Below are 106,228 nucleotides of genomic sequence, written 5' to 3' on the forward strand. Positions count from 1 at the left end.
CAGATTTGCCAAATGGAGGGCGAGGGAGAGCTTTGTATGCATCTCTGTGTGAGGAGTATAGGTGGTCCAGAGTTCTTTTCCCTCTGGCTGCACATTTAACATGCTGATAGAAATTTGGTAAAACTGCATTAAAGTCCCCGGCTACTAGGAGCACCGCCTCTGGGTGGGCGTTTTCTTGTTTGCTTATGGCGGAATACAACTCATTCAATGCTATCTTAGTGCCAGCCTCAGTCTGTGGTGGTACAGTATATAAACAGCTACGAAAAATACAGATGAAAACTCTCTAGGTCGATAGTGTGGTCTACAGCTTATCATGAGATAGTCTACCTCAGGCGAGCAATAGCTCGAGACTTCCTCAGATATTGTGCACCAGCTGTTATTTACAAAAATACATTGTCCGCCGCCCCTTGTCTTACCAGACACCGCTTTTCTATCCTGCCGGTACAGCGTATAACCAGCCAGCTGTATGTTGATAGTGTCGTCGTTCAGCCACAACTCTGTGAAGCATAAGATATTACAGTTTGAATGTCCTGTTGGTAGTTTAATCTTCCGCGTAGGTCATCTATTTTATTCTCCAAAGATTGCACGTTTGCTTGCAGAATTGAGGGGAGTGGGGGTTTATTCAATCGCCTCAGACTCCTCAGAAGAGCGATCAAGTTAAGATTAGACATCTGTAGTAGACCGATGTACACTACTGTGTCTTTTACCACAACAATGTTCATGGCTGAGTGATTATACAGTATACGTCACTGGTGAAAACTGAATAGCAGTAGGATAATTTGCATGTCTACCGGTATGTAATAACAAAATGCATGTGTTTCAAGGGTAGGATTTTTCAAATTAGTTTTTGGAGGAAAACATTTTATTTAGTGCAATAATGTTGTCCATGTATCAGTGGACTGCAATACAGTGCCTAGCACTTTATATTTACTGTCTATGGCCTAGCCCTAGGTGAAGTGGCAGGGCGGGACTATAGTCTATGTCCCTCCCCGACGTTGTTTTGCATGATAGACGCACAGGTAGGATACACAGTGCACTCTGCCATTAAAAGTTGTGAATGAGGGGATGAATTATAGTGCCACCCGGTGAAAACAATGGAGTTTTAGCAAGTATCCAGATTTGTCTTTTAACGGAAAAGAATGAAAGAATAAACTATGGGGACATTCCTAATTTTATTGAACAAGCTATTTATTATCAAGCTTTTTCTTCCATTTCTCTCCAGCGGACAAGTGCAAGGAGGTAAAGTGCAGAAAACCTGTGTTTTTTTTTTTTGCCTTATCAAAACGTTATCTCGAATTTTCCATGACTATTATTGTGGTATGATAATGCCATTTGCATCTATCTATTTCATTGTTGACTCACTTGTATGTTGCAATGTAGGCCAACTGTAGTAGCGATGTAATCTATTTTTGCATACGATTGCTTGCATCTAGGAATTTCGATGTATAGATCAAAACACATTCATTTGTCAGATTGTAATAATACATTGCGTGATCCATTATTGTTATGTTGCCGTTATAACAGTAGGAGAATATGCTTATAATTCAATTCAATATGGGGCAGTGTTAAAGTAGACAGATTAAAACTTCTTAGGGAACAGGCCCCTTTTTTCTCAATTTCCTCCTGAATGACATGCCCGAAGTAAACTGCCTGTAGCTCTGGCCCTGAAGCCAGGATATGCATATAATTGGTACCACTGGAAAGAAAACACGTTGAAGTTTGTAGAAATGTTAAAATAATGTAGGAGAATATAACACAATAGATATGGTAGGAGAAAATCCCCAGAAAAATCCAACCAGAATTGTCTTTTTTTGAGAGACCATCCTCTTAGAAATGGAAGAGAAAGCTCATGTTGTAAAATATCATGCAATTTCTATGGCTTCCACTGGGTGTCAGCAGTCTATGTTCAAGGTTTCAGGCTTGTAACTTCAAAAACGAATAAGAAATAACAGTTTTTGTGTGAGGACACAGTCTTGTAAAAAAAAAAAAAATCGGTTTCCTATTGAACATACTTCTTTCCAAAATAAATATTCTAGTTTGATTACATTTTAGGGTGTCTGAGTAGTAAATACAAATGTATTTTGACTTGTTGAAACAAAGTTTAAGGGGTAGATTTTCGGATTCCTTTCTCTGCAAGTTGAATGAGTGGATTACTCATTGATGGCGCCAACTAAACTGACTTTTTTGGGATATAAAAAATGATTTTATCTAACAAAACTACATGCTGGGACCCTCTTGATGACAAATCAGAGGAAAATTTTCAAAAAGTAAGTGAATATTTACTCTTTATATGTGAATGTATGAAACTTGTGCCGGTGGAAAAATATTTTTGCTGTAATAGCTACTGTAAATCGGACAGTGCAGTTCGATTAACAAGAATTTAAGCTTTCAGCCGATATAAGACTGGATTTAGGTACCTATAAGTATATGTACCTACATATTTAACCGCTATAATAACTATTAGAATTTATTTGAATTACGTGCCCTCCAGTTTCACCGGAAGTTGTCCCGCTAGAGGGACACCGATCCTTATATGAATCTAATTAATTAGGATCTGTAGACAAGGTAGGAGGACAACTCTGACACGACCCTGTCAAGAGCATGGCGTATTATTTCTGTATGCAGAAGTCTCCATTCTCTAAAAACATCGTATGAATTTGATGCTCCAAACTGGACAGATGGTAACTAATAATTAACTGTTTATAAACTAATGTAAAGTGTTATCCTTGTAACAGTCTGCTGTTTCCATAATAACAGATGTAGGCTATAGTGTCAGTGAGTTGCAACTGTCTGATACTGTTTCCCCAAATAGACCTAGAATAGTCAATACAATGGGTGCTTTTTTATGATGCTAACGTGATGCCAATGACTAACTATTTAAAAACATGCAGTTCTGACAGACTACATGTTTTAGGTCAGCGTTTGCAAAGTTGTACTTTCTGACCTTATTAAATGCCACATTTCCACTGTTCAGTGTGCAATCATCAAATACCAGTTGTCACCATTAGTCTGGCCTTACCTGATCCTTTTACTCCATGGGGACTGGGTGGGGAGCATACTGTAGGTCATCCACAAATGTTCTCCACACACTCTCATGTTCCTACCATGAGTACCTAATGTCACGTGTGCTCCCTCTCCGGCCTCTAGGTCACCAGGCTGCTCGTTATGCCGCACACATCGTTACTCACACCTGCGGGTCATCAGACTCACCTGGACTCCATCACTTCCCTGATTACCTTCCCTACATATGTCACTCCCTTTGGTTCCTTCCCCAGGCGTTATTGTTTATGTCTCAGTTTCCTGTCTGTGCGTTGTTCGTGTTATGTTCATTTGTTTATTCAATTATGCACTCCTTGAACTTGCTTCCCACTCCAAGTGCACTCGTTACACTTAAATTCTTCCATCCATTGGCCTACTGCTCCAGATATTCAGAATCTGAATGATGTCTGGTCAGCACAAGATGTCTAGTTTTCCAGTTAGGCCCCAGTTAGAATAACACTCTTGGCACGAGAGCTTACATTCATTTAATTCAGATACAGGCGATAAAGGTCACAGGCACAACAGTAGCAAGCACTTAGTCCTTCTAGCAAAGAGATCAATACTGTTAAATGCAACCTGGTATCAGAGCATTTCGTATTATTCTGTACATAAACCAAGAACCCCATTTAGTGTGGTATGTGTAGGCCGTCATTGTAAAGAATAATTTGTTCTTAACTGACTTGCCTAGTTAAATAAAAAAAATTAAAAACATGCTACATTTTGTAATAAATTGTCCATCATCCATTTCATATGAAATGTTACGAATTACAATTCATATATGTCACGAATTGCAATTCATAGAATATGTTACTAATTTGCGAAATGTACAGTATGTTATGAATTTGCAAACGTAGCCTATGATATGTTACAAATTCCAATTTGCTGTTGCTAATGTTAGCTATGTGGCTAACGCTAACGTTAGCTAGCTTTAGGGGTTAGGGGAAGGGTTAGCCAACATGCTAAGTAGTTGCAAAGTACCTAAAAAGTAGTAAGTAGTTGCAAAAATCCTAAAATTGTCCATGATGAGATTCAAACATTCAAGTTATATACCAACCCATATAACCATACCAAACTAATTTGAGTGTCCAGGATTTACATTTACTGTTTTTTTAATTAAATGAGGTAAGTCAGTTAAGAACAAATTCTTATTTACAATGACGACCTAGGAACAGTGGGTTAACTGCCTTGTTCAGGGGCAGAATGACAGATATTTACATTGTCAGCTCAGGGATTTGATCTAGAACCCTATTGGTTACTGTCCCAACACTCTAACCACTAGGCTACCTGCCACCCATGTTGGGTGTAGTCTATGAGACCAGGCTGTTAAATGGGATGCAGCAGAAGAGAATACCTCCTTTTGCTGGCTGCAGTAGGCTAAATGTTTGTTGTTAGCATTCACATGTGCTTTAACAAAGGGAAAAATAAACTTGGACTAAATTCCTACACTTTCATACAGTGTTTTATGCAAGTTAACTAATTATGAATATCTAGATATTATTTTTTTTACCCCTTTTTCTCCCCAATTGGTGGTTACAGTCCTGTCCCATTGCTGCAACTCTCGTACAGACTCAGGAGAGGCATGCGTCCTCTGAAACACAACCCAGCCAAGCCACACTGTTTCTTGACACAATGCCCGCTTAACCTGGAAGCCAGCTGCACCAATGTGTCAGCAGAAACACTATGTCAGCATGCATTGCACCTGGCCTGCCACAGGAGTCACTAGTGCACAGGAACATCTCTGCCGGCCAAACCCTCCCCTAACCCAGATGACGCTGGGCCAATTGTGTGCTGCCTCATGAGTCTACCGGTTGCAGCTGGCTATAGCAGAGCCTGGACTCACACCAGGTTCTACTAGTGGCACAGCTAGCACTGCGATACAGTGCCTTGGACCACTGCGTCACTCGGGAGGCCTCCAGGCTGGAATACCTTCTGAATGGTTATTATGGACAGGTCTCTTTTTCAAATGGTTATATTAAGTAAGCAATATGTGACATTTTTTTGAGTGCGGACCAATCACACCTTTTATTCGTCTGAATTCATGTGTTTGCGCACCAGCCAAACTTCTGGGAGAGCACGATGGTCCCCTTTTGATGACCTTTTTAAAATGTTACCACCAAAATGGTGGCGAAGTGGTCTAAGACACTGCATCTCAATGTTTGAGGCTTCACTACAGACACCCTGGTTTGAATCCAGGCTGTATCATGACCTGGTTGTGATTGGGTGTCCCATAAGTGGTGCGCAATTGGCCCAGTGTCGTCTGGGTTTGGCCGGCGTAGGCCGTCATTGTAAATAAGAACTGACTTGCCAAATATAATATTTAAAACTGATCTTCAAAGGAAAAATAATGAAATCAACATAGGCCGTAGTGCAGATTAGCAGTAGTTCACTTGAAGAATGGTCTGTGGCAATCGTTCAGAGTTCTAGGGGAGTTGCGTCAAGGCTTCCCACAACAAGAAGAGACAGAGAAAACTGGTGACAGTATGATGTCTGAATCATGAATAACTTTGTCAGTCTATGTTAAAATTGTGGTGTTTGTCGGTAGGTCTACTTAGGCTCAAAAAGTACAGGGCCACTATTTTTAGGGGTAACAACACTGAAATGCGCCTTAGGTCACTTGGGTTTAGAGCAGTTTGCACTTGTCAGTACAGAGCTTCAGGCCATGTTTCCAGAGTCTTTCAAACACCTCCTCGCAATGCTGCAAATGAGAGTCAATATCTACGGAGTACACAATTATATCGTCATGGTAAACCAGTAGAGACTGCAATTTATCCTCTCAGGCAATGTTGCATTAACCGTTGGAAGGTCGCAGGCCCGTTACATTACCCAAACAGCATCCTCTGGAACTCATACAAACCTAGCGGTGTAGTGAAGGCAGTCTTTTCTCTGTCACGGAGGTCTACCTCCACCTACCAATGCCCACTTGCTAGGTCAAGGGCAGAGAACAAAGTATCTGCGGTTAGGGACGCCAATGTGTCTTTAGTAAGAGGGAAGGGAAATGCATCTTTCTTTCTACCATCTTTCTTTCTCACCAGGGACTAGTGCTCTTGTGATCATACCTTTTTCCAGCATTGTTATGTTCACTACAGATGTCGGATCTTAATATGACCATTTCGTCGCAGGAGGAAAATAATCCTGCAGCAGGAGGATTTGAATAAATATTTAAAATGTATAATCACCGCCAGAGGTACCGTACATAGGGGGCTATGCTTTGGGGAAGGAGACCTTCACATTCATCTGTCCTTCTGCCTCCCCCGCAGGTGCAGGGTTCTTCCTTATGGAGAAGGACAAAACCGTGCGCCCGTGTATCGACTACCGGGGCCTCAACGACATCACGGTGAAGAACCCCTACCCGCTACCACTCATCTCCTCGGCCTTCGAGCTGCTCCAGGGGGCCACCGTTTTCTCCAAGCTGGACCTATAGAACGCCTACCACCTGGTGCGGATACGGGAAGGGGCCGAGTGGAAGACTGCCTTCAACATGGCCAGCGGTCACTACAAGTATCTAGTCATGCCATTTGGCCTTAACAATGCCCCTGCTGTGATCCAGGCTGTCATCTTCGTCTACCTCAATTACATCCTTGTTTTCTCCCGCTCCGCCCAAGAACACATGCTCCACGTCCGACAGGTTCTCTCTCCTACGCCTCCTGGAGAACCAGCTTTTTGTGAAAGCAGAGAAGTGTGAATTCCATCGCTCCACCATCCCCTTCCTGGGTTACATCATCGCTGAAGGGAGTGTACAGATGGATCCCAGGAAGGTGAGAGTGGTGGTGGATTTATCGCCACTTTATTTGGGGTTACAGCACCCTGGCTTCCCCCTGTCTGCACTCATCTCTCCCAAGGTTCTGTTCACGTGGTCCCCAGAAACACCGTTTTACCACAGCGCCCATCTTGGTTCATCCTGACTCATCCTGCCAGTTTGTGGTGGAGGCTGATAATTTGGATGTCGGAGTGGGGGCTGTCCTGTCCCAGCGTTCTGCCCTGAACCTCAAGTTACACCCCTGCGCCTTCTTCTCCCAACGCCATGGAGAGGAACTATGATGTGGGGAATCGTGAGCTTTTCGCAGTGAAGATGGCATTGGAGGAGTGGAGGCACTGGCTGGAGGGGGCGGAATATTCGTTCATTGTGTAGACAGACAACAACAACCTGGAATATCTCCGCACCGCCAAGCGTCTCAATTCCAGGCAAGCTAGGTGGAATCTGCTTTCACCCAGTTCAACTTCTCCCCCTCATACCGACCGGGATCCAATAATGTCAAGCCGGATGCGCTGTCACGCCGCTATAGACCCTCGGCTACACCCCCGGATCCCGAGACCATCCTTACCACCTTTGACCATTGTGACTGCCCTGATCCTGAGTCTGCCTGCCGTTCTGTACCTTGTCAAGCCACCCTGGATTATTGACCTCTGCCTGCCCTGACCCCGAGACTGCATGCTGTTCTCTAATAAACTTTTGCTACTTCGACACTGTCTGCATCTGAGTCGTCTTCTGAAACGTGATAAACTCTATATCTGACATGGTAGAGGTGTCTTCTTCTTTTTTTAAGCCCATAACCATGTGTGTGAGGTGTATACTTTTGTTTCAAAGTAGATTTGTTTAATACTACCAAGAATCACTCTGTGTGACCCTGATTTAACCTACTGCGGTAAAAGGAAAACAGGAAAACAGATAATTTCTTGCAGAGGAGAGCTAGGTAGAACTCTTCTGTGAGGAAGACACAGTAGGTGAGAATGATCAGAGGGCAGGCAAGTTTTTAGTATGAGGGGAGAGGCTCTCTCATTCGCCACTCGACCTGTCTGTCTCTGACAGACGTGTATGATTGGTTCTTAGAGCTATTTAGATAATCTAGTGAATCCCACTAGTGAGATGTCTAAACTAATAACTGAAAGATACTACTTTTTGCTATTGTAAAACACCGAACTTCCCAAATACCACCAAATAATTTAAGTAATCTCACGTCTTTCATCTCACCTCTTTTTTTTTCAGGTAACCCATAAGGACAGCCTCCCCTCTAAGATAGTGTTGACGGTGAAGATGGCTCCATTCCATGGTTTCCTGCATAGGTCAACACCAGGGAGAAGATCACCACTACCAGGGGACCAGAGAGTTTCTTCCAAGCGCATGTCAACACTGGCCACATCCAGCACCTCCAGGTAATGGATTATATGACCAATGAGGACCACTCAGGAAAGTGTTTTCATGTAACTCTTTATATTCTGTTATTGAAATGCACATCTTGTTATATATCGTTTAATTTGCAATTCAAAATTAAATGACATTCAAATGTATTTAATTTAAATGTCATTAAATTCAGGTGGATCCGGACCAGAGCCATGACACTTTCCTCCTGGACAAACTCCAATGGCGTCAGAGGTCCATGACATCAGGGTCTCTGTGGATATCATCCCGCTCCCTGTCTTTAAAGTGACCCTGGAGGAAGGGTCATCAGAGGCCCTGACCAAGGAGGTCATACAGGTCAACAACAGACACTTCTCTCAGCTTCACCTTACCTCTACCTACATGTACAAATTACCTTGACTAACCTGTATCCCCGCACGTTGACTCGGTACCGGTACCACCTGTATATAGCCTCGTTATTGTTATTTCATGGTGTTACTTTTTCACATTTTTTTTACTTTAGTTTATTTAGTAAATATTTTCATAACTCTATTTCTTGAACTGCATTGTTGGTTAAGGGCTTGTAAGTAAGCATTTCACGGTAAGGTCTACACAATGTGTTGAACATGCATGCATTCCTGGACTCGCCATTCCTTTCTTCACACGTAAACAAGTTAGTAAAATGTTGAAGGTCATCTACTGTAAGTTCTTATCTTCTTCAGGAGGATATGATTGATGTAGAACCTGTTCTACCAGTAGGGTTTTGAGAGTAGTGTCTCTACTGGGCAGATAGATTTCCTAACGTCTGGGTCATTTCTGTGGTTTCAGGTGGATTCAGGACATATTTATTATGTCCATGATGGAAGTGATACACTGGCAGATAACTTCAACATCATGGCCAACGACACCGACATCCAGGAAGCCCAGCCAGCCCTGCACGGTGTTTGTCCATGTGACGCCTGTCAACGATGAGGCCCCGGTCATAACAGCCAACGGGATATTACGGTTGAGTGTTTTAGTGTGTTTAAAACACATATGTGTAATAACAGAGATGGAAGAACTGAAATACGCATTGGAAGGAACTTGAGAAACTGGCCCAAAACAGAGTACAGTGGAGAATGTATGAGGTTACCTAAAAGTTGCTTTAGTCTCATGGTTTTGTGGATGGGATTTATAAGGAAAATGTGTCATTGGATTTGATTTTTAGGTGGGTTGAGGAAACTGTGTCACTGGGTACTTGGCAACATCTTTTACTTTTCAACTTCTGTCATGGAAAATCATTGTGTAAGTGCAGAGGGTTATAGTTTAAAGCTTGCCCGAATTGATTAAATACTTGGAATACCTCACATTCTCTCAGCTACCAAACACCTCCTTAGAGTAGCTGAGTATGATAATAAGAAAATTAATGACCTATGGAGTAAAATGATCTGGGAAAAGAGATAATCCTAGATTTTTTGTTCACATTTCTGAGCCACCATCCAACAGTTCAATCTGTTTTATTGAAGTTCCCAAAATGTCCACCAGGAGGTGCACATGAGCCACATTTATTTCCACCGACACATCATTCAAGGGCATCATAGCACTCCACTCCACAGATATAATTGTGTTTCACCATTACTTCCAGGTGTGTGTTATGTTATGTTATGTTTTGTCAGGGTTTGTGTAATGCTTTAACCCTCTGTCCTCTACTGTAGCTTTCCCCCATACAGGTGTGGGTGAACTCAGTCGCAGAGATCTGCGTAGATGACCTGAGTGTTGAGGACAGTGCCTCTCCTCCTGAGGACCTAGAGTTCATCGAAACCCCGCCTAGCAACAGACACCGGGCCCTGAAGAGCTCCCCCTTCAGGCACATCCTGAACTTCACCCAGACACACATCCTTTGGGGACTGGTGTTTGTGCACAGTGGTGAGAATGCTACAATAGATAAATATCATTAAGGGTGTTGCTTTGCCCTGAGACATGGCTGTAGATTCTTCAGTCCTGTTCAAGGCAAGGGGTCGCTGCACCTCTGCCCTTATGGTAGCTGAGGTTGGGTGTGCTGAATAGGAAACTAAAAAGAAAGACTGCATGTGCAAGGGATGATTTACAGTGGCTTGTGAAAGTATTCAATCCCCTTGGCATTTTTCCTATTTTGTTGCCTTAGAACCATGAATTAAAATAGATTTTTTGAGGGGGGTTGTATCATTTGATTTACACAACATGACAACACTTTGAAGATGCTACATATTTTTATTGTGAAACGAACAAGAAATAAGACCAAAAAAACGGAAAACTTGAGCGTGCATAATTATTCACTGCCCCCAAAGTCAATACTTTGTAGAGCCACCTTTTGCAGCAATTACAGCTGCAAGTCTCTTGGGGTATGTCTCTATAAGCTTGGCACATCTAGCCACTGGATTTTTTTCCCATTCTTCAAGGCAAAACTGCTCCAGCTCCTTCAAGTTGGATGGGTTCCGCTGGTGTACAGCAATCTTTAAGTCATACCACAGATTCTCAATTGGATTGAGGTCTGGGCATTGACTAGGCCATTCCAAGACATTTAAATGTTTCCCCTTAAACCACTCAAGTGTTGCTTCAGCAGTATGCTTAGGGTCATTGTCCTGCTGGAAGATGATCCTCCGTCCCAGTCTCAAATCTCTGGAAGAATTTCCCTGTATTTAGCGCCATCCATCATTCCTTCAATTCTGACCAGTTTCCCAGTCCCTGCCGATGAAATACATACCCACAGCATGATGCTGCCACCACTATGCTTCACTATGAGGATGTTGTTCTCGGGGTGATGAGAGGTGTTGGGTTTGCGCCAGACATAGCATTTTCCTTGATGGCCAAAAAACTACATTTTTATCTCATCTGACCAGAGTACCTTCTTCCATATGTTTGGGGAGTCTCCCACATGCCTTTTGGCGAACACCAAACGTGCTTGCTTATTTTTTTCTTTAAGCAATGGCTTTTTTTCTGGCAACTTCTCTGTAAAGCCCAGCTCTGTGGAGTTTACAGCTTAAAGTGGTCCTATAGACAGATACTCCAATCTCCACTGTGGAGCTTTGCAACTCCTTCAGGGTTATATTTTGTATTTTTGTTGCCTATCTGATTAATTCCCTCCTTGCCTGGTCCGTGAGTTTTGGTGGGCGGCCCTCTCTGGGCAGGTTTGTTGTGGTGACATATTCTTTCCATTTTTTAATAATGGATTTAACGGTGCTCCGTGGGATGTTCAAAGTTTAGGATATTTTTTTATAACCCAACCCTGATCTGTACTTCTCCACAACTTTGTCCCTGACCTGTTGGAGAGCTCTTTGGTCTTCATGGTGTTGTTTGCTTGGTGGTGCCCCTTGCTTAGTGGTGTTGCAGACTCTGGGGCCTTTCAGAACATGTATAAATATACTGAGATCATGTGACTGATCACGTGACACAGATTGCTCACAGCTGGACTTTATTTAACTAATTATGTGACTACTGAAGTTAATTGTTTACACCAGATCTTATTTAGGGGCTTCATAGCAAAGGGGGTGAATACATATGCATGCACCACTTTTCAGTTTTTTATTTTAGATAATTTTTTTAAACAAGTTATTTTTGTTCATTTCACTTCACTAATTTGGTCTATTTTGTGTATGTCCATTACATGAAACTCAAAGAAAAATCCATTTAAATTACAGGTTGTAATGCAACAAAATAGGAAAAACGCCAAGGGGGATGAATACTTTTGCAAGTCACTGTATGTTTGATAGTGAAATATGTCACACCTGAGAAGACTAACAAAGGTTTGGGATTGTTTCACCATAAATTAATAAAGATTGATTATTAATGCAGGTGCCCTGTCAGGAGGATTTCACTTCCAGGTCAATAATGGGGTGAACATTACCCCTGTCAGATCTTCAGTGGTTCTCAGCCTGGAGAGTAACCACGTCCTCACGGTGTTCCCAGGTATCACAACAGGAAATGGATATATAGACCTTGAACCAGACACTTAAGGTGTTCCCAGGTAACATAATAGGAAATAGAACTATAGCCCTATTCTCTAGCCTGGTCCCAGATCTGTTTGTGCTGTCTTGTCAACTCACGTGACAGTGACCATAGGCATTGGCAAGACAGCACGTACAGATCTGGGACCAGGTTAGTAAAGCCTTAGTCTTTCTGCTGCATAATAGTCATTCTCAGCCTGTACTGAATCAAATGATCAAGGTGCGAGCTGCCAGCCTGTACCAGCTGGTAATGTGGTAAACTACTAAGTAACTTAATCACAATCATACTTAATGTTTCAGTAATTACGGCTACTGGTCAGAGTCCTGGTTTATTAAGGTTATACATTTTACATTTACATTTTAGTCATTTAGCAGACGCTCTTATCCAGAGCGACTTACAGTAGTGAATGCATACATTTCATACATTTATTTCTCCGTACTGGTCCCCCGTGGGAATCGAACCCACAACCCTGGCATTGCAAACACCATGCTCTACCAACTGAGCCACACGGTACCTTTATACGATAAAGAAGGTGGCATAGTCCTACATTATACAGTAAAGCAGTCCAATCACCCTTGAAACCATTCTAATAGTGATACAGTATGTGATGCTTCCTGTTATCTATGCATACTTCAACAACAAAGCTTATCACATGATATTCTCAGTTTGTCTGCCTCCTGTTTATGTTTTCAATAGTGTAATCTTCCTAGATATCCTGCCTAGCAGATGAGGCTTGTGGGAGGAGCTATAGGTGGACGGGCTCATTGTATGGACTGGAATGGAATTCATGGAACGGTATCAAACATATGTAAACCACGTTTGACTCCGTTCCATTTATTCAATTGCAGCCATTACAATGAGCCTGTCCTCTTATAGCTTCTCCCACTAGGTTCTGGCCTTTCTAGGGAGTTTTTCCTTGCCACCGTGCTTCTACACCTGCATTGCTTGCTGTTTAGGGTTTTAAGCTGGGTTTCTGGACAGCACTTTGAGATATCAGCTGATGTAAGAAGGGCTTTATAAATACATTTGATTGATTCCTCTAACCTGCTGGATAAGCTATTGGAACCCCAGCGACATTCTTATGAGGTCTGGTACCACGTCACCTCTCTACCCCAGCACGGAGTCATCATCGTGGGGGTAACAACCTGACCAGCACCAAACCCAACTTCTTTTAGTTCATCCTGGATAAGTTCAGCATCGCATACCAGCATGACGACTCCGAGACGATCCAAGACTTGTTCACCATCGATGCTTGACTAAACCGCATAGGCCAACCTCCCCAGCGACCCTCAGAGCACAGCCTGATAGTGACAGAGTCCTTTGACCTCACGGTGACCCCCGTCAATGACCAGCCACCCCTGCTCCAGACCAAAGCCCCCAGTCTGAGGTTGGTGCAGGGGGACACGGTGGTCTCAGCCCTGAGAACCTCCAGGTGGAGGATCTGGATGCGCCTCCAGAGGAGATCCACTTCAAGGTCTATACTCGTTTTTATTTACCCTTCTTTCTTTTCCGTTATATGCTTTGTGCCTTGCTTTACCCCGTCCATGCATTATTTCTATAGGACTCACAGCCCCTCGTTGTTTTTACCTTACTTATTATTGTTGTCATTTTTACAGTGATTCTATTTTCACCCGTGTAGTTTACACTATCAATGTTTGTGATCGAATCAGCGTAATATTAGCTCCTTTAAATGCAACATACCAAAACAAATCTAACTATGCAAGACTTAGTCTGTGATTTTATTTTAGGCAAGGCGCATCAGAGGATTCTATTGCATTGACAGGCATGTGCAGTCGAGTGTAGATGCGCTTGTTTTGAGATCAAAGCGCAGATCCACGTGGAGCCGCGTGTGCACCTTTGTTGATATTCTTTGTTAGTTAGTAAGTTATTAGCCCGGTTATAGCACATTTCTGGATAGCAATGGGGGAGTGATTGCTTCCTACAAGAGCACAAAACACGTAGATTTCTAGCCATCTTTGAAAAGCTTTATGTCTTAAAGCGGCAGTGTTGTATTTTGAGACAGACTTGAATAAGCTAAGAAGCCAATAGGCAGAGGGTAGCATAGCCTACATTTTTGTACGGTTCTCTGTAATATTAATGGAATAATAATGTATTTTCTTTTGTAAAGTGATTTCTTGCATCACACAGCATTTTCAGTCACCTACTTGTCTGTAGAACAAGTCGATAAAAAGGTTGTCAAGCCCCACACAATGTTTTTAAAAAGTCTCATGGAATTAGGCCTACATTGAACACCACACATGGCTGCTTCTATAGGCTGTATCATAGATTGAAATAGCTATTCTATTTCCATGTGAAAATGTCATGGGATGAATAAATGGTAGGCCACTCATTATGATAAAATAGCCACAGTAGCCAACTTGGCCACTGTTAAAACTAACTTAAAGCTTGTTCACAGTAAACGCGCGCCGGAAGTTGCACAGAATTTTCACAACGTTTAAGTTTCCACTCGGTAGACCTGAAATCAGTGACAAAAAAAATTAGGGAACATTGTTTCCCTCCCTCCTTTTGCTGTAAAGTGTGTTGCGACATGTCTGTGAAATGCACTGGAAATAAATGTACATTCGTTGAGATTTTATTTATGTGATCAACAAACCCACCAATGGCTACCTGGGTCTTGGAGAGCACCTGAAAGAGACAGTCTCTGTCTTCTCCTAGGCGGACATCCACGAAGGCAGGGTCCATTTCATCCAGGATGGGAAGCCATCTTTACGGGTGTTCATCGGCCTCTCTACAAGCTCTTCAACCTGGAGGTCGCTGTGGCAATCGTATCCATGGTGAACAACACGGGCGTGAAGCTAGTTCAGGGTCAGACCACCGCTACCTTGACAGCAGAACATGTGGCGGTAGAGACCAATGGGAGACAGCATTACCATACACTACACAGTGACCACACTGCCACACCATGGCAGTCTCCTCATGTCTGACCTGCCAGTCAGTGAGTTTAACCAGGAGGATCTCCACTCAGGCAGATTGTCCTACCACATGACAGACCTCACTTCTTCCTCTGATCGCTTTGAATTCACGGTCTTGACCGCGGAAAGTAACCTAACTGCTGTGACGGTCGTCACGGTTCGACCGTTCATCCATCTCAGCAAACGCCTCCTGATCCCCAGCTGCATCGCCGTGAAGCTGAGGAAAGACGCTATGGACACCACAGAGCTTGCCGCACTCAGCGACAGCGACCCCGTCTTCCACAACTTGTCACCTCCCAAACACGGCAAGCTGGTCACAGGGCAGGGTGGCCATGGAGGAGGCCCTGGTACATCAAGGACACAACAACAACACCGCCAATCAATCAACATCTTTACTGTCACAATTTTGCCGACCACAACACAACAGAGGTCCATGTGTCCATGCTCAATGACTCATTCACGTTCCTTCCGAGGGCAGATAATGTCCAGCCAGCTGTGGGAGAGTTTCTGTTTAGCATCGTGCCATATGACGAGAGTTTAAACCTCACGACCAGGTCCCCACGCACAATCGAACCACAGGCGACACAGGGACTAAAATGCACTCTGCTACCCACCCTCACAACACGAACCACAAGACCCACAACAAAAATACCCTAGAGAAGCAGTTTAACCTCAGAGGTTTAACCTCAGCTTGTACCCAATGTGACTATTGACTACTGACACATTCCACATTTGTGACCCGTTTCAGGAAACTAGATGTATGTCTTAAGTCATGACTTCACAGGAGAGCCATTTTAAAAATGTTCTTCTTTTATCAAAATGTGTTTTTTGGCAGAAATACCTTCTGGAACATGTGAATGTTCATGTGCATTAATAACAAACCTGTATGATACGTAAATACAAATAAAATTGTTAAATTACGACAGCAACCTTCCCACTAGCCATGATTGGTTGAGATAATGAGTGAGTGGGCTGGACATGTCGACAGAGGAGTTCGGATTGGTCTGCCATATAGAAGGCTTCTGCCTATTTGAGCTGGTCAGTCTGTGTTGGTGATCCTGTCAAACACAGCTTTTTTTAAATGTAGGAAATGTGTTGTGTAGTGGAGCTGCATAAGTGTTGCTCTCCACTTTCTGGAGGATCAAGTCAGTGGACTTAGAGTATGATAGCTAAAGAGGTGGGGAAAACACCTGCCTCCGGATTACATCTTCAAACTAAGGGCTAGCGTTAGCTGGCTGGCTCCCTATTCGTATCCCAGAGTTGTTTGCTTTGCTAGTTAGAGCCTAATGTTAGCTAGCTAACATTGAACCTGGTTGGTTAGCACCCAGCATATTCATGCAGTGTAGTAATGACATTATGTGGCACTATGTTTATTGTTGTTTAACTAGCTAACGTTAGCTGGATGGCTCATTAGATAACGTTATGTGACGTGTGTGTGATCTTACACATTGTTTACCTAGCTAGGTTCATTGTTTACCTAGCTAGATAGCTACATGTCTTAAGCTAAAGTGTATTGTTAGCTAGCTAGCTAATGTTAGCTGGCTGGCTCCCTAGCTGACATTATTATTCGTAACCCAGAGCTGTTTGCTTTGCTAGTTAGAGCCTAATGTTAGCTAGCTAACATTGAACCTGGTTGGTTAGCTCCAAGCATATTCATGCAGTGTAGTAACGACATGATTTGGGACTATGTTCATTGTTGTTTAACTAGCTAACGTTATGTGACGTGTGATCTTACATATTGTTTAACTAGCTAGGTTCATTGTTTACCACCTAGCGAGCTAGCTACATGTCTGAAGCTAAAATGTACAACACCCGTTGAATATGGCCGGTGTCAGTAAACATCTGCAAAAAAGCTGAATAAAGTTGTTTCCAGCAGAGCTGGTTAGGCTGTTTTCATGTTATCCATAGGTAAACAAATCATCGGCCAGAGCGTCAAGTGTGGGCTCTGAACGCTCCTGAGAGCAAAACGAGATGGGTGGGGCTAAAGCTTAAGCGGGCATCAACGATGCTGAATGGGTGTAGACAAAGAAGAGCCCTTCACTAGATACCAAAACAATCAAATGCCATTTTCTCAAAAGTAAGTTTACAAGTTTATCAACTTTCAATGCAAAATTACTTTGCCATTGTTCCTTAAAAATGCGGTGTATGATATACCATTTCTGAGTCTTTACTTTCATCCAATGTAAAAAAACACATTTTCCGTTATTGCTACATAAGACCGAATCCAGGTGGTGAGTCACATTTAGATATTTTCAGTGTTGCTGCTGTCTGCTGTTAGCTGGCAGCAGGGCTCTTGTTCCCAAGGTGTTGTTGAACCTGCTTCAATGACCCATTTTGTGTGAATGGGGCAATTTCTTATATGGAAAGTTCTAAATTGGTTCTACTATTCGCCCTTTGTTACAATGTTTTACTTATGGTCGGACTTAGGCTTGATTACCAACAATAACGAGACAGCCTACAGGGAGGAGGTGAGGGCTCTGGGAGTGTGGTGCCAGGAAAATGACCTCTCACTCGACGTCAACAAAACAAAGGAGCTGATCGTGGACTTCAGGAAACAGCAGAGGGAGCACCCCCCTATCCACATCGACATGACCGCAGTGGGAAAGGTGGAAAGCTTCAAGTTCCTCGGCGTCCACCCACACAGACAGTGTGGTGAAGAAGGCGCAACAGCGCCTCTTCAACCTCAAGAGGCTGAAGAAATTTGACTTGACACCTAAAACCCTCACAAACGTTTTATAGATGCACAATTGAGAGCATCCTGTCGGGCTGTATCACCGCCTGGTACGGGAACTGCACCGCCCGCAACCGCAGGGCTCTCCAGAAGGTGGTGCGGTCTGTCCAATGCATCACCGGGGGCAAACTACCTGCCCTCCAGGACACCTACAGCACCCGATGTCACAGGAAGGCCAAAAAGATCATAAAGGACAACAACCACATGGGCCACTGCCTGTTCACCCCGCTACCATCCAGAAGGCGAGGTCAAGGAGGTCGAGGGTTTCAAGGAGGTGTCTTTAGTTTAAATGCAGTCAGCCAGCCATCATGTTGTAATGATACACGTCTTCTAGTCTTGTTAGGAACAACAGACTTGACTAATACACACTTTTGTTTGTAAATAATAATACTTCATCCAGTATTTTTGATAACCAAATGATAACTGTATCATGCCTTTGATTCGGGCATGCCATACCCCAATCAGTGTTTTAAATGACTGAATGCAAAGTAGCCTACTGTACAGGCAAGTAAATTCAGTCTGCGGTCCACAATTTCTATGGAAATGAATATACAGCATTTGATTACTGCAGTATTACTGCGTAAATCTGTTATAACTTTTCTGTTTGACTCAGTGTCATATTGTTCATAATTCTGATGAAATTCAAATGAAGTGACTTGGCAGATGTCTCTGGCCCTGATACGTTGTTACCATGGTAAGGCTGTACTAAGGTCAGATCTACACCCTCGAGGATAGCTATGATGAGAACACCCAGTATCTTTTCACACTTACTCCACCCCCGTCGAGGAGCTTTCTGTGCTGCAGCTTGCAGAAATCTCATTGTCATTTCAGAAGTTCTGCATGTATTGCAAAAGACACAGATATCCTATACATTATATACGTAATTATATGGCAAAAGATCGGTGTAAATTAAATGAAATATACATTATATATACAAAAGTATGTGGACACCCCTTCAAATTTTTATTTTTTTATTTTATTTCACCTTTATTTAACCAGGTAGGCAAGTTGAGAACAAGTTCTCATTTACAATTGCGACCTGGCCAAGATAAAGCAAAGCAGTTCGACAACATACAAAAACACAGAGTTACACATGGAGTAAAACAACATACAATCAATGATGCAGTAGAAAAAAAATAAGACTATATAAAATGTGAGCAAATGATGTGAGATAAGGGAGGTAAAGGCAAAAAAGGCCATGGTGGCAAAGTAAATAAAGTATAGCAAGTAAAACACTGGAATGGTAGATTTGTAGTTTGAAGAAAGTTCAAAGTTAAAATATAAATAATATGGTGCAAAGGAGCAAAATAAATAAAATAAATAAATACAGTAGGGGAAGAGGTAGTAGTTTGGGCTAAATTATAGATGGGCTATGTACAGGTGCAGTGATCTGGGAGCTGCTCTGATAGCTGGTGCTTAAAGCTAGTGAGGGAGATAAGTGTTTCCAGTTTCAGAGATTTTTGTAGTTCGTTCCAGTCATTGGCAGCAGAGAACTGGAAGGAGAGACGACCAAAGGAGGAGTTGGCTTTAGGGGTGACCAGAGAGATATACCTGCTGGAGCGCGTGCTACAGGTGGGTGCTGCTATGGTGACCAGTGAGCGGAGATAAGGGGGGACTTTACCTAGCAGGGTCTTGTAGATGACCTGGAGCCAATGTGTTTGGCGACGATTATGAAGCGAAGGCCAGCCAACGAGAGCATACAGGTCGCAATGGTGGGTAGTATATGGGGCTTTGGTGACAAAACGGATGGCACTGTGATAGACTGCATCCAGCTTGTTGAGTAGGGTATTGGAGGCTATTTTGTAAATGACATCGCCGAAGTCGAGGATTGGTAGGATGGTCAGTTTTACGAGGGTAGGTTTGGCAGCATGAGTGAAGGATGCTTTGTTGCGAAATAGGAAGCCAATTCTAGATTTAACTTTGGATTGGAGATGATTGATGTGAGTCTGGAAGGAGAGTTTACAGTCTAACCAGACACCTAGGTATTTGTAGTTGTCCACAAATTCTAAGTTAGAACCGTCCAGAGAAGTGATGCTGGACAGGCGGGCAGGTGCAGGCAGCGATCGGTTGAAGAGCATGCATTTAGTTTTACTTGTGTTTAGGAGCAGTTGGAGACCACGGAAGGAGAGTTGAATGGCATTGAAGCTCGTCTGGAGGGTTGTTAACACAGTGTCCAAAGAAGGGCCAGAAGTATACAGAATGGTGTCGTCTGCGTAGAGGTGGATCAGAGATTCACCAGCAGCAAGAGCGACATCATTGATGTATACAGAGAAAAGAGTTGGCCCAAGAATTGAACCCTGTGGTACTCCCATAGAGACTGCCAGAGGTCCGGACAGTAGGCCCTCCGATTTGACACACTGAACTCTGTCAGAGAAGTAGTTGGTGAACCAGGCGACGCAATCGTTTGAGAAACCAAGGCTACTGAGTCTGCCGATGAGGATGTGGTGATTAACAGAGTCAAAAGCTTTGGCCAGGTCAATGAATACGGTAGCACAGTATTGTTTCTTATCGATGGCGGTTACGATGTCGTTTAGGACCTTGAGCGTGGCTGAGGTGCACCCATGACCAGCTCTGAAACCAGATTGCATAGCGGAGAGGGTGCGGTGGGATTCGAAATGGTCGGTAATCTGTTTGTTGACTTGGCTTTCGAAGACCTTAGAAAGGTAGGGTAGGATGGATATAGGTCTGTAGCAATTTGGGTCAAGAGTGTCACCTCCTTTGAAGAGGGGGATGACAGCAGCTGCTTTCCAATCTATGGGAATCTCAGACGACACGAAAGAGAGGTTGAACAGGCTAGTAATAGGGGTTGCAATAATTTCGGCAGATAATTTTAGAAAGAAAGGGTCCAGATTGTCAAGCCCAGCTGATTTGTAGGGGTCCAGATTTTGCAGCTCTTTCAGAACATCAGCTGAATGGATTTGGGAGAAGGAGAAATGGGGGAGGCTTGGGCGAATAGCTGTGGGGGGTGCAGTGCTGTTGAATGCAGTAGGGGTAGTTAGGTGGAAAGCATGGCCAGCCGTAGAAAAATGCTTATTGAAATTCTCAATTATAGTGGGCTTATCGGTGGTGACAGAGTTTCCTATCCTCAGTGCAGTGGGCAGTTGGGAGGAGGTGTTCTTATTCTCCAGGGCAATCAGTTCACATATGGTGTCCAGAGCACAGCTAGGGGCCGAGGGGGGTCTATAGCAGGCGGCAATGGTGAGAGACTTGTTTTTGGAGAGGTGGATTTTTAAAAGTAGAAGTTCAAATTGTTTGGGTACAGACCTGGATAGCAGGACAGAACTCTGCAGGCTATCTCTGCAGTAGATTGCAACACCGCCCCCTTTGGTCGTTCTATCTTGTCTGAAAACGTTGTAGTTAGGGATGAAGATTTCAGAGTTTTTGGTGGACTTCCTAAACCAAGATTCAGACACAGCTAGGACATCCGGGTTGGCAGAGTGTGCTAAAGCAGTGAATAAAACAAACTTAGGGAGGAGGCTTCTAATGTTAACCTCTCTGGGCTAGGCGGGACGAAATCGTCCCACCTACGCAACAGCCAGTGTAATCCCATGGCGCGATTTTCAAATACCTTAGAAATGCTATTACTTCAATTTCTCAAACATATGACTATTTTACACCATTTTAAAGACAAGACTCTCGTTAATCTAACCACACTGTCCGATTTCAAAAAGGCTTTACAACGAAAGCAAAACATTAGATTATGTCAGCAGAGTACCCAGCCAGAAATAATCAGACACCCATTTTTCAAGCTAGCATATAATGTCACAAAAACCCAGAAGACAGCTAAATGCAGCACTAACCTTTGATGATCTTCATCAGATGACACACCTAGGACATTATGTTATACAATACATGCATGTTTTGTTCAATCAAGTTCATATTTATATCAAAAACCAGCTTTTTACATTAGCATGTGACGTTCAGAACTAGCATACCCCCCGCAAACCTCCGGTGAATTTACTAAATTACTCACGATAAACGTTCACAAAAAACATAACAATTATTTTAAGAATTATAGATACAGAACTCCTTTGTGCAATCGAGGTGTCCGATTTTAAAATAGCTTTTCGGTGAAAGCACATTTTGCAATATTCTGAGTACATAGCCCAGCCATCACGGCTAGCTATTTAGACACCCACCAAGTTTAGCCCTGACCAAACTCCGATTTACTATTACAAAAGTTTGATTACCTTTCATGTTCTTCGTCAGAATGCACTCCCAGGACTGCTACTTCAATAACAAATGTTGGTTTGGTGCAAAATAATCCATCGTTATATCCAAATAGCGGCGTTTTGTTCGTGCGTTCAAGACACTATCTGAAGTGTAAATAAGGGTCACGAGCATGGCGCAATTCGTGACAAAAAAATTCTAAATATTCCATTACCGTACTTTGAAGCATGTCAACCGCTGTGTAAAATCCATTTTTATGCCATTTTTCTCGTAAAAAAGCGATAATATTCCGACCGGGAATCTGCTTTTAGGTAAACAGAGGAAAGAAAACAAAGCATTCGGTCGACGCGGGCACGCACCTGAGTCTCACAGTACTGTAACCAGCCACTACCCAAACGCGCTACTTTTTTTCAACCAGAGCCTGCAAAGCCACGATTCAGCTTTTTGTCGCCTTCTGAGAGCCCATGGGAGCCGTAGTAAGTGTCACGTAACAGTAGAGATCCTCTGTAATGGATAGAGATAATCAAGAAGGGCAAGAAATTGTCAGACAGGCCACTTCCTGCATGGAATCTTCTCAGGTTTTGGCCTGCCATATGAGTTCTGTTATACTCACAGACACCATTCAAACAGTTTTAGAAACTTTAGGGTGTTTTCTATCCAAAGCCAATAATTATATGCATATTCTAGTTACTGGGCAGGAGTAGTAACCAGATTAAATCGGGTACGTTTTTTATCCGGCCGTGTCAATACTGCCCCCTAGCCCTAACAGGTTAACATGCATGAAACCAAGGTTATTACGGTTACAGAAGTCATCAAAAGAGAGCGCCTGGGGAGTAGGAGTGGAGCCAGGCACTGCAGGGCCTGGATTCACCTCTACATCCCCAGAGGAGCAGAGAAGAATAAGTATGAGGGTATGGCTAAAAGCTATAAGAATTGGTCGTCTGTGACGTCCAGAATAGAGAGAAAAAGGAGCAGGTTTCTGGGGGCGATAAAATAGCTTCAAGGTATAATGTACAGACAAAGGTATGGTGGGATGTGAGTACAGAGGAGGTAAACCTAGGCATTTAGTGATTATGAGAGAGATATTGTCTCTAGAAACATCATTGAAACCAGAAGATGTCATAGCATGTGTGGGTGGAGGAACTGAGAGGTTGGATAAGGTATAATGAGCAGGGCTAGAGGCTCTACAGTGAAATAAGCCAATAAACACTAACCAGAACAGCAATGGACATTGCATATTGACATTAAGGAGAGGCATGTTTAGCCGAGTGATCAAAGGGTCCAGTGAGATTCAGACAGCTAGCCGGGACATAGGTAGCAAGCTGGTGGAAGATGGAGGGAGGTCTGTTTTTAGCCACCTCGTGCGTTTCCGTCTGTGGGTTAGTGGGGTTCCGTGTGGAAGGGGGGACCCGTCCAAGTTGGCAAAATAGTTAGTTATAGTGGCCCAAGAAAAGTGTCCGATAGACCTGTTCAGATCGCAGCCGATAAGACAGCTAACGATTAGCCGGCCGCAGATAGGCGATCAGTTTACGTCGCGACGGAGGGGCCAGTTGGATAACTCCCACGGGCAGATAACGTCGGTGGTCCAGTCGTGAAGACCCGATGGGGCTCCGCATCGGCAGTAAAAAGGGTCAGGATAGGTGATTGTAGCCCAGGAGACACTTCAGCTGGCTAGCTCAGGAAAAGCCCACGAGTGGCTGACGGAACTCTTCAGCTGGCTAGCTCCGTAATAATGTGTGTTAATTCCGTGACCGACATTGTCAATAGTCACTCAGGTAGCAGCTAGTTAGCTGCAAGATCCAGGTGTAAATGTCCAGAGCCTGCGGTAGAAATCGGGGAAAGGAGAGAGAATAGGTCCGGTATGCTCTGGTCTGAGTCGCGCTGTACAAAACTGGCGATAGCTTTTCGAGCTCATGGATAGCTGAGGACAGCTAACCGTGGCTAGCTGAACTCCAACGTTAGCCAGTGAAAAATGGCTAACCTCTGGCTAGCTTCTGTTGTGGAATTCAGATGAGGTAAATAATACTTTCTTTTTTAAATTGGTGAGGCGGGTTGCAGGAGAGTGCTTTGAGGTTGAGTTTTTAGAAGAAAAAAATGTAAAAAGATAAGTGAAGAAAAATATGTAAATATATATATACACGGGACACGACAAGAGGAGGGTAGAGGACGTCTGAACTGCTACGCCATCTTGGAACCAATTAATACAGTTTTCTGTTCCCAAAACTAAAATCTGCTATGAACAGAGTGGACGAAGTTTTGTAGACTTTACCCTTTGCAAATTTTTTTAACGTTTTTCATAGGGATGTTTAGAGGGAACGCAAAGGCGAATTGAGTTATTGCACACGAGCGGATCACAGAGGAGTTCCCTAACAGAAAACTGAATGGATTTGTCTATTTCAGCCACACCCGTTGCTGACAGGTGTATAAAATCGAGCGCACAGCCATGCAATCTTCATAAACAAACATTGGCAGTAGAATGGCCTTACTGAAGAGCTCAGTGACTTTCAATGTGGCACAGTCATAGGATGCCACCTTTCCAACAGGTCAGTTTGTCAGTTTGTCAAATTTCTGCCTTGCTAGGGCTGCCCCGGTTAACTGTAAGTGCTGTTATTGGGAAGTGGATATGTCTGGGAACAACAACGGCTCAACCACGAAGTGTTAAGCCACACAAGCTCACAGAACTGGACCGCTGAAGCGCGTAGCGTGTAAAAATCGTCTGTCCTCGGTTGCAACACCTTCCCAGAAGAGTGGAGGCTGTTATAGCAGCAAAGGGGGGACCAACTCCATATTAATTCCCATGATTTTGGAACGAGATGGTCGACGAGGTCATGTAGTGTAGGTTGTGTTGTTTCACCCTCTGCATGTTGTTTATGTTGTAACTTGTGCCAGCCCAGTATTGCATACCTTTAAACATCATCTTAAATGAGTAGCCTATGTTGGTCTTGACTGACCTTTTTAGTTTCCTTAAAGAATATAGTACAGCTTTTGTTTCTTTATATCCTTCCATTAAGCACTACACTTTTCCAGCAGACCAGTTCATGGGGGCGATGTGGGCTGGACTGAGGAAGAGTGAGGTACACACGAAGGGGGAGGATATGATTTCACATTCACAAACTCTGTTAAAGGGAACTCAACAAGGTTTAAGAAAGATTGAAAAGTAACATTCCACAAACATTGCAATATGCTTCTGATTACTATCAGAAAGGACATCGGGCCCATTTTTTGACAGTTAGGAATATTATTTAAATCAAGTTCTAACAGGCTTAGTCTGTTTCCACAGAGAGGGACTACCCAAGAGCCCCAGGCAGTGGAAATAAAATGTCTTCCTTTGTTCTGGGTAATGAATGGACTTATACTTCTTTGTGAGCATGAACAGTAACTTCAAAAAGGAGTCGCCACAAAACAGTCTTCAATGATTGTGGACTGTGGACATTACATAAACTGTAAGTTCGGCTCACATTAATAATTAAACGGGTGTGATGGTAGCGGAAATCACTCCAACTGTATAGAGACAGTGTGTTTGACATTGATGCCATTGCAGTTTGGCTGCACAGTTCAGAAGAGTGCTATAATAGTCTGAATTTCACATTTAGAAACACCCTTCACAGCCGGACTGCAATGTAGTCGATCTCAAAAATGCAGTCCTTCTGAGAGAGAAGAACAACCAGCCTGTGTAGCAATGAGTAATGACTGAGTCAGCTGGTTGTGCTGTGCTTTGAACTTTGCTCTGAGAGAGAGAGCGTATGACCAAAAGCTGTTTGGTTGCTGCTTTTCCTGACTAACTTAACCCACCCAGGCAATGTTTGTGAATGTGAACTTCCGTGAGGACAAACTTGAATAGGGATCTGGAGGATTACTGTTTCCCTCTTACTTCAAAAGCGTAATGTGCATGTCCAACGATTATCAGGACATGGGCAGTGCTTGATTTGGGCTGGAGCTGTCCCGATAGCCATACCAATACCTCTATAAAACAAAGTAGCCCATCACCGGCCCAGAGCCCGGACTTGAACCCATTTTTCTCTGCAGATCCTCTCAAGCTCTGTCAGGTTGGATGGGGTGCGTTGCTGCTATTTTCAGGTCTCTCCAGAGATGTTCGATCGGGTTCAAGTCCGGGCTCTGTCAGGGCCACTCAAGGACCTTCAGAGACTTGTCCCAAAGCCACTCCTGCATTCTCTTGACTGTGTGTTTATGGTTATTGTCCTATTGGAAGGTGAACCTTCGCCCCAGTCTGAGGTCCTGAGCGCTCTGCAGCTGGTTTTCATCAAGGATCTCTCTGTACTTTGCTCTGTTCATCTTTGCCTCGATCCTGACTAGTCTCCCAGTCCCTGCCACTGAAAAACATCACCACAGCATGATACTGCCACCACCATGCTTCACCGTAGGGATGGTGTCAGGTTTCCTCCAGAAGTGACACTTAGCATTCAGGTACCCTTCCCCAGATCTGTGCCTCAACATAATCCTGTCTCGGAACTCTACGGACAATTCCTTCGACCTCATGGCTTGTTTTTGCTCTGACTGTCAACTGTGGGACCTTATATACTGTAGGGAAAGGAAAAGGGGGATACCTAGTCAGTTGTACAACTGAATGCCTTCAACTGAAATGTGTCTTCCGCATTTAACCCAACCCCTCTGAATCAGAGAGGTGCGGGGGGCTGTCTTAATCGACATCCACGTCTTTGGCGCCCGGGGAACAGTGGGTTAACTGCCTTGCTCAGGGGCAGAACGACATATTTTTACCTTGTCAGTATTTATTATGGATTCCCATTAGCTACTGCCAAGGCAAAATTAAGGCAATTATACAATTATTATTATTTATTTTTTTACATTACAATACATTCATTACAGAATACTTTACTTTACTATTTACATTTTTGACAACTTTTACTTCACTACATTCCTAAAGAAAATAATGTACTTTTTAATGTACATTATTTTGTTTAGGAATGTAGTGGAGTAAAATTTGTCAAAAATATAAATAGTAAAGTACAGATACCCCAAAAAACAATTTAAGTAGTACTTAAAAGTATTTTCACTTAAGTACTTTACACCACTGAATTTCGGTAAACAAAATCTAATGGATGGACTTGGGAAAAGACAGCTCCTGCACTTCTTTCATCCCAAGTCAAGCACTGGACATGGGTGAGCAAATACAACAAACCCAGTTCAGCAAGATAGCTGTGTGTTAACAAGAACAACAAACCATTTAAATTCCCTTAAAGTGTTTCAAATGTAACTTGACCCAGAGCTAGTGGAAAAGGAATCTGGTCTAAATAATGAACGCAATGGAGGTGGAGTAACTTGACCTATTGGGAGAGGAGAAGAGATGGTGTCCTATATCAATAACAGTAGTAGTACCTGAATTGCAGCCATGCTGTCCGCTGAATGTAGACCGGGCAAACATGAGAAAAAGGACCACACAGTGTTCCTTGTGTGATCAAGTGAATATACTGTGATAAAGGTCCCTCCTACATGTATTAGGCTGTTCAGGGGCGATGTGTGCCAAGTCATCTAGCACTACCCTAATCAACCTGGTAAAATAACTTACATACATTAGAATTTTGGCTATCATCGAACAACTGTGTTTTGGGGGGATACCAATCAATGGTCCTTCAATCGTCAAATTCACATACAGTACATGTGTAGGAGGAAGGATTTAATTTCAACAATGTCCTTCGACATCAGGGAATCCCACAGAGACATCATTTGCAGTATTATTCTGGTTGAGTTATTTGTGCCTCCCTCCTCCCTCTCCATTGGGAACAATAAGAAGGAATGGAAAATCAGGTGTTCTGTTCTCCTCCAGTGTTCTACAATCTTAAAGCTTGTTCCTGGCACAGAGCTCTCTGGGAGGTCTCAAATAATGAGGTTCAGAAACTACAACAGAATATTGAAATACCAATCCCCCCTTGGTTGCCCCCTCTATGATAAGACACATGTACACACACACACACACACACACACACACACACACACACACACACAAAGAGACATGTCATTCATATTTGCCATGAAACTGAAATTGTTATATTTGTTCAGAGAAAAAGGCAAATGAGGGGGATTCAATGCAACAGGTTAAACATGTCTTTTAAGAGATATCTTTGCAATTCTATACAGTTCCTTATGGAAGACATCCCACTCATTTCTGAAGTGACACTTCTTATATGTGATGACTTAACATATCCTGTCAAGCTAGACTACATGATCAAGTTTTGCGGAAAACAACGTTAATGAAGGAGTATCTTCAGTATCTTTCTCCCCCATTTTCCCATCCGTCACTGCGTCACCTGCATAGATCCACTCACTTCCGACTGTAGAATGGATGAATAATCTGGTCATGGAGAACTGAACAAGTCATTCAAGTGCCTTATCTCCTCCGGGCACTTTATTTATCATCTCTATCCATCTTTCTTTCTCTCCCTCTCTAAGACCCCTCTTCCCCCCTCTCTCTCTCTCTCTCTGTCCCCACCATCCTCTCTCCATCCCTCTGTAGCCACCCTCCTTTCTTCAGGCCCTTATATTATATATTCGTCGTACTTTTGCAGTGCCTCCTCTAGCTTCCCAGTGATCTTCTGGAAGAAGCTGATCTGCTGCTGGAGGTGGTGTTGCATCTGGCTCTTGAAGTCACGTACGCGCGTACGGTGGAAGTGCTGGATCTCAGCCAGCGTGGCGCAGGAAATGATGTTACAGCGCTCGTTGATGGTTGACCCCTCCCCTTCCTGTTTCTGGCACTCCTTCACTTTGGTAAGGGCACCTGAGGAGAGAGGTGGCAGAGAGGGAGAGGGGAAAAACATGGGTGGGAAAGGGGGCATGGAAGGGGTTTCAAGAGAAGGGTATCAAAACTATTCCTTTAAGTGGTAAAAAGGAAAAAGGTTATCTTTAGTCATGCAAACTCTAGTTGAATCCTAAATCTGTCTCTGAAAAGTTTTAACATGACTCAGGGAAAAGAGTTGACCATGGTTTCATGCCCTTTCTGGCCATAGAGTAGTAGACTGAAGCCAATGCTCTATTGTCCCACTCACACAGAGTTATAATCTTCTAACAAAAAGCAGTCTGTCTAATTTACAATTTATTGCACTGTGGAGTATTCAGGCTAAGAGGTTCTCCAAGGCCACAAACACTGAGCAACCTTTTTCTAAGTGAATAGCTAAAGACAGCGATAGTTTTACAAGTTGTAATGAGATATGAACCATAAAAATGTTGCAGTGAAGGACACATACTTGAGCTCTGAATGTGTAAACGGAAGATCTGACTTAAGACTTGGCCACTGCCTTACTGAAATAACTTTCTCTACAGCCATTAGAATTGACTCTTATCTGGGGAATATAAATACCACACACGTCACACTCACGCAGACAGGCTCCCACACAAACTTGGATTAATAAATATACTAGTGATATGAAATTAACTTGGTTATTTTCAGCGCTCGCATGCGATTACAGTACCAAAGCACCAATAAGCTGAACTGTTTCACCGGTGCCAGTGGGAATAAATTTGTCCAGGCATATTGTGGAGCAGCTCCCCAGATCCCCACCCTTGGAGAGGAAAATAATTTAATCCTGAGGCTGCTTCCATTCCGCATTCCAACATTCCCAGGGCAACGCCGGACAAGGGGCCCCGGAATCTCCTCCTCCTCATTCTATTCAGATGTAGGATAACCTAACCTTCACTGTCTCAATTGAACTTGGACTGCATAGCATGTAACAAACAGTTCCCCATATTTATGTACCTACTGTGTGATAAATCAAAGTGACAAATCAGAGAATGTTGTCTTACTTGGTAAAACGAGAACGAGAGAGTTCCGTCGAACCATGTTTCCTTCCTTGAAGACTAGGCCTATCTGCAGTGTCTTCGAGCCCTGCGCTGTGATTGTAGGCTCCTTTATCAGAGTTCTATTCAAAAAGTTAGTTACTTCAGCATTTGGCAGATGTCAGAGGTTTATGTGCCAAAGCCCCAACCTCTGATCTCACTCTCTTGAGTGGGTGTGAAACAACATTTCTGCAAGGAGAGGTAATTAAATATCATGCCTTCCAGTCATGTTCGAGTGCATTACTCAACAGCATAAACTGTAACAGCAAACTTTTGCCAGCACGCACAAAAGTTTAACATAATACAAAACATATGTGCATCAAACTCCTGAGTGGTGGAGCGGTCTAAGGCACTGCATTGCAGTGGTAGATGCGTCACTACAGACCCTGGTTCAATCCCGGGCTGTATCACAACTGGCCGTGATCAGGAGTCCCATAGGGCGGCGCACAATTGGCCCAGTGTTGTCCGGGTTAGGGGAGGGTTTGGCTGGGGCAGGCCGTCATTGTAAATAAGATTTTGTTCTTAACTGACTTGCCTAGTTAAATAAAGGTTAAATAAATGTTACATGAACTGAAGTAACATTAAAAACATAAAGGATTTTGATGCAAGGGATTTCATGGAATGCCAAGGCAACATTTGTTTTTGTTCATCATTAACATAACATCTGCATGACATGACCCCTATGAGGGTAGTGACCATAGAAATCAAATACCTATGAGGTTACACTCAAATGGCCATGGTCAGAGGGGCTTCGACTGGTCTATGGACAATGGCATTTCTATGGCATAGACCAGAGACAGCTGTGACACCATACTGTACCTTTCTGCACATGTATGATATCAGGGTAGTTGGCCAGGTGTCCCTTGTACAGGTCCAACAGGTCCGATATGGGGTCCAAATCCTGTCTGGGCTGCTCAGCAAAGTAGTCTCCTATAACCTCGTAGGCCTCTCCTGTGAATGCTATGGCACGGTTCAGTCCTACAGAATAGGCCTGTTGGTCCATCTCAAAGGCTTGGCCCAGCAGTTTGAAGGACTGGCCCACTTTCTGATACTCCTTCTTAAAGCCGGTGATCTGCTTCCTGGCGAACTCGTTGATGGTAGCGTTGACGAACAGACAATTCTCATCCATCTTCTTAGTGAAGGCTTTGAAACCATCTATTTTGCTCTCTACCTCCTGTAGGTCCAGTGGAACCGCCGGGGTGGAGATGGTCAGAAAGAAGTTAGCTCCAGTCAACTCATCCTTCTCTGCCTTTCGCTTGCCCATCTTCCACGTCTTCTCGTCTGTGCTGGGGCAGGTGAGGAAGTGCTGGAAGACGTCACACCTGGCCAGGACAGGATGGCTCGTCATGTGGTTCATCCACCATATTAAACCTTTTCTGCGCTTGGAGACAAAGTCCTGTTCGAAGCGCCCCGTGGCCTGTTTCTCGGGCAGATGGGGGACTGATATGACAGGGAATCGTTCGACTAGGCGGGCATAGAGCCAGTCAAAGTGCTTGTACCTTCTATTCACCTGGCTCTGGGTATGAGAGGGAGTCAGTCTGTATGACATGTAACTCTTCATGCCTTTGAATTTAGTCTGTTTGGTTGGGTCATCGATGGAGCAGGCGAAAGGATATGGGTCTTCTTGCCACTCTGGCCCATACTGGCCCATGACAACACAGATCTTGTCCCCGTCCTTGACGAAGGCAGCCGCCTCGCCCAACACAAAAGCTTCTCCGCCAGATTTCACAAAGGTTGAAAACCTGTTGAGGTTTTTACCCACTGTGGCTGAACTTTTGGCTTGGGCACTGCTACGTCTCTCAGGCAAAGTGGTAGTGACCGTGTATGCTGTGGAACTAGTGCCATCATTGTCATGTATCGTTCCAGGTTCATCCGCCACAGTCGAGCTGTCATCCCAGTCATCATCCCAGTCGTCATCACTACCTTGACTGGTCGGGTAACTGTGGTGCTGTGAAGTTTGCACAGAATAAGCAGAGTGGGTGGGGTTCGGAACTGTAATGCTCTCAGCACGAGAGTGGGACTGGGAATGGTATGATGAATCATATCCACTTGATGGCAACTCGGCTTGACCATGATCTCCCGACATACCATTGTTGTTGGAGGAGATGTCAGATGAATCATTTGTGAGAATCTCCACATATGAGGCTGGAAAAAGACCAGTCTCCCCTCTGCTGTTAGTTCCCTCTAACCATCCCTCGACATCTTGTTCGCTGTACAAAGTAACAACTTCGTTCTCAGTAATCGATATCTCTCCTGGATTTTCGGAACTAAAGTCGTACAACGCTCTCGCTCTAAACGCCATAGTTTATATTAAAAAAATAGGAGCGCGCGAGACTGAGTACTGATATTAATTAGTCATGCGAGCGAAACATGGGATCACCGTATCACTTTGTATTCAGCACCAACCTCTTTAGTTTTTAGTTTTAGTCCTTTGCAATGCGGCTGTAGAATCTCGTCCGAAAATAAGTTTCGAGTTGTAAAGCATGCGTCTGTAGTCTGTAAATTCATGCGTAAAAGGCAAAGAACAATGTCATATTTTTCTTCATGAATAGGTAGGAGGGAGAAAGTCCTATTCCAGATGCTTCAGGCTCGTAACAGGACTAGTCCTCACACGTAATAAGCATGCATAGTCGAGGGTGGAGCTAGTTCTAGGTTATATTCAACCTGGTTTTAATGTCTATGCATTCAATAGGCAACACAGCAGCAGTCACAAACAGATTTGGTCAAGTTGCCGTATTGTTACAATGTTGCAATACTGTTATAACGTCGCTATAATTATTATTACTGCACTATGCATGCAGTGTGCATTGGGACTTTGGCAAAACAAACGTAACAATTTCATGCAACTGGAGTCTGTCTGTTTTACTATTTTGAGAAGTTTTGGGCATTTGCAACATCTAGGTAGCCGCTACTGCGGGATTTTCACTGTCCCATATTTGTTATATCATTCAAATTAACCAAGAATAATCAAAACCTGAAATTATACCACGGCTGTGTGATAATGTAACATAGGTCTGTGAAGTGTGGCCTAACATTGATTGTTTCTCTGTTATCTGTGCTATGTTATCTCATGAAGTCACCTCATATTCATCGTTTATATATTGTATATTTTCATTAGGCTACAATGCAGGAGTGTAAAGTACTTAAGTAAAAATATGTCAAATCAAAGGTATTTATAATTAAGCAATAACGCCCGAGGGGATGTGGTGTATACCACGGCTAAGTGCTGTTCTTAGTATGACGCAACGTGGAGTGCCTGGATACAGCCCTTAGCCGCGGTATATTGGCCATATACCACAAACCCCCATGGGTCTCCAGATCCTCAAAAAGTTCTACAGCTGTACCATCGAGAGCATCCTGACCGCTTGCATCACCGCCATGTATGGCAACAGCTCGGCATCTGACGGCCTTACAGAGGGCAGTGTGTACGGCCCAGTACATATATACTAGGCGGTGTCAGAGGAATGCCCAAAAAATTGTCAAAAACTCCAGTCACCCAAGTCATAGACTTTTCTCTGCTACCGCACGGCAAGCAGTACCGGGGCGCCAAGTCTAGGTCCAAAAGGCTCCTTAACAGCTTCTACCCCTAAGCCATAAGACTGCTGAACAATTAATCAAATGGGCACCCCAGCACATGTACCGGTAACCCCTGTATATAGCCTCCTTATTGTTATTTTATTACTTTTTATTTTCGTTTTTGCTTTAGTTTATTTAGTAAATATTTTATTAACTCTATTTCTTGAACTGCATTGTTGGTTAAGGGCTTGTAATTAAGCATTTCACGGTAAAACAAAAACTTGTTTTAACCTTTATTTAACTAGGCAAGTCAGTTAAGAACAAATTATTTTTTACAATGACAGCCTGGGAACAGTGGGTTAACTGCCTTGTTCAGGGGCAGAATGACAGATTTTTACCTTGTCAACTCGGGGATTCTATCTAGCAACCTTTCAGTTACTGTCCCAACGCTCTAACCACTAGGCTACGTACCTGCCGGTCTACACTTGTTTTATTCGGCTCATGTGACAAATACAATTTGATTTGATTCATTGCTATTACAAACTGGTTACCAATGTAATTAGAGAAGTCAAAATATTTTTTGGGTCATACCCGTGGTATATGGTCTGATATACCGTGGCTGTCAGCCAATCAGCATTCAGGGCTCGAACCATCCAGTTTATAAAGCAATTTTTACATCAGCAGATGTCACAAAGTGCTTATAGAGAAACCCAGCCTAAAACCCCAAATAGCAAGCAATGCAGATGTAGAAGCACGGTGGCTAGGAAAAACTCCCTAGAAAGGAAGGAACCTAGGAACAAACCTAGTGAGGAACCAGGCTCTGAGGGGTACCATGTAAGTCGTTTTTGAGGGTATCTGTACTTTACTATTTATATGTTTGACAACTTTTACTCCACTACATTCCAAAAGAAAATATTGTACTTTTTACTCCATCCATTGTCCCTGACACCCAAAAGTACTCATTACATTTTGAATGGTTAGGAGGACAGGAAAATGGCCCAATTCATGCACTTATCAAGATAACATCCCTGGTGATCTATCTGCTGCCTCTGATCTGGCAGACTCACTAATGAAAATTGCTTAATTTGTAAATTATACTGAACAAAAATATATACGCAACATGTAAAGTGTTGGTTCCATGTTTCATGAGCTGAAATAAAAGATCCCAGAAATGTTCCATACGCACAAAAAGCATAATTCTCTTAAATGTTGCACACACATTTGTTTACATGCCTGTTAGTGAGCATTTCTCCTTTATCAAGATAATCCATCCACCTGACAGGTGTGGCATATCAAGAAGTGTGCAATGGGTGTGCTGACTGCAGGAATGTCCATCAGAGCTGTTGCCAGAGAATGTAATGTTCATTTCTCTAGAGAATTTGACTCTACGTCCAACCTGCCTCACAACCGTAAACCACCTGTATCGCGTCATGTGTTCGAGCGGTTTGCTGATGTTAACATTGTGAAGAGAGTGCCTCAAGCACAACTTGTATCGTCACGTATAAACCACTAGAGGTCAAGATACACACATTATTGGAGGAGGGAGGAAATTCTCTTACTTTGAAGATACAGTAAATTGTCATGTTTTTCAAATAATAAAACCCAGATGTAACGATGGTGACTGGTTTAGTGTAGCAAATGGGACAGCCTTGCAAAAATGTTTAATCGTTCAAGTAAATGAAGCAAATCCTGTACACAGGTCACGTGACGTCTAATGACGAGTGGGGGAGGTAATAAAATCCAAGAAAACCAACTTAAGTACGTTTCCGGGTTTCGACCAAGTTTCAAAACGGTGGTTGAGGTTTTGATTTTAACCCATCCAACTTTAATCGATAGTATAGCATCAACATAATTTAATTTATTTTAATATATAGGGTTTCAAATGTCTGCGATATATCATATAGTCAGGTCTAACCAAATTAAGACTATAGCCGGATATCACCGTTTCGCTCGAATATCTTTCATAATGCTGCGCCTGAAAAAGGGCTATCACTAGTTACCACAGCCACAAAGTAAAAACGGCTATATCGTAAAAAATCATGAAAGCACAAATGTGATTTTTGCTCTCGATATAAGGGTAGTGTTAGGAATAAGATTAGCAGTGTGGTTAATGTTAGGTTTAAAATAAGATTTTAAGAAGATAAATTATAGAAATGGGCGGGGTTTAGCCGTAATTATGACTTTGTGTCTGTGGTAACTAGTGAAGACCTTGAAAAAACTATCCATACTTCCTGCAACATATCCTGTACAGCCTGAACTCGGATTCTTGCTAGGGAATAAGGACCAAAACAAAGCCAGATGAAAATAAGGCCGTGCATAGAATATCATGTTTAGATTTATGTTAGCTAGACTATAAGACAATAGTAATTGCATAACCCACAGAGTTTCAACGCGTCGAAACCAACACGCTCTGCACACATTGATTATATTGCTGTTTTTGGCCAAGGTGGGGAATACAAAGGCAAAATAGTTTACACCAAATCAAGATTTGAATGCATCCATTTTACCTGGAATACGCCGACCCCAACCAACTTCGTAATTGAAATTTGTATTTTTGAAGAGAACGTCAAACTGAAGTATTTCATGGATTATCTGGTATGGTATTTTCCTTTGCTTTTCATGCTGCCATGTGTGGCTTTAGTTTACCTTAATTTCAGACAATTAGCCAATTTTGGTGTTTTTATAATTGATTAATTGAACACCGTATAAAGGATTTTGGGGTCAGTCTATCGATCTGATCTGCTTGGAGGAGCACTAGTTTATTGACCATTTTACACCAACAAAAATTGCAACCATTAAAGCTGGGCCAACAAACAATCTTGGACTGCCTGTAGTTTTAGCCATAATAGGCTAGTAGCCTAGTCAGAAAGTCGGTAGCCTAGTCATAATGGCTATTAGGCCAGCTGTTTAAAGCTTGATTTCATTCTAATATTTTTTTTATCACATTATATGGCCTTCATCCAATGTATGTATGTATGTATGTATGTATGTATGTATGTATGTATGTATGTATGTATGTATGTATGTATGTATGTATGTATGTACACTACCGTTCATAAGTTTGGTGTCACTTAGAAATGTTCTTGTTTTTGAAAGAAAAACACTTTTTTTGTCCATTAAAATGATCAGAAGTACAGTGTAGACGTTGTTAATGTTGTAAATGACTATTGTAGCTGGAAACTGCAATTTTTATGTAATATATACATAGGCGTACAGAGGACCATTATCAGCAACCATCACTCCTGTGTTCCAATGGCACGTTGTGTTCGCTAACCCAAGTTTATCATTTTAAAAGGCTACTTGATCATTAGAATACGTTTTGCAATTATCTTAGCACAGCTGAAAACTGTTGTTCTGATTTAAAGAAGCATTAAAACTTGCCTTTAGACTAGTTGAGAATCTGGAGCATCAGCATTTGTGGGTTCAATTACAGGCTCAAAATGGCCAAAAACCTTTATTCAGAAACTCGTCAGTCTATTCTTGTTCTGAGAAATGAAGGCTATTCCATAGAAGAAATTGCCAAGAAACTGAAGCTCTGGTACAACGCTGTGTACTACTCTCTTCACAGAACAGCGCAAACTATCTCTAACCAGAATAGAAAGAGGAGTGGGAGGCCCCAGTGCACAACTGAGCAAGAGGACAAGTACATTAGTGTCTAGTTTGAGAAACAGACGCCTCACAAGTCCTCAACTGGCAGCTTCATTAAATAGTACCCGCAAAACACCAGTCTCAATGTCAACAGTGAAGAATAGGCAACTCTGGGATGCTGGCCTTCTAGGCAGAGTTCCTCTGTCCAGTGTCTGTTCTCTTGCCCATCTTAATTTTTTATTTTTATTGGCCAGTCTGAGATATGGCTTTTTCTTTTCAACTCTGCCTAGAAGGCCAGCATCCCGGAGTCGCCTCTTCACTGTTGACGTTGTGTGAGGCGTATTTTTCTCAAAATAGACACTCTAATGTACTTGTCGTCTTGCTCAGTTGTGCACCGGGGCCTCCCACTCCTCTTTCTATTCTGGTTTCCCTGTGCTTAGCTCCATTCTGTTTCTTTTTTATCCTAAAAAACTCCCCAGTCCTTAACGATTACAAGAATACCCATAACATGATGCAGTCATTACTAGGCTTGACAATATGGAGAGTGGTACTCAATAATGGGTTGTATTGGATTTGCGACAAACAAAACACTTTCTATTCAGGACCGAAGCTTAATTGCTTTGCCACATTTTTTGTAGTATTGCTTTAGTGCCTTGTTGCAAACAGGATGTTGTACAATTTTTTTAAAACATTTATATTCAATGTCAGCTTTTTAATTTTTTCATCTACCTATAGGTGCCTTTCTTTGAGGCATTGTAAAACCTCTCTGGTGTTTGCTGTTGAATCTGTGTTTTAAATTCACTACTTGACTGAGGGACCTTATTATGTGTACAGAGATGAGGTAGTCATTCAAAAATAATGTTAAACACAATTATTGCAACTTAATATGTGAATTGTTAAGCACATTTTTATTCCTGAACTAATGTAGACTTGTCATAACAAAGGGGTTGAGTACTTATTGACTCAATACATTTAAACTTTTATTTTTTTATTTGTAACATTTTTGAAAAACGTAATTCCACTTTGACATTCTGGAGTATTGTGTGTAGGCCAGTGACAAATCTAAACGTAATCCATTTTAAATTCAGGCTGTAACCCAACAAAATGTGGAACAATTCAAGGGGTATGAGGGGGCTGCCTTTACCAGCCTTGTTTGTGTTTAGGGGCTATATGGCTAATGCTTTTGACCTGTCTGCCAGTATGACTGTCTTTTTAGTTTACAGGCATAGCCACGAAGTTCAGTACTCCTGCATGAATGCAGAATCATGCCATTCATTAGCTTGTTGTCCCTTGAACTGTAAAGGTCCTTGTGTTTTCTCCCATGGGAAGAGCTGATAAGAAGTTGTCGTAGGATGGAGCTCTTCCTGAAGAACTAACAAGGCTGAAAATAGCACTGCAAATGTTGGCTTCAAACCAACCGAGGGAGAAAGATAATGAGCTTGCAGTAAAATCAAATCCAATAAGCAACAGGTGTGGACTAACAGTCAAATTTTTACTTACGGGCCCTTCCCAACAATGCAGAGAATTTCTTTTTGGGGAGAAATAATAGAAAAGCAAAAAACTAAAGTAATAATAGACACACAATGAGTAACAATAACTTTGCTATATACAAGGTGTAACAGTACCATGTCAATGTGCAGGGGTACCAGGTAATTGAGGTATATATATATATTTTTTATTGAACCTTTATTTAACTAGGCAAGTCAGTTAAGAACAAATTTTTATTTACAATGACGGCCTACTCCTGCCAAACCCAGACGACGCTGGGCCAATTGTGCGCTGCCCTATGGGACTCCCAATCATGGCTGGATGTGATACAGCATGGATTCGAACCAGGGACTGTGGTGACGCCTCTTGCACTGAGATGCAGTGCCTTAGGCCGCTGTGTGTGTGTGTGTGTGTGTGTGTGTGTGTGTCAAGTTTTCGCTCCTCCCTTTTACTTGATTGATGAATTTAAAGTCAGTGATTAGTAAGGAACTAGGGCTGAGCGATATGTCGAATTAATTTGATTAATCCTAATGTTTTTTTTTTATATGCGTTTATGTCCGCTTGTTCTCATGTTGTATTTTTGGTCTCGTCTCTTTCGTCTCTTTCGCTCTTTCGCTCCCCAATGGGAGTCATTGTCCCAAAGGCGGGAAGGCAGGTGACAAGCTTAGAAAAAAGGGATTGTTTAGGTAGGCCTGACAACTAAACAGAATAGGCATCTTAGGTGTTCTCCTTTCTCATTTGATTGTGTAACTTGCAGGGCCATTGGCAGAAGCCCTTCTCTTATTACTGTTACAGATGAGGAGGTTTTGTCTTTGGTGTTGTGGTATTGGCAATTCCACGTTCACTTAAAATGTATGCCAAACAAAAAACATTGATTTCACAGTTTAACAAACCATACAGCTCTATGCACAAGGACTACTTTTAACAATTTCACACTAAGCATTTTACAAGAACACATTTACTGGAAGAACTGTTCAGATGCAAACAGAATTTTGGTAAAATCTCCCTCATTTTTTTTTTTTAATGTGTCCACGTTTTCCAAAAACTCTGTTAAAAATCTGAAACGAATTAAGATTCAGCGATGTCTGCAGAAAGAATGGGGTGTCAGCTATGACATGACACTGACAAAATGTATTTAGATTATTGAACTACAGTAAGTGTACTGGATTTACACCCTGTAACGCCTGATCTGTACAACACAGAAATGCATAATTATGGTTATGGTGATGAATCCTAAATAGGTACACAAATGTAGAAATATGCAATATCCACCTTTGCATATTTGAGGTATTATTCTACACGCTGGCTATTATTTGCCCCCAAGCAAGACCACATTTGGTTGCTCCGGAACAAATCTGAACCAATCATAGACATCTGTTTCACAACTTTGGACATCAAAGCACAGCTAAGTAGAGTACAGCACATAACAGTAAAGTTGAGTTCAGTAGAGTATACTAGAGTACACTACAGTAGAGTAGGGCTGGGCGATATGGCCTAAAACTCATATCTGAGTTTTTCCTAGCCACCGTGCTTCTACACCTGCATTACTTGCTGTTTGGGGGTTTAGGTTGGGTTTCTGTACAGCACTTTGAGATATCAGCTGATGTAAGAAGGACTATATAAATAAATAAATGATTTGATATCTCAATTTTTTTTCCTAACCTTTGGGCGATTGAGATATATCTCGATTAAAACAAATTAGAATTATCTAAATAAACTTTGTACAATTTAAAAGTCAAATATACTGCATTTTAAACAGCAATAATCGAATGAATTCAGAGTTTGAAATTATACCTAGGCAGAAATATATGCCTTCCACAACCATAAGACTAAAATGCTACTAGCGAAACGTGGTACCGTAATGTGCGCGCAACAAACTGAGCGTTAATTTTCCGGAATGGTGCATCCGTTTTATTATTGTCTGTTATGATTGAAATTTGAGGAGTTGAAGCATATACAAGGTATGGTTCGAAAGGTTAACTTCTCCTCTATTACAGTAAAATAATGTCTCCGTGTTTCGGTGTCTATATTTGGTGTCCAAATTGCGTGTTGAAACTGTTTGTCAGAGAGGAAGACGTGATCTCTCATCTTTGTTGTTGTGAGTGGTAGAGGGAGGGGCTTGGGAGAAAGAGGCGAAGCGAGAAGATTCACTCTCCCAAAAATGGGTCCAACATTTTTTCCAAGATTAGCCCTATGCTCTTATTTTGAACCAAAGCTTGTCGCCTGCCTTCCCGCCTTTGGGACAACGACTCCCATTGTTAGGGTGGAGACATGAGAATCTCGTCATTATATACACATCTCTGGTGTAAATGGGAAGGTGCCCAACACAGAAGGAGCAGACGAGACCAAAAAGACGACATGAGAACAAGTGGAAATGAACGCTCATAAAAACGAAATGTACAACAAAAAAAACTCGATTCTGCGATACAGGCATTTGGAATATCGCACAAGAACATAAATAGGAATTAATCAGCTTCATTCAAAATATCGCTCAGCCCAACAGTAGAGTTCAGTGCAGTAGAATATAGTTCAGTACTCTACTCTGTGTATAGTACTGTACAGAACTATACTTACCTACTTTTCTCTACTGCACTCTACTGTGTTCTACTGTGCTGTACTGTATAGTATTGTGCTGTCCAAATTTATGAACCCAACTGGTTTGTAACTACTTTAATTTCCCATTGTAGCCAACGATTTTTGTTAACGGAATTTCGAGTTGTAATCCCTTAAGAATTGATCAACAAAATTGATATCAGTAAAAACACTAACTAACTGATAAGTCTACTTTTTCTTGTTACTTCTGTGAACTTTCCTTATCCTCCTTCCTTATGATGCGAGAAATGAGAAAATATCTTAAAGATACAGTGACTTTTTCCACATTTTGGGGTTAAAATGGATTGAATTGTAAAATTGTTTTGTCAAGAATTGTACACAAAATGCTCTAATGTCAAAGTGGAAGGAAAAATGCAATAAAAAAATTGTAACTAATGAAAAATAATACCCTACTATGTTTTGATGAGATAAGTACCCCCGCCCCCACCTTAGCTACATTCCCTTTTCTTTTTATCCTGGAAATTCCCCAAGCATACAGAGGAGTTGGCAAGACGGCACACACAGATCTGGGATCAGGATAGTGATATTACTGTGCATGGAGAGGAACTGAACCCCACTCGACTGGATCACAGGCAATAAACAGTTAAATTAAAGATTAGCTACTCACTCTCCAGTCCACTCTCTACTTAACCTCAAGGATTACAATTTTCCATAGAATTTGTTACGGAAAAACATTATTGGAGCCCTGCAGTGCATCACAGCTGTTTTGATGGAAGAAAAAAACATCCACGGGAGATTTTCAGCTTACATGGAATGGGTGGACCCGTTGCCCTTAACGGTTGGCACGGAGACGAGTGTTTTTTTTAAACTGCCAGTTGTGTTTTTTCAGAGAGCTTGGCTTCCTCCACTGTGTGAGGTGGAGTAGAGGGTGGGCGCTTCTTTTATCGTTATTATGTTTTTCACATTTTACAACTTCTGTCTTTTCCCATCACTACAGTCCTTTCAATTGTTGTATTATGGACACGGATTCATTTCTGGATTTGGCCTGACATTGTCAAATTCATTTTTTTTGAATAGCACGAAGTTATCTGCCCTTACCTCACAGAAGGAACAGGTCACCTCCATGAAAGAGGCTGTTGATTCGTGTCAAGGAATCTATATAGTGCACTACTTTTGTCTAGAGTCCTATGAGCCCTGGTCAAAAGTAGCGCACTTTATAGGGAATGCATGCTATTTGGGATGCAGCCCCACCTGTTTAACGCAGATGATCAGATGGTGACCTTTGATCACTGAAGAGATTTTAATGTCCACAATGCCTGCATGACTGAGCAGGGCAATAGGACGAAATATCCACACAGTTCAGTTGACGTCATGGCCGCACTTCATGCTTGCAGCCAGCCTAGTTTTGTTACCCGGATCTTGGGAAAGATCAGCGATATCACAAAGGCTGCGTTCACACCAGCAGCGCAATACTGATCTTTTTCCCCCACTAATTGGTCTTTTGACCAGTTACCTCAGATATTTTCACAGCAGATCTTTTTCTGAGCTGATTGGTCTAAAGACCAATCACAGCCTAGATCAGAGTCATATGGGCGATTTCCACGCCAGCGTAAGCTATTCTCACGTTGTAACTTCATTGGGAGGCAGGATGTTGTATCACAAATCATTTTATATTGTCCTTAGCAATATGTCAGAAAATAAGCAATATCAAAAAGGGTACTTTTGAGCTTTTAATAATAATATATTTCATCTTAAATAAATGAATGTGAGAAGTTATATTTCAGAATCTGAACGTAGTCCTTATTTTAAAGCATGCTATAAGAAGTATAACGACACCAAGATGTCGTCTGTACCATGTAGCATTCACAGATCATAGAATTTTTAGCTTACGCTGGCGGGGAATCGCCCATATAGCCTATTTAGATGTCATTTAGATTACATTTATGTAGGCTATTATCTGAATATACTGTATGGGTCTGGTAGTGCTAGCATGTGGGGAATTAGTCACCCTGTATCATCATTATTATCCTCATTATTATATAAAAATACGTCTATGTACAGAAGGCTACATTATCTCGAGCTGCCTACTCAGAGGATAAACTAGGCCTACATCCTCTTACGGAAGTGAGGTCATTTTGGATCTAGAAGTCTTAGTTTCAACTCTCTTTCTTTGGATGGGATTTAGAACCACAGGTGAACACAGTTCAGTTCTAGAGTCTCAAACATTCCACACTCTCTCTCTCTTTCCTCTCAATGATTTTTCTAGGCGCATACTTATTTTTGTAATAGGTATGTAACTTTCTTGACTAGTGAATTTTGACTCAAGTATCTGTACTTTTTATGTCTTGTTTTTCATAAGTCAGTCTTAGTAAGATATCCTTATAATAATGAAGCTTGGGCTTTTCAAGTGCCTCTGCCTCCTTTCATCCAACAGTTTAGCTTGCAGTCCAAGAGTCCCCGAAGAACTCTGAGAAATTGGTTATTGGTGAGAGGTGTGGAAACCAGTTTGTAAAACATTACCAAGACAGGAGTGAAAGACTAGCCTATTGGTTCACATTCGTATGGGAAGGTTTTTGAGGATAGTAGTGTGACACAGACTGTGAGAGAACAGACGGTAAACAGAGGTACCTTTCCAGATCTGCTTCGAATAAACTCTTCTGCAGGGCCTTACAGACTTTACCAGCTCACTGTAGCTCAGTGGAATCAGGGTTTGGAAGGACAGTGGATGGTAGATGTTTTTCGCATGTTGACTGTATTATAAGGATATTTTTTTTTAAACTGGACATGTTGACTGTATTATGAAGACCTGTTAATCTTCAAACTGGATATTGAGTTGACGGGACCAGTTATCTGTAATCCGCTAGTCTAACCTTTTGTAGATCAGACATAGCCTAGCAGCCATATGCCTTGTATAGTTTGCTGAATCACCAGTGTCATAACTGTGGTTTGATCGAAATTAGTGTGAACAGATTTCCTGTCTCTCTCTCTCTCTCCTCTCTCTCTCTCTCTAGCCTCTACTTCCCAGATGAAGTTGCTGAGAGCTGGCGATGGGCTTCGTTGGATCATAACTCTTGACTAGAGTCCTGTCGCTTTCCCCCTGCTGCTGCTCTGTCTCACTCTGTTCTGTCTTCCTCTCTGACTGTGTCCTCTGTTGCTGTCAGTGACTCGTTAGTTGTTGAGGAAAGCACTTGCCTTTAGCCGTGGACAATGTCTGAGTGCATGCATCTCACCCTATGCATTTGCAGGATTGGCGCCTATACGGTAAGGACAATAGCATCTGTCTTTAGCATAATAGCTTTGAGTGCATCTTCCCTCGTCTCTTCTGTCCTGTCTGTTGTTACGTTGGTGATAAGTCTCATGTCAGTTGATAAGATTGTGTGATCTTCAAGACCCCTCATGAAATGTATATGAACTATTTCCTTCTGCTCCACCCTTGGAATGTGCGTTGATTGTATACTTGGCCTATTTTGTGCTTGTACTGTAGCTTGAGAGATCAGCTAGTGCAGTGGGCTGTGGGCAGAGACCCACCTCTGCTCCAAGGCCTCCTCTCACTCTCTAGGCAGGATTCCAGAAGAGAACTCTGATCAGGCATGTCCAGTCATGCTTACCTTCAGGAATGCTCTGCTCAGGTCTGTCTGGCACAGAGTGATCAGCTGGAATCCACCTGATCTCTGACATTCCAGCTGTGCTGGGAAAGAATCTTTTGATCTCAGAAGTCGGGTGGCAATGCTTCGCCTGCTGCTGAACTGAAGTACATCAGATTTGTGTTAAAGGAGCTAGAGTATTATGAGTGTGGTAGTTTACTGGGCTTGTCTGTTTATGTTCAGTATGAGGTTGCAGTATAAAATTAAATCCAACCAGTGCCAGAGTGTGGAAATGTCTTAGCTTGTTATGCTTGGACTGGAGTCAGTTGTTATCACGTGTGTTTTATCAGATGTTCCTTGGTCAGTTGACCTTTTGAAAGATGATGACCTATCAGCAAGCCATCCGATGGGAAAAAAAATGTATTACGCTGTTATTACAGACACTGCGCTGCTTCGTTTAACACTTTTCAGCAGTTGTGTTTGAGTGGTTTTGAGCGATTTTTGGGGCTCTGGTTAGGCCTAGGCCGTGTGATAATAGGTAGGTTTGGTTGAGTGGCCAGAGCTCGTGGCTGTGGGTGTTAATGTCTGTCATTAGAGCTCACTGGTCTTTAGTGGAAGTGGTAATTGTGTTTTAAAATCGCTTTTATCTGCCTGATCTCTCCCTAAAGGGGGAAACGGGGTAACCGGAACCTTGTTCTAGAAGTCACAGATATCATCATTATTCAACAGCCTCGGGGAACTGTGCTCAATGAACTGGAAAAAACCAGACACATTAGGCTACTCAAAGACGTGTCACATACAGTAGGCAACTAGGCCTGTTATTATTATTATTATTATTATTATTATTATTTGACCCTGCTGGTCATCTATGAACATTTGAACAGCTTGACCATGTTCTGTTATGATCTCCACCTGGCACAGCCAGAAGGGGACTGGGTACCCCCTCATAGCCTGGTTCCTCTCTAGGTTTCTTCCTAAGTTCCGGCCTTTCTAGGGAGTTTTTCCTAGCCACCGTGCTTCTACACCTGCATTGCTCGCTGTTTGGGGTTTTAGGCTGGGTTTCTGTACAGCACTTTGTGACATCAGCTGATGTAAGAAGGGCTTTATAAATACATTTGATTGATTGATTGATTGATGTAAGAACATCTCAAGTTTCCTACAACAGGGAATTTGTAAAGGCCTAAAAGCTGTCAGTTCAAGCTTGAATGGTGAAACTTAGGCCTACTGTGATTCTGAAATATTTATGTGGTCTCAAATCCCAACCCCTGTTATGTGTTGGTATACAGTTGATGGGTCATAGAGTGGAGTGGAGAAAGGTGATGTCTGGACTCTGGAGGGAGGGGGATGCTGAATATAGGCTACTGGGCTCCACCCTGCTCACTGCACTTCCTCACTTTGATAAAGCAGGATGTGGCAGGCCGGCCGGCCTGTCGGTCGTTCCACCCCACCAAGGGGAATATCCCACGGTTCAGATATTCAGCTTAGCTTGACCCTGCCGTTATGCGGCCAAGGCAACCACCCCTATGGCCTTCTGGGAAATGAGGGCCTTAACAAGCCCAAACAGGAAGCTATTGGAGAAAAACATCCACTGAATGGGCTGTTTGAGTTAGGGGAAACAAAGATTGACGTCTGCTTTGTGCTTCTCACGGGTCTGGAACATTAACCCATAGGCCACGGTGGAGGCAGCCTTGTTTGCCAGATGTGAGACAGGGTGGCTGTGGGAAGAGACTTGGGTGGAGGAGGTAGCCTGGCCAGTCAGTTACCCAACATACTGACTGGCCATTCTACACTTAATCAAAGGTTTATCCAACCCCTCTCGTCAACAGATTCTGATTTACTCAGCTGATGATTTACAGATTTAGCTCATGATTTACCCTCTCAACAGCTTTTTCTGTTTTGGTCAGAATTTGAGTTACGATCATGCACTGTGTGTAGAAAACAGTAAGGACACCTGCTCTTTTCCATGACAGACTGACCAGGTGAAAGCTATGATCTCTTATTGATGCCACTTGTTAATTCCACTTCAATCAGTGTAGATTAAGGGGAGAAGGCAGGTTCAGAAGGATTTTTAAGCTGTGAGACAATTGAGACATGGATTGTGTATGTGTACCATTCAGAGGGTGAATTGACAAGACATTATATTGAAGTGCCTTTGGACGGGGTATAGTAGTAGGTGCCAGGTGCACCGGTTTGTGTCAAGAACTGCAACGCTGCAGCGTTTTTCACACTCAACAGTTTCCCGTTTTCTATCAAGAATGGTCCACCACCCAAAGGACATCCAGCCAACCTGGCACAACTGTGGGAAGCATTGGAGTGCAACTCAATTAGGAAGGTGTCCTTAATGTTTTGTACACTCAGTGTAGATTAGCCAGAGCTCTGAGCCTTAGCAAGACTGTCTGAATGCAGGGCCAGCCAGGGAGAAAAAATGCACTGTAGCGCTGCTTCCCAAATGGGAATAGGCTTCTCACCCTATTCGCTCTAGTCAAAAATAGTGCAATATATATAGGGAATAGGTTGCCATTTGGGATTCACACCAGCTTTCTCTGCCAAACCGAACGGACGGCATGTGCATGATACTGGGCTATAGACAGAAGGGGACCACCTCACAGTTTAGCTCTTAGCAGGGGCTTTGCGGAGTCTGACGCTAGTTGTAAAATCCTGAAATATGAATACAGAAACAAATCCCTCCTGCGCTCTGTTGCATGATGTAGGACTCTACTTCACCACTGAGTGGAGAGAGAGAGTACGTACTGGAGAGGACTAATGTGGGCTAATGTCCTCATGTACACTTCTCCATGTCTATTGGATGATATGGCATCTATACTGTACAGATTTCCTTATTTCCTTGGGGTAGGGTATCTCAAAGACATAATCTCTTTCAGAATTGTCGTGTGAAAAAAAAAAAAGGTATCCACTTCTTTCTCGTAAAGATGCGTCTATAGGTCAGCATTGATGATATGTCCATTCACAGAAGACATGGGTTTAAAGACCAAATATAGTTTGAAGTGATTTAAACATCTCTGCTATGGGTTTGTGTGCTGTTAATGTGTATTTCTGTAGCCTTTTGATTGTTTTCAAGTCCAATTCTGCACTTCCTCAGTTCAGTTGAGTCCCAGTCTTTTCAACCTCCAATTCAAAGTCCCTTTCCTGTTTCCTGTTGTTCCCCCGGTCCTGTCCAGTTGTCAAACTGTCCGGATTCTCTGGCCTTGGCCTGGCACTGCACACGGTTACCATGGTGACCAGAATATGAAAACTCACTTCACGCAGCGGGCAACTTCCTGTTGTGATTCTATACCTGTGGTTTTGCATTAGGTCTAGCCTTGTGGTCCAGCCTGTTTGTGCTTTAGTGGCTAGCCAACGCCTCTTTGTTCGTTCATTGCAGTCTATGGTTCATTGTTGTTTGGCATGACAATCATCATGATGTATCATAAATGGCTATATGCTACAGCAAATAGCCAATAGTGTGGAACCAGGCTAGTTTTGCATTAGCGATGTTCTTCCCCCATGTGCAATACAGGATGTTTGTTCAGTTTGAAGAATGTAGTGTGTTTGTAACCAGGTTTCCATCCAACCCGTTTATGCAAGTAAAGTACATGTCGGATAAAAAAAAAATGTCACGACAGGCATGATGGAAACAGCAAATTTGTCGGAAAACCTTCAAAATGTCTAAAAATGCTAGAAGGTCTGATCTTTTTGTGTCTGCAATATTAATTATGTGAGAATTGGCAGTGGAAACGATATGTCGTGTGGACCTCCCACTACGCATCAGGAAAGCATGCAGTTTATTAGGCTACAGATTAAATAGATTATGATGAAAATGCAAGGGGATGAGCTTGATGCTCCTTTCCAATAAATATTGAGTCTTATTCTGGTGGCGTAATGATCAATGCCTGGCTGCCGTTTGACAAATCAAAAAAAGTATTGCTATTATGACCATAATAATCCTGTAGGCTATACCCGCGCTGTATCTGCGAGTTGTTGGGTAGAGTGCAGGTGCTAACACCAGAGTGGGCACATTCGCTATATAACGCAAACATTTTTGTGACAAAACCATCAGTAGAGTTGAAAATACGATGAAAACTCATTTAACTTGTATTTTTTATTCGGTAAATGGGAATTTGAACGCAAAAGTTATTTTTAGGGGCACTATGTCATCACGCATTCGCAACAAGTCAATTTTTTTCAATATTCACATGAAAATCTGTCGCCAATTGGATGGAAACCTAGCTGTTGATGATGAGGCAAACCTGAAACTGCCAGATCTTTGAACTTTTACACTGTCTCTCTGATTTAGGATCCTAAGCATTTACGTGTAAAAAAAACCCGTGAGCACTAAGATGTGAAGTTCATAGGAGCATGTAAAATTCGGTATTGAATGAAAGGTAGGAGTCTATTTTTGAGAAATTAAGGCATACAGTGCTTTCAGAAAGTATTCACACCTCTTGACTTTTTTTACAAAATGGGATGAAAATGTATTTATTTGTCTTTTTTTTATCAAAGATCTACACAAAATACTCTGTCAAACATTTAAACTTAATTAGGTAAGTATTCATCCCCCTGAGATAATACATGTTAGAATCACCTTTTGGCAGTGATTACAGCTGAGTCTTTCTGGGTAGGTCTCTAAGAGCTTTCCACACCTGTAACATTTTCTCATTTATTATTTTCAAAGTTCTTCAAGTTCTGTCAAATTGGTTGCCCATCATTCCTTGACAACCATTTTCAGGTCTTGCCATAGGTATTTAAGCAGATTAGTCAAAACTGTAACTCGTCCACTCCGGAACATTCACTGTCTTCTTGGTAAGCGACTCCAGTGTAGATTTGGCCTTGTGTTTTAGGTTATTGTCCTGCTGAAAAGTGAGTTCATCTCCCAGTGGCTGGTGGAAAGCAGATTGAACCATGTTTTACTCTGGAATTTAGCCCGTGCTTCGCTCCACTCCGTTTATTTTTTATCCTGGAAAAACTCCCTAGTCCTTAACAATTACAAGCATACCCATAACATGGTGCTGTCAATTAGGTTAGTATTGTGGAGTAGCTACAATGTTTTTGATCCGTCCTGAGTTTTCTCCTATCGTAGACATTAAACACTGTAACTGTTTTATAGTCAACATTGGCCTCATGGTGAATTCCCTGAGTGTTTTCCTTCCTCTCCGGCAATTGAGTTAGTCTGCTTTTTAAAGTGTTTCACCCATACAGTTAAACATCTGGCTCCTTGTTCCATCTGTGGCAAGTACGGTTACAACACACATTGCTATTGTCAAACAATGTCTATTGATAACACATGACAATGTTGAATCTTGTTTCTTGGTTTTGTATAGTTCTGTAGCTAATGAGTTTATGACTGTGCATTCACATGGGAAAGCTACAGAAGCCTGTCCTACCTGTTCTCTGCTGGGTTTTTTAAATACATTTTTTATTTAACTAGGTTTGTATAGCTACAATTCAAGTAATTGTCCTTAAAACCGGTTTATTTTTTTTATAGTTGGACTTAAAAGACTGTAAAAATCCCAGCAAATCAGCTACAAGTGATTTAATTGAGTAAATCTGTTCCAAAGTATTCCCACGCATAATAGATGTTATCATATACAAATGTAAACAAGGCTTGAAATGATTTTGTTTTAGTCAAATAGTATAACTGTTTGGGCTTCTTGCAGGCCAATTTGCAGTCTACAAATTATTTGTAATTATGTTCTGGCCCCCAGACCATCTGCTCAAGAAAAAGTGTACAGTGCCTATAGAAAGTCTACACCCTTTTCAACTTTTTTTTCACATTTTGCTGTCTGAAAATTTAATCTAAAAAGGGATTAAATTAGATCTACACAACCTACTCCACATTTTCTTTCGAAGTGAAAGAAAGTTATTGAACGTACTTGGTGGAAGCACCTTTGGCAGCCATTAAAGCTGTGAATCATGTTGAATAAAACTCTATCAACTTTGCACAACTCACTTCTGTCATCATGAAGTGCTTTCCAAGGCTAGTCAAAGACCACATCACCTCCCTCACAGACACACTCAACCTGCTCCAATTCGTCTACCGCTCGACAAATCCACGGACAACGCAGTCGCTATTGCACTGTACACTGCTCTTACCCACCCGGACAAGGAATGCATATGTGAGGATGCTGTTCATTGACTACAGCTTGGCCTTCAATACCATAGTGCCCTTTAAACTCACAACAAAGCTCACGGCCTTGGTTTAATTTCACAAGCCCTGAAATCATTCGATTATTGTTGACTGTTTGAAATGCAGTGTATTTTACCTTTAACCTCTACGGGATCGGTGTCGCCCCCCGCGGGACAGTTGAGCTAACGTAGGCTAATGTGATTAGCATGAGGTTGTAAATAACAAGAACATTTCCCAGGACATAGACATATCTGATATGGGCAGAAAGCTTACATTCTTGTTAATCTAACTGCACTGTCCAATTTACAGTAGCTATTACAGTGAAATAATACCATGCTATTGTTTGAGGAGAGTGCACAATTATGAACTTGAAAATGTATTAATAAACCAATTAGGCACATTTGGGCAGTCTTGATACAACATTTTGAACAGATATGCAATGGTTCATTGGATAAGTCTAAAACTTTGCACATACACTGCTGTCATCTAGTGGCCAAAATCTAAATTGTGCATGGGCTGGAATAATACATTATGGCCTTTCTCTAGCATTTCAAAGATCAGATCTAATGTGTTATATTCTCCTACATTAATTTCACATTTCCATAAACTTCAAAGTGTTTCCTTTCAAATGGTATCAAGAGTATGCATATCCTTGCTTTAGGTCCTAAGCTACAGACAGTTAGATTTGGGTATGTCATTTGTAGGCAATTTTTTTTTTTAAGTGTCCGATCCTTAGGGGATTTTTTTGTTGTTTATTTATATATATATATTGTCCATACATTTGGAAAAAATTGAGATATGAGTTTTAGGCCATATCACCCAGCGACTGAACTTCTCCCTATGCAACTGGGTCCTGAACTTCCTGACCGGCCGTCTTCAGGTGGTAAAGGTAGGCAACATTACCTCCTCCACACTGATCCGAAACATGTGGGCCCCACAAGGGTGCATCCTAGGGCTGTTACGGTGTTCGTATTACTGCCACACCGGCGGTCACGAGTCATGATGGCAGTCAAATTCCACGTGACCGTTTAGTCACGTAATTAGGCTTCTCCAAACTCTGATGCTGCTGATGGTCATTAGTAGTCTACCGAACTGGCTAACTGCCTGGTACTCAGCACTATATTGTCCCTCTAATCACTCTGACTTTTCTTGCTTTGTCTAACAACACTCATGAATCTAGCAAATAAGTTGTGTGGGTCAGAGTGCAGTTTTTCTTTAGTTTAATAGAAACACTTTGTTGTTGCCTATCAACTTGACTCGGAGGGAGAACTTCTTCATAGCTCGACAAATTCCCATGATTTGTGAATCTGTTTAGAACCGAACAGCTAGCGCTAAGATTTCTAATGCTTCCCGTCTGGACGACCTGGAATGATAAAGAGTCGATTTCTAATGCTCACTGGCTTCGTCCTCAACTGGCCAGTTTTCCTGTCTGTAAAGAGAATGGTGAGCTGTATGCCTCTGATTGGATAGAGAAAATTTAGGAATAAAAAGGTAACAGCTGTTTGTGGGAGTTTAGAGGGACAACGTGGCTAGGTAACGTCAGCTAACAGCTCTCTGTCATTATTGAGCTGCGCAAACGGAGCTGTTGCTATGGATACTCAGATGCAGAGGGCAAAAATTATGACGAGGGTGAAGAGTGTCTACAATTACTCACCACAACCACACGACTACTGACCACAACCGCACAACTACTGACCACAACAACGCAACTACTGACCACACAACTACTTACCATAACAACACAACCACAGACCACAGCTACCGACTGCGATTAATGACCACAATCACACAACTATTGGCCAAAACCACACACATACTGACCACAACTACTGACAACAAGCACACAACTACTGACCACAAGCACACAACTACTAACCACACAACTCTTCACCACAACCACCGACCACAACCACACAAATATTGACCACACAACTACTATCCAAAACTACTGACGACAAATACTGACCATAACTACTCACCACACAACTTCTGACCACAACCACACAACTGCTGACCACACAACTACTGACCACACATTAAATCACTTTAACTAGTGAACACACGCCTAGTGACCACACACCTAGTGACCACACAACTACTGACCACAACCAAATAACTGCTGACTACAAATTGCAACTACTAACCACAACCACACATTTACTGACCTCTACTACTGACAAACTAAAGAACACTACTGACTAGGGATGGGCATTTGAAATGATTTCACTATTCTAGTAATATCATTATTAGTACAACTTTTTTTAACTTCTTCCGCTACCACAAAAAGTATTTTAAAGAGCTTTAGCAAGCCCCACAACTTTACTTGTAAAGTTACCATCTAGTTCAGAGTAGATATTTAAGAGTTTTTGGAAAACTGAGGGAGCTTTCACCGTCATTCTGTTACCAAACTTTACATCTGCACTGTTCTTTGAATACATTTTTTTTTTTTTTACTTTCAGTGTAAATTCTTAACAGTAGTCCTTGGTTCATAGAATTGTATGATTTTGTTGAACTTGCAATCAATGGTTTTTGTTTGGCGTACTTTTATAGTGAAAAATGAGTCAGCCTCATTCTGTTACTGTGCAATTGCCCTCCTTGATCATTTTCTTTACCTATTATCTTTACTATCAACACAAAGCAAACACAAATCTTTACATGCTAAGATGAGGCATTACAGTTATTGTGTATATCTGACAAAGGTATTTTCCACATTCAGAGAGTGTGAGGATGAGTGTGGAGAATGACCCACAGCCGCTTGTATTCAGTCAGGTTGATCCTGACAAACAAGGTGTCAATATTTTAGTAACTGAAGGACAAAGTCCATTCTTCACATTGTTTGTGTTGCGATGGCACTTATTTCTTAAGTTTACAGCAATTGGGGGGATGGGATGGGTAGCTTTTAATCCCCGTTTTGAAAAGCCTGCCTTCGAGGGTGGGAACAAGGAAGTATGGCTCCCTTCAGGCTGTAGTCTTTACAAAGCCAGGGAAAATGAGTCAACCTAGATATCCTACAATGTCTTGGCAGATAGGAACATCGTTGAGTAAAGTCCAATTGCTCTATTGAAGGACTACCATATCTACTCGCGTGATCGGCGAAACACAAAGGCCACAAAAATTGATACAAAACATGACTCCATAAATGTTTAGATCAGACAGCAAGCTCAATCAACCAATGACATCATTGGTTGAACTCTCCCGGCACGAAAATTCTAAAATACAGCTATTGTGCATATTAATGTCTGAAACGCCCTCTCATCATTCATAATTATGTAGGGAGACTGGAAAAACACCCCAAATTATGTCTAGCTGTTAAGTTTCCCTTTAAAAAGGCTATGTCATTGTTTGAAAATATTTGATTAACTATTTTGATGTTGATTGTAAAGGGTTGGAGAGTGAGCTCGGCTCAGTCCCTACCTACAGTTGATTGAAGAGCAATCTATGGAACATACAGAATATATATATATATCTCCTCCCAGACCTGGACTAAAGCATCCGCCAACTCCTGGACAGTCTGTGGTGCAACGTGGCGTTGGTGGATGGATTGAGACATGATGTCCCAGATGTGCTCAATTGGATTCAGGTCTGGGGAACGGGCGGGCCAGTCCATAGCATCAATGCCTTCCTCTTGCAGGAACTGCTGACACACTCCAGCCACATGAGGTTTAGCATTGTCTTGCATTAGGAGGAACCCAGGGCCAACCGCACCAGCATATGGTCTCACAAGGGGTCTGAGGATCTCATCTCGGTACCTAATGGCAGTCAGGCTACCTCTGGCGAGCACATGGAGGGCTGTGCGGCCCCCCAAAGAAATGCCACCCCACACCATGACTGACCCACCGCCAAACCGGTCATGCTGGAGGATGTTGCAGGCAGCGTCTCCAGACTCTGTCACGTCTGTCACGTGCTCAGTGTGAACCTGCTTTCATCTGTGAAGAGCACAGGGCGCCAGTGGCGAATTTGCCAATCTTGGTGTTCTCTGGCAAATGCCAAACGTCCTGCACGGTGTTGGGCTGTAAGCACAACCCCCACCTGTGGACGTCGGGCCCTCATACCACCCTCATGGAGTCTGTTTCTGACCGTTTGAGCAGACACATGCACATTTGTGGCCTGCTGGAGGTCATTTTGCAGGGCTCTGGCAGTGCTTCTCCTGCTCCTCCTTGCACAAAGGCGGAGGTAGCGGTCCTGCTGCTGGGTTGTTGCCCTCCTATGGCCTCCTCCACGTCTCCTGATGTACTGGCCTGTCTCCTGGTAGCGCCTCCATGCTCTGGACACTATGCTGACAGACACAGCAAACCTTCTTGCCACAGCTCGCATTGATGTGCCATCCTGGGTGAGCTGCACTACCTGAGCCACTTGTGTGGGTTGTAGACTCCGTCTCATGCTACCACTAGAGTGAAGGCACCGCCAGCATTCAAAAGTGACCAAAACATCAGCCAGGAAGCATAGGAACTGAGAAGTGGTCTGTGGTCCCCACCTGCAGAACCACTCCTTTATTGGGGGTGTCTTGCTAATTGCCTATAATTTCCACCTGTTGTCTATTCCATTTGCACAATAGCATGTGAAATTTATTGTCAATCAGTGTTGCTTCCTAAGTGGACAGTTTGATTTCACAGAAGTGTGATTGACTTGGAGTTACATTGTGTTGTTTAAGTGTTCCCTTTATTTTTTTGAGCAGTGTGTATATATATAAAAAAAGATTTTAAGAACTAGGCCTATTTTGGTTATGATTGTTAAGTTTTGAAGAGGGCTCAGCCTCTACCTACACGTTACTAAGTTTGTCATGGACCAGGCTTTTCCCACAGCCATTATGCCTTTGACACTCAGGGGGTGGCATGCCATGAGTCTGGCAAGTGAGTCTATCCTGGACCCTGTGTGTCCTCAAGGCAGCATTTTTCTGTCAGTGAGGAGGTAAAAATGCTTCCTTAACAAAGCCTGGTGTCATCCGCTCCGATGACATGGAAGCAATCTCACACGCCTCAATTTCCTTCTTTCTGGGATATTTTCAGAGTCGGCTAAGAATAGGCCAGAGAAATCTCTCAGGTCACAGCAAGCAGCCTACGCAACGTCTATTATTACACCATTAAGGTCTTTGTTGTTGTGTAGTACAGTGGATTCAATGCACGTGGTTCATTACCTAAGTAACCAAGTTGGCTGGATGTCCTTTTCGCTGGTGGACCATTCTTGACACACACAGCAGCGTTGCCCTTCTGGACACACTCAAACCAGTACGCCTGGCACCTACTACCATACACCATTCAAAGGAACTTAAATATTTTGTCTTGCCCATTTCACCTTCTGAATGGCACACATACACAATCAATGACTCAATTGTCTAAAGGCTTAAAAAAATATTATTTAACTGTCTCCTCCCCTTCATCTATACTGATTTTGAAGTGGACATCAATAAGGGATCATAGCTTTCACCTGGATTCACCTGGTCAGTTTATCATGGAAAGAGCATGTTCCTAATGTTTTGTACACTCAGTTTATGTTTGTGTTAGTGTGGGTGTGTCGTGTTGCTCCTGACCACCTCTTATAGCAATCCTGCAGTAGCGGTCTGCAAGGACTCCCTCAGGTAGGACTCATTGGCTATTGATCAGCTGGTTCAACCTGTTGTTCATGCTCCTAAAACCCCCACAGCCCTCTATCTCCATCGGAGCCCAACTACAAATACACTAGTCAAGTTGTCTGTTTGTTCTTAGACTTGCCTGGTATAGGACTGCTAGAGCTTTGTCGTCTGATCTTGAAATTCTCAGTAATGGAATAACTTGCTGGCACATGCCACCTGGTGTTGGAGTTGAAATAATAAACTACACTGAACAAAAATATAAACACAGCATGTAAAATGTTGGTCCCATGTTTCATGAGCTGAAATCAAATCAAATCAAATGTATTTTTATATAGCCCTTCGTACATCAGCTGATATTCTCAAAGTGCTGTACAGAAACCCAGCCTAAAACCCCAAACAGCAAGCAAAGCATGTGAAAGAAGCACGGTGGCTAGGAAAAACTCCCTAGGAAAAACTCCCTAGAAAGGCCAAAAACCTAGGAAGAAACCTAGAGAGGAACCAGGCTATGAGGGGTGGCCAGTCCTCTTCTGGCTGTGCAGGGTGGATATTATAACAGAACATGGTCAAAATGTTAAAATGTTCATAAATGACCAGCATGGTCAAATAATAATAATCATAGTAGTTGTCGAGGGTGCAACAAGCACGTCCGGTGAACAGGTCAGGGTTCCATAGCCGCAGGCAGAACAGTTGAAACTGGAGCAGCAGCACGGCCAGGTGGACTGGGGACAGCAAGGAGTCATCATACCAGGTAGTCCTGAGGCATGGTCCTAGGGCTCAGGTCATCCGAGAGAAAGACAGAAAGAGAGAAAGAGAGAATTAGAGAGAGCATATTTAAATTCACACAGGACACCGGATAAGACAAGAGAAATACTCCAGATGTAACAGACTGACCCTAGCCCCCCGACACATAAACTACTGCAGCATAAATACTGGAGGCTGAGACAGGAGGGATCAGAAGACACTGTGGCCCCATCCGATGATACCCCGGACAGGGCCAAACAGGCAGGATATAACCCCACCCACTTTGCCAAAGCACAGCCCCCACACCACTAGAGGGATGTCTCCAACCACCAACTTACCGTCCTAAGACAAGGCCGAGTATAGCCCACAACGATCTCCGCCATGGCACAACCCAAGGGGGGGGCGCCAACCCAGACAGGAAGACCACGTCAGTGACTCAACCCACTCAAGTGACGCACCCCTCCCATGGACGGCATGGAAGAACACCAGTAGGCCAGTGACTCAGCCCCTGTAAAAGGGTTAGAGGCAGAGAATCCCAGTTGAAAGAGGGGAACCGGCAAGGCAGAGACAGCAAGGGCGGTTCGTTGCTCCAGCCTTTCCGTTCACCTTCACACTCCTCGGCCAGACTATACTTAATCATAGGACCTACTGAAGAGATAAGTCTTCAGTAAAGACTTAAAGGTTGAGACTGAGTCTGCGTCTCTCACATTGGTAGGCAGACCATTCCATAAAAATGGAGCTCTATAGGAGAAAGCCCTACCTCCAGCCGTTTGCTTAGAAATTCTAGGGACAATTAGGAGGCCTGCGTCTTGTGACCGTAGCGTACGTGTAGGTATGTACGGCAGGACCAAATCGGAAAGATAGGTAGGAGCAAGCCCATGTAATGCTTTGTAGGTTAGCAGTAAAACCTTGAAATCAGCCCTTGCCTTAACAGGAAGCCAGTGTAGGGAGGCTAGCACTGGAGTAATATGATCAAATTTTTTGGTTCTAGTCAGGATTCTAGCAGCCGTATTTAGCACTAACTGAAGTTTATTTAGTGCTTTATCCGGGTAGCCGGAAAGTAGAGCATTGCAGTAGTCCAGCCTAGAAGTAACAAAAGCATGGATTAATTTTTCTGCGTCATTTTTGGACAGAAAATTTCTGATTTTTGCAGTGTTACGTAGATGGAAAAAAGCTGTCCTTGAAACAGTCTTGATATGTTCTTCAAAAGAGAGATCAGGGTCCAGAGTAACGCCGAGGTCCTTCACAGTTTTATTTGAGACGACTGTACAACCATCCAGATTAATTGTCAGATTCAACAGAAGATCTCTTTGTTTCTTGGGACCTAGAACAAGCATCTCTGTTTTGTCCGAGTTTAAAAGTAGAAAGTTTGCAGCCATCCACTTCTTTATGTCTGAAACACAGGCTTCTAGCGAGGGCAATTTTGGGGCTTCACCATGTTTCATTGAAATGTACAGCTGTGTGTCGTCCGCATAGCAGTGAAATTTAACATTATGTTTTCGAATGACATCCCCAAGAGGTAAAATATATAGTGAAAACAATAGTGGTCCTAAAACGGAACCTTGAGGAACACCGAAATTTACAATTGATTTGTCAGAGGACAAACCATTCACAGAGACAAACTGATATCTTTCCGACAGATAAGATCTAAACCAGGCCAGAACTTGTCCATGTAGACCAATTTGGGTTTCCAATCTCTCCAAAAGAATGTGGTGATCGATGGTATCAAAAGCGGCACTAACATCCCTGAAATGTTCTATACACACAAAAAGCTTATTTGTGCCGGGGACAATAAAAGGTGTGCAGTTTTGTCACAAAATGCCACAGATGTCTCAAGTTTTGAGGGAGCATGCAGTTGGCATGCTGACTGCTGGAATGTCCACCAGGGCTGTTGCCAGAGAATTTAATGTTAATTTCTCTACCATAAGCCGCCATCCTTTTAGAGAATTTGGCAGTACGTCCAACCGGCCTCACATTCGCAGACCACATGTATCCACGCCAGCCCAGGACCGGCTTATTCACCTGCAGGATGTTCTGAGACCAGCCAACCAGACAGCCCATGAAATTGTGGGTTTGCACAACTGAATAATTTCTGCAGAAACTGTCAAAAACCGTCTCAGGGAAGCCCATCTGCATGCTCGTCGTCCTCACCAGGGTCTTGACCTGACTGCAGTTTGGCATTGTATGTGGGCAAATGCTCACCTTCAATGGCCACTGGCACACTGGAGAAGTGTCCTCTTCACAGCTAAATCACGGTTTCAACTGTATTGGGCAGATGGCAGACAGCGTGTATGGCATTGTGTGGGCGAGCAGTTTGCTGATGTCAACGTTGTGAACAAGAGTGCCCCATGGTGGCGATGGGGTTATGGTATGGGCAGACATAAGCTGCAGACAAAGAACACTGTTGCATTTTATCGATGGGAATTTGAATGCACAGAGATGCCGTGATGAGGTCCTGTGGCCGGCCCATTGTCGTGCCATTAATTCGCCGCCATCACCTCATGTTTCAGCATGATAATGCATTGCCCTGCATCGACGTATACAACAGCACATTCCATTTCCCACCAATGTCCAGCAACTTTGCACAGCCATTGAAGAGGAGTGGGATAATTTGAAGGAGGTGTCTCGCTGAATGAGGCAAATGGTCACACCTGATACTGACTGGTTTTCTGATCCATGCCCCTACTTAAAAAAAAAGAAGATATCTGTGACCAAAATGCATATCTGTACTCCCAGTCATGTGAAATAAAAAATATACATACATACATACATACATACATACATACATACATACATACATACATACATACAGTTGAAGTTTACATACACTTAGGTTGGAGTCATTAAAACTCGTTTTTTTCAACCACTCCACAAATTTCTTGTTAACAAACTATAGTTTTGGCAAGTCGGTTAGGACATCTACTTTGTGCATGACACAAGTAATTTTTCCAACAATTGTTTACAGACAGATTATTTCACTTATAATTCACTGTATCACAATTCCAGTGGGTCAGAGTTTACATACACCAAGTTGACTGTGCCTTTAAACAGCTTGGAAAATTCCAGAAAATGATGTCATGGCTTTAGAAGCTTCTGATAGGCAAATTGACATCATTTGAGTCAATTGGAGTTGTACCTGTGAATGTATTTCAAGGCCTACCTTCAAACTCAGTGCCTCTTTGCTTGACATCATGGGAAAATCAAAATAAATTAGTCCAAGACCTCAGAAAGAATTGTGGACCTCCACAAGTCTGGTTCATCCTTGGGAGCAATTTCCAAACGCCTGAAGGTACCACATTCATCTGTAACAAACAATAGTACGCAAGTATAAACACCATGGGACCATGCAGCCGTCATACCGCTCAGGAAGGAGACGCGTTCTGTCTCCTAGAGATGAACATACTTTGGTGCAAATCAATCCCAGAACAACAGCAAAGGACCTTGTGAAGATGCTGGAGGAAACAGGTACAAAAGTATCTATATTCACAGTAATACGAGTCCGATATCATGGGGACAAAGACTGTACTTTTTGGAGAAATGTCCCCTGGTCTGATGAAACAAAAATAGAACTGTTTGGCTATAATGACCATTGTTATGTTTGGAGGAAAAAGGGGGATGCTTGCAAGCCGAAGAACACCATCCCAACCGTGAATCACGGGGGTGGCAGCATCATGTTGTGGGGGTGCTTTGCTGCAGGAGGAACTGGTGCACTTAACAAAATAGATGGCATCATGAGGTAGGAAAATTATGTGGATATATTGAAGCAACATCTCAAGACATCAGTCAGGATGCTAAAGCTTGGTCGCAAATTGGTCTTCCAAATGGACAATAACCCCAAGCATACTTCCAAAGTTGTGGCAAAATGGATTAAGGACAACAAAGTCAAGGTATTGGAGTGGCCATCACAAAGCCCTGACCTCAATCCTATAGAAATGTGGGCAAAACTGAAATAGCATGTGCGAGCAAGGAGGCCTACAAACCTGACTCAGTTACACCAGCTCTGTCAGGAGGAATGGGACAAAATTCACCCAACTTATTGTGGGAAGCTTGTGGAACGCTCCCCAAAACGTTTGACCCAAGTTAAACCATTTAAAGGCAATGCTACCAAATACTAATTGAGTGTATGTAAACTTCTGACCCACTGGGAATGTGATGAAAGAAATAAAAGCTGAAATAAGTCCTTCTCTTTACTAATATTCTGACATTTCACATTCTTAAAATAAAGTGGTGATCCTAACTGACCTAAAACAGGGAATTTGTACTTGGATTACATTTCAGGAATTATGAAAAACTGAGTTTAAATGTATTTGGCTAAGGTGTATGTGAACTTCAACTGTGTGTGTGTGTGTGTGTGTGTGTGTGTGTGTGTGTGTATATAAGGGCCTAATGGAATTATTTCAATTCACTGATTTCCTTACAGTTAATTTAACTCAGTAAAATCTTTGAAATTGTTGCATTTACGGTGTCTTCGGAAAGTATTCAGACCCCTTGACTTTTTCCACATTTTGTTACCTTGCAGCCTTATTCTAAAATTGATTTAGTTTTTTCTAACCAACAATTTATCTACACAATATTTGTTGACGTGTACCTATGATGAAAATTACAGGCCTCTCATATTTTTAAGTGGGAGAACTTGCACAATTGGTGGCTGACTAAATACTTTTTTGCCCCACTGTATGTAAATAAGATATTTCAGTTTTTTATGTAATACATTTTTTTTTTTAACTGTTTTTGCTTTGTCATTATGGGGTATTGTGTGTAGATTGCTGAGGAACATTTTTTATCAATCCATTTTAGAATAAGGCTGTGACGTAACAAAATGTGGAAAAAGTCAAAGGGTCTGAATACTTTCCGAAAGCACTGTATATTTTTGTTCAGTGCAATTCACAAGATCGACATTTTATTTTGGGGTAGTTGAGGATCATCATTTCTTTTTTTTTCTTCTGAAATTTGTAATATTGTCAACCATCTTTTCAGCTTTGGAAAAGCACCTGATTTAGGTATACTTCATGAGCCTGCCACCTCTTTTTAGAACATTTTTTATTTTATTTTATAGATTCTGTTCCAGACTGGTCCTGCCATAACCATATCTCATAATAGTGATGTGAGAGAATGAGCTTTTGGCCTTTCATCAATTAGATTTGCTCACCTCCTGCACCCTCTCTCCTCCACTCTGACCTGTCTCGCCTCCTGAAAACGGTCAAGGAGAAGAGTTGACGTGAATGAATGGAAATGCACTTGCAATGAAATGGTCCTTCTCCACTCGTGCGTCATTAGCCAACTTTTACGTTTGCAGGGGTGGATCCCAAAGTGCTCATAACAAATGAAGTTACTATTTTGTAGATAACAATAAGTAACATTTGTTTTTAGATGTGTGCATGTTTTTCTCCTCTGACAAAACAAAAGGCTGATTCAAAGGTGGTGTGGCAAATTTCAAGACTCTTCTATGGTTGGATACATATTTCTATCCTCGATGAAAGGTGACTATCGAGGAGCGGACGACACTCTTCCATAAGCCTACTAACGAATTGACACACTCCTCAACCACTTATTGGGTTCCGGGTTATGGAGGAGAGAGGATGGAGGAGACAAGACAGAGAACGGTCTTTTACCCAAAAGAGAATCTCCCATATATTCAGTGTAGATTGGCGCAGTTCCTATAATCACCACCAGAGAGCAGTCTCTTCCCTTGCAATGGTAGCCAACAGTTACGGCGCATTGATTACACTGTCCCTGTGCTGTTATCAATCATATACTGATGTAGACTTTCAAAATCTCAACCTGACCTACCTTTTAATTCCTGTGTATGTTATGTTACGATACATTTTAAGTTGTTATTTCAGACTCTGGTAGACACGCAGGTCTGTAAGTGGTATGTACCAGTGATGCACATGCTTATCTGGTGCAGCATCTGTGCATCATGAAAGGTTTGCCTTGTCTTATCTCGTTGCACAAAAAGAGGTCAGTGGGGCTGCTGTTTTTTACAGAGCAGAGCATGCTTCTGGTTTGGGTTTCTGTGTTTGAGCTGCGTAGTCTGCCGAGAGACCCTGCAGAGAAGTCTCCAGTAAATCTACAGAGTCTGACCCTTGTCATGTCCTTTATCAGCACCCAGAGAAAGGTGAGGGACCTGGGATCTGTTTATACTGAACAAACCGGAGGCTGGAGGCTGATTTTTGCTTGTTGTGTAGGAAGAAACGTGACATCACCTCTATCGGGCCCTTACTGTCCCTGTGTGTGCTCTGTGCGTGTGCGTGAGACCGTGACCAGCGTCCCTGGTTTCTATTTCAATAGGAGGCCCCCTTTTTCTTTGATCTTCCGTGTTGACGGAGTAGCAGTCCCTCAGTCCCTTGACCATGTTGCATACCACATCTTGAGGTTTACTTCACTCACAACATCCTGTGCCCCTATACAAGTATCAATGTGTCCGCTCTTACTATGCACACGGTGCCTGTAGTGTGCATTCTATAGGCTATATACGACTCAAAGGTTCTTTTTATCACAGTGGTTATGTGAGTTCAAAGGACATGTAGTGTGGCTGAGCACATCTGAATTGAAATGAAAGCGGAGAGGAGAGAGAGAGGACACAATGTTTTTTCCTCTCCAGATCTTACAGTATCTTTGGCTGGAAACAGATGGCGTTAGCAGATGTGATCCTGCCCGGCGTCTCCAGAGTGGCGAGTGGCGTGCTCAGTGACAGAACAGACGTCAGTAGTGTCACAGAGTAGATCGGTGGGTGACGTGGGTGCAGTGTCCAAACGCCAAAAACACGGACTCACTGTGCACTAGTTCTGCCCATCACACCTCTCATGACTGATCTCTGACTCTGTGTCCCTTCTCTCCATCCCTCTTCTCCCCCGCTCTCGATCACCTCTTTTCTCTCTTTCTCTCTCCACCCCCCCCTCTCCCTCCTACCTCCAGTGTTTCAGGACACTGTGCTGTAAAGGACAGCCCCCTCCCAGACCAGAGTATGACCTGGTGTGTATTGGACTCACAGGCTCTGGGAAGACCAGCCTACTGTCAAGACTCTGCAGTGAAGCCACAGACAACATTGGGCCAACCACGGGTGAGGTTCAACTCCACCTGATGAAATCACAGTCCAAATGCTCCTTATACAGTTCTCCTTACTCTGCATTATTTTTTTTTGCAGTACAGCAGTCAAGTATCCTATGCATTGAATCAATTTAGCGTCAGTAGTTAAGTGATGAGCTTTCGGGACCTATTCCCTACCTGCAGAAAAGAGCACGATATGAGTATTTTCCAACACTTATACATTCTTTCTCTTGCCTCTTTTTAAGCAATGTCTGCCATGTCTTCCTGTGTGAAGCTTTACATGTAATTCTCCTTTCTAGGTTTCAGCATCAAAGCTGTTCCATTCCAGAATGCCATTCTGAACGTGAAAGAGCTTGGAGGTATTTTTTCACCTATTTTCCATTATGATGTGAACACAGTATTCCCGTTGTCAGGGTACTCAAGTTTTGTAGTTCAGTGGGCAAAACATATATTTTTTTACACTTATTGAGTCTTCTTATTGGACAAGTGTCAATGGGACTTCCTCCGTTTCACAAAAAGTTGACTCCCATTCCGTGCCAACTGAACATGACCCTAGCTGTGCACCGTCCAAGAATATCTGCAAAATATAAACATATAGGAAACCCTAAAGGTTCTAAAACAATGTTAAGGAACTTTTCCTTTGCTCGATAAATGTTAGAATCCCCTAAGATAGTAAATGTTATTGAGACCTCGAATGACACACATCCTCTGTGAAGATGAGTCATAGTTATCTCTCAATTGATGATCTTTGCATCAGAAAGCAACGTGTCAGACAGACAACACGCAAATGAAGTAGCTAACACATTCTCTCAAATGTCACTCGCCTGCTGGGCGTGCAACTGTGTGTGTCAGAGAGGCAGTAATGCGTAAGTCCTTTCTGTGGTGTGTGTGTGTTGGGGGGCTGTATAACATCATTGGTGTGGACAGGGACTCTCCCTTATTTGGGATGCACCCTGGAGTTGGGAACATTCAGCCTCTCATCCTACAGTTAGAAGCTGGAGACACACACCCCAAAATGTTGACAAGGTGCAGAGTAACAGTCCATAAACCTGGAAGAAAACAATGATCGCCGCACCCTCTAATCAGTTTAATGTATTAGACCTACTCCCTTATTCTTTAGGGACCAAACCAAGGTTTGGAAGAAAGCATTTGTGTGCTGAAATGTTAAGGACACACCATAACGAACGCCGGCCTTGCGCAATAGATCACCTGCTGGGTGTCGACGAATGGCGGTAATTCAACATGTAGAATTGTCGGTAAACTAACAGAAAATAATGGCCGATAATGTTGTTAGATAGAATGGCCACCCGGCACCCGCTGCTTTTAGCCATTCGTCGGCACTGTCTATTTTGTAATTTAGTCCATCACTAAAGAATGAATCATTGGGTCTCTCGTGTAGTTCGGGAGACAGTACAGTAATGTTTTTCTAGGTTATCTGTGGGGTGTTTGGAGGTCAACAGGTCAAACAGTACTGGTAATGTTTGTTTCTGTTTGGGTTTCACTCTCTATCTCCATGACTGTGGTCTTGTCTGTCTGCTACAGGTTTTAGTGTTGTTGGTTCGTCTGCCCCCTGGCTGGGATGTTTTTGGTGTGTGTGTGTGTGTGTGTGTGTGTGTGTGTGTGTGTGTGTGTGTGTGTGTGTGTGTGTGTGTGTGTGTGTGTGTGTGTGTGTGTGTGTGTGTGTGTGTGTTTATGAGATAGGAGTTCAAAGCCAGTTTCCCATCAATGGGATGGTGACACCATACTGTGTGTGTGATTCCTCTGTCCGTCTGTCTGCCCGTCTGTCTGTAGCTAGGTTTCCATCCAATTGGCAACAGATTTTCATGGGAAGGTTCTAAAATCTGTATAGAAAATATATGCACATTTTCCCACGAGGTATGTTTCCATCAAATTGACTTGTTGAGTATAAAAAAATTCTGTGCGTGATGATGTAGTGTACATAAAAGCACTTTTGCACTTAGTTTCAGTGCTCTATTGCACGCTCGTTTGCAATTTCGACCTGTTATAGCCGCCGGCACTTTTTCCAGCGCCAGGATTGGTAATTTACCTGTCTTATATGAGCTCGCTTGCGCTTAGGTTATTCAAAGATCACGTTTGGGAGCAACAAAACAGTGAGCGGACATCCACCTTTTTTATTTTTTTATTTTTTATCTATGTAGGCTATTGTACATTATTTTAGCCAGCTCTTATTGTTATTTTGGATGTGTGTAAAAACCCCTGTACCGTAGGCTATATGCCCATCATGAAATCAGAGATGCGATAATCCTGTGACATTCCTAAATGTAACATATCAGCTGGTGACTCCAAGTTTACTTCGACATGATGCTATTAGGTCAATATTTACACATAAATACATTTTGTTTATTTATGTCGTATAATCTATTTCGCTGACTTTTTTTTTTTTTTTGTCCACCTTGTCAAGCATATTTTGATGCTTTGGAGAAGAAGTGACAAGGGGGGGGGACTTCCCACTGGGCGTACACTGGTTGACTCAATGTTGTTTCCACGTCATTTCAATGAAATTATAACGAAAATGAACGTGGAATTAGACGTTGAATTGACATCTGTGCCCAGTGGGTTGGACATTCGGCAATAAGGTTGAGAACAAGGTGAGGAAATAGGATGTGAGGAATCGTTGAAAGATGGAATTGAGATGGAGCCTGTCTACCTGGTCGGTTGGCAGATCGCGCTGGAAAGATGCTCTGAGTGCCCAGATGCTCCGGTGTAGACTACACCACTGTGTAGCAGTCAGTCAGTTAGTGTGTAGCCCAGGCATCTGAAACCACTTATCTCACACTCTTTATTTTCCTGAGAAACCAAGCATGATGTAATGCCATTTGTGGAAAGTGTGGTTTCTGTTACTGTCACACGTGATTGTAACACAATATGTTTTCTGGTAAACTGGCTTGTGGTCATGTTTTTGTTACTCTAAAGCTACATCTAGTAGAGAGTGAGATAAACACAATAGCCAATAGCCTACATTGTTACAGGAATGAATGGAGACTTGTTGCTTTAATAGCCTGTAAAACATCACTCAGCAGGATGACGTTTGAACATTGGTTTCGATATTCATCCCTAGATTCATGTTGTAAATTCCTCTAAAGCCTCGGCGCACAACCGCCGAAGTCTCTTTCGGTTTTTGCAGCTAGAACCAGGAGGAGGCAGAATTGAACAGTCCAGGCCACAATTGTGATGGATAGCCTAGCTCTTATGCTTGGCAGATTTTTCAGCATCTGTTCTTGAGCAATACATTAGTCCTTGATAATATGGCCTGGTTGAGACTTAACTTCCTTCCTCCCCTCTAACCCTCATCCCCCTCACACAATTATTGGAGGTGTTTTGAAACTTAATAGTTAATCTGTTTCAGCTCATAATACTACTGCCACGCAATATTATTTCATTTTAGAGCAGGCATATTGGTCAAGTGTTTAGGGGTGGAGTGGTTCATGGATTCTCACAGGGTCGTAGTAGGCTAATCGCCTGTAAACACTTGTAACGAGGGGCGGCGTTTCACCGTAAACTAGCCTGGGTCGTGTTCGTTGGGGCCCTTTTTGTACGAAATGTTTTAATGTGATTTGCAATGGGAAAACGAAAACAAGCCCAGGTAGTCCCTCCCTGTTTCAGAAATGTTTGATGCCCTAATTAATGACTGCCACCGAGATGAGGAACCTTTTTTTGTACTAGCGATGATGGTGGGCGTGGTCAAGTTGCAGTCAGGTCCACTTTTACTATAGCCCCAGAGATGGAAGAGTTAAACCATGGCTTCCTCCTCTTCCTCTTTAGATTTCAGAAAAATAAGTGGTTGTTTTTCCAGCCACACTCAGGGAGAGTAATTTAACTGACACAACTGACCCTTTTCCTATGAGTTTCTGGTTCTATTCCACCACTCTGTCACTCAACGCTAACCAAAGCCATGCCCTGCCTTGTGAGCCTTGGTGGCCACATTTTTGTACCCCCAAATTGCTGTGCAGAAAAGGAACCATATGTTCATTGTAAAAGAAGAAGGTTCATTTGAACTGTGCTGTAGAGTGGCCAGCATAGGAAACTGCTTTAATGTGCTCTCTGAGTTGTTTCTGCTTTAAAGAGAGTCTTGGGATGTGTCCCAAATGGCACACTATTCCATTTAGAGTGCACTACTTTTGACCAGGCCCCTATTGGGCGCTGGTCAAAAGTAGTGCACTATAAAGGGAATAGGTTGTCATTGGGCCACAGATTTTGTGTGTTGAACACACTTCATTTAGACAGACATGTCGTTTTCCCACCGGCCCCCAGCGCAGTGCAGAAGGCTAAAAGTTGGCATGCAGTCCTGAAGTCTGAAAAATATATAATGCAATATCCGCAAAGATTTTATGAAAGGAGGGTGGAAGCGTTTGCAAAATGCACTCCAGACGTGCTCCGATTGAAACGATGCTGAAATTCAATGCGTTTTTACCCTTTTCTTGCTGGAGGTCTCCATTACTCATAGGTATCCATTTTATTTGCCGGATTATCAACGTACAATTGAATTAGGTGGAATGATCCTCTGGAAGTTGAGGTTGAAAAGCCAGTTTCGTTGCGGGAAAACGTGACAGGCACTAAAATTTAAATATTTTATAGTTTTTGACAGTGTGTTAACTTTGATAAGAATGCTGCAGGCAGTGCCAAGAGTGTGTGTGTGCAGTGCTGTGCTTTCGGGAAAGTTTTCAGACCCCTTGACTTTTTCCACATTTTGTTACGTTACAGCTTTATTCTACAATGGATTAAATTCATGTTTTTCCTTAACAATCTACACACAACACCCCATAATGACAAAGCAAAAACAGGTTTTTATTTACATAAGTATTCAGACCCTTTGCTATGAGACTCAAAATTAAGGTCAGGTGCATCCTGTTCCCATTGATCATCCTTGAGATGTTTCTACAACTTGATACGAGTCCACCTGTGGTAAATTTAATTGATTGGACATGATTTGGAAAGGCACACACCTGTCTATATAAGGTCCCACAGTTGACAGTGCATGTCAGAGCAAAAACCAAGCCATGAGGTGGAAAGAATTGTCTGGAGAGCTCTGAGACAGGATTGTGTCGAGGCACAGATCTGAAAAGGGCACAAAAAATGTCTCCAGTATTGAAGGTTCCCAAGAACACAGTGGCCTCCATCATTCTTAAATGGAAGAAGTTTGGAACCACCAAGAATCTTCCTAGAGCTAGCCTCCCGGCCAAACTGAGCAAATGGGGGAGAAGGGCCTTGGTCAGGGAGGTGACCAAGAACGCAATGATCACTCTGATAGAGCTCCAGAGTTCATCTGTGGAGATGGGTAGAACCTTCCAGAAGGACAACCATCTCTGCAGCACTCCACCAATTAGGCCTTTAAGGTAGAGTGGCCAGACGGAAGCCACTCCTCAGTAAAAGGTACATGACAGCCCGCTTGGAGTTTGCCAAAAAGCACCTAGACTCTAAGACCATGAGAAACAAGATTCTCTGGTTTGATGAAACCAAGATTGAACTCTTTGGCCTGAATGCCGTGTCACGTCTGGAGGAAGCCTGGCACCATCCCTACAGTGAAGCATGGTGGTGGCAGCATCATGCTGTGGGGATGTTTTTCACCGGCGGGGACTGGGAGACTAGTCAGGATTGAGACAAAGATGAACGGAGCAAAGTACGGCGAGATCCTTGATGAAAACCTGCTCCAGAGCGCTCAGGACCTCAGACTGCAGTGAAGCTCCCCATCCAACCTGACAGAGCTTGAGAGGATCTAAAGAGAAGAATATAGGTGTCCCAAGCTTGTAGCGTCATGCCCAAGAAGACTCGAGGCTGTAATAACTGCCAAAGGTGCTTCAACAAAGTACTGTGTTAAGGGTCTGAATACTTATGTAAATGTGTTTATATATATATATTTTTTTTTTTTGCAAAAATGTCTAAACCTGCTTTTGCTTTGTCATTATGAGGTATTGTGTGTAGATTGATGGGGGGGGGGGCGGACAAATGAATACATTTATATTAAGGCTTTAACGTAACAAAATGTGGAAAAAGTTAAGGGGTCGGAATATTTTCCAAATGCACTGTAAATACAGTATATATGTGTGTGTTTGTATAGTTTGTATAGGGGGCCTATCTTTCAATTTTTGAAGGGGCTGATTAAATTAAGAGGTACTTGTACTGTGTGTGTGTGTGTGTGTGCCCCTGACTGTCCGTGTGTCTATGTGTACATGTCTGTGTCTGACTGCCTGTCCGTCGCTGTCTCCAGGAGCGGACTCGATAAAGAAGTACTGGTCGCGGTACTACCAGGGTTCCCAGGGGGTGGTGTTTGTCCTGGACAGCGCCTCCACAGACGAGGATCTGGAGATGGCCCGAACTGAGCTTCACTCTGCCCTGCAGCACCCCCAGCTCTGTACCTTGCCCTTCCTCATACTGGCCAACCACCAGGACAAACCAGCTGCTCGCACCACACAAGAGGTAGGCCGAACACACACACAGGTGCACACTCACACAAACCTGCTACACACTCCGAACAGGAAGAAACAACCAATGATGCATATCAACGCTATAGATGATGGTATAATATATATGTAGTAGAATATGTACACTGAGTGGACAAAACATTAGGAACATCTTCCTAATATTGAGTTGCACCCCCATGTGCCCTCAGAACAGACTCGATTCGTTGGGGAATGGACTCTACAAGGTGTCAAAAGCGTTCCACAGGGATGCTGGCCCATGTTAACTCCAATGCTTCCCACAGCTGTGTCAAGTTGGCTGGATGTCCTTTGGGTGGTGGACCATTCTTGATACAGATGGGAAACTGTTGAGCCTGAAAAACCCAGCAGCGATGCAGTTCTTGACTCACTTAAACAGGTGTGCCTGGTACCTACTACCATACCCCGTTCAAAGGCACTTAAATATTTTGTCTTGCTTATTCTCCCTCTGAATGGCACACATACACAATCAATGACTCATTTGTCTCAAGGCTTAAAAATCCTTCTTTAACCTGTCTCCTCCCCTTCACCTACACTAATTGAAGTCGATTTAACAAGTGACATTAGTAAGGGATCATAGCTTTCACCTGGATTCGCCTGGTCAGTCTGTCATGGACACTCAGTGTATATCTATGGTAACGATAGACTAGCTACCTATCCAGGGGGTGTACTTGTACATCAAGCTGCCTCAGGGTTACAGGGATGTTCTGGCCCAGACAAGGCAACTTATGGCAACACTGACATACAAACTAACACCAACCCTGGGCCTGGGGACGCAGCTTCACACTCAAGTAGATCAATTATGGTAACATAACACTTAGACAGTGGGCTTTTTACGCACCTCTTTTCGCACATTTTGAATTCAAACAGACAATGAATACTAAAAACCATACCTAGCAGGCATAATTTGGCACATTACGATCAGGTAAAGACGTCTTCCCCATACAACCAGTATACAACCTGCCAATGGAGTCATGAAAGACATTGTAATGATGTCACTCTAACCAGTTATAGATGCTGGTTATAGGCCAGTAGACACCATATAGAGTTCTAACTTACAGAGCCTTTACAAAAGTATTCAGACCCCTTGGATTTCTTCACATTATAAACTCAGCAAAAAAAAGAAACGTCTCTCTTTCAGGACCCTGTCTTTCAAAGATAATTCGTAAAAATCCAAGTAACTTCAGATCTTCATTGTAAAGGGTTTAAATACTGTTTCCCATGCTTGTTCAATGAACCATAAACAATTCATGAACATGCACCTGTGGAACGGTCGAAGACACTAACAGCTTACAGACGGTAGGCAATTAAGGTCACAGTTATGAAAACTTAGGGCACTAAAGAGGCCTTTCTACTGACTCTGAAAAACACCAAAAGAAAGATGCCCAGAGTCCCTGCTCATCTGCGTGAACGTGACTTAGGCATACTGCAAGGAGGCACGAGGACTGCAGATGTGGCCAGGGCAATAAATTGCAATGTCTGTACTGTGAGACGCCTAAGACAGTGCTACAGGGAGACAGGACGGACAGCTGATCATCCTCGCAGTGGCAGACCACGTGTAACAACACCTGCACAGGATCGGTACATCCGAAAATCACACCTGTGGGACAGGTACAGGATGGCAACATCAACTGCCCGAGTTACACCAGGAACGCACAATCCCTCCATCAGTGCTCAGACTGTCCTCAATAGGCTGAGAGAGGCTGGACTGAGGGCTTGTAGGCCTGTTGTAAAGCAGGTCCTCACCAGACATCACCGGCAACAACGTCGCCTATGGGCACAAACCCACCGTCGCTGGACCAGACAGGACTGGCAAAAAGTGCTCTTCACTGACGAGTCCTGGTTTTGTCTCACCAGGGGTGATGGTCGGATTCGCGTTTATCGTCGAAGGAATGAGCGTCACACCGAGCCTGTACTCTGGAGCGGTGTCGATTTGGAGGTGGAGGGTCCGTCATGGTCTGGGGCGGTGTGTCACAACATCATCGGACTGAGCTTGATGTCATTGCAGGCAATCTCAACGCTGTGCGTTACAGGGAAGACATCTTCCTCCCTCATGTGGTACCCTTCCTGCAGGCTCATCCTGACATGACCCTCCAGCATTACAATGCCACCAGCCATACTGCTCGTTTTGTGTGTGATTTCCTGCAAGACAGGAATGTCAGTGTTCTGCCATGGCCAGCGAAGAGCCCGGATCTCAATCCCATTGAGCACGTCTGGGACCTGTTGAATCGGAGGGTGAGGTCTAGGGCCATTCCCCCCAGAAATGTCCGGGAACTTGCAGGTGCCTTGGTGGAAGAGTGGGGTAACATCTCACAGCAAGAACTGGTGCAAATCTGGTGCAGTCCACGAGGAGGAGATGCACTGCACTACTTAATGCAGCTGGTGGCCACACCAGATACTGACTGTTACATTTGATTTTGACCCCCCCCGTTGTTCAGGGACACATTATTCCATTTACGTTAGTCACATGTCTGTGGAACTTGTTCAGTTTATGTCTCAGTTGTTGAATCTTGTTATGTTCATACAAATATTTACTCATGTTAAGTTTGCTGAAAATAAATGCAGTTGACAGTGAGAGGACGTTTCTTTTTTGCTGAGTTTGTGTTACAAAGTGGGATTAAAATGTATTTGTTATTTTTTGTCAACAATCTATACAAAATACAATTTTTTAATATATAGTCATTGCATAAGTATTAAGCACATTTTGTTTAGGCAAGCCTAAATCATTTCAGGTGTAGAATTTGGCTAAATAAGTTACTATGAGGCCATTGGAGTTTTTAAAACAGTTACAGCGTTCAATGGCTGTGATGGGAGACGACTGAGGATGGATCAACAACATAAACAACATAGACTCCGCAATAATGATCTAAATGACAGCGTGAAAAGATCTATTCCAAAACATGCATCTTGTATGCAACAAGGCACTAAAGTAATACTGCAAAAAACCAAAGCAAAGGAATACACTTTTTGGCCTAAATGCAAAGCCTTATGTTAGGGGCAATTCCAATACAACACATCACTGTGTAACTGCCTCCTTTTTTTCAAGCATAGTGGTGGCTGCATCGTGGTATGGGTATGCTTGACATCGGCAAATACTGGGGAGTTAAGCTCATGCAAAATCCTAGAGGAAAACCTGCTTCAATCTGCTTTACACCACAGACTGGGAGAGGAATTCACCTTTCAGCAGGACAATAACCTACAACACAAGGCCAATTATACACTGGAGTGGCTTAACAATAATTTAGTTCTGTTAGTTCTGACTTAAATCTGCTTTAAAATCTATGGCAAGACTTGAAAATTGCTGTCTAGCCATGATCCCTAACATCTGGAATAATGGCCAAATACTGCACAGTGCAGGTGTGCAAATCTCCTATAGACTCACCCAAGAAGACTGACAGCTGTAATTGATGCCACAGGTGTTTCTAACATGTATTGACTCAGGGAAGCGACTATATTTGACATATTTAATTTTTATTCATTTTTTAAAGTTTTTTATTAAATATTTCTTCCACTTTGACATTAGTAGTTTGTGTAGATTGTTGACAAAAAAATTACAATTCAAAATGTTTATCCCACTTTAAGAAATCCATGGGTCTGAATACTTTTGCAAGGCACTGACCTGCACTAACTTCTGGTTGAGAAGATTACAATCAAGATTACAATCAAATAAACATGTTTTATACAATCAACCAGACTATGAAGCTCTAAAAGACATCATAATGATATCATTGCAACTCACAAATTGCAAATCACATTATTGTGGGAGTACCTTCTCTAAGAGTATGAATAAGGCTTTTTGAGCTTTGAATCCTAAGTAACCTGCCTACACCTTGTTTGAAGTACGATAGACCAACAGTAGGCGGTGCCTACTTCTCACACAAAACATATTGTTTTTGTGTTTAATAGAATAGAGACTCTGCCTGACCTGCACTAACTTCTCAGAATTCCATGATGCCCCAGCGCAGCCCTGTGATTACAGTGGGGGTCAGGCTGTCGTCATGGATACCACTATAGAGTTGTTTTAAGGTTAGCCGTGCTCATGCGAGCTAAACCAATTAAAGTAGCTGTCTGATTACCCTTGTTAACCTGCCTATTTTAAAGCAGCCGGTAAATGGTAATTGCGTTACTGCCTCAGCTGTGGCTGGCGGTGTGGTTCTGCTGTGTTTTAGTTTTAACAACGAAGAGGATTTGGTCATGGAGGCTAAGTAATTGTTTGTCAGGTATGTGAGGCCTGTGTGGTCCAGGAGTTAGTGTCGTGGACCCCGGCACACATGTATACGAGAGTCGCCATTGGTGTGGGTTTGAATCCAAACCGCTGCCTTTCTGACTCGCACTCTGTCCTACCTTTCCTGGCTCCTCTTCACTATCCTATCCCAATAAAACAACACAAAAAACAGGGAAGAATAAAGGTCTGTGAGGTTTTTAATCATGTCTCGTCTCACACCTTCTCATGCCTGCCCTCACCGCACTTCTCTCCTGCTGTTTCAGCTAGGGACTGGAGAGTTCTCATATTGATCTGAGGTAAAAACCAACAACAAACAAAAAGTAAAAGTTCTGTCCCAAGTTGTAAACAGGATGTACATTCATTGTTATGTCTTGCGATCAGTCCCTATATATCCCAAATGACACCTTATTCCCTATGTAGTGGACTACTTTTGACCAGGACTGACTGGGTTCTGTTCAAACGTAGTACACTATATAGGGAATAGGGTGCTATTTTAGGATGTAACTCTTGTCTGTCTCAGTCACTGACCCTGCCTGGTACACATATCTTAAAATAAAGGTTCACCCATTTTGAATGTTATATTGTTTTTGTGCATCTCTGAGTGATGTTCTATCGATTGCCTGGGTAATTTCATGTTTTCATGTATCTGAGTTATTGGTGTTCAAGCAGGCAGAAATCCGTTTTATGTTAAGTAGCACTGTGGTAAAGTCGCTTTTAGATCGAAAATGTCTATCTCAGGAGGATGTCTTCTCTCGAACGAGCCATTGATCACATGTTTTTATTACCTCGAGAAATGTGTAATTTAACGTAGGGTCTAGCAGTTGCCAGAGATATTATACAAAGGAGTTAGGAATCGGATGGTCTCCGCATGTGTGGTTCCCACCGTGAAGCATGGAGGAAGAGGTGTGATGGTAATTTGCTGATGACACTGTCTGTGATTTATTTAGAATTCAAGGCACACTGAACCAGCATGGCTCCTACACCATTCTGCAGCGATACACCATCTCATCTGGTTTGTGCTTAGTGGGATTATAATTTGTTTTCAACAGGACAATGACCCAACATAGCCCTTACACAGCCTGGAGATATTTGACCAAGAAGGAGAGTGATGGTGCTGCATCAGATGACCTGGCCTCCACAATCACCCAACCTCAACCCAATTGAGATGGTTTGGGATGAGTTGGACCGCAGAGTGAAGGAAAAGCAGCCAACAAGTGCTCAGCATATGTGGGAACTCCTTCAAGACTGTTGGTAAAGCATTCCAGGTATAGCTGGTCAAGGCAATGCCAAGAGTGTCTAAAGCTGTCATCAAGGCAAGGGGGCTACTTTGAAGAATCTAAAATATATTTTGATTTGTTTAACACATTTTTTGGTTACTACATGATTACATATGTGTTATTTCATAGTTGTGATGTCTACACTATTATTCTACAATGTAGAAAATAGTAAAAATAAGAGAAACCCTGGATTGAGATGATGTGTCCACTAAGTATTCACACCCATGAGTCAATACATGTTAGAATCACCTTTTGCATCGATTATAGCTGTGAGTCTTTTTGGGTAAGTCTCTAAGAGCTTTGCACACATGGATTGTACAATATTTGCACATTATTATTTTTAAAATTCTTCACTCTGTCAAGTTGCTTGTAGATCATTGCTAGACAGCCACTTTCATGTCTTGCCATATATTTTCAAACCGATTGAACCTTTTCACACATACCAACAAATGGGTGTGATCGTTCTACAGTGGTCCCTGCAGCGTACGCTCCAATCGGTGTGACTAGAACGCTTATTTAGAAAGTACAGTTTCGATTGACGCGCAACATTCAGCATTTGAGCTAGTCACACAGTTTTTTCACAGAAACATTTTGCAGAAACACAGTCCTTACAAAGTTACAGTTGAAGTCGGAAGTTTACATACACCTTAGCCAAATACATTTAAACTAAGTTTTTCACAATTCATGACATTTAATCCTAGTAAAAATTCCCTGTCTTAGGTCAGACAGGATCACCACTTTATTTTAAGAATGTGAAATGTCAGACTAATAGTAGAGAGATTTATTTCAGCTTTTATTTCTTTCATCACATTCCCAGTGGGTCAGAAGTTTACATACACTCAATTAGTAGTTGGTAGCATTGCCTGTAAACAATTGTTGGAAAAATTACATGTCATGCATAAAGTAGATGCCGTAACCGACTTGCCAAAACTATAGTTTGTTAACAAGAAATTTGTGGAGTGGTTGAAAAAACTAGTTTTAATGACTCCAACCTAAGTCTATGTAATCTTCCGACTTGAACTGTATGTCCTGAATGTGACCAGTTCAGTAGCGACAGCATACACAATCATCCAAACCGGGAAAATGACAAAGCACAAGCGGAAACGGCAATATGAATTAGCCAATAGCAATTACTGTTTAATTTATCACATCACGGGTGAGCTCACCATTGATCTAAATAATTCAGTAAAAAAAAAATGAAATCGAAAGTAATCCGACGTGGGGTAGTTTGTGCGCACCGCCATGTTTGTTTTTTCTCATCAACCATAGATGATAATAAGAGGAGACAAGATGAGTTTGGTCCGTTTGCAGTATGCATGTTGACGGGTTTGTGTCGTCTATGATCATCCACTTCCAGAAGTTTACCCTTCACCTCATTATTACATCTTAGGTCTGACAGACGTTTACATGATACCCAGAATGCATTGTATAATGTCAACAAACATTGCGCCACACATAGGTGGCAAATAGCTTAGCACAAGCTCATTATAATTGTAGAATCTTCCAGAAAGTATTTTACACACATCACAGGTGTCCTTTACAATCTATGCAATAATCGGAGTGCATTATTTGTCACCAAATACTTGAAAACGTGAATAAAACTGTAAATACATTATGCTCCATACATATGCTACAATGGAAACACAATATACAGAAAATAAGGCACTTACTTTGATAGGAATGCACACATGTCCAAAGTTATTATTTGTAAGGAAAACAACAAGGCAGGCAATGCAAGCGCCAGCCAGAAAATTTGCAAAACTGCGCAAATATTTGCGTACTTGATCTGCAGAAACATTGTTAAAGTGCATGGGCTGTCCTCGAAGAGAGAAGTTTGTCCGGCTCAGTAAAGCCTCAAACATAAATGTCCGCAACACTGAAATGAGCTACTTCCATGTGAATTAAAGTGGTAGGCGGGAACACACCTCAATTCAAACTGCTGTTCGAAAATAAAACTTGTTCGAAAATAATTTGAAATTGAAACATAGCCTATAGATAATTAGTATTAACTGTCCTGTTGTGTAACAATCACATTTTGGAAGAGTGAGTGCATTCTGACATTACGTGCATAAAACAACTAACGCTTTGGAACTTACATAATGGGTTAAGTAAAAACTGTAACTAGGCCACTCGGGAACATAAAATGTTGTTTTGGTAAGCAACTCCTGTGTATTTTTGGACTTGGGTTTTAGGTTATTGTTCTGCTGAAAGATGCATTTGTCTCCCAGTGTCTGGTGGAATGCAGACTGAATCAGGTTTTCCTCAAGGATTCAGCCTGTGCTTAGCTCTATTGTTTATTTTTATCCTAAATAAAACTCCCTAGACCTTGCCGATGACAAGCATACCCATAACAGGATGCATCCACCACCATGCTTGGAAAATTGACAGTGGTACTCAGTGATGTTGTGTTGGATTTGCCCCAAACGTAACGCTTTGTATTTAGGACTTAAAGTTCATTTCTTTGCCACATTTTTTGCAGTTTTACTTTAGTGCCTAATTGCAAACAGGATGTATGTTTTGGGAAATTGTATTATGTATAGGCTTACTTCTTTTCACTCTGACATTTAGCTTAGTATTGTGAAGTAACCACAATGTTGTTGATCCATCCACAGTTTTCTCCTATCGCGGCCATTAAACTCTGCAACTGTTTTAAAGATTCCGGTAACTTTGCAACCTTATTCATGATCTGCAGTCTGCCTGTCTCGATGCACTAACCAGAGGTGCAGATGTTTTCTGTTGTCTTTAACACTGTATTATCTCTCAATGCTTTTTGTCATAATGTACTTTTTCACATTGTCATTTTTCTGAGGCTCGGGTGTTTTTCCCCCCCATTTTGTGGTGGAAGTAGATCAGGTTTGAATGGAATGTTTTCTAGGTGCGTAGTTTGTAGTGAGCATGGAAATTGTGTGTCTGTCTGCTTGCACTCGTGTGCGTGCTTGTGTATTTGCTTGCTTGAATGTGTGTGTTCGGCACTGCAGGTCATGGTGAAATGGGTCTGTATCAGGCTGGGGCTATAGAAGGCTCCAGGGGGGAAGTGAAAACCCAGAGCTCTAATGACCTGGCTGAGCAGTAGTCCTAGGTGGGTAGTAAATATCAGCCCCTTACAGAGTATCACCTCACCTCCCAATACGTGTGTGTGCGTGCGTCTCTCTCTTTATACACTGTGTGTGCACTTTCTTGGGCAGTGTTGCACTCAGATTTGTCTCATATCAGATCAGCTGCAGGAGGCTTGCATATGATACCAACAGCTAATGATGTGCAATGAAACTAACATGAAAAACTTCCATCAGCAACCGTAATCCAGACTCCATCTGATTTATAACCCTGCATGTGCACACTGCTAGAGAGGGGAGCTTAGCACACCTTGCACAATGTATAATCTTATCTAACTTTTAAAGATAATTGAACCAGTCAGTCTGAATCGTTACAATAGTCTACTTCTCAATGAGGTAAATCAAACTTTATTGTGCTTTCTCTATAGAAGTGCACAGCATTTATCCTGCAGTTTAGCTAGACTCAGCTCAGTACAGTCAGCCAAATGTATGGTGCAAAAATGTGCAACACACTTGCATGAAATACAATTCCCCTATTCTACCGTTCCTGTGAGGTGATACTTTTCTTCCGAAATACTGCCCTCAAATATTTCACCTTTGCAATTCAAACACCTCTGGGATGCGGGCAGTATCGGATGGAGTATCCATCCGATACATTAGAAGCGATAGGGATGTGTGTGCGCGTGTCTGTGCATGTGTGTGTGTGTTTGCATGGGTGGGTGTGTGTATGTTTGTATGGTGTGAGTGTGCGTGTGTGTGTGTGTACATGATGAGCGAGGATGTGGGGGCCAGTGGCCTGTTCTATGTGATACTTAAGGGGGATAATGATGATGGATTATCTGGCTGGCTCGGAACACGTTGACTTGGAACGGCCATTTGATAATGTGTTTTTGTCCAACAGTACTCCCTGCTGTGTTTTGGGCAGTAATATTGTATTGTTTAGCGCTGCTGTGGTTGCCTGACAGGCAAGGCAAGCGCTTCATTGAATTATGGTCCTCTTGGTTGACTTTTGTAACTTGATTTGTTGTAGCGAAACATTTGTTCAGCATTAGAGTTCAAATGAGCTCGAGTCAGCTTTCTTTCACTACCTGTCTTTGTTCTTGGAACATCAAAGCCCATAACAGTTTGATGACCAGTAGTTATGTATGGGGAATGTAGTCTGTAGGTTTTGATGTATGCTGTAGGTTAAGCTATAGAGAGATGTTCACTCGGTCCAGGACCTCATTCTGCCTCCCTCTAGCAGGTAGGATAGCCTGTGTCCAGGGGTAGCCTATTTCTCAATAGTCTAAAGTCTCTTTCTAGTTTAGCCTCATCCCTGACCAGGTGAAAGCCAGTCTTATGATGAGCCTTCTCCTGTGTGATCTTGCTTTAAAAGGCTGCGTCATGAGACACATCAAGAGCATTATCCCAGACACCCTGGACCCACTCCAGTTTCACATACCGCCCCAACAGATTCACAGATGAAGCAATCTCAATTTAACTTCACACTTCCCTCTCCCAACTGGACAATAAATGAAATAACTATGTGAGAATGCTGTTCATAGACTACAGCTCAGCGTTCAACACCATAGTCCCCTCCCAAGCTCATCACAAGCAAGGGACCCTGGGACTGAACATCTGCCTCTGCAACTGGATCCTGGACTTCCTGATGTGCCGGCCCCAGGTGGTCAGGGTAGGCAACAACACCTCTGCCACGTTGACCTTCAACATGGGGGGGCACCTCAAGGATGTGTGCTTAGTCCCCTCCTGTACTCCTTGTTCACCCACGACTCCATCATCAAGTTTGCTGACAACACAACGGTGGTAGGCCTGATCACTGACCGCGATGAGACAACCAATAGGGAGGAGGTCAGAGACCTGGAAGTGTGGTGCCAGAACAACAACCTCTCCCTCAACATCAGCAAGACAAAGGAGCTGATCGTGGACTACAGGAAACAGAGGGCCAAGAACGCCCCCGTCCACATCAACGGGGCAGTAGTGAAGCGGGTCGAGAGCTTCAAGTTCCTTGGTGTCCACAAAGACTTAACATGATCACACACCCGCACAGTCGTGAAGAGGACACGACAGCGCCTCTTGCCCCTCAAGAAGCTGAAAAAAATTGTTGACTGGCTGTATCACCTCTTGGTATTGCAAAGGCACCACTCCCAACCGCAAAGCGCTAGGGAGGGTGGTGTGGACATCACAGTACATCACGGGGTCCGAGCTCCAAGAACCACTATATCAGGCGGTATCAGATGAAGGCCTGAAAAATTGCCAAAGACTTCAGCCATCCAAGCCATAGACTGTTCACTCGGCTACCGCCCGGCAAACAGTACTGGAGCATCGACACTCAGACCAACAGGCTCCTGGACAGCTTCTACCCCCAAGCCATAAAACTGCTAAATAGTTCATTAAATGGTTACCAGGACTATCTGCATTGTCCTTATGTTGCACTGACTCACATACTATACTATATACACTGAGTGTACAAAACATGGTGTGGGGTTGCTTTGCTGATGACACTTTTGGTGATTTATCTAGAATTCAAGGCACACTTAACCAGCATGGCTACCACAGCATTCTGGAGCGATACGCCAAAGCAGACAACAAGTGTTCAGCATATGTGGGAACACATACATACATACATACATACATACATACATACATACATGCATGCATGCATGCATGCATGCACACACACACACACACACACACACACACACACACGCACTACCATTCAAAAGTTTGGGGTCACTTACAAATGTCCTTGTTTTTGAAAGAAAAGCACGTTTTTTTTTTTGTTGTCCATTTTAAAATGACGACATGATTGATCAGAAATACAATGTAGACATTGTTAATGTTGTAAATTACTATTGTAGCTGGAAACAGCTGATATTTAATGGAATGTCTACATTGGCGTACAGAGGCCCATTATCAGCAACCATCACTGTTCCAATGGCACGTTGTGTTAGTTAATCCAAGTTTATCATTTTAAAAAGGCTAATTGATCATTAGAAAACCATATTTGCAATTATGTTAGCACAGCTGAAACTGTTGTTCTGATTAAAGAAGCAATAAAACTGGCCTTCTTCAGACTAGTTGAGTATCTGGAGCATCAGCATTTGTGGGTTCGATCACAGGCTCAACATGGCCAGAAACAAAGACCTTCCTTCTAAAACTCGTCAGTCTATTCTTGTTCTGAGAAATGAAGGCTATTCAATGCAAGTAATTGCCAAGAAACTGAAGATCTCGTACAGCACTGTGTACTACTCCCTTCACAGAACAGTGCAAACTGGCTCTAACCAGAATAGAAAGAGTGGGAGGCCCCGGTGCACAAAACACCAGTCTCAACGTCAAATATCTATTTTCTACATTGGAGAATTAATAGTGAAGACATCAAAATTATGAAATAACATATATGGAATCATATAGTAACCAAAAAAGTGTCAAACAAATCAAAATGTATTTTACATTCTTCAAAGTGGCCCCCCTTTGCCTTGATGACAGCTTTGGACACTTGGTATTCTCTCAACCAGCTTCACCTGGAATGCTTTTCCAACAGTCTTGAAGGAGTTCCCACATATGCTGAGCACTTGTTGGCTGCTATTCCTTCGCTCTGCGGTCCAACTCATTCCAAGCCATCTCAATTGGGTTGAGGTCGGGTGATTGTGGAGGCCAGGTCATCTGATGGCCAGGTCATCACTCTCCAGCTTGTTCAAATAGCCCTTACACAGCCTGGAGGTGTGTTGGGTAATTGTCCTGTTGAAAACAAATGATAGTCCTAAGTGCAAACCAGATGGGATGGCGTATCGCTGCAGAATGCTGTGGTAGTCATGCTGGTTAAGTGTGCCTTGAATTCTAAATAAATCACAGACAGTCACCAGCAAAGCACCATCACACCACCTCCTCCATGCTTCATGGTGGGAAGCAGAGATCATCCAATCACCTACTCTGCGTCTCACAAAGACACGGCGGTTGGAAGCAAAAGTCTCAAATTTGTACTCATCAGACCAAAGGACAGATTTTCACTGATTTAATGTCCATTGCTCATGTTTCTTGGTCCAAGCAAGTCTTCTTCTTATTGGTGTCCTTTAGTAGTGGTTTCTTTGCAGCAATTTGACCATGAAGGCCAGATTCACACAGTCTCCTCTGAACAGTTGATGTTGAAATGCATGTTACTTGAACTCTTAAATGCTCCTTTATTTGGGCTGCACTTTCTGAGGCTGGTAAATCTAATGAACTTATCCTCTGCAGAGCTAACTCTGGGTCTTCCTTTCCTGTGGCTGTAACAAAGACGCTGTGAGTTGAAGCAGGTGAAACGTTTAATAAAACAACAAACAAGGAACGAGACAACATAACAGTATTGTCTATGCATAAACACATGAACAATACTGAATGGGGAAAGAATATAGGGGAGGTAATAAGTGAGGTAATGGAGTCCAGGTGTGCCTAATGATGATGTGCAGGTGCGCATAATGATTGATGCCAGGTGTGCGTAATGATGGATCCCAGGATCGGTGGTTAGTATACCGGAGGAGCGGGAGTAGACGTGACAGTGGTGGTCCTCATGAGAGCCAGTTTCATCATTGCGCTTTATGGTTTTTGCGACTGCACTTGAAACTTTAAAAGTTCTTGAAATTTTTCGCGTTGACTGACCTTCATGTCTTAAAGTTATGATGGGCTGTTGTTTCTCTTTGCTTATTTGAGCTGTTCTTGCCATAATATGGACTTTGTCTTTTACCAAATAGAGCTATCTTCTGTATACCAACCCTACCTGGTCACAACACAACTGATTGGCTCAAACACATTAAGAAGGAAAGAAATTCCAGAAATTAACTTTTAACAAGGCACACCTGTTAATTGAAATGCATTCCAGGTGACTACCTCATGAAGCTGGTTGAGCGAATGCCAAGAGTGTGCAAAGCTGTCATCAAGGCAAAGGGTGGCTACTTTAAAAAATGTCAAATTTAAATATATTTTGATTTGTTTAATACTTTTTTGATTACTACATGATTCCATATGTGTTATTCCATCATTTTTATGTCTTCACTATTATTCTACAATGTAGAAAATAGAGAAAACCCATGAATGCTTAGCTGTGTCCAAACTTTTGACTGTGTGTGTGTATCTCACACAAAACCAACACACATCCACATACACTACATGTGCTAACACATACGACACAACACATACACACACACTTTTATAGTCATTATATGCTGCTGCTATTCTGTTTGTTTTTATTTTGCCTAGTCACTTTACCCTGCCTTCATGTACATATCTTCCTCAAGTACCTTGTACCCCTGCACATTGGTCTGGTACTGGTACTCCCTGTCTGTAGCTTCATTCTTGTGCATGTTATTCCTCTTGTGTTCATATTTTGCTTTGTATTATAATTTTTTTTACTCTGCATTGTTTGGAAAGGGCTCTTAAGAAAGCATTTCATGGTCAAGTCTACATCCGTTGCATGTGACAAATACAATTTGACCTGTCAAGTCTTTTCCAATCAGTGCAAATTACGGTAAAGAGACAAGGAGAGGAAGAAGCTGTAGACTATTGAGATTGAGCCCAGTTCTAAGAGGACTGACGGGAAAGCTAAGGGAAGGAGACAAGGAGAGTAAGCCACTGTGGACTTATGAGATGCTGCCCTTAGCAGAACTGACGGGCAGACCCAAGCAAGACCCACCTGGCTGGAACACTTGTTGTGGACACTAGGAAGCACTTATCTCTGTGTGGCTGCAACCTGCATGGTCTGGGTAACTAGGGCTCTACAGGTGAAATGGCCTTGTCCGTTATGTGGATATGAGGCGGACACTGCAAGTGGAATGTGGTGATAGCCTCGCCATGTGACTGAAGTCGCGCAAATCACCCTGCCACCCACACAGCCACACACACACACACACACCAGCCTTTAGTCCCTTTCTATCCGAGCCAGACCTCCAGGCTTACATTGGTCCCTGAGCCACAGACAGACAAACACACACTCTGCTCCCTTCAGTTCCCTCCATCCTCAACATGCTGCATAGCTGGGGGGGTGTCATAAGCTCTTTATTACAGAGTTGGATCACTCCGCAGGGGGCAGAGCGATTGCAGACAGACGCACTCTTTGGTTGAGTCATGGAGGAGAGGGGCCGATCCAGACAGAAGCAATACCAGGACCCAATTATGATGAAACAAAGCAATATGGACTGTGTAAGAGCAGCACCTTTCAGGTTGCAGAGGAAGCGCTGTGTAGAGTTATTGTTCACCAAAAGGATCAAGCAAGTTTTGTAACAGTTGCTTGTTCATGCTCATAAAGCGTTATACCTGTCCACTTGAAGAGTGGCGTCTTAATTCAGTATTCTGTTGTTATAGTAAGGCTACTCATTTTAACACCACGGCGTAATGGACTGTGTTAGTTTGCAGTATAAATGTTGTTTCAGTGCCTCTGCACACAGTCCGGCATGTGCACTGTAGCAGATGATGCAGGTGTAATTCAATAGCATACAGACAATTGAACGCAGCAAATCTGCGCTGTGTTTACAATGTGCAATACCACGAACATGTGTATGGAAGGGGAGACACAAATGAGAAGGTCATGTAAATCGTTCACTGCGATACAGTTCATTGCACGGTATATTCAAGAAGGATGAGTTTTGCAGAGTGATCGTCCCAATGGCCATGTGTCTGTATTGCAGGTGAAGCAGGTAAGGTATCACTGCCGAAGAGACTTAGAAAGCCAACAGAACCACTTTCTTGTGAATGTTTGGGTCGGGGCCAACAAAAGCACGTTTCTTTTTAGGAGGATCAACAAAGAAATCTATAATATTTTGAATAGGGAAAAGCTGTGTGTTTTTGAGTCTGTTTTAGAGTGTGGGTGACTGAGGTCAGCTGGTGTCACAGTCAACAAAAATAGAGCACTTTTGAAACTGTGTAAATTCACATGAACAAGCTTTTAAGGGAATGGCATAAATTAGTAACTCAGTTGAATCCCTCCATAACTCAAAAGCCTTTTAATGAAAAATACTTTGTTGGAATTTTCATTTGATATTACGGCAGATAAGAAACAAATATGATATACCACAAACTGTATGCCAGTCTGTACCATGGGTGGTAGGTACAGTGGGGGAAAAAAGTATTTAGTCAGCCACCAATTGTGCAAGTTCTCCCACTTAAAAAGATGAGAGAGGCCTGTAATTTTCATCATAGGTACACGTCAACAATGACAGACAAAATGAGAAAAGAAATCCAGAAAATCACATTGTAGGATTTTAAATGAATTTATTTGCAAATTATGGTGGAAAATAAGTATTTGGTCAATAACAAAAGTTTATCTCAATACTTTGTTATATACCCTTTGTTGGCAATGACACAGGTCAAACGTTTTCTGTAAGTCTTCACAAGGTTTTCACACACTGTTGCTGGTATTTTGGCCCATTCCTCCTTCCAGATCTCCTCTAGAGCAGTGATGTTTTGGGGCTGTCGCTGGGCAACACAGACTTTCAACTCCCTCCAAAGATTTTCTATGGGGTTGAGATCTGGAGACTGGCTAGGCCACTCCAGGACCTTGAAATGCTTCTTACGAAGCCACTCCTTCATTGCCCGGGCGGTGTGTTTGGGATCATTGTCATGCTGGAAGACCCAGCCACATTTCATCTTCAATGCCCTTGCTGATGGAAGGGGGTTTTCACTCAAAATCTCACAATACATGGCCCCATTCATTCTTTCCTTTACACGGATCAGTCGTCCTGGTCCTTTTGCAGAAAAACAGCCCCAAAGCATGATGTTTCCACCCCCATGCTTCACAGTAGGTATGGTGTTCTTTGGATGCAACTCAGCATTCTTTGTCCTCCAAACACGACGAGTTGAGATTTTACCAAAAAGTTATATTTTGGTTTCATCTGACCATATGACATTCTCCCAATCCTCTTCTGGATCATCCAAATGCTCTCTAGCAAACTTCAGACGGGCCTGGACATGTACTGGCTTAAGCAGGGGGACACGTCTGGCACTGCAGGATTTGAGTCCCTGGTGGCATAGTGTGTTACTGATGGTAGGCTTTGTTACTTTGGTCCCAGCTCTCTGCAGGTCATTCACTAGGTCCCCCCGTGTGGTTCTGGGATTTTTGCTCACCGTTCTTGTGATAATTTTGACCCCACGGGTGAGATCTTGCGTGGAGCCCCAGACCGAGGGAGATTATCAGTGGTCTTGTATGTCTTCCATTTCCTAATAATTGCTCCCACAGTTGATTTCTTCAAACCAAGCTGCTTACCTATTGCAGATTCAGTCTTCCCAGCCTGGTGCAGGTCTACAATTTTGTTTCTGGTGTCCTTTGACAGCTCTTTGGTCTTGGCCATAGTGGAGTTTGGAGTGTGACTGTTTGAGGTTGTGGACAGGTGTCTTTTATACTGATAACAAGTTCAAACAAGTACCATTAATACAGGTAACAAGTGGAGGACAGAGGAGCCTCTTAAAGAAGAAGTTACAGGTCTGTGAGAGCCAGAAATCTTGCTTGTTTGTAGGTGACCAAATACTTATTTTCCACCATAATTTGCAAATAAATTCATTAAAAATCCTACAATGTGATTTTCTGGATTTTTTTTCTAATTTTGTCTGTCATAGTTGACGTGTACCTATGACGAAAATTACAGGCCTCTCATCTTTTTAAGTGGGAGAACTTGCACAATTGGTGGCTGACTAAATACTTTTTTCCCCCACTGTAGGTAGGGGTTGGACTCGGAAGAAAAATAATTTGGGTCTGGAATCAACCTGCTCTTGTTCCCTCCTGAAACTCAAGTGGAATGTTCTGGATTCTATATTCCAATGGGCAAAAAAATGGGTTCAAATACAATTTGAAAGTGTTCAGATACTTTGTGTGTTTGCTTTAGCCTGCTTGGAGTTCGCCGATAGGCTGGTTTGGCACTTTTGGGATGTTTCTATTACAGTAGAAGTAGAACAGATTATTTTGAATAGTACTTGAAGCCCGGTCTGGGGGGGTGGGGGAGGGCCCACCCAGAGTCTCTGGAGTCTGTTGGAATCTGTGTTTGTGTCCTTGTTTGTCCCTGTGTTCAGCAATTCCGACAGACGGCACGCCCTCCGCTCTCCGGTCCGACCACAACGGGCCCGTTTGTTTTCTGCAGAGGGATGGGAATTCACTCAGGCGACGTTGGCATCGATGCCTAATATGGGTGCCAAGGCCAGTGTCTGATCAGCAGAAGGAACACCAAACCACAGCAACAACCCCCGTCCTCCCTCCCTCCTCTGTCTGTCAGGAACCCCCCCCCCCCACCCATCCTATGACACTTCCTAGTGTCAGGAAGAACCACCATGGATGGTAATACCGCAGGAAGCACACAGGGACAGTGACACCCCTTTCTCTGTCTGAAGCCCAAGACAACAAGGCAAGGCAACATGTCTTGGCAGTCCCTTTATAAAGAACATTTTCACTCATAGCTTTAGGTAGAACGTATGCAGATATTTTGGGGTAAGAAAGACAATCACCTCAGCTGCCTCCTCAACGTACTGCTGTGTGTGTGTGTGTGCATGTGTGTATGCATTCCGCCCATGCACATCATGAGCACACATGCACAGTTGGTGAGTAAACCTCTGTGCTCTTATCGTTATAAAACTAAGGCTTTTGCTCTTTGATTATTGATGTGCGGTGCCCTTAAGCCTCCACTTTCTCCATAACTAACCCCCGTGGCAGCTGAAACTCTACCCAGCCCAGGCTTGACTATCTGGGGTCATTTACTGCCCCCCCCCCCCCCACCCGTCTGGGGAGGCTGCCCTCCCTCTGTGCAGTAATGGGGGTCAATGCCTTTCCTTTAAAATAATCTGCTGGGGTCTCACCCCCCCCTCCCCCATCTCCCTTCCTCCTGTCCCTGATCTGGCTGGCTGGTAATTTAGAATAATAATAGAATTACCTCAGTTTGAGAGACTAGACAGAGCATCCCTACCCAGCATCTGCCCTAATAGAGTTATGACTGACTGATAGAGACGGATGCCTAGGAAACCCACCACACATGGGGCCCGCTAGTAGAGGAAGACCTCGTCCAGATAACGATCTCTCCAGCGACCTTCTGGTGTGTTCTCTGTCCCTAGGTCGCTCGTACCGCAAGTGTAGCGTAACCGAGATACTCGTATTCCCTTTGATACGTGAAACTGTTGCAGGTGAGTGATTTTTTTACTCGGAAAGATGCAGCGTTAAACCGATCAGCGTAGGTGTAAAGGCACTGCTCAAAGTGAATAGTACCCATGCTTTAGATGTAAAAAGAGAGAGGGGAAAGAAAGAGGAGAGGAGAAAAGAAAAGAACGAGAGAGCTTTTCATTGCATTCAGGCTCGATCATTTAGACAATTTTTTTTTGGGGGGGGGGCTGTAGATTTTCTTTTCTACTTATTGAAAGATGCGGCAGACAAAGGCCATGTTGTGTGTCTCACAGACAGACAGAGGCGGGACTGTGACAGTGGCATGTCCTGGGGTGTGTTACATTCTGTCTGCCCTGAGAGAGGGAGAGCGGCAGAAAGGGAGCGAGAGAGAGGGGGGAGAAGGAGAGAGGGGGGGAAAAAAGAGAGTTTAAGGGAGAGTGAGAGAAGGGAGAGGAGTCCAGACACCATTGTGTGGCGCTCCCATTCTTGGAGAAAGGTTGCCGCGCCAGTCGGTCACACAGACAGGGGTTGTCATGACTGGCCAGGTCCACGCACGCACACACACACTGTCTGGAGGCATTGGCCAGGTCTGCTGAACCCTCTGGCTCCTTTTGTTGCTGTCCCCAACGCCACCTGTGTTACGTCTACCTTGTAGCAGCTAGTACTGTCTAGACTGCTGCTGTCACACAGGCTCTGTGTGTGTGTGTGTCTGACATGCATTTACAGACATATACACACACATTACGTATTGGCCTTCGCTGTCATTACAGGATGCAGTCATACATATGTGTGGATACATGGCTGATGTATACGTCTCGCCATCATGTCTCCTGAGAATTATACAGGCATTCAAACCAACGTCGTGCGTAATATTTCCTCCCACCAGGCTTTATGTACCCACGTACTGCGTACAGCCACTCAAACCAACAGCATTGGGCTAAATGTAAACTTCACCTATTGCAGACCGACAGTTCCACATTCTTTACCCACGATGCTCGAGTAACAGGAACAACACGGGCCCTCTGTCCCTCTGTTCCCCTCGACCCTGTCTTCACCAGCCAGACAGCCCCAGACCCAGACAGCCTGCTGACATCTATCTCACTACGCCGTGTGTGTGTGTGTGTGTGTGTGTGTGTGTGTGTGTGTGTGTGTGTGTGTGTGTGTGTGTGTGTGTGTGTGTGTGTGTGTGTGTGTGTGTGTGTGTGTGTGTGTGTCTGGCCAGATCCCATTTGGCCAGAGCATGCAGACTAATCACATTAACTGCTAGACTTCTTCTCATGGCAGTAGAGTAGACAACTTTCACCAATAGGTATTTTTATCCAATTAGATTTCCAGGTCTGTATGTCTGAGTGGGAAGTCTGGTTTTGTGAGTGTGTGTGTTACTGGGTGCACGGCATTGTGTGTGTGCATGAATCGATGGATGAATTGAACATGTACATGTGTGCGTGCGTGTTGTTTATATCGATTTAGTAATTTATTAGGATCCCCATTAGCTACTGCTAAAGCTGCAGCTACTCTTCCTGGGGTCCACACAAAACATGACATAATAGTTAACATTAATAGACAAGTACATCACAGGGATCGAACTACATGCGTTTTGTAATTGAGGTCTGCAATAGCTCCTGTGTTCCCAGGGGCCTCTCTGTCTGATGGCCAACCCTGGAGGGAGTGTGTTACTGTGGCATGTGCTCCAAGATGTGTGTCTAACTGTACTAGGTTGTGTCCCAAATGGCTCCAGTCAAAAGCATTGCATTATATAGGGAATAGGATGCCGTTTGGTACACAACCCTACACTGTGGCCCCCGACCGATGGAGGCTCCTGCCGCACCCCCGATGTGTTTCAGTTGTTCTGGCGCTGAAGCCTCTGAGGGCCCCAACCAGCCGGACCCAGTCTACTACACCGTGTGTGAGTTATGGACTGCCTACCCCAGCCATCCACTCCACTCAGCAGCCAAAACTCACACATCAGCCTTGCGTAATGGAGTGGCGTCACTAGTCATGACGTGAGGAGAGATTCATCACACAGATGAATGATGGCACCAGATGGGGCCTTTTATCTCAGGTGGGCTTATGTTGGCCACTGTTACTCACGGGGCTCACTGGGCTATCACTGCCTCTCAACCCCACTCACACATAACATTTCGCTTTGGACTCCGGCTGCATTCCAAATGGCGTACAGCACCATATAGGGAATAGGGGTGCCATTTGGGACGTACCCTCAATCTGCCATTTTGAAAGGGGAGACTGGGACCGAAGGAATGAGAGAGGAAAAGAGTTAAGTGCTCCTCAGAAGTTTGCTGTTAGATTTGACATGGTTCATAAGTCGTGTATGAAAGCAGCGTTTTATCGATGCATGTGTAGGTACTAGTACATAGTAGGCTACCTAGGTTAATTCATCCAGGCCTTGTGCTCTGTGAAAACTGTCGTGCGAAATGTCTGTAATATGTCATTCGATTTAATATGGTGCGTAAGTAAGAACGTCAATGTACATACAGAACAAGTTCATGGGATAAACACAGGCCTTGTTGGAATATTAGTGTGCGTAGCGTCTCTGCTGTTTTAAAATGTGAATCAGGTCTTGGCTCAGCGTTGGTTACTGAGCTACCTCGACGAGAATGTTTTACCGCTGAGGAATCCCCAATGCTTGGCCCTCTACTGCTCCACCATGAAATATTATTCCCTCCACTGCTGTGGGGAAATAGCAGGGATGATCCCAAGGCTTGTTTGTGGAGGTTACAGGTCTTTACAGGAGGTTTGGTTTGGAACAGTCCGGATTTTCACATATTTTATACAAAACTGGAGCTACCCCAAAGATCAGACCTTGGTCTGAAATATGAGAGGTACGTCAGACCATCACAATTGAATCTCACTTTTCAGATGGAGCTGTGTTGTTGGTGGGCTGAAGTTCTTTTTCTGAGATGTTTTCAGTATTACGGATTTACATGATCTTCCTGGTTATATTCCCCCTAATCAGTGAGATATTTAGTCAAATATTGCATGTTACTTTGGCTGTCATCAGCCTCCACTTAATAAGAACGTTCCTGGAAAGGTCTCCCATGACTATGAAAGTTATGTAGAATGTAAGCCATTAAAAAGACATCAGTTTTACCTTATGTGTGTGTAAATCACCTTCAGGATGATTGGTAGATTTCAGAGTATCTTGGTGTTGAAGTATTGGGTCACCTGTCAATCAATGGTTCGTTTTCTTTGTGAAGCCTTGCGTGGATTTCTCAATTCATGGATGAATAGATGGATGGACAGAGGGCGGTGAGGGAGGAAGGGAAGGAGGGAGACCTGTGAGGGCTGGAGTCTGGGGCCCTCTCCCTTCCACTGATACTGCTGATGACATGGCATGTTGCCAGCTCCCCAGCCCAGCTCCAGCCTCAGGACCAGATGTTTGCTGTCAGCCCGTTCAGGCGGCTCGTAGTCGTAGCCCCCCTGTAAAATTGAGTTACTGTAAATCTACCAGGGGTGTTTCGCTGCCTCCTCCACATCCCCTCGAGACCTGTTGGGAAACCGCTCTCCTTTTTAGAGGGAGGCCCCTGTTTCTACACAGGGGGTTATACAGGAGTCACTCAGCAGCACCCTATGGTACCAATAGGGTCTGTCAAAGTGTTTAAGAGGTCAAATCCTTGATTTCTCCTGTCCTTGATTCCTCACCTCCCTCTCAAGGCGCATTGGAGGAAAGGCTTAAACAGAGCTATAGCCTCCACTCTAAGCATTATGGTTATACAGGAAGTCAGTCAGTCAGTCAGTCAGCACCCTGTTTCATATCTATACCCATATAAAATCTACCATACTCTCTGAGCAGAACAGGAAGTGGCTGGTTCTACTAGCTACTTCAGGGTCATATTTAGTAGGGCACAAGGAAGAACAAAACAAGCATTTCTTATGGAACAGCTTAAGGTAATACCTTCCTGTTTCAAAAAATGTTGTCTACTGGACATGACCCAGTCGTCTTCCAGATGCAGGTCTGGATTTGCGCAGTTGTGAACTGTCACCACGGGAGGAACAATCATGTTTTGGAAGAGTTTAGTTTGTCTTTCCTCAAATGAACTCTTACCACTTTGATCATCATGTATGAAGCACACAGCCCTTCCTCAGGCTAACACCATCTTATTGTGGTTTCAGCTCCCAGCCTCCCACCGTTTTTCACCAGACTTGATCTTGATCAGATTAGATCTCGTCAGCCCTGGAAAAATATCCAATTGATCCCAGCTTTGAGCAGGTTGTTCTGGGGCTGTATGACGTATAGGTCACACCACCACAGTCCGTAGAGTCAGACAATAGAAATATAATGAATAGAAAAGGAGTCCCCATTCAAGTCAATGATGGCATAATGGGTGGACTGGTGGACATTGCGATTGTACCCATAGGAGCAAAGCAGGAAGTAAAATCAGGAAGGGTACACATCAGTCTGTGCTGTGATTTGTTGAATCAACTCAACTGACAATACAACAAGTACATTCCATTGCATGAGCCACATCAGTTAGCAAAATGTTAATTAATATTCTACAGTACCATGGTAATCCAGCATCAGTTGCTGGAATATTCTACATTACCATGGAAAATATTGCATCACAATTCGAGGCAGCCATTGCGAGTGTACCCATGAGTTTACCAGTCAAATTGCCAGGGTTAGAGGTTCCAAGCCCTTTCTAATCGTTGTATTTCTATGTCTTCAACCCTTTATCTGTTGTTCACACTGAATGACCTTCCCACATCTACTTCATCTTATTAGCCTCGCACCCTATACTTGCTGTGTGTTAGCTAGCTCCGCCTACATCTAAGTCAGGCTAAGCGAAGCTTGCCAGCTTGCCCATCATCATGACCCTGCTGAGACATCAAGCAGAGAGAAACTCATGTACCTGACAGGTAACTTTGTCCCCAGGCTAATTGTCTGGTGCACAAGACTAGCTGATAGGTAAATCCCAGTCTGTAAAGAGAAACTCTCTGGTCTTACTGATTGTCCCACCAACATCTCTCCTCCGGCTTGTTAGCAAAGTCTTGCGTTAGCTAGCTCAGCCTACATGTAGGCTAAGTTGGGCCAAGCGAGGCTGCCAGCTTGCCGATCATGACCCCGTTGAGATGTCCAGCAAAGAGAGACTTGTAATGGGAAGGTTTCTGCTGTGTCAGCCTTTTCCACCAGACAGTGGATTGTTGTACTGTATCAGGCTAGCCTCAAACCCCTCTATAACCCCTAACCTCTCTCAACCTCTCCTTCATAGACCTGTTGATTTCTCCATGTTGAATTTCATCAACATTCATCCCACTGCTACACACACACACGCACACACGCACACACACACAGTACACACACAAAAATAAAAACAATAGACAAAAGCTGCGGCGCCTTCTAAGGCTGTTCTCTCTCCTCTCTCTCTCTCTCTCTCTCGCTCTCTCGCTCTCTCGCTCTCTCTCTCTCTCTCTCTCTCTCTCTCTCTCTCGGAGGAGGAGGATTGTGTAATTTCATAGCAGCGAGCGATGAAGTCCCAGACAGGGAAATCTTAATCAGCATTCTTGGCATGCTATGGGAGCTTTGGCTCAAAGGATGTTTTGTTTGATTATTTATTTATTCTCTTTCTCTCTGCTCTGAAAGGAAAAGGGCAAGAGCAGCTCCAGCACTTTCTGGAGAGCTTTTTACAGCCTGTCAGTGCAGATTCTAGTCTCTCTTGTTCCTGTCGGTTTGGCCATCAGTGCAGTGTGGTGTCCTAGGGTATCCTATGATATCCTCCCTAGTCCTGTTCTCTGAATGGGTTTGAACATGATATCTCCCCCCTCCTCAGTCTGCACAGAGAAGAGGAAGTTGTCCCTACTGACTGGCACTGACAGACACACAGGCACACACAGCCAAACACTGGACTCTCCTCTTTAAACACAGATGGACAGAATCTGTTGGAAAAGTTAACTGTTAAGGCTCTGTTTACTCAAATTGTTTTATTTATTTGACCTAATTTCCTATTCCTTTTATCCAAGTGCTGAGTCATGTTCCTTAGGGCACAACGTAGCAAAACATTTTGCCATTAACCCCCCGAAAACCAGCATTTAGCAGCTCCTCGTTTTGCTCCGTTTCTAAGCGTTTTCTTGCCCTACTTACCACGACCCTGCTATAGTATCCACTATCCAGACCAGTTGTATTCCAAATGTGAAAAATGACTCCTCCGAGTACTGACCTGACACTCGGGGGGGGGACTTTGTGGGGTAAAGGTACTCTAGACACTACTCTGCTCTCTCAGATCATTATTACCCGGAGAGGGCAACAAGTAGCATTCTGTCACCGCACTGTCTGATGACTAGGAGACCAGCATGGCCTTACATCACCTTGGTAGTAAACCCTCACTGAAACTGTCTGATGCCCTACTTATGGCTATAGAAATATAACTAGTAGAATGGAAAAGCCCCTCATTCTATTTATAAGGTTATGGCCTGGTGGCCTTGCCTCATCCCCCCCCCCGGTAGTAAACCACCACAGAGACGGACCACTACGGCCTTAGGCTTACTGACTCATATATAAGGGGTCCTGTGTGGTTCACATATATTCCTGGGATGCCTGGTACCAAGTAGTAAACCTTCCCAGAAACTGTCTGCTATGATGGCTTGACCACCTATCAATGTGAGTCAAGTGTTTGCAGAAGTTTTTAAAGTGTTGAGAGAATCGTAGCCGGGTTTTTGTCTTTTCCAACATTTTGATATAGCTGGACGCTGTTCTTGTTTTCAAAATTGTGTGTATTTAAGCTCAACCGGGAGTTAGCAGAAACCACAAGGGTAAACTTTTCCGTTTGATTCAGGATTGATTGGTATTGTTTTGCTCTCGTGCAGACTTTCAACATGGGACCTGCTTCCATGGTTGGACGTAGTTGTATTGCTTAATTTCTTTAGACACTCTTTTTGTACAACTTTGGACTAGTTTGTGGTCTCCACTTGGCTCTTGTTAGATGGAATGCAAGCTTTTGGCAGATATTGGTGTAATTACATAGGAATTAAAACTATTTATTCAAAATCAGTTATCTTATACTATGCCGTACACCCGCGCGTCAAGAAGGAAATACCAAATGAGATACTGTTACAGATATTTATTCACTGTTATGTGTTTTTCAATGTGTCCAAATCGCTGAGCTCTCAATCTCCCTCTTTCTGTGTCTCTCTCTCTCTCTGTGTCTGTCTCTCTCTCTCGCCTCTCTGTTGGTTTCTCTCTCTCTGCTCTGTCGGTTTCTGTCTCTCTCTCTCTCCTCTCTCTCTCTCTCTCTCTCCTCTCTGTTGGTTTCTCTCTCTCTGCTCTGTCGGTTTCTGTCTCTCTCTCTCTCCTCTCTCTCTCTCTCTCCTCTCTGTTGGTTTCTCTCTCTCTGCTCTGTCGGTTTCTGTCTCTCTCTCTCTCTCTCTCTCTCTCTCTCTCTCTCTCTCCTCTCTGTTGGTTTCTCTCTCTCTGGTCTGTCGGTTTCTGTCTCTCTCTCTCTCCTCTCTCTCTCTCTCCCTCTCCTCTCTGTTGGTTTCTCTCTCTCTGGTCTGTCGGTTTCTGTCTCTCTCTCTCTCCTCTCTCTCTCTCTCTCCTCTCTGTTGGTTTCTCTCTCTCTGCTCTGTCGGTTTCTGTCTCTCTCTCTCTGTCTTGTTGATATGTTACTTGAAATGTTGGTGTTAAAACTCTGTCCTCTCTCCTTCTATGTCTGCTTCTCTGTTAGATAAAGAAGTATTTTGAACTGGAGCCCCTGGCCCGAGGGAAGAGCTGGATTCTAGAGGGCAGCTCAGTGGACAACATAGATGCCGTGAAGCGGAGCTTCACTCAGCTTATTGAGCTGCTGGAGGACAAGGACCAAGACACAGGCAGGATATGAGCCAGGATGTGCACATCTACTATGAACTACAAATCCCACAGGAACTACAGACTCCACATGACCTGCACATCTACAGGGAACTACAAATCCCAGAAGACCTGCCGAGTACATGAACTACAATCCCCATAGGTCCTGTACATCTTCTGGGTACTACGAAACTAACAGGTCCCACAGGACGTGCTGAGCCACAAGAACTACAAACCCCCACAGGCCCTGTTAAACCATAGGAACTATGAACCCCACATCGGTCTATAGTCGGACCGAACAGGAGCTACATCATAGCTACAAAGCCAATGGGATGGCAAACCACAATGGAGCAACCTGATCCCAGAGGAGTCATAGAGCATGGAGTCATTCCCCGGCACCGAGAATCTATGGGCCTCCAGGGTTTTCATGGTAAGAGGAGGAAAAGTCTACTACGGTTTTCAAGCTGTAGAGACCTAGTGGACTCCACGAAAGAAGGACGTTTCATGTTGGAAATGCATTGCCTCCACTCAAAATAAATATCCCTATTTAAGACTTACAGAACACTAGTATGACACTATCTGTAATGTGTTATTATAATTCTTGTTATTCACTCATAATTGTTCTTGTACATTGAATGACTGATAGTTGCACATTGCTACTAGACTGTCTGTAGTAAGTGAACACGTTTGCGTGGCGTTTAGAATAACTGGAATACGCTTTATCTCTGTAGCACATTTCTTACAGAGAATGCATTTCAAAGTGCTTGACAAATAAAATAACTTAAGGGGAGAGATAAGAACGCAAATATGTTTTCTATACAAATATACACTGAGTGTACAAAACATTAGGAACACCTGCTCTTTCCATGACATAGACTGACAAGGAGAATCCAGGTGAAAGCTATGATCCCTTATTGATGTCACTTGTTAAATCCACTTCAATCAGTGTGGATGAAGGAGAGGAGACGGGTTAAATCATGATTTTTAAGCCTTGAGAAAATTGAGACATGGATTGTGTATGTGTGCCATTCAGAGGGTGAATGGGCAAGACTAAATATTTAAGTGCCTTTTGACCTGGGTATGGTGGTAGGTGCCAGGCTCACCGGTTTGTGTTAAGAATTGCAATGCTGCAGGGTTTTTCACACTCAACAGTTTCCCATCTATATCAAGAATGATCCACCACCCAAAGGACATCCAGACAACTTGATACAACTGTGGGAAGCATTGGAGTCAACATGGGCCAGCATCCCTGACGAATTGGGGCTCAGTATTAGGGCAAAAGGGATGCAACTCAGTATTAGGAAGGTGTTTGTAATATTTTGTACACTCAGTGTATCATGCTCAGTAGTGATTTGTCCCACAACACTTTCTGGTCTGTAACAAATGTTTCTACTTCACTGCCTTAATGTGTTTTAAAGCCAAGCCTTTTATAAGTGTCTTCACAAACAAGTGTTGGTTAGAACTCCACAACATCAATTTGCTGGATGCAGATAGAGGTGAGACTTCATTTTAGTTTGAGTTAAAAGCTTTCTCCCACTGTTTTCACTGAAATACATATTGTGTAGAATTAACTTTAGATATTATGTTTAAGTATTTGAAAAATGTGATAGTCTTGTTAACAAGGGGCAAAACTCCTGCCCCTCTGTGTTTTAAGAAAAAGTGTAGTGTGCGATTGGATGCAGTTTGCACGGCACAGCCAATTACATTTATATCAGGATGAAGATTTTCAAATAATAGTACAGAGTCTTCACAGTGGACGGTGTGTGTTTCGTGTACAGTGATGATGTTGCAACTGTCACTTGAATGTAAGAAAAACACTCCTGTACCTGAGCATGTCAACACCTAATGTTGTCAATTAGTGCCTCAATGCTGTCAATCATTCATTATTATTACCAATGTTGTCAATTATCTGCGACTGCTGTTCCTTACTGATGACGTCATATGTTTGGTTGCTCCGCCCCCCTGAACCTTTGAGATGACCCACCTGGTTTCCGTGGTTACCAGACCGGCCGTGTGCCACAGGTGTGTCTCGAGTGCTAGAAGTAGGATATCTGGTATATGTTTAGTCTTTTTAGAGCGAAGTATACCAATATCTAAACATGTTGTATTTATAGTAATGTATCGATCCAAGTGTTTATACCCTGATAGCCAAACTCTTCAAGCTGCCTGTTTTCTAATTCATTTATATCTATATCAAGATCAATTTGTACATTTTGTTACAGATGGTTTTGTTATAATCTGCAAGGGCAGGCACATGTCTGTGTTTATACTGGAAGAAGAAATTTACATTTAGCGGTTTGCTTTACTGGCTTAGTCTATTCTGAAGGTCTACTGTGTATATACATAATTTATGCATAACTCCACTTGGCAACATGGACAATAAAGGCAAAAAAAAAAGGACATTTGTGTACACTCCATCAATTATTTCATTGTGTCAGGTTGCTAGGATACCTTAAGTATCAAGAATCAGAGCCATATAAAGAGATATGGCCCTGTCAAGAACTATCTAATACTTATGCAACTTAAAGATTAATTGTTATTCTGGAGTCATTGATAGGATGTTTTTAATATTATTCTCTCGATCAGATTTTGTTTGACATTTGAAAAAGCATGATTTGTTTTATTGTTCTGTTGCATTTATTTCTTCCCCTGGACTAGACTGAGCCTCTTGTGTGTAGGAACAAGGAACTCCTCTGCCGGCAGCCTGCTACACTGAGGCCACAAACCCTCTGCCGACAGCCTGCTACACTGAGGCCACAAATCCTCTGCCGACAGCCTGCTACACTGAGGCCACAAACCCTCTGCCGGCAACCTGCTACACTGAGGCCACAAACCCTCTGCCGGCAGCCTGCTACACTGAGGCCACAAACCCTCTGCCGGCAGCCTGCTTCACTGAGGCCACAAACCCTCTGCCGGCAGCCTGCTACACTGAGGCCACAAACCCTCTGCCGACAGCCTGCTACACTGAGGCCACAAACCCTCTGCCGGCAGCCTGCTACACTGAGGCCACAAACCCTCTGCCGGCAGCCTGCTACACTGAGGCCACAAACCCTCTGCCGGCAACCTGCTTCACTGAGGCCACAAACCCTCTGCCGACAGCCTGCTACACTGAGGTTTTCAAACCCTCTGCCAACAGCCTGCTACACTGAGGCCACAAACCCTCTGCCAACAGCCTGCTACACTGAGGCCACAAACCCTCTGCCGGCAACCTGCTATACTGAGGCCACAAACCCTCTGCCGACAGCCTGCTACACTGAGGCCACAAACCCTCTGCCGGCAGCCTGCTACACTGAGGCCACAAACCCTCTGCCGGCAACCTGCTACACTGAGGCCACAAACCCTCTGCCGGCAGCCTGCTACACTGAGGCCACAAACCCTCTGCCGGCAGCCTGCTACACTGAGGCCACAAACCCTCTGCCGGCAGCCTGCTACACTGAGGCCACAAACCCTCTGCCGGCAGCCTGCTACACTGAGGCCACAAATCCTCTGCCGGCAGCCTGCTACACTGAGGCCACAAACCCTCTGCCGGCAGCCTGCTACACTGAGGCCACAAACCCTCTGCCGGCAGCCTGCTACACTGAGGCCACAAACCCTCTGCCGGCAGCCTGCTACACTGAGGCCACAAACCCTCTGCCGGCAACCTGCTTCACTGAGGCCACAAACCCTCTGCCGACAGCCTGCTACACTGAGGTTTTCAAACCCTCTGCCAACAGCCTGCTACACTGAGGCCACAAACCCTCTGCCAACAGCCTGCTACACTGAGGCCACAAACCCTCTGCCGGCAACCTGCTATACTGAGGCCACAAACCCTCTGCCGACAGCCTGCTACACTGAGGCCACAAACCCTCTGCCGGCAGCCTGCTACACTGAGGCCACAAACCCTCTGCCGGCAGCCTGCTACACTGAGGCCACAAACCCTCTGCCGGCAGCCTGCTACACTGAGGCCACAAACCCTCTGCCGACAGCCTGCTACACTGAGGCCACAAACCCTCTGCCGGCAGCCTGCTACACTGAGGCCACAAACCCTCTGCCGGCAGCCTGCTACACTGAGGCCACAAACCCTCTGCCGGCAGCCTGCTACACTGAGGCCACAAACCCTCTGCCGGCAGCCTGCTACACTGAGGCCACAAACCCTCTGCCGGCAGCCTGCTACACTGAGGACACAAACCCTCTGCCGGCAGCCTGCTACACTGAGGCCACAAACCCTCTGCCGGCAGCCTGCTACACTTAGAGCCATAAGCAAGAGGAACTGCTCATAGTATTTCTCTAATGGTGACTCATTCAGTACAGTTTACGGTCAGGGCTTACCCCAAGTGTGTGTGTGTGTGTGTACATGCATGCGTGTGTGTGTTGTGTACAGTGATGAATCATACAGTAGTACAGTATACAGTCAGGGTTTACCCCAAACAAACAATCTTAATTGTCCTGGCATTCAGATCAAAGAATATAAAAAGATAGAGACAACATATCCAAATAAGGACTTCCTGACAGAAAACTACCCTGTGACGTCAACATGGTATTCACTCGGCACGAAACGGTAAGGTACTATCTGAACTTCTGAACTCTATCCAATAAACACTCATTTTAGTTTTCTGTTGCGCAGCGGTTTGCAACATGTTGCTACTATGTGCCCTATGAAAAGGACCCATGTTTGTCAAGCTAAACAATGACATGGTACATGTAATAGGGACTTCCTGACTAAAAACGAACACCTGTGACGTCTTGTCTGGCACGAGATATACAGTGGGCTCCGAAATTATTGACACCCTTGATAAAGATGAGCAAAAATAACTGTATAAAATAAATAAATCAAATACTGAGCTATATTTGTATTTAATTATATAATTATGTTAGTTTATTCAATTGTTTAGAGAAAGTGATTTTGTTCAACAACAAAAAAAGAAAAATTCGCAAAAATGTAGGGGTTATAAATTGACACCACTGTTTTCAACACCTTTCACTACCTCACCTTATGAGGAAAACGGCACTGAGCCTTTGTCTCAAATGTTTTATTAGATTGGAGAACACATTGGGAGGGATCTTAGACCATTCATCCATACAGAATCTCTCCAGATCCTTGATATCCTTCATCTGCTCTTATGGACTGCCCTCTTCAATTCAAACCACAGGTCTTCAAATCAAATGTATTAGTCACATGCGCAGAATACAACAGTCGACCTTACAGTGAAATGCTTACTTACGAGCACCTAACCAACAGTGCAGTTTCAAAAAATACGGATAAGAATAAGAGATAAATGTAACAAGTAATTAAAGAGCAGCAGTAAAAGATAACAATATATACAGGGGGGTGCCGGTACAGAGTCGATGTGTGTACATACTACCGGTTAGTTGAGGTAGTATGTACATGTAGGTAGAGTTAAGGGCAATGCAAATAGTCTGGGTAGCCATTTGATTAGATGTTCAGTAGTCTTATGGCTTGGGGATAGAAGCTGTTTAGAAGCCTCTTGGACCTAGACATGGCGCTCCGGTACCGCTTTTGCACGGGTTTCAAGTCCGGAGAGATGGCCATTGCAAAATATAGATTTTGTGGCCAATTGATCTGTGCATGGGGTTAATATCTTTTTGGAAGATCCACTTCAGGCCAATTTTCAGCCTCCTGGCAGATGCAACCAAGTTTTCGACTAAAATGTCCTGGGTACTGTCCAAAGTTCATGATGCTGTTGAGTGTTGACCTTAACAAGGCCCCCAGGACCAGTGGAAGCAAAATTTCCCTGTTACATGAAATATCCACCACCATATTTTACATTAGATATGGGGTCCTTTTCTGCTTCCAAGGGTCTTTTTTTGGCTTCCAAGGGTCCTGGGACCCTTGTTAAGGTCAACGGCATCATGAACTTTACCTAGTACAAGGACATTTTAGCCAAAAACCTGGTTGCCTCTGCTAGGAGGCTAGAACTTGGTCAAAAGTATATCTTCCAGCAAGACAATAACCCCAAGCACACATTAAAACCCACAAAGAAATGGCTAATTGGCCACAAAATAATCAACATTTTGCAATGGCCATCTCAGTCTCTGGACTTGAAACCCATTCAAAATCTGTGTTTTGAATTGAAGAGGGCAAGTCCATAAGCGCAGACGAAGGATATCTATAATCTGGAAGGATTCTCTATGGAATGATCTCCCTCCGAATGTGTTCTCCCTCATAAAACATTTTAGAAAAAGTCTCAGTGCAGTTATCCGCAAGGTGAGGAAATGAAACAGGGGTGTCAATAATTTTTACTCCCACCTTTAAAAAAATGTATGGTATCACTTGTTGAACAAAATCTCTTTCTCTGAGCAATTGTATAAGTATAAAATATCATAATTATATAATTAAATACAAATATAGCTCAGTATTTGATTTATTTATTTTATACAGTTATTTTTGCTCATCTTTATCAAGGGTGTCAATAATTTCGGAGCCCACTGTATATCTCGTGCCAGACAAGACGTCACAGGTGTTCGTTTTTAGTCAGGAAGTCCCTATTACATGTACCATGTCATTGTTTAGCTTGACAAACATGGGTCCTTTTCATAGGGCACATAGTAGCAACATGTTGCAAACCGCTGCGCAACAGAAAACTAAAATGAGTGTTTATTGGATAGAGTTCAGAAGTTCAGATAGTACCTTACCGTTTCGTCGTATTTTCTTCCGTTTCGTGCCGAGTGAATACCATGTTGAGGTCACAGGGTAGTTTTCTGTCAGGAAGTCCTTATTTGGATATGTTGTCTCTATCTTTTTACATTCTTTGATCTGAATGACAGGACAATTGACAGATGTTTGTTTGGGGTAAACCCTGACTGTATGTAACACTATGTTCTATATTCAGTGATATGTCCTTGCATGTCTAAATGGTGACATTCATACATGTAGGAGTTCACACCGCTTGGTTGATGACCGTTCGATGGAAATCTATATGATATGTGTGTCAGACTAAGTAAATTGTTCATGGTTGAAATGTCATACACTAGTTGGCCTTGATGTTGCATGGATTGATGGATCCAATCAATATATTTTATAGTTATATAATACTGTACATAGATATATGATCAAATCAATGCTACTGAACAGAATATAAACCTTCCCAAAATATGCTGTCTAGAACCACAGTTTGAAGGACAGGATAGAGAAATTCTTTCCTCATTTGTACTAAAAGTCATTCTCTTTGTTTCTAGATTTAACAGAGCTTGAAAACATTCTCTCACTGCTGAGAAATGCTAATTACTTGAAATGAAACAATGGTACTTTTACTTTCTTCAATCATTCTTATAACAACAAGCATTCTGTCTCGGGCGAGAAACTATATTTAAAAAGTAGTTAAGTCCATTTCCAATTGCTCTGACTGTCTCTATCCCTGTCTGTCCCAGACAAATATTAGTATGCAGACAGATGAACACTTGGGATTAATCTGAAAACTTAGACCATGTCTGAACAACTTTACAAAGCCGTCTGCAAGACAGAAACTTTAAATCTGTTCTCGCTTTTATCCAGCGAGGGTCTGGCTAGACAGTGTTACACTAATCTTCTTTAAAAAGCCTAATCTTCCATTTCCATTACACCTGGACATTAGCACATCATTTCCCAGGAAAGTTTCTCAGCAAACAAGACTAAAGAATGACTGACCCAGAATCACTTACTTTTCTGATACATTTCGCAACCATGAGGAAATATCAATCATAATGCTGTAATGTAACATTTCATACAATGTTCACAGAGTAGAAAACGTATTATACTTCTATAGACAATGAAATATTTCACGTATAGGTGATAAAATAACATATTAATAAATGTAAATGACAAAAAGTGATCCATGGGGTGTTATGGAATTGTGCTCTGTGTTAGCTCACTTCAGACACCTTATAAACAAGATTTTAAACTGGGTGGTTCGAGCCCTGAATGCTGATTGGCTGACAGCTGTGGTATATCAGACCGTATACCATGGCTATGACAAAAACATTAAAAAAATTCTGCTCTATTTACATTGGTAACCAGTTTATAATAACAATAAGGCACCTCAGGGGTTTGTGGTATATTGCCAATATACCACAGCTAAAGGCTGCGTTGCGTCGTGCCTAATTGCTTAATTATAGTACATTTATGCCTAAAACCTAAGTTACCAGCTTTAAATAAACTAATAGATATCGCTGTGGCCCCTACTGCAGTACAACACTGACATCCTTGTTGCAAAACCTTGGGTCAACGTGACCCAACTAACTGTCCATGTTGTACTAGACATTTGCTGAACTAATGGCCCTAATGAAAGAGAAGCAGCAGCATTCCTTCAATCTTTCATCTCTTCCTTTAGAGAGGCTGATTGTATATGGGATCAGTGAGGCACTCTTATGGGACATATTAGCCCGTATTCACAAAGCGTCTCAGGATCAGCTTTGCTTTTTAGATCATAATTATATGGACAGCGGGGACCTGATGTCCTGATCCTAGATCAGTGCTCATACTCTGGGACGCTTTCTGAATACGAAGTTTTATTGTCATGAATCTTGCCCTGGAGAAAGAACTGAGCGATTCCCGCGAGATGGTCCAGCTGCAAAATCCAAATTGGCTATGTTCAAAAACTTTATGAACATTTTTGGTCTAAATTTAAGGTTAGGATTAGGCAATAGGGTTAGCAGTGTGGTTAAGGTTTTATGACTTTGTGGCTGTGCCAGCTGGGGACCACTCTACAGAGCTGCCTCCAGTGTAAGATTCATGACAATAAATGCCAACCTGCTCTGAATACGGGCCATTGTGTGCACTTTGAAACGTGATCATAGGGAAGGGAAGTCAGAGATGGGACTTGTATGTATTTTCAGCTCATTTTAACATGCTTTTCACATTTCCAGAAGATACCTTTTCTCGGTCCCTGTCAGACATAAAAGACCAATGGGAAAAGTGTCCGTCGGGCCAAAGAGTGCAGCTGGGGACTACCGCCAGTCCGCTGACCATATTTTCTGCTAATTGATGAATGCTTTTTTTGCTGCATGTTGATTTTTGGTTTCAAAGTAAATTTTGCCCCATGGTGGGGTTATGGTATGGGCAGGCATAAGCTACAGGCAATGAATCCAATTGCATTTCATCGATGGCAGTTTGAATGCACGGAAACGTGACAAGATCCTGAGGCCCATTTTCATGCCACTCATCCGCCGCCATCCCCTCATGTTTCAGCATAATAATGCACGGCCCCATGTCGCAAGGATCTGTACACAATTCCTGGAAGCTGAACATTTCCCAGTTCTTCAATGGTCTGCATACTCACCAGACATGTCACCCATTGAGCATGTTTGGGATACTCTGGATCGAAGTGTTCGACAGCATGTTCCAGTTCCCGCCAATATCCATCGACTTCGCA

At 43.1% G+C, this 106,228-nt stretch overlaps 2 protein-coding genes across 5 annotated transcripts; one reads left to right on the top strand and one right to left on the bottom strand.

Annotated features, from left to right (window-relative positions):
• Positions 1–27,590: 27,590 nt before the first annotated feature.
• LOC106561784 (sorting nexin-18) lies at positions 27,591–32,392 on the bottom strand. The gene is made up of 2 exons (XM_014126030.2): positions 30,578–32,392; positions 27,591–28,703 (listed from the first exon to the last, which is right to left on the bottom strand). Exons 1-2 carry the CDS (start codon positions 32,058–32,060, stop codon positions 28,465–28,467), a joined length of 1,722 nt encoding a protein of 573 aa, XP_013981505.1. The 5' UTR covers positions 32,061–32,392; the 3' UTR covers positions 27,591–28,464.
• A 3,100-nt stretch (positions 32,393–35,492) lies between these two features.
• Positions 35,493–99,283, top strand: LOC100380425 (ADP-ribosylation factor-like 15). 4 transcript variants are annotated; one of them, XM_014124614.2, is made up of 6 exons: positions 35,493–35,869; positions 43,915–44,164; positions 63,840–63,984; positions 64,271–64,330; positions 70,198–70,406; positions 96,763–99,281. In XM_014124614.2, the coding sequence occupies exons 2-6, from the start codon at positions 44,111–44,113 to the stop codon at positions 96,913–96,915; spliced, it is 621 nt and encodes a 206-aa protein (XP_013980089.1). In that variant the 5' UTR covers positions 35,493–35,869; positions 43,915–44,110; the 3' UTR covers positions 96,916–99,281.
• The last annotated feature ends 6,945 nt before the right edge of the window (positions 99,284–106,228 follow it).

The sequence above is a fragment of the Salmo salar genome, chromosome ssa01, assembly GCF_905237065.1.
Source record: "Salmo salar chromosome ssa01, Ssal_v3.1, whole genome shotgun sequence".
NCBI lineage: Eukaryota > Metazoa > Chordata > Actinopteri > Salmoniformes > Salmonidae > Salmo > Salmo salar.

What these genes read in the sequence shown, in the direction of transcription:
- LOC100380425 (XM_014124614.2), top strand. Translation starts at nt 44,111, where the DNA reads ATGTCTGAGTGCATGCATCTCACCCTATGCATTTGCAGGATTGGCGCC. An exon ending in CAACATTGGGCCAACCACGG is followed by an intron (nt 63,985 to 64,270) that starts GTGAGGTTCAAC and finishes TCTCCTTTCTAG; the next exon opens with GTTTCAGCATCAAAGCTGTT. An exon ending in GAACGTGAAAGAGCTTGGAG is followed by an intron (nt 64,331 to 70,197) that starts GTATTTTTTCAC and finishes CGCTGTCTCCAG; the next exon opens with GAGCGGACTCGATAAAGAAG.
- LOC106561784 (XM_014126030.2), bottom strand. Translation starts at nt 32,060, where the DNA reads ATGGCGTTTAGAGCGAGAGCGTTGTACGACTTTAGTTCCGAAAATCCA. An exon ending in TATCATACATGTGCAGAAAG is followed by an intron (nt 28,704 to 30,577) that starts GTACAGTATGGT and finishes CTCTCTCCTCAG; the next exon opens with GTGCCCTTACCAAAGTGAAG.